Source organism: Crinia signifera, chromosome 2, assembly GCF_055691185.1.
Source record: "Crinia signifera chromosome 2, ASM5569118v1, whole genome shotgun sequence".
Classification (NCBI taxonomy): domain Eukaryota; kingdom Metazoa; phylum Chordata; class Amphibia; order Anura; family Myobatrachidae; genus Crinia; species Crinia signifera.
In genome coordinates this window covers 65098742-65242920 of record NC_139218.1, presented here as the reverse complement: position 1 = coordinate 65242920, position 144179 = coordinate 65098742, and the positions used below count along the sequence as shown (strand labels likewise).

Sequence of the window (144179 nt, the reverse complement as noted above, 5' to 3'; positions counted from 1 at the left end):
CTAATTAGATGGTATGAAGCACCGCTATTGCTGAAGGAGGACTGGGAACTTACCCATGAAGGGGGGATAAGGAGGTACTTTAAAAAGTTATTTCTGTCAAAACCCCACTCTCTATCTCCCCAACCCCCTCTCCCTGTGTGCTTTGGGCCCTCTCTTACCTTGCTGTCTTCCTCCATCCCTGTCTCCTCAGCCCCCTCTTCAACTGTCCACCTTCCCCCTGTCTCTCCCCCACCTCCTCCCTCTCTCCCCCTTCTCTGTCACTCCAGCTCCCTCTCTCACTACTCTGTATCCCCAGTCCCCGTCTCTCTCCCACCGCAGCCCCCTCTCTCCACCTTCCGTCTCTTCAGCCCCCTCTCTCCCCACTCCGTCTCTCTAGTCCCCTGTCTTTCACCCTCCTTTCCTCTGCAGCCCCTCTCTGTCTTTTTTCTCTCCCATGCTGTCTCCCCACCATCGTCCCCCCCTCTCTCTCTCTACCTGGCAATGTCTCTCAGACACCCTTTTTTTCTCCCTGTCTCTAAAACTTTCTGTCCTTGACCTCTCTCTAGCTCCCCTTTTTCTCTCTTCATATATATATATATATATATATATATGTACACCTTGAAAAAGGGGTCTGCGTACCCCGAAATGTTGGACACCAGTTCTACACTAAAGATTTTTCTTTAAGACCACTGAGCTTTGTATACAGCCGATATCTATATATATAAATATCTCTATCTATTTATCCTGAAACCCCCCATGAAAATCCTGCGTTTGCCACTGACTGCCAGTGAGTCCAGGACAGTCATGTTTGAGGTGGCAGTAGGTGTGGATCCCCTCTTTGAATATTGGACTGTGCTGCAGCCTCACCTCTGCAACTGCCACTGGTAAGGAAGTCCAGAAACAGAACATTTTGTACCTAATGGAATGGGCCATGTTGGAGGGTATGGTTTAGTTGGCTCGTAACACTGCAAAATTCAATGGTGAGCAGCAGCGTTATCTAGCGAAATTAGTGACTGTCACTATGTCAGGCCAGGTCATAGCCTGAACAGAACTGTTATGTGATTTTTACCTCCTGGGGCAGTGCCACTCCTCAGCTAACACTCCTGGCAAGTGACAACCTGTTCAAGAGGTAGATACTCCCCTGATCTCCAACCTCATTTCCTCCCACAATCTCTTCTGACAAATGCACTCTGATGATTTCTGCTTCCTCTTGTCTAATGATTATCTTCTCCCCCTCAATGGAATGCTTCCCTACTCCAGTCAAAGTCCCTTCCTTTAAAAGTACTTTTAAGACTCATTTACAAGCAATCAAGCTCACTATTGTCATTGTGTACACATATAGCTTGGATGAAATTCTGTCTCTTTAAACCAATATATAAGGATACTAGCAGACATAGGTGATCATTCTGGTTGGTTCGCTAAGCAGCGGTATTTCGCATTCCAATGCCACCCGCCGGGCGTACAAATGCCCGTCCCCCCGCCGCACTGCAAATGAATGTTTTGCAGCCTAGCGACTCCTGATTGGTCGCTAGGCGCTGCTACCAGGCCAATAGTGACATTCAGGAAGAGGAGCCACACGATGTCAACACAGACACCGTGTGGCTTCTCCTGACAGTCCGGTGGTTCGGGTGTTTGCGTTTTATTTTTTTGCCAAATCCTGGATGCCTACTTGGAACCATGAGGACGATCTACGCCACAGGACCCCCGTGAGTATAATTTCGTTCCACAGGTACCCCTATGGATTTCTTCAGAAAGGATGGACGGACGGAGGACTACCTACGTGCTCAAGATAGGTAAGTTTCAGTATAAAAGGGCTAGGTATGTGTAATAAAGTTATATTTTTCTTTTGTGTCAGTGTGTTTATTTAACTATTTATATTGCTGTGGAACTACAAGTTCCAGAGGGCCCTTTAATGCCCTGAATGCTGGGACTTGTGGTTCTCCAAGTCCCTGCCTGCGGGGGAGGCTTGCTGGGACTCATAGTTCACCAGCAATATACAATAGTTTACATCTATTTTTTACACCATTTATCAGCCCGGTACCCACAGCCCAAGGGTACCGGTGAAAGCACCAAGCTTCAGCCTGGGCAGGTAAGTTCTGGAGGGGGGCCCTTCATTGGGGGGTCCCCACGCCCCCAGGACCCCTGCCCAGGCTGTCTGGTCGGTAGGGATGAATGCTTTGGCTGGGGGGACTTGTATAAAAAGTGTCCCCCCGGCTGTGGCATTACGCTGCTGACTGGTTGGGCCTGAGGCTGGTTCTCAAAATATGGGGGACCTCTACTTGCTTTGTCCCCCATATTTTGGTAACCAGGACTGGCCCTGGGGCCTGCTGCTGATTTAAAAAAATACAGGGGAACCCAACATGGTTTCCCTGATATTTTATAAACAGTACTGGCTCTTTGAGCCTGGTGCTGGTTACGGCCATGGGGGGGGGGGGGGGGGGGGGGACCGCACGCCATTTTTAAAAATAATTTATTTAATTTTTTTTTGCGCTGCAGCCGATATGAATTCGTATTTTAAAATATGAATTTGTATTTAAAAATATGAATTTGTATTTAAAAATACAAATTTGTATTTAAAGTACGAATTCATATTGGCTAAAAATATGAATCCGTACGCCATCGGAAAATATGAATCAGTCAAATACGACTGATTAGTAAATTTTCCTCCGGAATACGAATTTGCAAAAGGCTAGAAAAGCCGTATGAATTTGTATTCAGGCATATTGATAATAGGAATACAAATTTTCATATTCATATTCTTAGTAAATTTCCCCCATAATGTGTACTATTTGAAATGAGGGAGATTGCTAGACTAATCAAGGAGAGAGGGAGATTGCTGCTATTTCAGGGAGAATCCTGCAGAATGCAGGAGGGTTGGCAACAATTACAGATGGAGCGCCTGTAGTCTTTGCAGGGGCTGACGGTGGATTCGCCAGCTGCCAGGGGATGCGCACGCACGAGACACACGCGCTTATCCTTCAATCGGAGCTCCCCCCGGGTCTCCACCACCTTGTTGCCGTCCCCCACCTCCCCCCCTAACCCTGCCCATCTCTCTGAAGCAGAGACGGGCAGGGCGCTCCATCACACCCTGACAGGAAACTGGGATGTGCGTGCGTGTGGGACGCTAGCGCGTCCTAGTCAGATGTAGCGTCCGCTCGCCAGTGGTGGTGTTCTGGCGAGCCCCGGCGCAGCACTACAACTGTATAGTATATTACTAAGACCGCACTTACTTCTGCTTCCACAAACATTCTTTCCCTGTAGCTAAGCAATAAGTGATTTATTTAAATGTCGCTCATACATTAAAATGCGGCTATTTCAACAAATGACATGTTATTCTGAAATCATTCCGTTCTGTTTCACAACACAACATACATTTTAGTAATTGTATTATATTACACTTTCTTAATTCCTGAGATGATATTTTTAGAGCTGTTTAGGTACTTTCCTCATTGCTGGCTGCAGGTAAACATTGACACAAGTCAAACATAACTTACAATAATGACACAGTGTACAAGGAAATGGTATTGGTAAACCACAATTTATGTTATGTTTGGGTGTGATCTCTGCTTCATACATTCACACGAACGTACCTACTGTCAAACATGGACATACTTAAAGGAAATGTCCAACTCTAAGAACTTTTACACAATACGTCCAATCTACTTAAAGAATCTACTTAAAGAATAGCAATTCTTGTTCCTTTAAGTCCCTCCCATTTCTATTTCTGACATTAAGGGGGAAATTTAGTAAAGGAAATTTGTAAAAAAATAGGTGTATTTGTATCCAGAAATACACTTATTTTTGACATTTACTATCCCGAAAATACGGCAATTCGTATTCGTATTGATAGCACATCAATACGAATACGAATTGCCATATTTTCGAGATAGTAAATGTCAAAAATAAGTGTATTTCTGGATACAAATACACCTATTTTTTACAAATTTCCTTTAGTAAATTTCCCCCTAAAGGTCCTGGGCAGAATGGAACTTGTGGATAGTGGGCCCATGTATAAAAATATAATTTGGGCCACCCTCCTCCACCTCTACCTCACAATATACAATACAGCAGTGAGTCACAGGGAGAGGCATAGGGTGACAAGGAAAGCAGGGGGAGGCAGAGTGTGACAAAAAACAGTGGGAGACAGGAAGAGGGTGACAGGGGCAGATGTAGTCCCTGTAGTCCTCAGGGCCCCCTGACTACTGCTCATAGGCGTGCGCAGAACAATTTATTTGGGCGTGCACCATCAAAGGGGTGTGTCTAGCACCACCTATTGGGCTTGTCTAGCAATGCCAATCAGGCATGTGTACCATCATATATGGGGACTCACTACAATATAAGACATCTCTCAGCCACACCATAATCTCCTGCCTCTTTCAGTTTTAATCTTCTAATTACTCTGTGTAACAGTACATGCAAATACAATCAAAAACATATATGGATGACACAGGTATGTAGTGATATGACAATGGTCTAGTACAATTGACAATGCAAACACACATAATTGATTGATAGGTGCTTCTTTTAATGGAATACAGTGCTAAAAAGCAAAAGTCTTTGGTAAAAGGTATTGCTGGTATTCATAGGTGTTCATAAGGGTGGGCACAGCATTAGGGGGTGCCTGTGCACCCCTAACACTCAATGTGCACACACCTATGCTACTGCTCCTGCTGTGCCAATGGTAGTTCTGCCTCTGGATCTGGGCATAGCAATGCACTAGGGCCCCTAACATCAATTCATAGGAATAATTATTTTAAATAAAATCATAACTTACCCCTAAACTTGCACAATACATTGTAAAGATGTATACATATGTGGTGCATACTGTATGTGTACCCCTGTAGTAGTGGTTACCAATAACAGATGTAAATTCTTAGGGAGTGCTACCTTTTGGCACCAAGTTTATCAACCAAATATCCAAAGGAAGCAGGCTGTGTCTATGGGCCTAATTCAGACCTGATCACACAGCTGCGAGTTCACAGGCCGGGCTATTATCGATAGGCTGCGCACGCACACGACCTGTAGTAAACATGGAATCTTTTTATCACTGGCCATTTGCAAGGTGATTGCGTTTGGGGGTTGTAACTGCCCATTTTCTGGGAGTGTCAGGGAAAATGGCGTTTCCAGACCCAAACAGTATTTTTCTATCGCAGCCACTAAGTAAGTCCTGGGGTATGCACAGCACCTATGTATATTCTGCTTAAGGTAGGCAGTTCACATACAGTACACTGAAATAAGATGTGTCACAAATATTGGACTCATGTCCACGTGATTCTATCGGGATACAGTGGTTCAAGATGATCAATTAGTTATAAATATCACACATACCTCCCAACATGACCCTCTCCAGGAGGGACACAATGCTCTGCTCCTGGACTTCCCTCTTAATATATCATTGCCATCACCTGTTTTGAACAGGTTAACTGAAAAGACAGGTGTTTTAACACAGGTGATGGCAATCATACATTAAGCGAGAAGTGCAGGAACAGAGCAATGTGTCCCTCCTGTAGAGGGTAGTGTTGGGAGGTATGGTCACACGTGTTTACCTTAATCAACAGAGCACTAATTTAGTAATTATATTATATAATCTATCAGGGAATCACATAAATTGTTTCACAATGTTTTTGAGAAAGCTTTCAGTTAAACGATTGTTAGGAGTTGTGAAACCAGGTGTCTTCACACATATTTAGGGCACATACTGTAGCAAGGGAAAAAACCTCAATGAACAATATAAAAGGGTGTTCTTCACTTCTATTATCATGAGACCACATCCCCAATCCAATGGATAATATATAAATATGCAATAAGGTAACTATTAAGCAGATATATTAATCAGAGTAAGTACAACTATACTCAATAATCAATTAATTAAACAGAGGACAAATAAAAAAACACATAGGCGTTGTTGTTAAAGCGTTTTATTATACACCTCTTTCATTTCCTTCATTCTATATTCTTCATTTTAATATTTCCCTGGCGAGTCTGTGATATATTTTCACATTTAAAAAAAAAACACCTAATAAATGCCCCTGGTTCCAGAGCCGTTATAGAACTGTGGTGACTATGGGCAGTATTCAATGAGGATAATTTGTCCTGTTTCACGGCAAATTTGTGCTATTTTCTCGTTGGAAGGTGATTTTTTGGGTCAGAAAGTGAACCACCCTATTCAACGTGCACTTCTCGCCGTCTTTCTAAGTGATTTTCGACGTTTCTCACCGTGTAGCAAATCGCCATCTTTTCATGGTGAAGTGGAAAGTGAACTTTTAAAATAAAGTTGTTGTTGTTTTACATTTGGTGTCAAAAAATCAGGAATTTTATTCTGTGAAGGGGCATGCTCTTTTTATTCATGTGCTTACAGCACATGAATATATATTTAATTTTAAAAAATATATATTTTTTTTTACACATAACAGCCAGCAGGGGGTCGGGAGCCGAGAGCCGCTAATTAGATATTCATATATTCACTGCTCCCGATCATTACGTATGCACGATCAGGAGCAGTGAATACCCGGTCCTCTGCGCGCTCTCCCGGGGGGCAGCTTGTGCTGCCTGGGTCCTGGGGAGCCCTCCTCCCCTCCACATACATTCTGGGGCAGGCAGGGAGACTTCCATCTCCCTGCCTGCCACCGTCCTCCGGCTCAGGGGACGCCGCAGGGGTTCACACTCGCCATCAAGGGCAGCGAGCCTCTGCCTCATTGAATACGGGGATAGCAGGGGGACAGCGAGACTCCGGAACACGGCGACTGTGCAGCGAATCCTAAACAGGATATATTTTCATTGAATACTGCCCTATGACTTGGCACATATGACATTACAGAGAGATCACTAACACTATGACATAGGCATAGCCATAGTGCATGCAGGGAATACTGTTCTATGTGTTCTAGGCTGGACACAGGTCATATCTACCAAGTTACTAGAGTTGTTTGATAAGAATTTGGGTCCAACCAGTTGCCAGGCCTAAATAGGGCGACATTTCATTTTCTGTAAATGATATGTGTAGTGGATGTTATCATGGTAAGGGGGGGTTGTAAAGTTCAATATTTTGAAGTGCCCAATTGCAATGTTATATAATATAACATATGGGGGCACTGTAATGTTACTTGGTATGAACTGGAGAGCAGTTTTGTGGCACGATATAATGTGGCATAGTCTAAACTGAAAGCACTAATATGTGGGCACTGTATTATCTGTGGGCACTATAATATGAAATAGGGGCATTGTAATGTGGCCTAAAATGAACTGGGGTCATTACAATGCGGCGTAAAATAAACTGGGACCGTTACAATGTGGCAGTATATGAACTGGAGGCATTATAAATTGAGGACACTTCTACGTGACATAAAGGGCCAAATGTAATGGGAGTTTTATGGTCAAGGAAAAATCTCAGAAAGTCAGACAATAAATGTGAGTTTTTTTCCACAACTTGGGCAATGTAATAGGGTCAGAGTTTACAGTTCCATATATAATTCTCATGAGAGTTATCATGAGATTTTTACTCTTGCAAGATTTTTACACCAGGAAGCATCTGAGTTTTTATAACCAACCGAAAAGCTCATTTCATTATGATAGTTGCATGTAGTGAGAGAAATTCACTCATTTGGTAATGTGTGCCCTACAGCCCAACTATCTGTACTTGTGTACCATAGCCATTAGCAAGTATACGAAGATTAATTTTAACTGTAGAATGCATATTGTTTAATGTTTTATACCAACTAGTTAAAAGCCCACGAAAATGAGAGCTTCTGCAATGTACTTTCATTTTGAACTGTGACAGTTTTTTCTTTCACTTTGAGTTGTGACAGTTTTTAGCCCACAAACTGCCCTCAAATCTGTCTTCAAAGCTCCCTCTCTCCATATACAGCAAGTTTGAAACAGATCAGTGTCCCTGTAAAAATTGCTTTTACTGTGGTCCATTAGTGACCTCTAGTGGTCACTGGTGATACGTCACATTATAGAGGTGAAGCATAGTTAGCCTTTTATATATATATAGATATTATTTAAACATCATAAATGTTATAATTTATTTCCCCTCACCTTCTGCATCATGTCCTTTGGCTCCAGAGAAGATGGGGCAACAAACTGCAGACACAGAAGGGGCTGGCAGGGATGTGCAGTCATGGGAGACAGTGCATCACCTGTCATAAATGATTTAAAAAAAAAAACACAAAGATGATATTTATTACACATATACTGTGTAATAAATATCTTATTGTGGGGAGTCTGGGAGGCAGCAGGAGCTGTGCCTCCTGCTGACCATTGAAAACTGTCAGCATCGGGGGGTGGGGCCAATCACGGGCACAAATAGGGGCCAAATGCCCATTGAAAATCAATAGGGAAGCGGCAGCTACCCATCTGCCTCAGTGACAGGGATGTGCCTTCAGCCCACATCAAAGCATGGCCCTGTCACTTCAGGGGCATGCTTTGCCCAAGCTTGGGGTGCCCTGGAGAGGGGGGACCCTTTATTTGGGGGATCCCCACCTCCTCAAGAACTCCCAGCCTAGGCTGACTAGTTAGGGTGGGTAATGTTTTGGCCATGGGACTCCATCAAGTGTGGCGCTGGCTATGGCATTACACCCCCTACTAGTGGAGCCTGGTGTTGGTTCTTCAAGTAAGGGACCTCCTACTTAATTTGCCACCCACATTTTGGGAACCAGGGTCAGCTGAAGAGCCTGGAGCTGGTCCCCAAAATGCAGGGAACCACCACTCACTGTCCTCCGTATTTCAAGAAACAGGGCAAGCTCACCGCACACCACTGGGGGCTGGTAATTGTGACAAAAACACACACATTACATGGTTGTGCATTTATATGGTTGTGCCGGCATATTTAAACTAAGTGTACTGTCACATAACGCTAATTAAATGTTATTTGTGACATAGGTACTTGTTTCCTAGCACGGCGCCCCCGATGTCCATCGTAGGGCATCTGATCGCATCGCATGCCATATAGCCGCATACGATGCATGCGATGTGATGCGTTTTTTCATTGTACAAGTACCCTGATGGGATGCTTACAATGTTAAATGCACCCCCACTATCAACGCACACCTGAAGCGCAAACCCGAAGCGTGGCGAGCGTAGCGAGCCCGTGAGGGGCGGCGGTACGCGTCCTCCGACCTTTTCATACCCCCATTATCCACGTCGGCATGGAGTTGATTTTAGATAGTGTGGCGAGCGCAGCGAGCCACCGAGCCCGAAGCGTGGCGAGCACAGCGAGCCCCACGAGGGGATGCGTATTACTTTACATGTATTACGCTTCGGGCTCGGTGGCTCGGTGGCTCGCTGCGCTCGCCACACTATCTAAAATCAACTCCACACCGACGTGGATAGTGGGGGTATGAAAAGGTCGGAGGACGCGTACCGCCGCCCCTCGCGGGCTCACTGCACTCGCCACGCTTCGGGTTTGCGTTGATCCTGGGGGTGGCGTTGACAATGGGGGGTCATTTAACAATGTAAGGACCCATCAGGGTGCTTGTACAATCAAAAATCGTATACCATCGCATTGTATGTCATTGTATGGCATACGATGCAATATTTTATTGTACAATATCGCGTGCGATTCCATGACATTAGGTATACAGTAATATGATTGTATGTTCCAAAAATAGGTTTAACGCACCCCCCCCCCCCCACTATCCACGCCACCCCGAAGAGTGGCGAGCGCAGCAAGCCCCGCGAGGGGCGGCGGAATGCGTCCTCCGACTTTTTCATTACCCCACTATCAACGTGGACTTGATTTTATATAGTGTGGCAAGCGCAGCGAGCCACCGAGCCCGAAGCGTGGTGAGCGCAGCGGATTACTTTACATGTATTCCGAGTTCCCTCGCGGGGCTCGCCACGCTTCGGGCTCGGTGGCTCGCCGCACTCGCACACTAAATAAAGTCAACTCCATGCCGACGTGGATAGTGGGGTAATGAAAAAGTCGGAGGACGCGTTCAGCCGACCCTCACGGGGCTTGCTGCGCTTGCCATGCTTCGGGTTGGCGTGGATAGTGGGGGGGTGCGTTAAACCTATTTTTGGGACATACAATGATATTATTGTACTAGGTGATTCATCGCGCCCTACGGGCGCTCTTCACACCGTCGTAAGGGGCTGCGCCCCCTTAATTTGTGTACATTTGCATATGAGAAAGATGGTTAGAATTGTATGAAAGATGGCCTGTATTGCAACTTGAGTTATAGGTGAAATGTGTTAAATAGAGAGCATATGATGTGGAAGGGGGTGTGTATTGTTTTGTTTAATTAAAAAGCGGTTATAGAGTAAGATGTACATTGATAGTGTGGATGGTATAGTGACATTTGTGGGTGTGGGGGGGGCTATGTGTGCATGTTGTTTAGGTGTGTGTGTGCAATAGTATAGTACGGTGTTTCTGAGTCAGCGGCTCCCCACTGGCGGAGGTCACGACACAGGAAAACAGGAGGCTGGGTAGTGATAGGGGTGTGTGGGCATAAGGGGGACTAAAGAGGAGGGTGGGAGATACTGTGCAGCTTCTGCCAGTGGGTGAGGGTCCAGCATGGCAGTACAGGAGTACAGGATGGTGGCCCTTAGTCAGTGTCTCCTCCTACTGGGTGGGAGTTCGGGTGCATGAGAGCAGGAGGCTGGGCTATGATGCATGATAGGGGCATGTGGGCAAAACAGCGTCAGCGACTCCCCAGTGGTGGAAGTTACGGTTCAGGAGAGCAGGAAGCTGGGTAGTGATAGGGGTGTGTGAGTATACGGGGGACTAAAGAGGGGCTTAGGGGTGCCGTGAATTGCGGGAGGGGCGTGGGGGGTGCCGTGAATCAAGGGAGGGGGGGGGCGCAGGTGTCGGCGAATCGCGGGAGAGGGCGGGGGTCCGCAAAGCGTGGGAGGGGGCGTGAATTGTGCAAGGGGGGGTTGCGAATCGCGGGAGGGGGGTGCGCGGGGGGTCCGTGAATTGCGGGAGGGGGGGGGCACGGGGCGCGATGAATCACCTAGTTGGTTATATATTCTTGTAGAAGGATGGTAGGATGTTGCTGTCATTCAGAATGCATTTACATAAACAGTAATAGTAGCAGTAAAAGGTCTGACTTAAAACACCTACAGTAAAACAGAACAGGTGTTATATATTATACAAAGAATTGGTTGATGATGTGTAGGTTGACGTGCACATAGTTCATAGTTGTCACTGGAAAACAATTGCTACAAGAAAAAATCAACACAGAAAGTTCAACACATGTAAATGTTGACATAAGTGTGGCACTTCATCGGTGTCCATGAGAATGAATATGAAAACATTCAAAAAAAGAAAAATAAATCTTCAAAAACTCATGTCAACCTTTTTCATTGTCGACCATAGCCGTGCCAGTGTTTTGCATGTGCCATTTAATCCTGGGGTTGCCGTGAATCGCGCGCGGGGGTGGGGGGGGGAGGGAGGAGGTGAGGGGTGTCCGCGAATTGTGGGAGGAGGGGTCGTGGGTGGATGCCGTGAATTGCGGGAGGGGGGGTCGCGGGGGCGGGGTGTGGGTGCCGCGAATTGTGGGAGGGGAGGGCGCGGGGGGCTGCAGTGAATCACGGTAGGGTGGGTCGCGGGGGCGGGGGGTTGTCGCAATAACAGGAGGGGGGTCAGGGGTGGGAAATCGCGGTAGGGGGGGTCGTGGGGGGCACCGTGAACCGCTGGAGGGGGGGCCCGGGGGGTTGGCGCGAATCGTGGGGGGGGGGTCGCGGGGTGCCGCAAATAGCAGGAGGGGGGGTGTCACGGGGTGGGGCCGCGAATCGCGGGAGTCACCGGGGGTGCCGCGAATTGCGGGGGGTGTGCTGCAAATCGCGGGAGGGGGGTCACGGGGGTGCCGCGAATCGCCTCAAGAAAAAATAAACACAGAAAGTTCAACACATGTAAATGTTGACATAAGTGTGGCACTTCATCGGTGTCCATGTCGACACATGAGAATGAATATGAAAACATTCAAAAAAAGAAAAATAAATCTTCAAAAACTCATGTCAACCTTTTTCATTGTAGATTATAGCCGTGCCAGTGTTTTGCATGTGCCATTTAATCCTGGGGTTGCCGTGAATCGCGCGCGGGGGTGGTGGGGGGAGGGAGGGAGGAGGTGAGGGGTGTCTGCGAATCACGGGAGGAGGGGTCGTGGGTGGATGCCGTGAATTGCGGGAGGGGGGGTCGCGGGGGGGTTGTGGGTGCCGCGAATTGTGGGAGGGGGGGCGCGGGGGGTTGCAGTGAATCGCGGGAGGGTGGGTCGCGGGGGCGGGGGGTTGCCGCAATGACAGGAGGGGGGGTCAGGGGTGGGGAATCGCGGTAGGGGGGGTTGTGGGGGGCAACGTGAACCGCAGGAGGGGGGGCCCGGGGGGTTGGTGCGAATCGTGGGAGGGGGGGTCGCGGGATGCCGCGAATCGCAGGAGGGGGGGTGTGTCACGGGGTGGGGACGCGAATCGCGGGAGTCACCGGGGGTGCCGCGAATTGCGGGGGGTGTGCTGCAAATCGCGGGAGGGGGGTCGCGGGGGGTGCCGCGAATCGCCACAAGAAAAAATCAACACAGAAAGGTCAACACATGTAAATGTTGACATAAGTGTGGCACTTCATTGGTGTCCATGTCAACACATGAGAATGAATATGAAAACATTGAAAAAGTGAAAAATAAATCTTGTCAACCTTTTCATTGTCGACCATAGCCATGTCAGTGTTTTGCATGTGCCATTTAATCGTGGGGATGCCGTGAATGGGGGGGGAGGGGGAGGGAGGTGCATACCTCCCAACATGACCCTCGCCAGGAGGGACACATTGCTCTGTTTCTGGACTTTCTTCTTAATTTATGGATTACCATCACCTGTGCTTAAACACCTTTCTTATCAATTACCCTGTTTAAAACAGGTGATGGCAATCATAAATTAAGATGGAAGTCCACAACCCAGCGTTACAAGCAGTGAATAAATTAACTTTAAAAATTGCATCGCATCGCATGCGATAAAAATCGCATGCAATGTGATTTTTAAAGTTAATTTATTCACTGCTTTTATGTCCCCAGGCCATCGCATCGCATGCCATAAAAATGGCATGCGATGCGATGGCCTGGGGACATGAAAGCAGTGAATAAATTAACTTTAAAAAATGCATCGCATTCTATAAAAATCGCATGCGATGCGATGCAACTTTTCTAACGCAGAATAGCCCTCTACGCAATGAACGTAGTGGGCGCCGTGCTAGGAAACAAATACCAAGTTTTTAAATATAAGGGCCCCTGAAGAGACACTTTTTTAAAATCAGGCTTGTGGTTTTTATTTTGATTGTATTCAGTCCCTACCGAATGCATGGTTTTAGAAAACATTTGTGTTGTTAGGTGAAAGGTTTTTTTGTACATTTCAAGTATACTGTATTTATTTTTCATTGTTGTTTGCTTTTTTAGATTCTTATGTGCTGTCAGCACATGTGCCCTCCCCACCAGCACCTCCGGTCATGCCAACTACAGTTTCTATGGCCTATTCATCCAGTGTGAGGGGGAATACCATCATCCCAACTCCTGTGGAGCCTATGCCAAATGTGCCACCACAGCAGCCACAGCCACCACTGCCCACCAGGCAGGTCAGTGGGGAGGTGCTTGCCCTGTCCCTCCACAATTTCCAGAAACATCAGCTGGACTTCACAGACAGGCAGACCAGCTAGCTGGACTCTAATGTATGGCAGCTGCAGGACCTAAACCAAACAACAATGGTGGCCTACAATATCAATAGTTATATGTAAGACTTAACACAGGGTATCCGTGACCAAGCTCAGGCAGCATGGAAGCAGTCACAGGTGGCCCAGGAAGAACTGGAGGTAATGCTGGAGCCAGTGGCATAAGTTCGTACATATTGCCCGAATGCAAGATAAACGTTGGTGTGTCTCTCTAGCTATCTATCCCCCCCCCCCCCTAGAAAGATAGCTAGAGAGAGGGAGAATGAGATAGGGGGAGAGAAAGAGGAGGACAATGAGCAGGGCCGGTGCTAGGGTGTTCGGCGCCCTCCTGCAAACTATAAATGTGCGCCCTCCCTGCACACCAGAGGTGCGTGCTGAAAAAAGGGTGTAGTCTCACAAGATATAGATGTAGACACACAATAGTATCCCCATTACAAATTATGCCTCACGGTAGCACAATCTTATTCCATACCTCCCAACTTCTGACGTCCCCGATGACTCCCAACAGCCCCTCCTCACCGCGGGACACTGCCGAAAATTTTGGGGGCGTGGCCTAATTCCAGGGGCATGGCCTATACTCGCGGCTCTCCCACGAGGCCACGCCCCCATTTTGCCGCTATGGGGGCATGACCCAGAGGCTCTGTGAGCCTCTAACCATGCCCCAAGCCCCCTGGCTGCAGGAAAAGACGCTGTGCGCATGCGCACAGTGTTTATTCCCCGCTGCTTAGCAGCCGACAGGGGGGACTCCCAACAGCCCCTCCTCACCGCGGGACACTGCCGACCGCGGTAGGGACAGCGGGACAGGCCCTGATAATCGGGACTGTCCCGCTGTAATCGGGACTGTTGGGAGGTATGTATTCACATTAAAAAACACGTAGTGCCCCTGATTCTTATGAATACAGTGCAGCATGGTTTTGTCCATTAGAAATAGAATTTTCTTTTGCAAATGAACCAGAATTAGGCCCAAATGTCCACAGGAGCAGCACTGCTTACAAACCATGCCCCTAGTAGCATTGGTGTCACTAACACACATATTGGCTGCAGTAGCAGTGCTGTTTACACACATAATGCCCATTGTAGCAGCGTCATTTACACACATAATACCCATAGTAGCAGCGTCATTTACATCCATAATGCCCATAGTAGAACGCTGTTTGCATGCATAATTCCCTTAGTATTAGCACAATATACACGCACGATGCCCATATCAGCCGCTCCATTTACACCCATTATGTCAATAGTAGCAGAACTGCTTACACGCATAATGAGGGTAATTCTAGTTGAATCGCTCAACTGCACGTTTGCACAGAGGTGCGATTTTTAGAGATTGCGCACGTGCATAAGTATTTATGTGCATGTGCAGCCTCTGTGAGCGAGCGGGCACGGCAAATTGATTATTCGCCGGCCACTCACAGGGGGGGTGGCAGGCCATCGTTGTGCCCATGGGAACGCCCTGCGTTTCATTTTCCTTCCTATGGAAATTCACCCATGAAGTGGGTGCGGGGAGTGGGCAGCTGATGCCAGCCGCCCACCCGCTTCCCGAACAGGGCGCTCGCAGATGTAAGACACCGGAGAGGTGTCTTACATCTGCGAGCACTAGCAAAATCATTCGATGGTCAGCGACCATCGAATGATTTTGCTCCCGCACACAAGGCTGCGAATGTATGTTTATGCAAAACATCCATTCGCATGCCTGCGGGGAAATTCGGCGTGCGAGGGAGGGCAGACATTAGTGCGGGTTCCAGACGGCGCTTAGAGGATCCACAAAGCTGCAAATTTTGCAGCTTTGCGGGTCAATCAGAATCAGACCCAATGTTTCCAATAGCTGCACCACTTCTATAAATAATGCCACACACATACACACACACACACTCATTCTCTCACTGATTGATATGTCCCCACTTACTTAATAAAGCTGCTTGGCTGCCAGTGCCAGTGTGACACAGGAAACTCTCATGTAGCTCCGCCCATTTTCCGATTAGCCACGCCCCTATGCCCCTTTTCGGGATCAGCGGCACTGACGTTCTAATGCATATGGCTGGTTTCACACACTCCGGCTCCTGCACGGCCAGGGAGCTGTGCCGCACACACTAGTTTATCATGGAGGGGATGGCCACAGCCCGGCAGCCGTCCCTTCCAGTGGTGGGATCCGGCTGCAGCCGTACGGCCGGGTCGTGGCCGTCCCGTGTGAATGGACACAATAGTGTCCATTCACAACTAATGTGTGCGGCACGGCTCCCTGGCCGTGCGGAATTTCACCGTCCGGCAGGAGCCGGAGTGTGTGAAACCAGCCTAAGTGGGACAGAGTCTGGTGGGAGGATTTCCTAGCTGCCGGCGCTGCTGCCTGCCTGTCCTACGCTCTGACAGGCAGCAGCAACCAGCAGAACAACTGAGCAGAGCAGAAATCAGCGGGGATGCAGAGCGGGGAGTGACTGACAGCGCCTTTTTAGCCTGGCGCCTCCCTGCTTTGCATCCCTCGCTGAGTGGGTAGCGCCGGCCCTGACAATGAGAGATATAGGAAATCTTAGAGAAAGAGAGAAACAAGCGTGTCAGAGAGAGAGAGAAGTAATGTAAGGGAGAGAGGGGGGAGTCAGGAAAAGTGAGAAAATGAGAGGGGAGAGTGTCATCTACAGAGAGAGAGAGAGAGAGAGAGGGTGCCCAGAATATATAGAGAGAGAGAAAGAAAGAAAGAAAGAAAGAAAGAAAGAAAGAAAGAAAGAAAGAAAGAAAGAAAGAAAGAAAGAAAGAAAGAAAGAAGATAGGGGTGATATAGATACATGGATAGAGATACAGGAGTGGGGTTGAGAGAGAAAGAGGAAAGAAGTGGGTTAGATAAAGATCGGTGAGAGAGGGTCTCCAGAATAGAGAAAGGGTGCCAGAAGAAGAGAGAGGGGGTGAGCGAGAGGGAAGAAAGATAGGAGGGGATGAGAGACGGTGTCAGGGATAGAGAGAAAGGGGGTGGGAGGGTTTCAGGTATAGAGGGGGGTATAAGATGTTGTCAGGTATAGAGAGGGAGGGGGTGAGAGAGAAGAGAGAAAGGGTGTGAGAGATGGGGTCAGGTACATTGAGAGGGGTGAGAGGGGAGGACAGGCAGAGAGAAAGACAGGGTGGAGCGCTAATAATGAGTATAATGGTTAATTGAATTAATAGAAATATTTATTAAATACTGTGCCTTTAAGTGCTGGGTATATGAATATAAAAACACATATATTAATCAGAGGTCACAATTGTGTACAATACAATATAAAATATAAAATAAAAATACAAGTTAAAAAGAAAAAGTGGGTCTGATACTTATTGGTCTTGGATCCCGCTTTGGATTCTTTTTGGTTGGAAATAATTTAGTTTCCTGGGGTTAGTCCATCAAGATGTTAGATGGTTGGTGGGTCCATATATCTTGCTGGATTTTGATCACGCTGGAGGAAGAGCTGTTATCCCCTTGTTTTGATACCAACAAGGGGATAACAACTCTTCCTCCTTTTTCCAACCAAAAAGAATCCAAAGTGGGATCCAAGACCAATAACTATCAGACCCACTTTATATTTTTTACTTGTATTTTTATTTTATATTGTATTGTACACAATTGTGACCTCTGATTAATATATGTGTTTTTATATTCATATACCCAGCGCTTAAAGGCACAGTATTTAATAAATATTTATATTAATTCAATTAACCATTATACTCATTATTAGCACTCCACCCTATTTTTTCTTTTGTATATATTCTATAGGGGCGTGACACCCCTACCTGCAGGCAGGTAGTGATATGCAGCCAGGAGGTGGCATGCAGGTAGGGGGAGCTATGCAGATAGGAGTTGGTATACAGGCAGGAGATGGCATGCAGGCAGGAGGTGGTATGCAGGCAGTGAGGTGGTGTGCAGGCAGGAGGTGGTATGCAGGAAGGAGGTGGTATGCAGGCAGGAGGTGGTATGCAGGAAGGAGGTGGTATGCAGGCAGGTAGTGATGTGCAGCCAGGAGGTGGCATGCAGGTAGGGGGAGCTATGCAGGTAGGAGGTGGTATGCAGGCAGGAGATGGCACGCAGGCAGGAGGTGGTATGCAGGCAGTGAGGTGGTGTGCAGGCAGGAGGTGGCGTGCAGACAGTGAGGTGGTATGCAGGCAGTGAGGTGGTGTGCAGGCAGGAGGTGGTATGCAGGCAGTGAGGTGGTGTGCAGGCAGGAGGTGGCGTGCAGGCAGTGAGGTGGTGTGCAGGCAGTGAGGTGATGTGCAGGCAGGAGGTGGTTTGCAGGGAGGAGGTGGTATGCAGGCAGTGAGGTGGTGTGCAGGCAGTGAGGTGGTGTGCAGGCAGGAGGTGGTATGCAGGGAGGAGGTGGTATGCAGGCAGTGAGGTGGTGTGCAGGCAGGCGGTGGTATGCTCACCATGAGCAGCTTATAATATATGATCCATGAATCAGGCTCATTTTATTGTTACTTATATAATTACTCAGGAATTTGTACACAAAATAAACTATACATTTGGTTGAACACTTTTATAAGACTAAAGTGTAAATAAGCCCTATTTTGTAGATTGCATGTACTATTTTTACTACAGTATTACCAGTTACCAATTTGCTAGTACTTGTACAATGGCTGTTACACACTTCCATATGTCTGATTCCTTACTGCATTAGCTAATTGCCGTTACTTGTGAGACTTGGGAAATACCACCTATGTACTGCGTGCAATAATAAGGAACCGGCGGGAAAAGGGCTGTTTTTGTTAAACCTCAATTGTTGAGAAATTCACAAACTAGCAGAAGAAACTGTCAAAGAAACAAGGAAGAGGTAAAAAAAAAACTGAGATAGAAATGTGACAACATATTTGTTTCCAAACACCTATTAAGGACCAGGGGTTGCACTGTGCATATCCGATTCCCAAAGTAGAGGTGGCCTGTGGGTCTCATTCTGAACTGAATGGAATTTGCATCTATATCATAATGGTAAAATGCACCCTGAAAAATGTGCATATTTTGATTGCAGATTTGACTGTATAGACAGTATAAGCCCAGCTTGAGGATATTTGCCTGCATTTTCACTGGAGAAAATGGAGGGAATCTACTAAGAGTGACGAGTACGGCTGATCCGTGGTACGAACGGGATTGGCCGTAACTGGCCAAAAATCCGAACAGAGAATACTGCAGAATTACCAAGCTGATTCTCCTGATTTGTATTTTCCGATGGCAAAACCATTGGTATTTGGTACCCAAATACGTACAACCCACCAGCATCACACAGATCCATCAGATCTGTGGGATGCTTCTCAGTGTAAAAAATAATAATAATTGAATAAAAAAACTCTTGGGTTCTGTTGTGGAATGTTAAGTCTGAGCAATCCTCCCCCGCATGCAGGGACTTGGAGAACCATAAGTCCCAGCATGTGGAGCATTAATGGGCCTGCTGGTTCTTGTAGTTTCCCAAAAGAACCAATAGCCCAATAACTGACACTGAAACCAAGAAAAATGTATATTTAATACATCCCACATACACACAATACTCATCTATAGGGTCCCCCGTGGGGCTCTCCTCTCCTGATTGGCAGCTAGGCAGCCAATAGAATCATTCGGAGGAATGGAGCGGAAGATGAAACATCTCTGCGCCTCTCCAGTCCGTGAGTGGGTACCAGCCGGGAGCAGCGCGTCTGCCGGAGAGGATGCCGAGGTCGTCGCCGGGGACCAGGTGAGTAGGATTTCCTTCCTTAGGAACCCCTTTTGGACTATTCCGGATCCTGGACCCCGGAGACATCAGCCCTGGAGCCCAGGACCCCGGACCAAGACCCCGGACCAAGGCCCCGGAACCGGACTCTTCTGTCCAGGAGCCCCGGACCTCGGACCCAGAGACCGACCTACGGGCTCAAGGTAGGTAAGTATCAGTGTGTGTGTTATGTATGTATTAAACTTTTATTTTTCAGGGTGTCAGTGTGTTTTATTTAACTATTTTTTGTACTGTAGAACTACAAGTGCCAGCGGGCCCTTTATTGCCCCGCATGCTGGGACTTGTGGTTCTCCAAGTCCCAGCATGCGGGGTAGGCTTGCTGGGACTCATCATAGTTCTACAGTAGAAAACAATAGTTTTTAATCTTTTTTTTTACACTTTGCATCAGCCCGATGCCCACCGCCCAGGGGCATCGGGGACAGCCCCGGACTTTCAGCATGGGCTGGTAAGTCCTGGAGGGGGGGGGACCCCTTCATTGGGGGGGTCCCCACTTCCCCTGCCCATGCTGACCAGCCAGGGGGATAATGCTTTGACCGCGGGACCTTATATAATAAGTTTCCCCTGGCTGTGGCATTACCCTGCTGGCTGGTTGGGTCTGGTGCTGGTTCTTAAAATACGGGGGACCCCTAGTCATTTTGTCCCCCGTATTTCGGGAACCAGCGCCGGACCTTGAGCCTGGTGCTGGTTTCATTAAATCAAGGGGACCCCTATTTGTCGGGGACCCTGATTTTATGTCACCAGCACAGGCTCAATGAGCCCGGGGCTGGTTATGCTCTGGCGGGGGACCCCGCGCTGGTTTTTTTTTTTTAAATTGCAATTTCCTGATCGCACATTTTCAGACCTGAAAATCGCACATTTTCAGGACTAAAGAAATCGCACCAAATCGCACCTATTCGCACTATTTGGCCCGTTTTTCGCATCTCATTAAATATGCGAAAAACGGGCCAATCTTGCGATTTTCAAAAGTGTGATTTGGTGCGATAAAAAACATGCGGATTTTACCGCATAGCATAGAATGTCACCCCATGTCTCCTAACCTGTTTGCTGCTTTATCTCTCTCCTCCACATCAGATAGAGCACTGTGCTCTCCCTACTACCTCCAAAATACTACGTCCACTTTAAGTGGTCTGTTCCTGGATAAGAACTCCAGTCTTCCCCTGACCTCTGCTTGGCACATGGACCAGGAACAGCTTCCGGCCCACTAGTCTAGATCTGGATGATACTGGGAAAAAGGGTTTCGGGTGTGGGGTGTGGCGCTACAAGAGGTCAAGCATAAATTGTGGCAATAAAACTACTTATCTTAAATATTCCTGATCTTTTCTCCTCTCTCAATCTTCTTGTTTTTCTGGATTTTTCTCTCTCAAGGATTTTATATACAGGAAAAGACAGATATACGGAGGGTGTTATTCCAGGAAGGAAGTTTAATGTGTGTCTCTATACTATGAGATGTGTCCCAGTGTTTCAGTGTTCTCACCTCACTTACATAGATATGTAGTGAGGATAAGTGTATCTGGGTGTATTTTTTCCTTTGTTTTCAAGGTTGTTTAACGGAGGCGTACCTCACTTACACTTTAAAATGTGAAAAAACTTGCATCAAGTTATCTTTCTCAAGCTGCGTACCAGTACTCACAATTTTCTGTGTGTGTACACGAACATCAAGGTTTCTTTTATGACTCCAAAATACTCCTCTTGAGTTGGTAAAAAGTATTTTATTTAACAACATAAAATTTCCAAGAATAAAATGGAAAAGCAGTGTTTTCCATAAAATGTGTACTGTCTGCTAGTGGGAAGGCATTATCGTCCTCCTTGGATTGGGCAGGACTATTACTGAGCTACTGGCCGGTACTGTAGACTCCGTCTAGTGAAATACTGGTCAGTAGCTCAGCTTTTTACCAAATCAAGAGGAGTATTTTGGAGTCATAAAAGAAACCTTGATGTTCGTGTACACACACAGAAAATCGTGAGTACTGGTACGCAGCTTGAGAAAGATACCTTGATGTGAGTTTTTTTAACTTTTTAAAGTGTAAGTGAGGTACGCCTCCGTTAAACAACCTTGAAAACAAAGGAAAAAAGACACCCAGATACATTTATCCTCAGTACATATCTATGTAAGTGAGGTGAGAACACTGAAACACTGGGACACATCTCATAGTATAGAGACCTACATTAAACTTCCGGTACTTATGTATTATCTGGACTCCCATGTTAAATGCACCCCATTTTTTCATACCCCTACTATCCAACTACGCATGGAGTTGATTATATATAGTGTGGCGAGCGCAGCGAGCCACCGTGTCTGAAGCGTGGCGGGCGCAGCGAGCCCCGCGAGGGGACACGGTCTCATAAGAAAACCGGGAGCCCAGATATTACATAAGTACCAAACTTCCTTCCTGGAATAACACCCTCCGTATCGCTGTGTTTTCCTGTATATAAAATCTTTGAGAGAGAAAAATCCAGAAAAACAAGAAGATCGAGAGAGGAGAAAAGATCAGGAATATTTAAGATAAGTAGTTTCATCGCCACAATTTATGCTTGACCTCGTGTAGCACCACACCCCACACCCGAAACCCTTTTTCCCACAGTTTTCTATTGGGGCAATTAAGGAATAGCCCTTGGTTGTAAGGGGAAGGCAGCAAAACACTTAGGAATACAGCGCCCAGGTTTTTGTCTCACCTTTTTCTCTGTTTTAGATCTGGATGATAGGTCGGCAGTCAAGGAACAGCTCCCGGCCAACTAGTCAGATCTGGATTATAGGTCGGCAGTCAAGGAACAGCTCCCGGCCGACTAGTCAGATCAGGATTATAGGTCGGCAGTCAAGGAACAGCTCCCGGCCGACTAATCAGATCTGGATTATAGGTCAGCAGTCAAGGAACAGCTCCCGGCCGACTAGTCAGATCTGGATGATAGGTCGGCAGTCAAGGAACAGCTCCCGGCCGACTAGTCAGATCTGGATTATAGGTCGGCAGTCAAGAAACAGCTCCCGGACGACTAGTCAGATCTGGATTATAGGTCGGCAGTCAAGGAACAGCTCCCGGCCGACTAATCAGATCTGGATTATAGGTCAGCAGTCAAGGAACAGCTCCCGGCCGACTAGTCAGATCTGGATGATAGGTCGGCAGTCAATAGGTCGACATGCACAAGGTCAATGCTGACAAAAGGCCAACAGGCACTAAGCCGACATTGGCAAAAGGTCAACATGCACTAGGTCCACATTGACAAAAAATCAATATGCGCAAAATGTCAACATGGCAATAGTTGAAATATATGAAAAAGGTCAACATGAATTTTTCTGTATTTTATGTTCTGTATTTTTTATTTATATTTATGTTAGCAAAGCAATGGTACATCCTACACTAATTGGGGGCCCACATGCTCATGTGCCCACATTGACAAACCCCCCTCCCCTGGGATAAACACAAGTCAACATTTTCATATGTTGACATTTTGTTTCTTTTTTTGTCAATGTCGACCTATTGACTGTCGAACTAGACACTATCGATCCTATGATCCAAACCCCTACTAGCGGCCTGTGCTAGAATATTTGTAGTAGCTAATAACTGGCAGCAGAGTCCAGACAAAGCATTGTAGTTGCCTACAGGCTTCCATGCCTAGTTGTGTTTATGTCCTACCTGATCCTGCCATACCCCCTCTGGTCACAGTGGGGTGCTGATTATTCATTATTCCTATTACTTAGGCATCTACAGTATATGCTGTTTACACCCTGTCCACTTTTGTGCAGGGGCCACCTACTGCCCCTTTGGCATCACTGCCCACTGCCAACAACTTTTCTGCCCGGCTCTCTCATTTCTCTCATCACATTTTCACCTTCGCTCCATTGACAATCCCACAAATACAGCTACTCCAAATGCCGTCCTGTTCTTCTCTTATCCTTTTTTATTCCTCTTCTCTCTCCAGCAGAGATTCTTTTGATCTCCTCTTCTTCCCTTCTGTCACGTCTCTGACTTCGACGACACAGTGTTTGAAAAATAACAGGAGCTGACTGCTCGGTGCATTACCTCTCTCCATCTGTTTCACAATATTGGTGCAAAATATTGAGAATTAGCCCCATTCTGAAAACGCATGGGGCTAATTCTCATCCATTCACTTATTATTTCCTGCGTGGACTACTGTCTTGCACCGATTGTTATCACTGTGCTGTGCATCTCTGCCTCCCTGTCTGAAGTCTATAACCCTATCTGCTACTGATAATCAAGGAGGTACTGTACCGCATTCATTGTAAAGTTACATAAAGGTGGTGGTGGTGTCACAGGCTTTACATAAAGGTGGTGGTGTCCGATAGGCAGAGATCAGGAGCAAATGCAGACATTATAAACAGTATGGAAGATAACGACAACATATCCGTGTTTATCATCCAATGTGTATGCACTTTGGGCCTAATTCAGAATGGATTGCTAATCAGATCATTTGCAGTGGACTGCAAGTAGAAAGCCGCCACCCAGACAGAAAGAGAAAACGCCCAATGCTTAATTGTGGGATACCTAGTCGCTATCCATTCGCAAATCCATATGAAATTCCCGAACCATCAAAGAGGTTTTGCCGTCTGTGCAATTGTGAGTCAGTCTGAGGCTTCCGCTAATCTGTACCTGAGAAAGGTTGGATATGGTCATCACTGACATTACAGGCCTTCCTCAAATATGCCTGGGCACGACTGCGTTTCTTCAGACACACCCAGTAAATGGCTCGTTTGCCCCCCAAATGCCGGCTTCCTGTCAAACTTCGCCCTCATTGCGTTTACGATCCATATGCATTTTTAGTTAATAATTCCCCTTGCGCATGCGGGATGCGTTTGATAATTGATCAATTAGCAAATTCTATAATTAGCGATCCACTCTGTCCCTGTATCGTTAGCGATGTGCGCATCGTATCGGTTTCATAATATCTTGTGTGTACCCAAGTTTTAGATGAACTTTCTAGCAAATTATTTGCTGTATAGCATACTTATTAACCCTTTAGTGCAACGTTGCTGTGAGAGATGGGCAAAATATCCGCTAAAAACGCCAGCGCCGCCCACAGCCACTGTAAACTTCAATTCATTGACCAGGCTGTATTTCCATTTATTATACTAAAGGAACAGTCGTTGTGAGCGACGGGCATTTTTAGTGGATATTTTGAGGATTTCTCACAGCACAGGCACCACTCGAGGGTTAAAGATTCACTGGCATTAGCCACTTTACCACATACTTGCTTGTATCATAAAGAAGAACATCTAAAGGTCCACAAAACACTGGGTGACTATGCCAGGCATGTATGGACAGCGATTATAGCGTTCATCGCTGGGGGAAGAGCCGCTCAGTGCATACACACTGAGCGGCTTTCCCTCTGCCGTCGCCGACGGAGGAGAGAGGAGGGCTTTGCATAGCACAAAACTATACAAAGCCGTCTTCAACGCCTCTCATTTGCTGGTATTACCAGCAGATGAGCGGCTTCGCCAGCGATGTTGAGGGAGCGCGCAGCAGCACTCACCGTTCATCGCCGGGGCATACACACTGGGTGTCTTTGAGCTGAAAGCTGCTCAAACTTGCTGTTTTGAATGGCTTTCAGCTGAAAGTCGCCCAGTGTGTATGGGCCTTTAATGTGTTCAGTTGGTCGCGTTTCCCATAACGTATGCAAGAGAATCAGAAAAAAGAAGATGGTTTATTTGTGTGAATGCAGTGACATCTATTTGTGCCACGCGTAACGGGCACATACGTGAAGTCATTATAACACCATGGCCTATATAATGTCTTCGGTTAATCTCACAGTGTGTTCAGACTAAGCAGCCTAGGTTAATGCTTTGTGTCTCTTCATACTGCATCCAAAGATGGTGGGACAGGACATGATGAGAGACCTGGGAAGTAAACCCAGACAGCACCATCTAATGATGAGTCATGTAATGACATGATGAAAACATAGAAACAAAGTGCTGCGTCTATTGAATAATCACAGGTCATGGGTGCTTTTCCTCCAACGTATTGTCACTGCAGCACACGCTGCGCATGTTTACAATATATAATATTGCAGTCATCCAAACAACTTTAAATGTTTAGTCAAAATGAATATTCATTTGTAGTCTTCCGGAGAACTATGCTGTGTGTTACAGCACCAGTAATAGAAGAGTCCCAATGGCCAATTATCTCTTATCCTTGTCTATACTTTGTATAACATCTTATAAGGCAATAATTAGAATATTTCTCCTTGATAGCTAATTTATGACAGTAATAGCTAAAGTGTCCCCAAAGTGGCATAACTGTGCACTTGGATGTTTCACATCATAATATTTACTGACAGCTCATAGAAGCGCCTAGCGTGTTTAGGTGCTGGATTATTACAGGCTGTCAAGCCTCAGAGTCACCATTCAACACCCTCCAGTATCACTGACTTCTAAGTGTGTGGCCCTAATCTAAAGTATACATCAAGAAATTTAATATATTGATCTTCCAAGCATTGGGGACGAGTGGAGGTGGAGCGTGTTAGGCAGTATAAACTTTTGCGGGGTTCCTGATTCCTCTTGTGAGAACCAACTGTGCGTCTCTCATGTTCCGCTTCCATTTTGTAGCCCATTGGGAATACTCAGAGTCAGGTGGATCTGGTCAGTCCTGGCTGTGTCGAGGAGAATTGATGTGAACACCATTGACATGTGTTTTCCAAGTTGTCGGCTCTGTGCATTCAGCATTCTAGAGGATGCCAATAAAGCTTATTCAGCGGCTGTGGTAAAAAAACAAAAAACACAGGTATAAAACATTTTTGCATCCACTGAAAACAGGTGCACGGGTAGCTATGCAAACATTGCCATAACCTATAGCAACCAACCAGATTCTAAGGACTACATTTACTAAGCAAAAGCTAGCAAAAATCTATGGTTCCCTGTGAAAATATACACCACAATAAATAATGTATTTTGTTTGGAATATTATTGCCATAATTTTGGGCATAAACATGAAAAGTAGCAGTGGCTTGTTTAGTAAATACTAGCTTACCCGCCTGGCGTTGCCCGGGAAAACCTTGGGTTTTTTTTTTTTTTTAATTGCTGTAAAATTCTGTCTTATGCTGTGCCAAAAGCCCAAGACTGTAATTTGTTAAAACCTTCACCATAATATTAGAATGTGTTTGCATTGATACTCAATGACAGCAATGAAATCAGGGGTGGTGTTTTTTGAAACACACCGCTGCTGACTTGATAGATTGTGTGTGTTGATGAATTCCACATCCACTCCTGAGATTTAGCACCTATGATGCATTTTTTAATTTTTGTTTAATTTAAAATATGCCAAGGCGTCACTAGTAAGAGTGCAAAATGACCCCCTTTTGCTTACCATCTCCCCATCCCTCCGACACACCAGCTAAGTCATAGTGCTTTTTCCTTAGCTCTCCCAACTTCTCTCTCTCTTTCTGCAACTGGTTTTCCAGCTCCAGAACCCGCACCTGCCAAATACAAATCATAAAATTCATTCATACTGCAGAAGACCAGCACTTTCAGTAATAGTGATTATACAGGTTGAGCATCCCTTATCCGGATATCTGTTATCCAAATTATTCCAAAAAACAGTTTCTGGAATGTCCTTTTTTTTTGTTGCTAAAAGCACTACTGAGGACATCTGCAACTGGCACTACTGGGTACATGATATGTAACTGGCACTACTGGGGACATGATATGTAACTGGCACTACTGAGGACATCTGTAACTGGCACTACTGGGTACATGATATGTAACTGGCACTACTGGGGACATGATATGTAACTGGCACTACTGGGGACATGATATGTAACTGGCACTACTGGGGACATGATATGTAACTAGCACTACTGGGGACATGATATGTAACTGGCATGACCGAGGACATGATATGTAACTGGCACTACTGGGGCCATCTGTAAAAGCACCACTTAAGAACATTTGTAACAACACTAGTGGGGACATGATATGTAACTGGCACTACTGGGGAATCTGTAAATGGCACTACTGGGGACATGATATGTAACTGGCACTACTGGGGACATCTGAAACGGGCACTACTGGGGACAAGATATGTAACTGGCACTACTGGGGACATCTGTAAATGGCACTACTGGGGACATGATATGTAACTGGCACTACTGGGGACATCTGTAACTGGCACTACTAAGGACATGATATGTAACTGGCACTACTGGGGAATCTGTAACTGGCACTACTGGGGACATGATATGTACAGTAACTGGCACTACTGCAGACACCTGTAACAGCACTACTGGGGACATTATATGTAACTGGCAGTAAATAGTATGGCCTGCGATAGGACGCACACTTTGTTTCATGTTGTGAAACCTTGTTTCCTGCATAAATAAATATATGTGTGTGCATTTCATGTGTGCAATGTGTTTATACAGCATAAATGCATTTTGTGTTCATCCTGGGTCCCGTCCTCAAGATACCTCATTATAATATAAACATTTTCGGAAATGCAAATACTCCATTATCCTAAATGCTTCTGGGCCTGAGCATTTGTGCATAAGGGATACTCTAACCTGTATACTCTAAGCTGATAGAGAAGCTGTCTACAAATAGTGTATTTCATTTAAGGCTCATACCTGGGAGTCCATCTCTTGCCGCTTGATCTGTGTTAACGTCATACTAGAAAAGTCCATTGTGTCTGAAGGTAAGGAAACAAAAACCAAAAGTGACTTTTGAGTGAAACTGTATCTCGCCTTAATAATAATAAAACTGTATCTATATAGCACTCTTTCTCCAATAGGACGCAAGGCACTTAACAGATAAAATTAGCGTAATACAGTGCAGAAACAAAAAAGCACAGAAAAGCTTTTCATTAAAAATACAGACAGCACGGAGATACAGTACTAAAGGAAGTATTCGTTGCGGCATTCAGCCAAGATGTTTTAAATATTTGTACAGATGGAGCGCATTTCATTCAGCATGGGGCTGGAGCGCCCCGATGCAACTGAGCTCACCGCCGCCTCCCCACTGCCATCGCCGGACCCCACCGCTGCACTGGCACCCCCCCCTAACCCTGCCCTTCTCCCTGAAGCATAGACGGACAGGTTCCCGCCACCCAGCCGCAGAGAGACTGGGACGCGAGTGCGTATGAGACGTACGCGTGTCCCAGTCTGATGGAGACCTTCTTCGCGGGCTCTCGACGGCGGGGACGTTGATTTACTTAGGATGTATCTGCCCCCAATAATGAGCATCCTTTACAACACAGTGAAGGGAAGATTGACCAAACCTTTTAAATAGGACCTTTGGAGGTGTATCCCAGAGCAACTGAACAGCTTGAGCTACCATTTAATACAATATACTACATACATTGTAGCTGGAATCTCATTGGCTGCTATTGCTTGTCCTCTTTAGAAGGTATACTGAATCTCCCTCTTGGTGTACGTATTAATGCACAATACTTGTAAAAAAGCATAGGTTACCGACACAACATCCTACTTGCCTTTTTCTTCAATTTGGGACTTGACGGACTTTGTAGAGGCCACCACGCCTGCAGCATTATGATTTACAACTTTTGAGGCTTGCTGCAGTCTAGTCAGGTTCGTGCTATTTTTCTCAGCCTTCACCTGTACAGATCGAGATAGGAGCACATTGATTACTCCATAATGTCTATAATGAGGTTGATGAAGAATTGATAGTATGAATTTGGCACATGATTTGATGATGATGATGACTTTGAGGGTCACGCAGCAAAATATGAACATATTGTACTCAGTAACAAAAGCAATGTTTGTCCTTGAGTTGGCCCAATACTCATAAAGAGCTTTGACCAGGCTAGAATATGAGAAAGCTTTTCCCAGTGTTTAGTACTCGGCTCAGGTTATCTGACACAGTGCTAAGGCCATACCTTAGAAGCTGCTACAAGCTGTGCAGTGCTCGCAGCAATTTCATGGGAACAAACAATTATATCTTCAAATTTCCCCTGTCCTTGCACCACAAGGTCTGCAGCGTCCCTGAAAAGAGGGAAAAGATGAACAACAGGAGAGGGATAGACAGACAACTACAGAGATAATGGAGGACATTTACTGAGATGGGAGTTCTATTGATGTTGTTATTGGCAACCAATCAGATACAATCTAAATAAATAAAAAAGTATATTCAGATTGGTTGCCCATAGCAACATCCCATGTGAAATGGAACTCCACACTTACTTAGTAAATGTCCGTCAATGAATGAACAATGTAGAGATTGCTCAAAACTAGCAACTTTTTTTTTTTTTTAATTGAGTAATTTTTATTGTACATAGTATATGAAAGCATAAAACATGTTCAGTGACATTTTAGCATACAAACAGTGTTTACATGTAATTTTTCTGGCAGAAAAGCACGACAATAAAGCATTTTCGTACAAAAGTTGGTGATGTCTCTGTCAGTCCTTAGAGACCAGAAATATATCTGGGTACGTATATGTATAGACTTATGCTTTATACAGAGGAAACAGCACACATATAAAAAATTTTCATTTTAACAAGAACTTAACTAACTTAGCGCTAAACCCTCCCCCCACCCCCCTACAAGAAAAGTAAAGGGGAAAAAAAAAATAGATAAATAAAAGGGAGAAAATAAAATTGAGTTTAGAATGGACTTAGTTCAGTTCGTGGTACTACCTGAGACGAAGACATATAGCGTTAGAATGTTTAGGAACAACCTTATTGTAGCAATGAGGCACAGCCTAATAGGTAAATGCGGATAGTCTACATGTATCATAGCAAATAAAAATATATACACATGCAGATATACATATAAACATATATATATAGGCTCCCCCATGGCTGGTATCAGAGATTAGGGATGTTGGGCTGGATGTCGATGGCTGTGGCAAATCTGGAGGAGGTCCATCTGCTCCATTTGTTATAGTAGGAGGTGGGTGAACCCCTGGCTTTAAAAGTGAATCTCTCATGTCCCGAAACCTCATTCACAAGAGCCCTCCAGTTGTATATATTTGGGAATGTAGGATCAAACCATTTCCTGGCAATGAGAACCTTGGCCAGAGTTGTTAAGCATAGGACATACTTATAGATTGAGGGTGAGAGTGATTCCTCTAGGTCAAGAGCAAACATACAATATTTAGGAGCAATGGGAGGGACTGAAGGTTCAGTAATGGTTATATCAGTCCAAACGGCCTCCCAGAAGCTATACACCTGTGGACAGAGCCATAGCATGTGCCAGAAATCTGCGGTAGGTGAGGCACATCTGGGGCATCTATCGTCTGATCTGATTCCCACTCTATGCATGGAGACCGGAGAGCGATAGGCTCTATGCAGAACATAGAAAGAGATCTGCTGGTATTTAAGACAGGGGGTGGTGTACTTGACCGACTCCAAAATCCGACTCCACTGCTCTGCATCTAGGGTTCCAATGTTAGGCTCCCATTTACCCCTAAGAATGTCTAGACTATCAATATCTGACCCTTCGTGTTTAGATTTTGGAGTAGTATTTTAATCGGAGAGTCGGAAGTGGAGGGAGGGGAGCTAGGAAATTGGGCCCGGGCTGCGTGTCGGAGTTGTAGAAATCGGTAGAAGAGCTTGTTTGATAGTTGAAATTCTTCTGCCAGCTGCTGGAATGACTTAAGGGACCCCGCCAGGAATAGCTGGGAGACTGATGTAAGGCCCACACTAGACCAAAAGCCGTCCCTGGACAGCTGCCTAAACTCTGGGAATGTCTTATTGTACCATAGGGGGGGTCTCTCAAAACTAGCAACTTATTCTATTGCAAAACCACAAGAACTTCTCTATCTTGTATTCATCGATTGAATCAGAAGGATAAGCATGTAAGATACTGAAATAACTCACATTTATACTAGAGATGTTCAGGTTCTGATTTACTCTCATTTCAAAGCAGAATCTTATTGGCTATCCCAAATCACATGACAGTTGTTGACAGTTGATAGCCAATAAGATCCTGCTTTGAAATCAGAGTAAATCAGAGCCTGCACATCTCTAATTTATACTCTGCTGACAGAGAACCTGCTGTTTGATCTATAGGGTGGGATGTAATAAATAAAAAATATGGTACATACTGTACTCTATATTTGAGGGTTTTACCACATTTCCATATGTTCGCCACATCCTAGCTGTTGGCACGAAGGGTAACACCAGATTTTGCTGGCGTTACCCAAGAAAAGCATATGGGCTTCTTTCTGCTTTCTTCCGGGGGGGTCTCAGCACCCTCAGTGGCCGCCACATCCCTCTGCATATGTGCAGGGGAACTCCCAGGGTAGAAACCATTAAGTTCCTGGCTCCCAATGGGCAGCTCTTTTCGGAAGATACATATGCGAACAGCATCAAGGAGAGGTGTGGCTGTATTTACTGCCATAGGTTAGTACATCCCGCCCATAGTCACCAATGGTTGCAATCTACAGGGTATACTTACTAAGGGGTTGTGTATTAAAGTCATTGCTTCTTAATGCTACTGGCAGCAGGATTTACTAAATGCAAAACATTACTGCCTGTGGTGATAAAAACAGCCAGCCAATCAGCTCCTACCTGCCATGTCACAGACTGTGTTTGATAAATATCAGGCAGGAGCTGATTGGTTGGTTGTTTATCACTCTCCATTTTATCACTTTTGAAGCTTGGTGCATTTGGCCCACAGTGTGTATTTTTTATTATTATTATTATTATTATTATTATTATTATTGCCTTTTATTCTTGTTATCAAAAAAGCCACACCTTAGTAAATAAAACCAAAGTCAACTCAGGTAGGAAATGAAAGATAGAACTAGCTTAACCTAATTTCAATGAAGAGCTGGTCATAAGGATACAAGGAGCCAGTGGATGTTTTCCTACAATAGTAATATAAACCCATATAACATGAGATGACCAGAGAGCTATGCTGCCTAGCGAGCCAAACTGAATCAGGTTTGGCTCGTTAGGCAGAGCATATTGGCACAGAGGGTATGTACATGTGCATATATATATTGATCATTTATACTTACACCATGACAGTAGCTCCCCAGCCCACTGCCTTGGAAGCTGAGATCAGACCTTCTGTCCACCGGGAGTTTCTGGCATAAAACTCTTTGGGAGATGTTGCACCCTACATAGAAAAAAACAAACATCAATATAAACAGTACACAGATAAAGAGAGCTATAGACTTGAGCTGCTACAGTATACATTATCAAACTTGCGATTGTAAAGTTACCGACTAGTTAGGATGATTGAGATATATGTGTATTATAAACGCCATGATGTAATGGTCCATAAAAGTCAGTGATTGGGTAGTTGCATAAAGTGGTGCAGAGAGTGACACAATGGCTAGGGTACGGGGATGGTTTCCTAGCTATAATATTTCACTATGCAGCAGTGATGGCTTAATGATGGAAGCAGCTGTACGTGGCGAGTGGACTGGTAAGGAAAGGAAGCGGCATGTACTTACACCTCCGCTCTCCACTATTTCTTTCTGAAGGTCCTTTGAGGCCAATATCAAAGCTTGAATTCCCTGCATGAGATCTGTGCATGACCCCAGGATCCTGAAGAACAAAGTTGCACATATTTAAGTTTGTGTCCGGTCAGTAGGTCGACAGTCAACAGGTCGACACCATATGGTCAACATGAATATGATTGATATGGCAATGTTCCACACAGCAGATGCTCAAAACGAGTTATTTCACTTTTATTAACGTTTTAATACTTTATCCATGTAGACTCTGACTGGGAATGAAATATGCCCCAGTACACAGTACACTCATTTAGGATCTATGTAACCTGACACCCACAAAAAGTAAAAAACTGATGTCAACCTTTTATGTGCTGACTAATTTCATGTTGACACTTGCTAGTGTCGACCATCTATACATTGTCAACCTTATGAACCCTTATACCATAATGAATTAAGTTACAAGAACATTACTGGAGGATAGGCAGGAGCTCATATAGGGGGGGAGGGATACAAAGTGCCCACACCAACCAATTAGCTTCTCATTGTCATTGTTCAGGCTGTTCTAGAAAAATAAGAAGCTGATTGGCTGCAATATGCAACGTCTCACCATTTATCTCTCTCTCCGATATTTGATACATCTACCCCTAGAAAGAGCTGTCCTCTAAAGAGAGACCCCAGTGCAGTACCTATGGACAGGGGCATCACTAACTGATGAGGGTATGCAGATTCTATGCTGTGAAAAGGGCATGAGGGTGGCTTCATATCCGGACTCATTACACAGACAATCCCAGAGATGCCGGCTGCCCGACATGCTGCATTTGTTGTTGCAGTGCAGAACCTGGCTCCTATTACTGAGCTGGCATTATGGTGTCCCCCCTTGTGGCTGGTGATGCCCGGGAGCGGCCTGCACCCCCTGTGGTGACACCACTGCCTAGGTATGACTTAACAACATGAATGACAGAGCAGGAACAGGGGAAAATAGAGTTTATTTTCCCATCCTCAATATGTCATCTTCATCATCATGTCAATGTCGACACCTGAGCATGTGGAATTAGTGTACCGTGTACCTTCGCATGGCTCGCCATACTTTGGCCACGTGGCTTACTGCGCTCAGCACACTTTACTGTTCCAATCAGAGTACACATGGATGTTAAAGTATGAAAACGTTAAAAAAAAAAGGAAGAAAAAAAAAAATCACAGAAAACTCATGTCGATGTTTTCATGCGTCAACAATTGTCACGTCAACATATTGCCAATGTCGACTTAGTGCATGTCGACCTTTTGGTGTTGACATATCGAGTGTCTATCTAGATGCTGTCCACCTGTAATCTTGAGCCCATCAGCTTCTGCCCACCCCGCGGTACTGAGACATAACTTACTGCTCATTGACTTGTAGCTGTAGTCCAGTATCATCTGTCCGCGATTTATTGAGCATTTCCTATGGGCGATAAGGTTTTGTGAGAGTATTATTATCACATTACATCCTCTAGAACTGAGTAAAGAAAAGAAAACATTTATATTTCAGGGACTCCAAACTGAATTGTTATATGTGCACATGGGGGTTATTCTAGTCCATTCTTTCTGACAAAATCCTTCTTAGATGGACAAAACCATGTGCACTGCAGGTGGGGCAGATGTAACTTGTGCAGAGAGAATTAGATTTGGGTGGGGTTTTTCTTCAAAGTTAGATCTATATTGAAGTGTAAAATCATGCAGTCAGTATTTTCCCTGCACAGAAACAAAATTACTCACCCAAATCTAATTCTCTCTGCACATGTTACATCTGCCCCCCTGCAGTGCACATGGTTTTGTCCATCTAAGAAGGATTTTGTCAGAAAGAATGAACTAGAATAAACCCCATAGAGTGGTAGATTTACTAAAGCTTCTCAAAATGAAGAGGTGATGTTGCGCATAGCAGCCAAACAGGTTCTGTCTATCATTTCTCTACACAACCAACCGTTCGCATGGGGATGCCTAGTGTTGTCCTTGGTGCACTCAGTGTTTTCGAGGGGTACGCCAAGAAAACGCAGGGTGCTCACATGCCCCCTTGCCTGCCTCCTAAATAACCCCCGCTTTTCGAGCGCCTCGGACACTATGCAAAAGCGAATATGCACATGCACAGAGCTTCACCATCGAACTCCCCGTGCGAACGTACGGGTGGGTTTGCTAATTAGAATCAGGCTCTTAGTTCCATGTAGGCAAGGTGGGAACAATTAGGCTCAACTTGCGTGCACTCTGCACCAGCCCCTCTCTTTGTAAATACCAATAACATCTTATTCCCATGTTGCTCTGGGAACCCTTTTATTACCTCAATCCTTGAAGCAGCAGCTTCTACAGCTGCGGCCGTGGCTGCCATTTCCTTTTCAACCAGATCTCCCAGTTCCTCCTCCTTGATATCAAGCGCTGGTGGCCGTAGCTCCTGAAAAACAAACATTTAAATAATATCCTACAATGTACAATAAAACTCAGAGATCACACACACACACACACACACACACACATAAACAGCTGCTAGCTCAGAGAGAAGATTACTGTTCCAAATATTCTACCAAATTAGAGACTTGTGATTGGTTAGGGAAGGATGCCCTTACACTGTACAGTGTAGCAGTTGTAGAGAGGACATTTTCATTTCCCTACAATGTGTTCTCTACACCTTGCTGATTAGCATCAGATATGTATATACCCAGCATCTCAAAGTAGGTCAGGTCAGCAGAGGTCTGTTCTGTGACTACACATGGTTACTAATAACTACAGATACACTTAATCAAATGCTGCTATTCCTGTGTAACAGCGGCTCTGGGAATAGATGTGTGATTAATACGTGTTAATGTACAGCACTTTAGGGAGACACTAGCCTAAAATAAAATAACAAACAGCATGCCTCTCTACCTCAGGGCCAGAACTCTGTATTTATTTGAACTCAAACTAGGGTTACCACCTGATCCCTTTAATTCTGGACACATATTAATTACACAGGTTGATGTGGCTGTTTAAAACTAACTGAAATGGAGTCTTGAAGTCAGCCAGCCACAGAACCTGTGTAATTAATATGTGTCCGGAATTAAAGGGATGAGGTGGTAACCCGGGATGCAGTTATAATCCCGGCGGTCGGAATCCCGGCGTCCAAAATCCAGACACCGGAATCCCGACCGCCGAAATCCCGACACTTTCTCCCTCTGTGGGAGTCAGGATTTCGGCGGTTGGGATTCCGCAGTCGGGATTCCGACGCCGGGATTTCGACCGCCGGGATTTCATATCAAATCCGGTTACCCTAACTCAGACTTATTTACATCACTATTTCCTAGGCTTCTGTGGCCTACAGTCTGGTGATACAGTAGTTACACTCAGTGGAAGGGTGGTATATGAGGTAGATTCCAAAAGGCGACACTGGAAAAATGAATTTTACACAATTTTTTAATTGAAAATGTCGACACCTGAGCATGTGGACCCTTTACTTTGCTCGCCGTGCTTCAGACCAGGTGCTTTGCTACGCTACTGCTGCACACTTTACCATTCCCAATAGGAGTTCATGTGTATGGTGAAGTATGCAAAAGTAAAAAAAAAAATGGGAAAAAAATCCTAAAAAAATCCCATGTCAATCTTTTCATGTATGGACCATAGCAATGTGGGCATTTTGCCCGAACACCATGACCACTGCTGTCAGTCATCTGTTCTGGTTACCTGGGCAAAGTCAGCAATGTGCTTCAGTGTGGCAGTGAGCTGGCTGCAATCTGCTCCATTCTGCAGGGTGGAGAGATAGCGAAGAGCTTCTGTCCCACATGTCCGACAGCTGTCACTTAGCTCTAAGAATAGAAATAAAGAAAAATAAATAATCAGTTAATGCAATGAGGAAACTAATGCTGGAATTTACAGTATTCTCATTCAGAATTATTTGTCTAGGTCAGTGGTCTATCAGCTGAGAAAGATTACTCTGTTCAGAATGGCAAAGTACTGTTCAGAATGGCAAAGTAGTAGGGGCCAGGTTGGTGGATAGCTGGGCCCCAGAACTACACAAAAAGTAGTATATATACAATCATTAGTTTCTTAATATTGGTGAGAGAGTAAAAAACATTGGTGACATAGTTCTAGTAACAGCAAAAAAGGGTAACTCTACATAATGTAAAACTTTATTGTAAAATGGGCATACCATTCAGACAAAGTATGTAAGACACATACGTATACCTAGTGTGATATTAATATTGGCATTATTTGTATATATTGGTAATGGTATCAGTTAGAAATGTGAAATGTTACAGGAAATATAACAACACATTAAGCCCCACTGTCACCACACTGCAGCTACAAATTATATAGTACACCTCATTTACAAAGTGCTATGCAATATGCTTTGGCTTTGTATCAGCGCACCTCCCTTACAAGGTGCATACAGGCTCCCCACTATAGGGAAACAGCTGTGATCCTCAGCTTGTACCTAGGCAAGAATGTAGGTTGGACATCTAAAGGTGTGTACACATGGTGCAATATGGTCGCTGAACGAGTTTGGCTTATTATTGCTTAGCAATACTGTATATCATTCAGTGCACCATTTTTTTCCAATGACTTTTCAGTTTTGACTGAAAGTTTTTTCTGCGACTTTTCAGTTTTGACTGAAAAGTCAAAAGCGAAGGAGCATGCGCATTAGAACATTAACGGCTGGCTGCCGGAGTGTGCTACTAGCGATTTAACACCCTGTACCCTGGGCTTTATATGCATTGTACAAAAGTGCAAACATTGGGGGTGATTCAGGTTGTCTCACACAGCACATTTGGGGCGGGATGCACTAAGATCCGCAGCCCCTCTCCACCACACATCGCTGGATACTCTATAGATAATTATCGCATACGCACTAACATATGTGATAATTGTTGCAAAGGACAGCTCTTGCATTAAGAGCCGCCCTTTGCGATGCGCCCGGCAACGTGTAGCGGTTCGAATGTGGCTCCCCCTCCTTCCTTACCTGGGGCTGCTGCTCAGCCAGGGACTCCGCTTCCTCCTCCCTGCACCCGGAAGGTGATGTAGGGGCTAGGGAGGTGGAGGTCACTGGTCAGGTGAGGGGGGGGGGGGGGGGTGCGTTGCGATAAGAAGCCCATAAGCTTTCATGGGGTATACACGATAATAGGGTTTTTAGTGCATTTTTGCGTTAGTCCATCCAGCCCTTGGTTTGCTAATGGACACAACCATGTGCACTGCAGGTGGGGCTGATGTAACACGCTAATCTAAGTAACTCTCTGGTGACTCCGAGAATAGGGCGGACAGCTGACATCCGGCGATGTCAGCCGCCCGCCCCTGGAAAGCAGGTGGCCTCCCCCATTCGAAAGTGGACACCCAATGTTTTCATGGGCGCACCCAGCATTATCGTGCATGCGAACTCCCCCTCTACCCGCCTCCTGTGCCAACCTGAATCAAACCCATTGTTCCAAAGTAAGCCTTCATTATGTGTGTGACATTTTGTGTGTTTGAAACCTTAACATTGTGTATAGTGTATCTAGCCATTTTTGTTTGTTTCTAGTGCAACTGGTAGTAAAAGATGACCCTTGGCTGTCATGGAACACATGTAATGCCACCCATACACAGACAGACAAGATGTGTTTTGAACTAGATTGCATCACATGGTGGCCCTTATTCTGGTTGACTCGCAAGGCTGCAAATTCGCAGCTTTACGAGTCCCCCAGACACCGCCCACTGAATGCCGGGTTCGTTTGCATGCCCTTGAATGGATGTTTAACATAAACATCCATTTGCAGGCTATGCGGATGCACCCACATATGTGATGAGTGCCCGCATATCTAAAGTGAGTCTCAGGACACTTAAATATGCATGCACACTCGAGACATCCGGTGATGTCAGCTGCCCACATCACGGGCCGATTACCATGGGAACACCCAGCGTTCGCCTCCCGCAGTTTTGGTTGCGTGTGTCCGGCGAACAGTCTGGCCGCACGCACCCGGCATATGCACAGAAATGTGCATCTGCACAACATCGGTCCACCGTGCAAACGCACAGGGGGTGCGAATGGACCAGAATAAGGTCCCTAGTTCAAAATGCATGCAATGCAATCTAGTTCAGAAAGTACAGGCAGCACATACTTTATGTGCTGTGTCGCATCGCACCTGTCCGTCCCCCTGGGTATGGGCGGCTTATGACTGCAATCTCACCACCCGTTCACCCCAATGCAATCGTTTAGAACAGCGGTTCTCAAACTGTGGGTCCTGACCCCAAAGTGGGTCCCAACCACCTCAGCATGGGATCATGACTCTGTTACTGATCATCAGGCTAATGTGTCTGTGAAGGGGGGACAGGGTATAACTCATAAAGTAAACACTCACTGCTTCCCTCTTCCATCCACCTGTCACACTCCCCCCCCCATTACCCACTTCCTCCCTGTCACAAAAGCGGTCACTTCACCTCACTGACCACACATGTGACGGACATTCAGATAGTAACTTGCTGAGGTCCTGTAATAATTTTTATTGTCTGACGGGGTCCCAGTGCAAAATAGTTTGAGCACCCCAGGTTTAGAAAATTAAAATGTGAACTTGCACAAATATAGGTCCATGGAGTGTCTACACTCACACAGTGCAGACCTCAAATCCTCTACAATAGTTTTCTCCCCAAAGCTATGAGCCAAAGAGGAAATAAAGGTTTGTGAAATGAAACTGCCAGGATTTTGTGCTGATGTTTGTGCTTTATAAATGTGTTTCATGCTATGACTGATACTCACTTTCAGATGTCCTAGTCTGGGCCCCTTGCATTATCACATCTCCTATTCGATGTGCAAACTGAACCAGGTTCGGCAACACGAAGCTTACATCTAGGAGCAGAGTAAAATAACAGATAAATCTTTATGCAATCATGGTAATACTCATGTAAATGACATCGGTATGGAGGCAGTTCTGACATCATACAGGGCTGCCAACATAAATACTTGTCATAAAAGAACTGGTCCAATTACTTTACATGAACAGGGAACTCCTTGATGATTACTAATAATACACATTAGACCTCCATATAGAGAACAATAACCAAACACAATATAACCTTTATATATAACTGCCATATATAGTCCCGCTAAACATGTTATTTGGAAGACAGCTCATACTATGTAAAATAAGGGAGCTTCAATACCTTAAGTTCAGTACACACTGTACGATATGCAGCACCGTTGATATTGTGCTGCAACAAATGAACGACCAGCGGTAAAACACTCATTAATATCATTAACGATATCATTCAGTGACGTCAACAGGTTCCCCCACCAATCATGCAATCACTGACAATAACGTCAGATGGGTCTGCATCATTAACGGTTCAGGGGGGGGGGGTGCATCGTTAACGATATAGTGGATAAACACTGAACGCTATTATTTATTTATTTACAGTTTCTTATATAGCGCAGCAGATTCTGTTGCCCTTTATAAATGTTGACAACACTGAAAGAACAAACTGGGTAACAACACACAGACATGGAGGTTAGAGGGCCCTGCTGCAAACTTACAATCTATAGGGATATAGGAGGGAAACACAAGGACAGGTACCACCAAGTTGCAAGTCCAGAAGGGAAGCTATATAATACATAAGTGCCTCAGAGGGTTAGGTGGGTGATACCTAAATGTGATAGGCTTGCCTGAAGAGGTGAGTTTTCATAGAACGCTTGAAAGTTTGGAGGCTAGTGGAGTGGCTTATTGTGCGTGGAAGGAATTCCATAGGGTGGGAGCAGCCCTATGAAAGTCCTGTAACAGTGAATGGGATCTAGTAATCCGTGAAGAAGAGACAGGCAGATCTTGTACAGAGCGGAGAGAGCGAGTTGGGAGATATTTTGTGATAATTAACTATATCATTCATTAAAATTGTATAGTGTGTACCCAGATTGAGAGACTGCTTAATATTTATTGCTTTATAATTTTGTTACATATTTGTCATATTGAGATGCTGTTTCACTGCCTATTCATTTAGTTTTGGCATATTTTGTTGATACAACTTTGCACCTTAAAATCATGTGTGTCACAGGAGCTCCTGCAACCCCACTTCCCAAATGAGCATTATCACCCTTCTAGATAGCTACCTTCACACATACTTGCTGCCAGTGTTGTCGGGTGCCGCCAACAATCCCCGCAGTTTGTGGCTTAACGCCGGCACCACGTACTGCTGGAGATCTGTGACGCACGCCACAGGATCGAGTATCGACTTACACTCAAGGTGTGAAAAAAATGGTGTGATTTATTGGCTGAGCGACTTTGGCTTAATATCGTTCAGCGACCATATCGCTCAGCATACCGTTTTCATCGGTAACCAGCAATTTTGACTGAAAATCGCAGGCAAATCTGTCTTTAAAATGTTTAATTTTTTTTTAAACTCTATTTATTTTAGATTGACATGGGTTGTGGACAGTCCTTCTGAAGGGGAATAAAAGTGCCCGGTGTGGCGGAGAAGTGCGCTGCATAGTGCTGTGCACTGTGGCTGCTGTTCTCACTCATTGTGGCTGGAGCAGGTGCTGTGACCTTATTTTGACTAGAAATCGCTGGTCACTGGTGCACACGCTTCAGGGTGGCGTGGATAGTGGGGGGGGGGGCCTAAAACATCATTGTATGTCATACAATTATATTATGGTATAGCTAATGTCATGGCATCGCACACCCTATAAAATCGCATGCGATCGCATGCGATTTTGCGGGAGATGCGATGCCCCGGGGCTGACAGAGCAGCGAATAAATTACAGTAAAAAATCGCATAGCATAACCCTTAAATGGCCCATGCGATGCGATGCGATTTCCCTACGGTGCTGTAAGTAGCAAAACTGGGCGCTGTGATAATACACAAGTTCCCTTCTGGGAATAAGAAATGTATTCCATGGGAATCCTCTAAGCTCTATCATTTATCAGGATTTTCAGACTTTTTCCTCAATCTGTAAATTTGCTCTAATTTATCCTGATTGACTCACACTCTTTGAAGGCTCTACATGTAAGGACTTCAACAACCCAGCGGATGCTGACACTTAACTAGCCGAGGCAAGGGGTGCCATTACTTCTTAATATATAAAGAATTCCCCACCAGATACTCAACAGAGTAAGGGGCTGAAATCAATGGAACGCCCAGCGTTTTATGGGCGTCCCCATGAAATGCTGGGCGTTCCCCTGGGAATGCTGGCATGGCGATGCCATCTCAGGGTAGGTGGCCTTTACCCCATCTTTGGCAATCAGCGGCAAAAAATGGAGTGTTTATTTCAGTTCAGACTGCTGTATACTCTTTTTGTAGTATGAGGCGTTACTCACTCAGGAACACTGGGTCAGGCATGTCCATACTGTGGCCCTCCAGCTGTTGTGAAACTACACATCCCAGCATGCCTTGCCAGTTTAGCATTCCCTAATAGCAAAACTGTGGCAAGGCATGATGGGACTTGTAGTTTCACAACAGCTGGAGGGCCATAGTTTGGACATGCCTGCACTAGGTACTGCTATATACTTAGTTATGTTTTCCTTTTCGTATCCATCAGTCATTTTTCTTTTTTCTACACTCATTGTTAGCATTTCTACCTCATATATTACAGGTTGTGTTGCTTTATGCTGCTAGTATAGCTCTGCTTTCCTTTCATATAATGTCGCTAAGCCTTATACAGTATGCTACTTATGGTTTGATCTTCACTGTTCACATTAACATTGTTTGACTGTTTATAGCGAGTTGGGCTGCGGCCCTATTTGGTTTTATAATTGGATTACTATGTAGGATTTTGTAAACCAATTTTTTCATAGCTAATTTCTATCGTTTGATGGATTTTTTTTTATTATTGTTATTATTATATGATCCTCATATTTTATATACATTTTTGTTTCTATTGTCTTCTGTTTGCTCATTTGTCTGTTTGTTGCTTTCCCTTTGTGAATTCCTTCCCCTCCTTTTCACTTCCTTTTTGGGGTTGGAGTGTCTAAAAATAAACACCTCTACTGGTATTTACTATGTCTGATAAACTAGGTACAGGGAATGTGGGAGGGATACGAGACGGAAATTACTTACATACCTGTCTAAACTAAAATTCCCTGCTTTCAGGAAACACACTTAACAGTTGCAGAAACTAATACAGTACAAATGATGAATCGGCGGCAGCAGTGACCTGGCGCGGGGCGGGGGGGGGGGGGGGGGATTGGGGACCGGTATCGGCAAATGCATACACACTTACCGATGCCAGGGGTGTTAAAGGTTAAAGGGTACAATGGCATGGGGGTGGCCATCGTTAACAATGAACTCCCTTGTTGAGGTAAGTCCTTGTTAACGACGGCCAAGCTGCAGTCCTATTTCCAATGCTGTTGGCACCACGCATCGTTAATGATATGGAGTGTACACACTAGTCTAGAAAGCCTAGCTTATATCTTATGGCGTGGCTATATTATTAAGACACTCTCTATTCCTCTCTGTAATTTAGAATGAGGGAGACCCTGATGGTATATTTGTTACAACTGAAATACTTCTGAATAATTCCCATTATGTTATTTGTACTGTATATGCACCCAATGTATACAAAGGGGGACATTTTATAAGATTGGAGTTCTATTTCGCATGGGATGTTGCTATAGACAACCAATCAGATCCTGTCTATTATCTTCTAGAAGTAGATGCTAATTGGTTGCCCATATCCCATGTGAAATAGAACTCACATCTTAGTAAATTTCTCCGCAAAAGTCCTTTATTTCCCCTGTACTTACAAAATTGTTCATCTAACTGAAAAAGATTTGACCTGTCTTTCAGCAGCTCATCATACATATATATGTGATACATAGGCTGCACTGTATATTCTTGTCTTCTATATTCTTGTAATTTTAATTGTTATAAATGCAGACCACAACTGGCTTTATACTGGGATGTCATTTGATAGCTAATGTGAGAATAATGATTGCAACAATAGAGGAGCTCTGTTTGCTCCTGTCCTAAAATGCTTATTTCTATTGACACCAAAATGGCATTTGACCATGTCAAATGGGACAATCTTTTTACTACTCTCCAATTATTTGGATTCCTTGCTGATTTTTTTATATTCTCACAACTTTATATTGCAATCCACTTGCACAGATTTCTTGTAATGGTTCTATCTCGTCTCGTTTTCCTATACAACGTGGAACATGGCAGGGTTGTCCATTATCCCCCTTCTTACTTGTTTTAAATAACACATTTTGAAAGTCTTATTATATGCTAATAATATGATTCTTTACTAGCTGTACTAGAAGATATTCAACCTTTAGGTCAGCCTCTGGTTATAAAGCTAATTTAAACAAGTGTGAAATTCTATTAGCGGCACACCTGAATATTTTAGTTCTTTACCTGTTCTTTGACTTTTTCTCATAACATACTCTTCTCTGAAATATGTAGGAGTGTCTACACCTGCAGATCTGTCGCATTTACAGTAAATAAAGAAAATTTGGTTCCAATTATAACTACAATTAAACACTCTCTGGATTAATGGAAATATTTACTCATCTCGTTACTAGGTTGTTTGATGGTAAATAAAAGTATTTTAGAAATATATACCGTATACTATGCAAATGTTACCTCTAATACCCCGTACGCATGGGCCGACTGATCATCTGTGCTTATTGGTGCAGTTAAGCACAGATCGCTCAGCACAGATCGCTCAGCACAGATCACTCAGCACACAGTGATGTGTGCTGAGCGATCTGTCATGGCCAGTGTTTTCTGGAGAGAGAACCCTGGTGATGACTATACATGCAGTATACTGTATATCAAGTCAGGCGATAGAAACATGCGAGACCACGCATTGCCATACGCGTCGTGGATTTCTAAACAATTTAGTCAGATCCCTTAGAAATACCCGTGTGTATGCCCCATTAGTTTTCGTGAAACACCTATACTTTTACTGGTTCACTGCTTTCTATGGAAAGGTAAACGGATGAGAATTGCTTTTTCTAAGATGAAAACACCCCGTCAAAAAGGAGGATTGGTTTTTACCTGTCCTTTCTCTGTACTCTTAAGGCCCCCATACACTATATGATTTGGGCACGATTTCAACAAATTCAGATGAATCGGGCCATGAAATCGGCCCAAAACGCACATAAAACACCCGTCCAACACGATGCGCGGTCCTGTGCGCATCGGATCGGAGTCGGAAGGTCAGACGGGCTGCACATAAGATTTGCTAAAAAAAGCCCATACAAATGAATGGCAGTGATTGGCTGAAAGAGGTCTCAGCCAATCAGTGGCTACCCATTCACTTTGTCTTCTATTCTTCGGCCCGGTTCCCTGCGCCCCCCCACCCCCTTCCCCCGGTAAGCTGTCAGGATGAAATGTATGGGGGCATTTATTATCTATTCTACAGACACATCAGTGACTGGTTGCTTGGAACTAGTTCATATGCAGATTGTAATTTGGATGCAGAATTGTTCACTCCCCAAATGCTTTATTACATATAAAATTGTTAGCTATCCCCACACATATTAAATGTATTTTTTGACACCTAATGAGCCTGGTTTGACATTAATTAGAAATTACGGTGAAATTCTATTCTCCATACATATCTTTATAGGGTAATCCAACTTTCCCCCATCATTATCAAATGTTAACTACAGTATCTTCAGTGGAAAGAGAAAGGTTTAGCTTATACAGCCAAGGTATTTGATCCAGGCTGAAGATTATTTTTATTTACAGAATTGCAAACTGCATATCATTTGCCGAGACAACATTTCTATATGTATCTACAAACTAGACAGTATGTTCAGACGGTTCTGCAGCGATTTTTCATTCTCTTATTAAGTTAATCGCTACAATCCCCTATAAAATTAGCATGCTAAATGGGCCATTGACATCGTTATCAAATGTTTTGGAGATGATGATCATGTTGATCGGTGGTCCCTGGCGAGATGGACCACCGATATTCCTTCCAATAGGTTATTGCCAGACCTTTTAAAGACATAAATGAACTGGAACGGTTCAGAGTAGAGCAACTAAACTAATGAGGGGTCTTGAGTCACTGGAATATAAAGATGGACTATCCAGGCTGACTATGTATACACTGGAGAAACAGAGGCTGAGAGGAAATATATATGTATATAATATACAGGATTGGAAATTATAAGGAACTAGGAGAAGACTTATACCCCTTTTACACCAGCCTAAATAAACCAGGTTTTTGCTCAGGAGTGCACAAAAATCCGGTTTTGCAGGCAGTGTAAGCGCACCCACTTGAAATGTCCTGGGTCGTGAGACCCGCTATTTCTACCCGGGTAGCAAGCAGAGTTAAACACGTGTGCAAGCCGGCTCGCAGTGCAGTGTAAATGGGAAACCCGGGCCAGTGTTACCCGGGACCCTTTCAATGCAATGAAAAAGCTGATGCTTGGAGATGCTCTCATCTCCCAACGCTGGCCCAAGACTCGTCCCTGGTGACATCAAACCCCCCCCCCCCCCATGCCGGGAGCCGAGTATAGAAGGGGTCACAAGCCGAGTCGCACCCGGCATGGAGTCAGGTCTAAAAGCCTGTGTGCAACCCGGCTTACCGGTATAAAAGGGGTATCATTCAGTAACAAGAATGTACTTAGGATGTGCGGGCATGCACTGAGGTTTGAGGAAGAGAAATTCCATATGGGATTAAGAAGGGGTTTCTCCACCATAAGGGAAGATAATTTATGGAACTCTTTGGCAGAAAATGTGGTAACAGCTATTACAGTAAATAAGTTTAAACAAAAATTAGAAAAAGTCTTGGCCATAAAGGGAATCATATAGTTATTATTGATTAACAGTTTTTTATATAGCGCACACATATTCCGCAGCGCTTTACAGAGAATATTTGAACATTCACATCAGTCCCTGCCCCAGTGGAGCTTACAATCTATATTCATACCACATGTACACGCACACAGACATTCTAGGGTTAATTTGTTGGGAGACAATTAGCCTACCAGTATATTTTTGGTTTGTGGGAGGAAACCGGAGTACCCGGAGGAAACCCACGCAAGTACAGGGAGAATATAGAAACTCCGCACAGTTAGAGCCATGGTGGGAATTGAACCCAGGACCTCAGTGCTGTGAGGCAGTAATGCTAACCATCACACCATCTGTACTTCCCCAGTCATGACATACTAGTTAAACAAGTTGAACTCAATGGACTGACATCTTTTTTTCGACCTAAATTACTATTTTACTATGTTTTATCTCAACATGATACTACTCTCCGATATTTACAATCTTCTTATTAGCAAGAAGTCCATGGGGGTTATTCTAGTTCACTCTTTCTGATAAATTCCTTCTTAGATGGACAAAATCATGTGCACTGCAGGTGGGGCAGATGTTACTTGTGCAGAGAAAATTAGATTTGGGTGGGGTTTTATCAGCACCATGCACACTGCACCCATTGTTTAATACTCACCCATTGTTTAATACTTACCATTTTTTTGGCAGTTCTGTCAGACATGCTGCCTTCATTGTGGTACTCCGGATGGGTAAGTATTAAACAATGGGTGCAGTGTGCATGGTGCTGATCCCCTGAGACTCAGAGGTTTTAGTAGGGGAGCCCTTGATCACTGCAGCTCTGCTCTGCAAGCATGAGTGATCCCTGAACAGATGTCATGTATATACACGTGGCATCTAAACAGTGTAGAGAGGTGACCCAGAGGGCTGCCCAGCTGCTCATGAAGTGCTGGGTATACCCGCAAAATGACGAAAATGGGAGTCATCCTGTGAGCCCATGAACATCTTGATGACAGATGGTATGACATCATATCGGTTTTACTAATACCATAACCATAGGCTTTAACCCTAGACCAGGAATTCCCAACCACGGTCCTCAAGGCACACCAACAGTGCAGGCTTTAAGGTGGCCATACACATGCAGATTTATCTTCAGATCTGTCTGGTTGGAACAAAAACATGGTTATGGATGAGATCAAATGACAGTTGATCATTTGCTTTGAAATACTGGAAAACTGACACTGTCACTCATCCATAACCATGTTTTTGTTCCAACCAGCCAGATCTGAAGATAAATCTTACTAGTGTATGGGCACCTTTAGTGATATCCAGGCTTCAGCACAGATGGTTTAATCAGAATCACTCAGGTACTAATTAAGTCACCTGTGCTCAAGCCTGGATATCTACAAAACCTGCACTGTTGATGTGCCTTGAGGACCGTGGGTTGGGAAAGCCTAGACCTTAATAATGACATGTACTGTCAACATTGTGACTGTTGACATTCACAATGTCGATATACCGGCCATGTCATCATTCTGGTGTCACCGTCACCGTAATGATAACATTCCCATATAAGTATACATTGTTCTGTTTGATTCAGACTAGCTATTATTTGTTTTAAATACTGGTCATCAGCTGCTGCACAATACTGCCACCCTGTGGCTAAAACCAGTAACTAAATATTTGTAAAAATAAGTTTGAAAACAGTAGTGAGGTGAAACAGTAATTCTCATTTTTCAATAATTTATACAGTAAAACCTAAGCAAGTGTTAAATTGGAGAATGTCATAGAATGTCATATAACTGGTCACATCACTATGAATAATGGTTAACATACATTTTCTTGGCACTGATAAAAAATAATAACATTCTTGACATCGATTTTAATTTTTTAAATGAGTCCATTCCTATTGGCCAAACCCAACCCTCGCCACTCGTCCAACCACTCCCACATTGTGAAAAGGCCACAAGCACCTTCCAATAAATCATGGCCAGGCCCTGGTTTCTTATTTCTTTTCTAAACAAAATATCATTAACAAATATTTTTTTTCTTTAGTACGCATATGGACTTATTTAATAAAATGCTATAGGCAGAAGACTAGCAAATGAAGCATTAACCTGAACACACTACACTGCTTACACCTGACTGACTGCTATGGGATGCAGCACACAATTACTCACCATGTTATCAAATAAAGCCTTCAGTCAGCAGGTGAGGAGTGTAGCATTGCACTGATTGCGGATGATGATGCTGAGTTGCAAACTTAAGCCCCGTACACACGGGGGAGATATATTGCTCAGCCATATATACTTGTGCAGAGAAAATTAGATTTGGGTGGGGTTTTACTTCAAAGTGAGATCTATATTGCAGTATAAAAATAAAGCAGTCAGTATTTTCCCTGCACAGAAACAAAATAACTCACCCAAATCTAATTCTCTCTGCACAGTTTACATCTGCCCCCCTGCAGTGCACATGGTTTTGTCCATCTAAGAAGGATTTTGTCAGAAAGACTGAACTAGAATAAGGCCCCATATTTGGATAATACATAGGGATTAAATCTCTCCTATCCAATGCAAATGTATGACTGCTTTGGAATCTGAGAATTGTATAAAATGTAAAATGACGCCTCAACTGTATTTGGGAATGTGGGAAATTAAACATTTTGAGCACAAAGAGGTCTTATTGGACTTATTTAATAAAATGCTATAGGCAGAAGACACGTTTCAACAAATAGAAAGCAATGAAGCATTAACCTGAACACACTACACTGCTTACACCTGACTGACTGCTATGGGATGCAGCACACAATTATACACAATATATTGCTCAGTTTCTCCTTTTCATCAGCGACCAGAGATGGTCGCCGATGAAAAAGAAACTGCTGGGGGGAGCCCGGCAGTGGTAATCAGCTGGTCGCAGGAGCATGTTTCTGCGACCAGCGATCACTACAGGGGTAGAAACGGGAGCGCGCACCCGGCGATATATCGCCGGTGCACACTCCCATCGCGGGCAATATGGTCGCTTAGCGACCATATTTCCCGCGATATTACACAAAATCGCCCACGTGTGTACGCACCACTAGAGTTATTCCCATTTGCAGGGTATATTTTTCTTTTTTCACACTGCAAATGCTCCCATATCAAAGTCCTTATTCTGGTTGACTCACAAGGCTGTGAATTTCAGGCAGCGTCTGGGGGACTCGCACATGCGCAGTCGCGAACAATCGGTCCCCTGTGCGTCAAATCGCCTTATACAAGGTGATTTGTTAGTACTTTAGCTCTCTCCATGCTTTAACCCTTTGAGTGCCAAGTGAATTCATCAAAATAGATGTGTAAATTGCCAAGCAAACATTTGTAGTCACCATAATGACCTGTAATAGTTACCTTATATAGGAAATATCATCTTTTTTTTTTTTTACACAACATTTTTTATTTGAATTTGATGAGCGATGCTGGCATTTTTAGCAGATATTTTGCGCATCACTCACAGATATGTTGGCACTCAAAGGGTTAATAAATCCCTCCACACCCCCCCCCCCCCCCCCCCTGTGTAAAGCTTAACACCATATTTATGTCACAAGTATAGATACATTAGCAACATGAACATATGGTAAAGCAGAAGATGTAGGATGCAATAAACAGAATAAAAAACAAGAACTAGCAATAGAAGAAGATAAGGGCTGAGCGGGAGATGTTTATGAGAGAGAACAGAAGTGGTAGAAGGACAGAACGGTGTGGATCGTATTGTTGACACCACTTAGGTCGACAGTCATTAGGTCGACACCGTTGGGTCGACAGGTGGCAAGGTCGACAGGTGTCTAGGTCGACATGGGTGAAGGTTGACATGGGTGAAGGTTGACAGGTGTCTAGGTTGACATGGGACAAGGTCAACATGGGTTTAGGTCGACACCGTGTTAGGTCGACAGGTCGGAAGGTCGACATGGTTTTTTTTAACAGTTTTTTACACAAATGTCGACACAGTCGACATGGACACAGTTGGAAGTCAACCGCAGCCCCTCGCATCGGGCACACTATTTTATTCTCCCACCATGCCATACTGGATGGTAAGGCATGAAATGCATGTCGACCTTCCGACCTAACCCATGTCGACCTAACGCTGTGTCAACCTAGACCCCATGTCGACCTTGCCCCATTTGGGCATTGACATCTGTCGACCTTCACCCATGTTGACCTTGCCACCTGTCGACCCAATGACTGTCTAAGTCATCTAAGTGGTGTCGACAATAAGACTGTATCCTGCACAGAAGATGAAGGGAAAAGGAATGCAAGGCAAATACTGACGTAGGGAAAGTAGAAGAAGAAGACACAGATTCTTGGGGGAGCCTAATGAGCAAATATATGTGACCACTCACAGCAATGAAAGGAATATATTGCAAGCAATCAGGTTTAATGGAAGACTGAATGGTAAGAGAGAGGAGAATGTAATTTCTCATGACCAATAGTTTCAGTCCTCAGTCACTAGTAGCTGTACTCATCTTCTTCAGTGACCCAGCCCTGTCTAACTACTGTGCATTTCCTCCACTTGCCTGCTACACTCTTTACAGCTTTTGGTCCTCTCCCATCCTTTCTTCTCACCTGAAGTATCAGACACGTGTCTCTTCCAAGCTTCGTCTAATTTCTCAGTGCTTTCTACCGCCGCCATTGTTCTGGAGATGAGAAAGTCTGAAAAGTAACACAATGTTAGTGGGTTTCAAATTCATATATACAGAAAATAGAGCAATGTGCCAGGGGTGTATAATCACCTGTAGATACGCTGCCATTTGTGTAGAGGGGTTCATCTAGTTGGTGGAGAGCATCTTGTATGATGTTTTCTGCTTCCTGCAGGAGGCGCTGTAGAACGCTCTCCTCAAGTTCTTTGTGTTGTGTTTGGCTCTCCTGCATGGAGACAGGCAGCAGTGTGAGTCTTTAGCTACATCAATGCTTATAGCATGCTCAGATAAAATGATGCACTGGTATATAATACTTCTACAGGTGGATTATTAGCAAACAGAAGTAATAAGAATAGCAAATGTCCAGTACCATTTTTGACTTTGCAAAACAGTGTAATAAAAAATATAATATCGAATATTTATAAAAAAAATTTTTTAGTAAGATATAGTAATGTCTTGATGGAGATTGTGTGGCCTAAAAGTCTCAGCATGCCTCATGAGTCATTGAGCGCAGGGGTGGAATTGTAAATATTTGGGATGCAGAGAACCTCCAGGATATATGGTGTCACCCGACTGATGGAGCTGGTGGGTACTGGGGAGGTGTATTGCAAAATGCCCATGAGAAAAGAGATTGAGAACACTGGTGTAGAGGACGGGTAGGTAGCTATCAACCACCCTCTGCAGCAGTGGTAGGCAGACTGTGATGCTCCAGATGCTGTGGAACTACACAGTCCAGCATTCTTGTCTTAGTTTTGCTGTACAGACATGATAGGGTGTGTAGTTCCACAGCAATTGCCTACCTCCCAGTGTAGAGGATAGTTGAGGACTGCATTTGTGGAGAGCATTCCTAGTGGTAAAATTAAAGGACATAATAAAGGAGAATTTCCCAGCTTTCACCCCTGGTTCCTGTCTGACAGGAAATCGACTAGCCAGGAGCAGGTGTATTCTAGGGCCCCTAAATGGAGTAGTTTGGGGAGCAGGATGCTAGGAACAATTGTGTTGAATGCTGAACTAGTCGACACATAGGACTCTCGCATAGGTGCCCGGAAGGACCAACTGCTGCAGCATGTAGTGCAATCCCATGTCTGACGAGGTCCTAGAGCAGGGCTGGGCAACACCGGCCCTCCAGATGTTAGTGAACTACACATCCCATGATGCTTTGCATTAGTTTTGCTATGTGGCCATGCTGAAACTGATGCAAGGCATGCTGGGATGTGTAGTTCATCAAGATCTGGAGGGCCGGTCTTGCCCAGCCCTGTCCTAGAGCAATAATTTGAGAAGCCCTGGTGAAGGACATTAGTATCACCTCAGCTAGAGTAGAGTGTCCTATTCTGGAGGCCATAATGTACCTCCAAATCATATAAATACATTAGCGAGCGTACAAAAAAGGTAAACTAAAATGGTGCATGGCCTACACCGCGAAACTTAACTGGAAAGACTAAAATATCTGAACATGTAGAGCTTGGAGCAGAGAAGGGAAAGGGGGACATGATAGAAACTTTCGTATACTGTATACCAAAGGTTTTCTGAAAGTACAGCAGGGAAGGAATCTCCAGAGGAAGAGAAATATTAGAAAACAAGGACATGTACTGAACCTGGAGGGAGGCAGGTTCAGAGGAATTTTAAGGAAAAATTACTTTACAGAAATGGTAGTGGATAAGTGAAATAGCCTCCAGCCAGAAGCTAAGACAGTAGAACAATTTAAACATGTCTACCCAAGCATATGAATCTCCTTACAAAGAACTAAAGGAGCATATACACAAGACAATTTTAGCCCTATTTCTGACTAGATCACTTAGGAATTAAGCACGGATCACTCCGTGTGTATGGGATACGGTCATTAGGTCTACAGCAACTAGGTCGACAAGCATTGGGTCGACAGGCAACAAGGTCGACATGGGTTTAGGTCGACATGGGTCTAGGTTGACATGACATTAGGTTGACACAAGCATTAGGTCGACATGCTAGGTTAACAGTCAAAAGGTCGACATGGGGTTTTTCACTGTTTTTGAGCCGACATGTGCCGACAGGTGGTATTTCATGCCCTACCATCCACTAGGGCAGGGGTGGGGAACCTTTTTTGTGCCAAGGGCCGTTTGTATGGGGAAAAAATCCTTCGGGGGCCATATGTAAAAATTTCTTGTACAAATTGTCCTGCTGCAGCCGTCCCACGCTCTGGAGGCTGCCGCTGAATAGGACTGACAGTCTCCAGTTCCTGTTGATTAAGAGAATTTCCCAGTACTCCCCCAAAGCCACCAGATGGGTGGGCGGGCCACTCAGACCGGCTATGGGAGACGCATACGGCTTCCAGGCCTGAAGTTCCCCAACCCTGCACTGGGGCGTGGTGGGAGAATAAAATAGTGTGCCACTGCACTTCAAACTGTGTCCATGTCGATTGTGTCGACATTCGGGTCAAAAAACAGTGAAAAACCCCATGTTGACCTTTTGACTGTCGACCTAGCCCGTGTCGACCTGCTTGTCGACCTAATGTCATGACGACCTAGACCCATGTTGACCTTGACCCATGTCGACTTAGTAGTGTCGACCCAATGCTTGTCGACCTAGTTGTTGTAGACCAAACGATCCACACCTGTGTGTATGCCCCATAGTGATGGCGATGCCCGGTCCCAAACATCGCCATCGCCTGACTAGATCTGGACTATATGTTGTCAAGGTCTACTCAGATCAACAGTGTTCTAACCAGAGAACACTGGTTAGCACAGATCGCCCATACTCACATCGCTATGTGTGTAGGGGCAATCTAACCGCCGGGAAGCGCAAGGGCGATTTCCCTAGCCTGCATCGCTTAAAACGTGCTAGCTAGCAGAATTTGCAGAGTGTCGCTGAGGTTTAAAGTTCAAAAAAGATTGAGATTGCCAAGAATAAAAAAGGGCAGACAAGATGGTAAAAATGGTTCTTATTTGCTGTAAGAATCTATGTTTCTAGGTAAGCATTTTGTGGGTGAACAAAAATTCCTGATAATGGAGCCTAGTTGTAATGAGTGAGTAGATTACTTATATTTTGCTTCCCACAGCAAAATGGCTCTGTAGTCTGTGGGTAGGTTACAGGTTGCTTAAATTTTTTTTTAAAGAAAAATGAAAAGCCTTTTTTCTATTAGCACAAATACACCTAGCATACATAGGAGTATGACCCCATCTCAGTTTTGGGAATTGCTTCTACAAATGTGAGCCTACGTTTAAGGGATTATGCATATTATTATTATTATTATTATTATTATTAATAACAGTTTCTTATATAGCGCACACATATTCCGCAACGCTTTACATAGTATAGTTGAACATTCACATCAGTCCCTGCCCCAGTGGAGCTTACAATCTATATTTCCTACCACATGTACACAAGGGGTCATTTTGTTGGGAGCCAATTAGCCTACCAGTATATTTTTGGATTGTGGGAGGAAACCGGAGTACCCGGGGAAGCCCACGCAAGCACGGGGGGAACATACAAACTCCACACAGTTAGGGCCATGGTGGGAATCAAAAACATGACCTCAGCGCTTTTAGACAGTAATCCTAACCATCACACCATCCGAGCGGCCCATAAAATGTGCGTAAACGTCACTGCAATATCCAACCTATTTAACTTCAAACGTTTCCATTGTTCTGTTACAATACTGCTTACAATAAGTTTTTTTTTTCTAGGTATTAAATTAATCATGGCTGCATTAATGTAGACTGTTGTGTATTTGGAATTTACAGTGTTAAAAACAAACTTTCTAATATAAAATGAGAGCCTTTCCCATAAATATGCTCTTGCAAACTATATACTGTACATCATCTATCTTACCTGTTTAAAGGTATTTATATTGCTTTTGAGAAGTTGGACTTCCTGTTTGCTGCACTCTAGCGCCCCCTGTAGGTCATCCATTTGCTGAATCTGTTCCTGTGCCTATAAATAAAAATACTGAGCATTACTCACAAGCCTATTAATTAACTGTAATCACTTACAGAGCAGAATGGACATGACCTTTTCATTCTTAGAAAGGAAACTCCCTGTTCAACACGTTCATTAAATGAGTATAACAAAGACTTCTGTTCTGTACAATGGTCTATGGAACATTGTTAATGGTTAAGAAATGAATTGAGGTCTCCCTTATTCCTCTCTGGAGACTTGTAATCTGGAGATTTCACGTAGTACACGGCACTTCATTAGCCAATAATAAGGATAATCTTTCCAGGCTCCTGTCTGCTTAATTTTACAATCGTCTTGAAGAGCGCAACACTGTAACATTCAATTACACCATTTCCAGGAGTTGTTCATGCCTACATGGGAAACATATCTACTGTTTACTGTAATAGGCAATATCCAATCCATCATTATGTTTATAAGGGCTCGGAAAAATAAGCGCTATGTGTATAACATAAAGGGGAATGCAACTATTTACATTGGCAAGTTGGTAATACACAAAAATGCACACCTGCATCCAAGGCACAGCCTAGTACTAGAGGTCCAACAGCAACAAAAAAAAAGGTGCCATGATATTAGGATTAGGATTATTAGAATTCGGGTTTTATTCACAAAGCCACATTTTATACAAAGCAAAAGCTTGTGGGTTGGAGGTGAACATGTAAAACCACACTAGCAGTCAGCGTGTTTTACACTGAGGTTGGTATTCAATACCCTGTAGCTATTCCCGACGGGGGAAATAGCGGAGGCCGCCTATTCAATATTGTCTTTCCCGACAGCATTGAACAAGTATCAGCAAAACAAGCTTGACTTTAAAAGCAGTCGAGCTTGTTTTGCTGATAACGCCCGTGGATTGTCAAGCTCACAGCCGGATCTCAACGATCCACGATTGTTTCTTGCAGCCACCCACCTTTTCGCCACTCGACAGGCGGGACATTGAAACCCACCTGTCGAGATGCAGTTGAGCGGGCCAAGAATGGGACCGTGGCACAACTGTCGGGCCAGCCCAACAGTCGTGACCCGGGATTAATAATGTTTGTGCCTCTTTAAATTTTCACACCCCAACGCTCTCGGAACGGCAGTTTTAGTGGCAATGAAAATGCAAATATAAGCACTTAGATTCGGACGGTAAAGTAATGATTAAAGGGTTTTACAAAACGTATAATTGAAATCTTATAAATTATGTCTATCATTTCTAGTAATGCCCCAGATCTCTCATTCTCCAGTGTATAGAGTGATCAAAGTGCTGGACAGATGGCTGTAACTTTGCTGTGTTCAGGTGAGTGCCAAGGAAGGGTGTGGTATATGGGTCCGACAGTCGGGATCCCGACAGTCATTATCCCGACATCGAGATCCTGACTGGCCGGACCCAGACAGCATGGTGAGCACAACTAAGCCCCTTGTGGGCACGGTGGCTCGCTACGCGAGCCACCTATTCTATTCTCCCTCTATGGGGTCGTGGACCCCCACAAAGGAAAATAGCGGGTGGCCGTCAAGAACCCGGCTGTCGGTGTTTTGACAGTCGGGATCCCGACGTCGGGTGAATGACTGTCGGGACCCCGTCCGGCACCCCCCAGGGAAAAGGTCAACCTGAAGATATAGTTTATGCATCAAGGGGGTACCAAAATTAGTTACTGAAGGAAAGTAAACGGCTCTTTTAAATTGGTAATAAAATGAACCTGAATATTTGTATTCAGACACAAAAAGACAGATAAAAAAGACTGCAACAACTTTACAATGGGTGTTATTCAGACCTGATCGCTGGGTTGCTACAGTAATTTACAGAGCCCGGCAATCAGGTAATCGGGGCCCTGCCAAAGTGAAGTCTGGCCCTGTGCAAGCCGGGGAATGGCTGTGCAAGGCTTGGGAAAATATTGCAGGTCTGCAATTAGCAGCAAATCCATACGCAATCACTCACCATCAAATTATATTTCCAACATGTGCCCAGGACTTACTCGGGGGGTGCGATTGGAACAGGATGTTCAGTTTCGGAGCTGGCGTCACATACCCTCCCTAAAAATGCCTGGGCACGTGTTTTCCCTGACCCTCCCAAAAAACGTCTGACTACCACCAACGCCGACTTTCTGTCAATCATCGTGCGTACAGCCGGCAATTTAAAAAGTAGCAGGATTTTACTGGAGGATAGCCTTGCACATGCATACTACCATAGCCTTGCACATGTTATCGCCCGTCCTGCAAATTCGCAGCTGCTTATTCAGGTCTGAATAACCCCCAATATCTATTTAAAGCATGACCATTCAATGTTTGTGAAAAATAACTTAAGGCAGAAAAAACACTTCTGTTTGGAAATGTCAAAATTTGTTATAAAGTGGTCCTAGAACCACTTCAGAAAATCAGCTCGAAATCCAACAGCTGTATACAAAATTCAAGTCCCTGGAACCAGCCAAATGGGATGTAAATTTGATTGTGTATAAATGATTTATCCATCTCTACGTATGGGCCAGGGCCGGATTTGGGGGTCAAGCCGCCCCTAGGCACCACACTTTAGTTCACCCCCCCCAGTACCTGCTCAGCCCATCCGCAGCACTCAGTCCCGCTGCCCGGCTCAGCGCCTCCACTTGGCCGGTCAGCCTCTTCACCTGCTCCCGCAGCCGCCGGTCCTCGCCCTTCAGGTCAGCGGCGGAGGAGGAGAGCAGCCCTGCCAGCACGTCTTCAGTTCCAGCTGCCTCTCCAAGCCACCGGAACTCCTCCATTTCCGCCTGCAGCGCGTCCCCGTCACCCTCCCGCCAGAGGCTCCTGTAGCTGGCGGCCGGCCACACCGACACCTCCGCGTCGGGTCCATGGATGGGCAGGAGGGAGAGTGCACGCCGGCTCGGGCAGCATTGAGGAGGAAGCACTAGCAGCGGCTACAGCACAGATACCGCTGGACACCTGTGTGAGCAGGAGCCTCGCCCGGCACAGGTCACTAGCTCCGGGTCTCTACAGGCAGCTGTGCAAGGGGTGATGTCAGTGCTGCCGCTCGGTCATCCGATGCTGCTACCCATAGAGACCCGGAGCTAGTGACATGTACCGGGTGAAGGTCCTGGCTGCCTGCCGCCCTTAGTTTGTGCCGCCCCTAGGCCCGTGCCTCACGGGCCTAGTGGCAAATCCGGCCCTGGTATGGGCCAAATGTAGTAGCCCGAGAGCTGCAACAAGTGCACAGATATTGGCGATTTAGAGCATCCAAAATAAAAATTGCTGCTTTAAATCACATGGTTTTCAATTGAGATATCGCAGCACTTCCACTGCTCCGTGTTATACATTTGGCACTAGAACTCTGATACATGTATGTATGGCAGACAATGCTGCACATCTCACCTTTCTCTGTGTGTGCTCATTCACACGCTGATAGGAGTCCTCCAGTTCCTTTTTAGAGTGCTCTACGTCCCCCAAAGCTTCTCGTGCCAGGGTCATCTGCTTAGTGACTTCAGCGTTCTGTCAGGGAAAATAGATGTTACCCAAGATCCCATAATCTGTTTACTGTACATGTTCATTGGTTATTGGAATTTTCTCAACATGGCCGGAAGAAATACACTAAACGAACAGGTGACCTTCATTTTCTCGAATTGTCAGATTAGTAGTTTTGTTGCTCTGAAGCTTTGTACACACCTACTTATCTGTTCAATCTATCTGGTGGGAACATACTACTGGTAATGTAGGGGAGCATATGAGAATTGAACATTTGCTCAAAACACTGGAAAATAGACAATAGTCATTCAGACAAATTATTTTAAATCATTTGATTTAACAAATGTATACAAGCAATTGTTTTTGTACATTCTCCAGCATTTGGGAGTAAATGATTTTTGTTCCCACCAGATAGATTGAACAGACAAATCTGTAGGTGTGTACCCAGATTAAGACATCAGAACAGATCACATGTAAGCTTATTTTTCATTGGACAAATCCGCCTAGAAGCTTAACTTAAGTAACAGTTGAGTATTGCACTCATATACACAAATGCTCTTTCAATGGAAAGATGCTCTAGAACAGTTCCCCTCCTCTGTCTTGTACACACACAGTAAATATAACACTTTTATGTTGTCTGGTGAAAATATATGTTATGTTGTGGGTGGGTGACAATACCCCTTGTAATGCCCAATTTCCTTCTATCTCCAACAGAAAACATTGCAGACAGTGCAGGCAATAAATCACTAAATATATCATTAGAACTGCACACGTTAGCTAGGTAACTGGTGTCAGCTGTAAAGGGTAAAACATCTCTATTTTCTTCTCCCATATCCTTTCTGATTCCTGACCTGTAGTTCCTCCCAGTAGACAATCAACGCTTCACATCTGCCTGAGAGCTTCCTCAACCTCTCATCATTGGGCAAAGATACAAAGGAGGAAATATGTAACTGCTATGTACCTGGTTGCACACAGATACAGAACACCAACATTTGCTCTTTACTATACGTGTAGTTGTGTTATGCCAAGATGCTCTTTGCACACAGGTCTACATCACATATCCATGTGATTGCCCTGTGCTGGATGTGTATACATTTGCATTAATAACTGAGAGCAGCTCTACACTAGAACAATCCACTTTGCACCTTTCTTAGAAGATCAGCATGGCTCTGAACAAGTTCCGCATATTTCTCCTTGAGTTTTGTATATCGCTGCTCGTTAGCTATGGATTTCCCTGTAGAATAAAAACAAAGGAATGGCTTAATCATTCAATATCATCTAATTAATTTTCCCAGCGGCTCCCTTTTCTCCCACACAAGATAAAGTCATAAACTAAGCATTTCTCATCCATCTGGCAAGGTAGCACTAAACCGCCTAGTAAAGTAATATCATAATCACTCCCTGCACCTGCCGCAGGTGCTGACTACTAGCCCCCCCTCCCCCCGCTCTCCATCTGGTCTGTGACCACATTTCACCTTCACTTGTACACATTCCCATGATAGCTACAGTGACTCCCAAGTTAGTCCAGTTTGTAAGTGACATAAATGTTTTAGGCAAATGCATCCCATACTAAATAATGTAGCCAATACAATGCTAATTTTATTAAGTTTTGCAGAATTCTAACTACCAATGGAATAATATTTGCTGGATGTACTGCATTTAGCTTAATTCGGACCTGGTACTTTGCACATGAGCAGGTCCTGTTCTGTGCATGTGTGAATGGGTCCTGTGACATGGGGGGAAGGATATCCAATTAGCCCCATTGCATTTCTTTCCACTGAAAATGACTTGATATTGCTATTTAGGTCCGATGGTCAATATCACAGTATCCAATTAGAGGCCTTTATGCTCAGCCGAAAATGGACTGTTATAGCAGCTCCGGAGGTTGCTTACAAGTATTGTGCTTTGTGTGCCAGAGGAATGTGAAGCATAGTCCCCGATAAGTGCTCTCATCGGGTGATAAAGATGCCATCATTGGGGCTAATTGGATAGCCCCTGGCAAAACAATTCCCCCCACTCAATGACCTCAGGTAATTTGATACCGGCCTTAGGACAGTTTTGTTGAAAAACGGACGTGAATTCGACAATCCGCAGCTGTTTCTGACAAAACAGATCTGACTTGTTGGAAAGTCGGATCTTTTTTGTCGGAAATTGCCTTCAATGCTGTTGATATTGGCAGCATTGAATAGGCAACATCCGCTATTTCTGCCAGCAGAAATAGCGGCCGGGAGCGAATACCACCTATAAAGTTATGTGTCCAATCTCTGTTTCAATGTGTGTACCCAATTACAGGTTTTTATATACTCCCATCCATGTGATTCAATGGGACAGTACAAAATAAACCAAATAGCAAAACACATAGGAGTAAGTATGTAAATGGCCCCACTACCTTATCATGGCCCTGTGTCACTGTAATAGCCACCCTATTGCCCCCAAGTCTCTATCCTTTTGTAGAGAATGTGCTCACATGTAAGGTAGTTAGATGTGCAGCATGAACAGTAAAAATAAATCTTGTGTTCTAATATATTCCATATTTTACTATTGAGGTAAATCATAAGAAACTGGGGATAATACAGCAGAGGACATAGGCCAATTTTGCAAATATATCTTGTGTGGTTTTGATTTGCAGATGGTCTGGAGCTGAGCTGAGATCTTAAACCCAACGCTTCCTGAAGCTAAACATGGCTAAAACTGAACTTCTAATCTTCCATCCCCCAAACATCCCCTCTTCTCCCACTATCTCCATCAGTATTGGTGAAACCGAGATCACCTCCACCGACCAAACGCGCTGCCTCGGTGTCATCATTGACTCCTCCCTCTCTTTCACCCCCCACATTCGTGCTCTCTCACAGTCTTGCCGCTTTCACCTACGCAAGATCTCACGCATCAGACCATTCCTCTCCACTGACGCGACCAAAATTCTCATTCACTCTCTTGTCATCTCCCGCCTTGACTACTGCAACATCCTTCTCTCTGGGCTACCTCTCACCCGCCTCGCACCTCTCCAATCCATTCTCAACGCTGCTGCTAGGCTCATCTTCCTCTCCCGCCGCTCTACCTCCGCCTCCCCCCTCTGTCTATCTCTTCACTGGCTCCCCATTCCTTTCCGAGTTCTCTTTAAACTCCTCACCACCACCTACAAGGCTCTCTCCTCCTCCACCGCTCCTTACCTCTCTTCACTGATCTCTATCCACACTCCATCCCGTCCTCTTTGCTCCATCACTGATCGCCGACTGACCTCTCACCTAATCACCTCCTCCCACTCCCGTGTCCAAGACTTCTCTCGCGCTGCCCCCCTGCACTGGAACAACCTCCCGCCACCCATCAGGCTTTCTGATTCCCTTACCTCCTTCAAGCGCTCCCTCAAAACCCACTTTTTTCGACTAGCCTATCCCTCCTCCTAACCTCTTTTGATCCTCCTATCCTGCCTCCGTTCCCACTTATCCTATTGTTTTTCGTTCGTCCACCCACCTATTTTTAGTATGTTAACTCTTATGAGTAGGGTCCTTCTTCCTCACGTACTCACCCTACCTCATTACCTCACCTGTGCTCCTGTCCTGTTCTTCCCTTCCTCTACTTCATCTTCAGTCTCCTCGACAATTTTGACACCTACTTCTGAACTGATGCTGATTTTAGTTCTACCAGCTATACCCCTATTTATACTGTATTTTTCAACACACCCTGTACGTTACCTCGTAATTTTTTTGTTTGCTATGTACGGCGCTGCGGACACTTTGCGGCGCCTTATAAATAAACGTACTACTACTACTACTACTACTGAGGCTGAAGCGGTGTAAGTAGGTGGATGCGGTGTGTTTACATTTATACAAGGATTAACAAGGGTGTGTTGAAAGCATGTTGACAGAATTATATGCATATGCGTACACATAGATCATTGGTTCATAAACAGTGGGTCCCCACTCCAAAAGTGGGTCCCGACAACCTCAGCATAGGATCCCGACTCCATGTTGCTGACTGTCTGTGGAGGGTGGGCAGGGGAAAATGCCTTACGTATCACCCACTGCCTCCCTCTTCTATCCCCTATCACCCTTTCCCATCCGCCCATTACCCACTGCCTCCCTGTCACAATAGCAGTCTCTTCACTTCACTGACCATACATGGGGGCACTGGAAGCATAAGCCTGGGCACCAAAGAGTTAAAGCTATGCCTCTGACAGAACAGACTTCTCCCTCCCAGATTTGGATATACGCCGGCTGCAGAGCACAGGTTCTGGTGGGCTCCTGCTGAGCTATATAGAGCAATTGTACCTTCACCTCTGTACATGAACTTAAGTTTATACATAGGGCCTGATCAGACTTGGACACAGGTGCGTCAGCGACTTTTGGTGCAGTGGTACGCCCATTATAAATTTACTGTTCCCAGACCCTGCATCCGATTCTGTACCTTGGTTCTGTGCACAGGGTATCAGGAAGAATGTGCGGTGCAACGCAGTAGAAAAAACAACTGCATGAATATTACAAGTCAGCTGCATGAATATTATCGCTGCTCCCTCCCATAGGTACTAATTTACACATGTACGCAAACTGATCATTTACATAAAGTTTACTCACTTCCCCGCACATTGCGAGAGACCCCCACTCTAGAATGCTTCAAAAACAGACTTTCCTGTTTACTCAAGCATTTCCTTCATTCCCTTAAGTATTGCTTATGAAAAACTTTTCTGTCCTTCATTATCCCTGTACTGTATTACATTCATTTTATCTGTTAAGCGCCTTGAGTCCTATTGGAGAAAGAGTGCTATATAAAAAATTATTATTATTATTCCCTATATCCCGCCTCTGCCTGCAGCAGCCAGGATTTTCTTTGGTGCCCCAGGAGCTGGTCGTGTTACTTATGGCCTGTTGTGGCAGCTACAGTTATAGCTTTATGCTTTACATTTCTAGTGGCCGGTCGACGAGAAATGCCATGCCAACCAATCAGACATTTGCTTTGACTGTCTTACTTGTACTTTATTCCTGATTGGCTGCTAGGGGTTGCATATATACTAGTAAATAAGTCCTGGTAGTACAGCAGCATACAAAATAGTGGATCCTTACTCTCTATCTCTGTTAGACTCTTCTGTGCTTTCTCTGTGTCCTGTCTCCTCCTTTTCAACTCTTCCAGCTCTGTGCGCAGAAACTCATTTTCATCCACTGCCTGCTCCCTCAGATGCTTTTGCTCCGCTAACTCCGCCTCTAGCTCTTGGATCCGCCCTTTCAGATTAATAACCAACCGGTGACTCTGAAACAGATAGACCTCTGTTAAATACGTCCTTTATCTCTGTCATGAACTTTTCACAATGCTAGTAATTTCTACAACTGAACATTTCCAAAGGCAAAGCAGATATTGCAATTGATGGCACTTAGCTGGTCTATATGTACAGTGTATACAGTATATATATATATATATATATATATATATATAAATATATATATATGCACCACAGGGAAGACTATAAAGAAGTTTCACCATACAAAATGATGACCAGTTACTGGACCAATTAAATGCATTACAATAAATATGAGGTAAACTAAAGAATAATGTAATGAATATTCAGATTTTTCTGTTTGCGGTGAAACTATTATTTTATGTGCCATTCAATTACTATGAAGTTACACAATTATACAAATGATTGTGTGCATCATTGCAGGAATATGACTTACTGCCTCTTCATGCTCAGCAACTATATAGAAGAACTTATTGTGGCAGGTTCCCATTAGAGCTGAGTCATCACATCCCTCTCTCTATTATATCAAATGGAATCCTCCACCAATCACAAAATATCATCTCCTTTATAAAACTGATACTCATTAAGCTTATGAAGTGGCTTAGAAAATGCCCCAATCTCGCTCCGTGTGTAGGGGCATCGTGATAGCGATGTGTGGCTTTGCGCGTCACTATCGCCCAGGCGATTAATATCCAGCACGTTGGATAAATCAAGTTAATCGCCAGCGCTGTGTGTGCATTTCCCCTCATCTCCCATCTTTATTAGATTGGTGTGTCCAACCCCAATAAACATTTATCCCAACTACAGGAAGTATCCCATCACCATGGGTACCACTGGCAGGTGCCTCGGGGGTATGCAGTAACACACCGGTACTTCTAAGGCCCCTGGTAGATATGGTCGGTTCTGCATGTCTGCCCTGCTAAGCTCCACATTTTCTCTGATTACACTGGGAAAAATGGTAGGTGGTATGGGATTGTGTCTGCAGTAACCAGGCAGGTAAGTGTCAGCTCTGACAAAGACCCACCACAACAGGCAGTTCTATGGAGTATCGTCATGCTAATAAGGTCACAGACAAAGCCAAAAACAGAGAGCAGGCAAAGAACATGAGACACATAGTAAGGGATATACATAAAGTACGTACATAGTACAGTGACCAAAAGTTGTATTTCAATGGTACACACATATCTGACACTTAAATGAAGCACAATGGTATTGCCTCTCTTACATAATACTAACTTCATGCAATGAGGGCTTATGGCTGTGGTGCAGTGTACGGACATGGAGCCGTACAAGGCTCTATAGTTTTCAATACTGCCTGCTTCACTCTGTAGTAAGAAATGTTACTAGAGAGGAATTTCTGATTACGAGTACGGTATGTGATACAGCCATATCCATCAACAAGGCACCATGTGACCAGAATAACTCGCACTTAGGGGGGTATTCAATCATTGTCGTGCACCCGCAGCCATCTCCCGACTGGGGAGATGGCTGCGGGGCCCTATTCAATGCTGTCTTCCCCGACAGCATTGAACAGGGTTTCACCGCAGAACTAGCCCGACATCACAAGCTGTCGGGCTCGTTCTGCCGAGAAAAGCCGGAAATAGGCGAGCTCCTGGCCGGAGCTCGTCTATTTCCGTCATCAACTCGCAGCCACGCCCCCTTCTCGCCGCTCGTCGGCCGGGACATTGAATCCCGACTGCCGAGCTCCGGGCGAGCTGACCGAGAACGGGACAGGGGCACGGCTGTCAAGCTTGCTCGACAGCCATTCCCCTAACATTGAATACCCCCCTTACACTCAGTGACAAATGTTACCTCTGCTTTGAAGTTCCCCAGCTCATCTCTTAGAATGGCAATTTCTTTGTAAAGCTGCTCTATGATTCGATCTCTGTATGACAGGGCAGATTAAGAAGAGGTGGAAGATATAGAAAAGAGGTCTTAACATGAACCACATTATAACAAGGACTGACAACAATTGAAACATAATTCAAAAATATAAACCATTTTTTTTAACCAAAGTTGAAGACTATTTTGCAAACCTTCCCTCCAACATGATGTTTATATGCATTGCAAAATATAATGCTGCTGTTCCATAAAGGCATACTTCTGTGTGTCCTGAAGACAGCCATACTGTATATGCAGTGGCACTGCAGGACATTGTATCTGCAATGTCATCAGCAGGCATTTAGAACTTTGTGTTGTCAATGCGCACACAGAACCCATAGATACATAACTTGGGAGAATTAAGGGCCTGATTCTAAATCATTCTGTCCCCGGCGAATTTGCAAAGGGATCCGATGTTGCCCTGACCTTGCATAGTCGCCGTGGCGCTCGCATGGGGGGTTCAGGATGGAGACAGGCAGGGGGCATTAGCCTTGGGGACGCCCAGCATTTCCTGAGCGTACCCACGAAAATGCTGGGCATCCCCATGCGGATACAGGCGGGCAGCTGCCTGCCGGGGGTGGGCAGCTGACGTCACAGGACATCAGCCACCTGCCCAGTTCTCGGACCGGACGCTGCAATAAGTCAGTCCAGACTTTCACAAATCGGCGGGTATGTTCAGAGTGCAACGGGGGCATGCATTCATGCGCACGGCAGGCGGCATTAGTAGAGTGCCTACGCAGAGAATTTTCGTTGCTTAGCGAACTAACCAGAATTACCCCCTACATTTTTTACTGTTGCTTCAATCACCCCAAGCTATGAATATGTTATATGTGACGCGCTCTTGAGTGATGGTAAGCACTGTGGTTAGGCTTAGGCACTACAGGAGGCTGCAGACTGGGGGGGGGGGGGGGGTAGGACTAGGCTGCTTGGTTAGGGTAGGCTGCAGGAGGGGATGGTTGAGGTTAGGCTATAGGGGTATGGTTAAAATACTAGGACTGCCAGGGTTTCATACCCAACTCAGTTCAATATAAATATTTGATAGATTTTAGTGATAAAATCTAAACCTGTCACCAATAACTATCACTGACTGGCACCATCACTGCAGACGGTGGATTCCACCACTTACTTGTCATCCCTGCTCATGCCATTCTGATTGCTGAAATTGAAAGGGTCATTGCTGAAGGAGCTGCCAAATATATCATCAAACTTATTTTCCGGTAGACTCTGAAAAAAAGACAGATACTGCTGCAGGGTATACTCCTGACAGAAATACAGCGAGCCTTCATCTAGCTCAGTCCAGGAATAACAAAACAAATACACTACAGTGCACTACAGTACAAGGGCAATTTCTGAAATTAGCTTCATAACGAAAAGCGGATCTCACTACAATTTCCCTGCACCCATTTCACAGCTCTGTGCTGTTGGTGACCAAGCACATTCTATTATCTAATCCTTAGTCTGTGGCTTCTTCATATCCAGACCTGTCCTCACTGGCAAAATCATCACAAATATACAGGTCACTGCCTATCACAATTGGCTATAGGTTATCTTATTTCAGTCTGTGTGCAGGAGGTAAAGATTGACTCTAACAGGGAATCTGGAGCCCTATAAAAACTAAACCATGCATGACATGTGCAGAGAGAGTTGCATTTCAGTCATATTGTTTCCGTGCAGAGTAAATACTGGCTTCTTTATTTGTACACTGCAATTTAGATATCAGTTTAAACACCCCACCCAAATGTACGTCTCTCTGCACATGTTACATCAGCCCCACCTGCAGTGCACATGGTTTTGTACATTAAAGGGGGTACAGTCATTAGGTCTACAGTAACTAGGTCGACAAGCATTGGGTCGACACCACTAGGTTGACATGCAGCAAGGTCGACATGGGTTAAGGTCGACATGGGTCAAGGTCGAAATGGATCTAGGTCGACATGACATTAGGTTGACACTAGAGTTAGGTCGGCAGTCGAAAGGTCGACATGGGGTTTGTCACTGTTTTTTGAGCCGACATGTGCCGACAGGCGGTATTTCATGCCCTACCATCCACTAGGGCGTGGTGGGAGAATAAAATAGTGTGCCCGAAGCATCGCGAGCAATGCGAGGGGATGCGGTGCACTTAAAATTGTGTCCATGTCGACTATGTCAAATGTTATTTGTTGCCATATTTTCTTGTCAACTGTATTGATACATATATCTATTAAAAATAAATATTTTCCTTTTTAAATTTGGTGATTTCTGAGGATTTAGGAGTTGGGAGGGTGTCTTTATGCAAAGTCATGAGCTTTAATCAATATCATAAAACTGCATTATACTTTCCGGTCATAACCCTATGTTCCAGCTCAATGTCATCACCTCTGTCAATATCTACAATGTTATTAACTCTTGATCATTTTAAAGGCAAATTCTTAAACACACTTCCCCATGTCTCAATCTCAAATACTTCCTTATACCTGATCACTGTCTTCTATCATTATCTTGCAACAATAATGGCCCTCATAGTCTTTATATCACAGTTGCCTACATTGCCTTTCTTCTCCTCCAGGCAATATGTACTAAACCTTCAAAAGTGACCAAATAGAGAGTCATAAACCACCAATCTAGCAGCCATAATCAATGGTCATTTTTAAAACCCTGATTGTAACATGGCAGTTAGGAGCTGGTTAGCTGATACTCTCCATGTTGTCACTTTTCAAGTTTAGTACATCTGGTCCTCTGGGAGAAGCCCAGAGAGGAGATGCATGTAGGTGGTGAAGGTGGCTAGTTAAGTCATTAAGCTCCATCCCTCTGTGGGAAACTGTTGTGTAGGTCCAAATTGGGATAAGGGCAGGACCAGCATGATGTATTTCCATATAGATATGTCACTAGACCCTGTCCCCTTCTTGAAGGCACCAAAATTCCCTATATTAATCTCCCCATTCTTTTCACTTCACAATAAAGTGGGCAGGATAAGGGGGTTGCGGGGGACTACCCGCGTGTCTCCCGATGGATCCAGAAGAGTAGACAATAATATGCTACTACATGTCAATCACAGCAATGGAGGTTCTTCATATTGCCCTCCAGTGATGAAGCTGTGATGCATAGGGAAATAAGTTAGGTGGCCCTAACCCTGAGCTGGTACTTGTTATTTTCTATGTATACTTACCCTACTCCTGAGGACATTCATGTCATTGGATTCCATTACCACTGGAAGGACTACATCATTTGCCTTCACAAAAGTCCTGTAGTTCAGCATACATTGGGTCTAATTCAGCATGGATCGCATATGATAAGCAGCTTGCAGAAGCCTATGCTATCCATAGCAATGTGAATGCAGGAGGAGGAGCATACCACTTCCTGCCTGCATTTGCAATTGCTTAAAACTGGCTCACTCGTTTACCGTCCCCATTTATTCACACGAAGGCTGTGGATCACTCATGCGACCCCTGCAGAATGATTGGCAGCACTTGCCATCTCAGAAGGACTGCATTACCTGGTAATGCCTTTAAAATGTGGACAGTTCTGATGGGCCCAGTAATTAACCCTTCACTTTTCAGCCAATAACTGTGCATTTTTACACTAGAGATGTTTGCAATTCTGTATCTCTACACAGTGACCCAGCTCAGGTCTGAACCTGTACGTACAATTGTACAACAATGTTCTCATTTGAGTATTCTGACTTGTGTTTGCTAGAACCATGTGTTTTACTATAGGCATATCTCTGTAATTCATTCTGGCTTTGAATCTTTGAATTTTATTTTGATGTAATATCACACATTTATTTATTATTTTCTATCGTACACATTGAGCTGTTTCCTTCTTGTCCATCACACATGCCTTCATCCCCCCCCCCCCCCCCCCCTTCATCCCTGCTTGATGCTGCACTGTAAATCCACAAAAAATTCCTAGTGTGCGCAAGCATACATGGCCAATAAAGTTGATTCTATTCGATTCTATTCTATCCCATACCTGGTGAGAAGAGTCCATCCCAACAAGATCATCTGTTTCCACTAACGTTTCACTGTCAGGAGGGGAGTTCCCTGAAGGTATAAGTACCACAGGGCTGATGTGCTCAGACAACGCTGACGCTCGCAAGAAGTTTGGGGGGTTCTAAAATGAAAACAGAAAAGGTGGATCCGTTAAAACAAGTTCAGAATACAAAGCACCTACTAAAATAACAGAATTCAGTCCTTAAGCCGACAGTCAGTAGGTTGATCACAATGAGCAGACGGTCAACATGGTCAAAATGTGAACATGACAATGGTAGATACAGTATATGGTCGAAGTGCGTTTTTCATATTTTTTTCACTTTTATAACTTTTCATAGGTTACCATCCACATTAACTATGACTGGGAGCGGTAACCTGTACCAAGTGCAGCAAGGTACCGTGCCTGGTCCATGGCGAGTGAAGTGGGACATGCAAGGGGATGCGGTACACTAATTGGGGTCCATGTGCTAAAATTAAAAAATCGACACCCCAAGAACTTTAAAAAACTCATTGACCTCTTTTATGTTTTGACTATTTTTATGTTGACCTTTTATTGTGTTGACCTTTATTTTATATCGACCCAGTCACTGGCCACCTAATGAACCAGACCCAAAATAACACATGGCCCTGTAATGTCTACAACTCTCTTACTGTACATTGTTACACAAATTCTATTCAGTATTATTACTATTTTTGTTTACTTATACAGTTCAAGGTAGATACATCTCCCATTCTAGTACCATATTATTCAGGGTTGTGCTAAGAATATGTAATCATTCCCATCAGTCTTTTCTCCATTACAGGTTAAGGCCCCCAACCATTAGTGCCTGGTATGCGATACCCCGCCAATTCACCTGGCAGCTCATATGCGATTTCAGTCATGGCTGCAGGAGCTGATAGATCCATGTGGCAGCCGCTGAGACCTGCGATTGAAAGGCGAGGCATTCGGGATCACCTTACATCCCAATCGCAGGAAAAGGACAAGCGATGTGATACTTTTCATGCGATCCATCGCAACAGTTTGTCAGAATTGCGTGAAAAGTGCCCATTATTGTTCATTTTGCAAACTTACAGATAGGACATTAGGGTCGAACCCTTGGCCCCGATGCTGTGAGAAAGAAATGCTAAACACTGAGCAACCACGCTGTCATCAATTGTTTTTTGACTGTAATAATTTGGGAGGTTATTCTGGTTGGTGCGGAACTTTCCGAATTCTTTCGGAGCGGACCGCACGCCACGCTGTGCGGACATTGTAAGAGGGTGTGTTTACGGACAACATCCAAACCGTGGGTGTGCGGTGGACACATACATATTCTGCACGGTCTTACAGCATCCGCAAAACTCACGACTATTATCTATTGCTGAATGTAAAAGTGACATGTATATTTATATTAGTGATACCAAGTTCTGTCTATTGCTTGCAGTGTAAATGTGTGTAAAAAATGCAGCCGTGCTTTCAGCATATATTTGTGTGTTTTCTTAATGGTGCATTTAAGCTGCAATGGTTCCAATTGAAGCAATGAAAAGAGTGTAATTAATGAGTAATGAGTAGAGGAGTGGATTGTATTGTGTTCAGCTGACATTGGTTCAGGTGCGGGCGTACTAATTGGGCGATCCGAATGCCTAGCGCATAAGACCGCATATTTTCTGCCTTTTGGTTCGTTTGCAGTCGGTGTTCTGTCCGAATGCACGCCTACCAGAATTAGTGCACTCCCTCGTGTACGCCCATGTTTACGCCCAGTTTAGCCCACTTTGAAACTACGCCCCTGTGCACTTCCGAATGACGCCCATATTACGCCCATATTTCCCGAGTGAATGCGGTGCACATTTCTGTACGGTATTAGTGAGAACGAGTACGGAGACCGTGCGTGGCACATGCGCATAGCGTTGCCCACGCATGCGCAGACGGCTAAAAAACGCCATCCGAAAGAATTCGGAAATTTACGCATCGACCAGAATAAGGCCCTTCGTGAGAGGCGGACACTATGACCTGGCAAATGGTGACTAAAATTAGAAGGTACAATAAAGTAGACTCACTGTACAAACCACATGTTATGGGAACACTGTGGGGTAGATGAATGAAGCAGTGATAAGGGAGGAGAAGTGATAAACTGCCTGGTACTTTATCACCTGCCAATCAGCTCGTAACTGTCCCTTTTTAAACCCAGCCTGTAACTTAACAGTCAGGAGCTGATTGGCCGGTGATAAAGTACTGTACCAGGCACTTTATCACTTCTCGTCCCTTATCACTGCTTCATACATCTACCCCTGAGGGTGTAAGCCTGCTCACATCTTACATGTAATAAAACTCAGGGGTAGATTTATTATAGCGGTGCTTATCCTGCCGCTATAACACTTCCTGCTTCACCTCATTAACAAGGCGAAGCAGCAGGGGAGACCGACAAGATTTACTAACATCTTGCCTGCCGAAGCGGGGGAGCGCAAACTCCCCCCTCCGGCGATGCCTTCTCCTGCTGACAGCGCATTAGTTAACACTGTAGCGCTGTCTCCTTCCCCCTGTCCAGCTGGACTGGGCATGTGCGGGATCTCGCTACTCACGCAAGATCTCCAGTTCAGCTCAGAGCCAGCAGCAGGGACAGCACTGTCCCTGCTGTGGGAATAGGGTATCACCACCTGCAGCTGTCGAAGTCGATAGCTGCAGGGGGCGGAACGGTCAGCGCTGCTGAACATTCATACATTCGGTAGAGGCCAGGCATGCAATTTAAAATATAGTAGATGTGCTAAACCTCCTCCGCCGTAGCGCCGCTGATATAGTACCCGCATCGCGGGTCTCATGCATCAGGGGAAGCACTTTCCTCTGCCATAACGCACGGGGATAGCGCATGTTCCCTTGATCGCCAGTTAATAAATCTACCACTACCAGTACAGCTCTCTAAGCCACATTATCCAGGAACACCAGAGTCAGAAATGGTGATTTAGTTTCCCGCTGATAAACAGCTGCACACTGATACCATTTTCATACAGAATTGTCCCTAAATCCTAGCTTTTAGTTTACATTTCTGTCCTCGGTTGTGTTGCCGGTCCCAATCTGACCCCCTTTCACACAGAAAAGCAAATTATTGGGTTAAGCATTTCTTCGTGGTAATTTGCTGGTCAACATGGGTAATTCTTCTGTGTGAAGGGGTAAACCCGGGTCAAAATTCCTGGGACCAAGGAATTTTGACCCGGGTTGACCCTTTCACACAAGAAAAGTGTGTTAATAAGCAAATTACCGGGTAGCAATGTTTGACCCAGTTTTTCTGTGTAAAAGAGGTATAGAAGAACTACAATGCACTACCCACTATTCATTTCATTTCATCCTTATACCGGCCACGAATGGGCGAATTGAGTGTACACACTGAATGATATCGGAAAACGATAAAGTTCAGCGGCATCACCGTGGGCCCACTCAGCATTCACGTTGTTGGATATATAGCCAAAATCCACCCAAATGTTTAGTAGACAGAAGGGTCATTAACGATGCACAGCAGAGTGCATCATTAACAATATTGAGTGTACACACTATACAATTTATATATAAATTTAACATATTTTTATAATATTTTGCCAACTGGACAAACCAGTATTCTCTTATGGTTAACGTAAACCTGAGCGAATAGGTCTGAATCAGTCTCTCTCTCGCTCTCTCTCCTGAAGGTCTGATATGACCTGCCCTACCTCGGGAAGCTGAGGAATCTGTAGGAGGCGTTTGAAGTATTGCAGGTTGCTTGAACGGTAAAACAAATCCTTCAGCCTGGATACAAAAAAAGTGTTGTATTACAATTTCATAATAAAAAATAACTGAAACAGAAAAAAATCAAATAAAAAGCCCCATACTGTGAATTTAATCCTCACAACACTTACATTTTCTCAATTTTAATAGTTAAACATGTTTACATTTAATAATTATCCATGTATGACAGTGAATCCCATGAATTACTGACAGTGAATGTACTCACTTCTGAAACTGTTCCATAAAGCGATCTCGATGTCCCTGTAAAGTATCTGTAGGGAGGCCTGCAAGGCAGAAGAGAAAGCTGTCAGCAGCTCAAGATGGGCTTTCGACAGCCTAAGTAATTAATCCTGTACATTTCTTGGAGAATTTCCGGTGCCTCTGCTGTTAATGAACTACAATACTCAGCATGACCTGCCAATCTGCACCTGCAGGAGCTCGCAAGTATACAGCTACTGGTCTTCTACCTAGCATTCCAAACAGCACTATTTGAGGATACTGTACCTGTATCTTACCGTATTCAATATAAAACAATTCTACTCGCATATAAAGCTATTAACCATACTGCACCAGCATATATCTCTGCACTTATCACAAAATATCTCCCATCTCGACCACTACGCTCTGCACATGATCTGCGTCTCTCTTCTGAACGGATCACTAGCTCCCATTCACTATTACAGGACTTTCATCGGGCTGCTCCCACCCTATGGAATGCCCTTCCACGCACAATAAGACTCTCCGCTAGCCTCCAAATGGTTAAGCATTCCCTGAAAACTCACCTCTTTAGACAAGCCTATCATATTTAAGTTCTACACGCATAACCCTCTGAGGTACTTATGTACTATATAGCTTCCCTTCTGGACTTGTAACTTGGTGGGACTGCTATGCTATTACTGGTGCCTGTCCTTGTGTTTCCCTCCTATATCCCTATAAATTGTAAGCTTGCCGCAGGGCTCTCCTACCTCCAAGTCTGTCTGTTGTTACCCAGTTTGTTTTATCACTGTCTACTATTGTAAATCGCAACGGAATCTGCTGCGCTATATAAGAAACTGTAAATAAATAAATAAATAAATAATAATGTGGACACATCTGTTTTATAAGTACCTTCTGCCAGTGCCAGATTAAGGTCTAAATGGGCCTGGAGCTCAAATTTATCAAGGGCCTATTATGCGCAATAATAGGGGTTGTGGCCTGCACCTAATAATGGCCCTTATTCTGGTTGGTGCGGTCAGAGCCGCACACGGGGCTCCGACCGCACAAACCAAGGGCCGCCCACCATGGTCGACGACCATCGAAGGCAGGCCCGCACGCCGCGGCAGCTCCCGCAAGCTCAGACCACACGGACAATCGTCCGTGTGGGAGCTTGAAAGGGGGCTGAAAGCTGACATCCGGCGACGTCAGCTTTCCGCCCCCATGTCATGGTAATGAGGGCGTCATGCCCTCATTACCATGCATACGCCCCGCGTTTGCATGGGAACGCCCATGAAACGCGGGGCGTACACATAGGGTAATGAGGGGCTGAAGCCCCTCACGCCCCTATACGCCCCCTTTGCGGCGGACGAAATCCGTCTGCGGCGAAGGGGGCTGCACATGCGCAGAATGACCTCTGCGCATGTGCAGAACAAAAACATCGGCGGTACGGCCGCACGCGGGCCGTACCGAGCCGAGTAGAATAAGGGCCCATGTGAGAGGTGTGACCAGTGTTCTGTTTGGGTGGTCTGCTCAGGGATGTGTGTCTATTTGTGTAAACACTTTTAACTAATTATATATGCCTGGAAAAGGTAAGGGGTTGGTATAGGAAAAATGCAGGAGATATATTGGCGGGTGCCCTCCAAAGGTGCACCCGCAGGACGCCGATGTCCTAAGATACTTGGTGAGGCGGCACTCCAGTCATAAAAAAAATTCTGAAAGCCAAAACTTGGTAGACAACATTTCAGCACCTTTTATGTGGTCACATAAGTTTACCACACCATATACCCCTTATACAAATCATGCAACACAATAATAACCCCCTTATACTGTACTTGCCTCTTACACATTATGCCACATGGAATGAGGGAAAATTCGCACTGACTAAGCCAAAATTCACACTATGGCACACAGATTTAGTCAAAATTCACGTTATGCAACACACAGATTAAGGCAAAATTCACATTTTGCCACATGGATTGAGCCAAAATACACACTATACCAAATGAATTGAGCAAAAATTCACAATATGCTTCACAAAGGGATGTGGTCAATTTGCCGGCGGTCGGGATCCCGGCGTTCAGAATCCCGACACTGGAATCCCGACCGCCGAAATCCCGAAACTTTCTCCCTCCGTGGGTGTCCACGACACCCATAGAGGGAGAATAAAATAGCGTGCCGAGCGCAGGGAGGCACCGGGCCCGCAAGGGGGGGGGCGATCCACGTCCCCCCCATGTCGGGATTTCGGCGGTCGGGATTCCAGTGTCGGGATTCCGACCGCCGGGATCCCGACCGCCGGGATTACGTATCGGATCCTTCACAAACAGGGACATTGTGCGCCAAAGGCACGCATTAAAAATTTCCACCACAATGCCCATTACATGATAAGCCACACACCATAATGTCCATTACGTATTATGCTAAACACCATAATGCCTATTAAAAATGATGCTACATAAGTGCTGCTTACCTACATGCTCATTGCCAGGGGTTCCATGCTCGTTGCCATGTGGGATTACATGCTAATTACCAAGGGGAAATACATGCTCTCGGTAACTGGGGGACAGCCATGACCGGGCAAAAATGACAGCCATTGACAGCCGGACAGATAGCAGGGGGCTGCCCAGCTGTATTCAGAGCACTGCAGGCCCCGGCTATTTGAAATAATACTCCTTTCACACAAGAAAATGCAGGGATTTACCCAGGAATATGGTCCCAGGATTATGCAGGGACATTCCAGGGCTGGCCCCTTTTACACCAACCTAGTCCCTGCTTTTTCTGGTGTGAGGGGGAGAGAAAACCACCCCCCTTTAACCAACCAGCTATGTCTTCAGAACCAACTGACCCATTTACATGAGACCAGTATCATATTGAAGAACTTTTGAGTGGGCTTCGAATTATTTTGGTCCCGTGAACTGGGACGTTTGGTTCCAGAGAAATCTGCCCTCAAACAACATGAACAGCCATGAAATGACATTTCAGAAAGAAAAAAAAATTGTTTACCCACAATATCTCTGGAACCAATGAACCCATATGGACCAGCCTGGTATCAAATTGAAAGCCCAGTAATTTGGGTTAGACTAAGGTCAACCTCGAGCTTCTGTGATGCCGGAGGCGGAACTGGCAGCCGTTTGAACCGGGTGATGGTCGGAATAAGTGGGTCCCATGTTATCCTATGTGGAAAACATTCCAGCTTTGCCTGGAGGTATCTCCGGTTCCCAGGGGGCTAGCGATGCGTGGCTGGGCTCGTTGGAAAGCCCTGGCCCTCAGCTACAAAATGGGCATATTTGGAGAGTGGGCCTGGAGCTGTAGCTCCATCAGGCCCATTGTTAATTCGGCCCTGCCTTCTGCAGGGTTCCCACTGTGACAGTGTATTTTTATCCATATAGAATAGAAGTGGGGGAGATTCCAGAACTGGATTCGCTATAATGTTTTGCATATCGCCCTTTGAATTATGCTGAACAATAATGTATACCAAATAATCATCATTAAAATTTCTTGCGTGCACTGTTCTAGATCACTTAAATTGTGTCATTTCGCCTACTGACTACACATTTCCTGTTCCACTTCTATAAAGGAAACAGGAAAACCTTTAACAAACCATGTCCCACTGTGTGAAATAGTTCAGGACCTATGATCCATCAGCATTCCAGAGAAATCCATAACAATTCTCAAAGCACATTGACACCAGAGTTTGTCACCTAGAAATCCCAATAAATGAGTAACTGCAAAACCCTACAAATGACGGAGGTTTTATTGTATAACAGCAACTGGCAGCACAAAGATGAGCACTATTGTGCTAGACTGGCATGTTGAGAATTTCTCTGGGTGACACAATGGAACCAGACTGCATTGTGAGAAAAAAAACCCGGCAGAGCGGTTTAACTCCTGCACTGCCTGTGGTTGCATTGCACAGAATCAGATAATGGGTCACTCATAAAAAAAAAACTATTGATCACAGTGATGTATGTCTGACATTTACCGGAAGGGACTTGCCAAGAACTGGAATGAAACCGATAAACTTTTGCATTGAGGTTTTCCTGTTAGCCTTCCTCAAAATCAATACAGATTGCACAGACTTGGCTGAGTTACAAACTGACGGGGGTTTATTTCCCTTTGTATTAGGTGCTCTGTTCAACATGCAGAATGCTCCAGAGAAACAGGAGAAGGGGGACATGTATCAAAGTTGCCCATATCATCAATTCGTTTTAACTGGCATTTAAAGTATCTAGCACAGTCCAGACTTTTCCCTTTCTCTCATTGAAATGTTTGATACAACTCCCCAGGATCATTTTACTGCTAAGAAGGGAATTCAATTAGTCCCATTTTTTCGCACTACTTTTCCGCCATTGTATACAATTACGGATGTTTTTGCCCGTTTTTAAGTCTTTTTTTTGCCCATATCTTTTTGTCCGTTTTTTCAGCGAAAAGACACGGACAAAGAAAAAGAATGACTATAACACTGGATAAAACGATCACTATTTCGCCCGAATATGGGCGAAAACGTGGATTTGCAGATTTTCGCTTGGTTTAAAATAAGCACTTTAAATGAGTAGTGTGAATTAAAATTCGTCCTTAAAAACTTTGAAAAGTGCAGATTTCTCACCTAGGCGAAACATCGTCACCAATTGAATACCCCCCTAAATCTGTTGCTGGAACTGGGGGCAATATGTAATAGATTAGGTGGTGCAGGCTTTTCGGGAATTCCTGCGAGTCTGCCTGTATTTTTAAACTGGCAATTACAAGGCAAGATCTACCAGGCAGACTTGCATCAATCTCTGAACAGCCTGCTACATAATGACCTAGGTTCCTTGTTCATTCTGACACCTTTCCGTTTTTAAAAGTATCTCTCATTACTTAAAAATGTCTCTTTCAAATATAATTTTGTAGATAAAGATTCTTTGCTAAAAAGCTAAACCCATCATTGGACATTTATAAGTATGATAGCAAATAGCTAACTATGCCAAAGAGGATTCAAGCTTAGTTCAACAGGTACTTGTGTATTATCTGGGCGCCCATCGCATTGCATCGCATACCACTAATTAAGGTATGCGATGTGTTGCGATATGACCCAATTTCCTTGCGCACAGACCTGCACTGTGCGATAAAATATCACATTGCATCGCATGCTATTACAAATGGCATGCAATGCGATGCAATATTAAATTGTACAGGCACCCTGATGGGTGATTACTATGTTAAATGCACTCCCATTTTTTAATGCCACCCCCACTATCAAAGCTCACCCGAAGCGTGGCGAGCGGCGGCTGTACGCGTCTTCTGACCTTTTCATACACCCACTATCCGTGGCGGCGTGGATTTGATTTTACATAGTGTAGCGAGCCACCGAGCCCGAGGCGTGGCGAGCGCACGCGGATTACTTCACATGTAATCCGCGTCCGCTCGCCACGCTTCAGGCTCGGTGGCTCGCCACACTATATAAAATCAACTCCACGCCGCCACGGATAGTGGGTGTATGAAAAGGTCAGAAGACGCGTACTGCCGCCGCTCGCCACGCTTCGGGTGAGCTTTGATAGTGGGGGTGGCGTTAACAATGGGGGTGCATTTAACATAGTAATCACCCATCAGGATGCCTGTACAATTAAAAATCGGGTCCAATTCGGTCGCGTCGCATCGCATGCGATCGCATGCAATCGAATCGCATGCGATGCGACTAAAACTATGTCGTACGATGGAAATCTTGGGCGCCCAGATAATACACAAGTACCGTTCAACATCCTAGCTCAAGGTTCTGTGGGTTACAGCAAACAAAATTGTATAATCACTTCACATTACTCTCCCTGGTTGCCCATATTCAGCACACAGCTATGTATTGGAAAAGGACCTTTATGCTTCTACTGCGAGCAATATCACCTTGTTTGAAATGTTTTCTTTTATACAGTACTTTACTGTGTGCTACCACAGAATACTTACAAGAGTGTAGTTTGAAGAGTAGTTTCACAGTGTAGTCGTACAAATGGCTGCAGTCTAGTATGACCTGTATGAGAGGGGAGAGGCGGCACTGGCCAGCAGCGGTGACAGACACGGAACGGGACATGTCTAGAGATTTAAAAACTGTAAAAATAAAACAAACAGAAAAATATAGTGAAACAATTTATACACACTGACTTCCTGTCATTGTCATGCAATAAGTCATACGACAGCCACAGGTACACGAGAAACATGGCAGTGCCGTTGTAAATCTAATATAGAATAATGCATACACCTGGGCACATTTTCAGGAAGAATACCACAGCTTGTTCCAATTCCTTCCTTATTTGGTCCACAGTCTGTTTTAGATTGTGACTCATACAAAAAAAAGAGTCATGAATATAACCAGAGGGACCCCAAAGCCTGCTTTATTGTGACTGCAGGATTTTCGGTTTCCCACCCAGAACACAAACTCAAAATTAAAAATGAAATGTGTATACCAGACCTGCATGGTTTGAACCAGTGGCGGAACTACTATTGGTGCAGCAGGTGCATTGCACAGGGGCCCCCAGGACTGAGGGGTCCACAGCTGTGTGGCATATTGCGAACTTGGGCTGGAGTGGAGGAGGCCAAATAATATGGTTTCTCCTGGGGCAATCATTAACTACAGCCACGAAACACATGTGGTGGAATTTATTAAGATAAGAGTTCTATTTCAGGTAGGATGTTGTTATGGGCAACCAATCAAATCATATCAATTATTTTCTAGAAGGTGCTAAATAAATAAGTCGATTCTGATCGGTTTCCCATAGCAACATCCCATGTGAAATAGAACTCACATCAATGGAATTGAACCAAGTTTTCCTGAGGGTTTAGCACAATGTTTAACCAATAACATAGCTCCTCCTAATGACTTCATTGCCACCTGCATATTAAGCATTTTATTGTTACTGGAATATAATGACTGATTAAGGAATTAGAATTTTGAACAAAATACATCTATAGTGTCATGCTATTGAATAAGCAGACTTCATCCATCATCGCACATGATAAAACAGGGGTTTTTTTTAGGAGGAAGCAACATATTTCAAAGGGTTATGAGGCTGATTTAGATTTAGCAGCAAATCCATCTGATGGATACAAGACTTGTATCTGGGCCAACCATTTATGCCTAAGGGGGAAGACGGTGTAAAATGCACTGCTTGAGTTTGAGCTGTGAAAGGGAGCAGACCGGCCCAACTCTTATGATACAGCTGGTTAATATGTGTGCAGGATGCAAGAACATGGTATTCACTGCCCGGAATGTAAACAATGTGCATAGTTTCACCCCTTACCGTCAGAACAGCTTGTGGAAATTAGTCATATCAAAACAACCCATTGTGACCCTGGTGAGTAACTTCATAGTGGATAGTGAATTTTCATGTTTTATACAGAAATTTGATGTTAGACTGTTCTATCGGCACAGTGTCACTTCCTATATTGCATTAAGGTGCTGTATAGGTCAACAGAAAGGAAGTGGGTATTTGGACTGAAGAAATACTGTATAGTAATTGTCACTTCCCTATTCTAACAGCAGCTGTGAGCGGGAGGCACCAATATTAACGTTACTTACTGTGGTTTCTGTTATGTTTTCCCATGAGTGTGATATAGGACGATTTCAGGCAGAAGATTTAAGGGGGTATTCAATCTCCCGCTGCTATTCCCGATGGGGGAAGTAGCGGCGGGGCCCTATTGAATGCTGTCTTGACAGCACTGAATAGGCAGAACGTGCCCAACTTTAGAAGCAGATTGGGCCCGACTGCCGAGAACGGCCATGGATTGTTGAGCTCCCGGCCGCAGCTAGACGATCCAGGCCATATCTTGTGGCCACGCCCCCTTTTTGGCATTAGGCAGACAGGACATTGAATCCCGCCTGCTGATTTCTCGTCTAGCCGGTTGAGAACGGGACAGGGTCATGGCTGTCGGATTTTGTACAAGGCAACCTAGGCACCTGTCTAGGGCCCATCAGGTCCAAAACAGCCCCATAAAGATGCCCTGACCATTCAAAGGGTTCCCAGAGGAGCATTGTGCAGTTACCACGTGATGTCATGACATCACACGTACCTGTCCACACTCCCAAAGTCCCTTTGAGCTACTTTGATAGAACAAAAAATGTTTGGACATACTAAATGGTTTCATCCGCTGGATGAGGCCAATCAGTTTACATTCAATGTGATACAGGTATTAACCCTTTGATTGCCAACGTTGCTGTGAGCGATCCTCAAAATATCCGCTAAAAATGCCAGCGTCACTACACAGCGACTGTTCTTTAAGTATAAATAAATACAAATACAACCACGTCAATTTATTGAAGTTTAGTTAGATATTACACCTAAAAAAAAGAACAGTCGCTGTGAGCGGCGCTGGCATTTGTAGCAGATATTTGGAGGATCTATCACAGCAACATTGGCACTCAAAGGGTTAAATCTACTTCCAAAAGACCCACGGCCTGATTCAGATTCGTACACAATCCTAATGTTTACACAACTGAACATTTATCGGTAGACTGTGCACATAACAAGGTACTCTATCGATGTCGGCTATAATCAGTAGCAAAAATGTAGTGCTGTGGAATGTTTGAGGGAGGGGGCCCAAACCGGTATCTTGTCTGGGGCCCCATGAGGTCTAATCCACCTCTGTTATGCAGGGTGAAAAGGTCAACAGGCAAATAGTAGAAACAGAAAAGATGGACGTATTGTTCTTTTGTTATTCTAACCCTAATCCTAAACCTACCCCCCTAAACCTCCCTTGGTGCGTAACCCTGGGGGTAATTCAGACCTGACCGATAGGCTGCGTATGTGTACGGATCATAGCATGCATGTGTGAGGCCTAGCTTCCTTCCTGATACAACTCTGATCGATTGCTCTTAAAATGCTCCCTGGCACAAGCTACAGCCCCCTGCTCATACTACACCACAACACCACAACAACTATCACCGATTGCTTCCCCTGTATACTGGCCATATAAATATATATGCTACTGAAAAAAAAAAACATATTTTATTTAGATTTTGATAAGCAATGTTCATGAATTCAAATCTGATGAAAAGACTCAAAGCACCAAAGGGAATATGTTATGTGTTAATGATTTTCCTTTCTTGGTATATTTAGGATAAGTATGCCTGCAGGATATGAAATAATCAAATGTGCTTGAAATGCAGAACAAAGGCGACTCCAGTGATACAGCTATTGCATATCACCAGACCACAGACCTTATAAGGAACAAATCGGCTGTTGGACATCTGAGGAAGTGGGCTCTATTTTTGTAAATTTATGGCGTAATATTTTATTTCTGTAGGGATTATATACTTGTTTTGTTTAGGATCCAATTAATCTCTTAGAATCAACTGTATGGACCAATGCTCAGTGTAGAGGAATGCAGAACACCAAACTCTGGGGGTCATTCAGACCTGATCACTGATCTGTGACATTGCCGAGAGCTGTGATCCTATAGCCACCACCCTTAGCAATGCTCCAAATGGCTTGCAAAAATCACACCAATCGGCGGGTAGCTGCGAATCCATTCGCAACTCACTCACCTTCTAATGATTTCCCATTCAAACAGAAGCCGGCTTGCGGATAAAAAATTGTATGATTTTTGTTGCGATATAGCGTTGCGCATGCAAATTCGCACATCTCATTCAGATCTGAATAACCCCATCTGTCCTCATAAGAGAACACTAAATAGATGGTTTAATATCTATGTCTGTGGCTTTGGGTCTACTTCATGTTCTAGCTGGTCATTGAATAACAGAAGTACAGGCAAAACCACGTCCTCTAGTAAGAGTGCAGTGGAATTAAACCAACAGAAATGTCTGATAGCAATATCATTAATTTCTATGGCAGAATAACTAGTTTTGTATGGTACGCTTTAGCTGTGATGTTGGTCATTACTACAGAGCAGGCATGTCCAACATTGGCCCTCCAGATGTTTTGAAACTACACATCCCAGCATGCTTTGCAATAGTTTTAGCATTCTCTAATAGCAAAACTGTGGCAAAGCATGCTGGGATGTGTAGTTTCACAACATCTGGAGGGCCAACGTTGGACATGCCTGCTATAGAGCAAGTTTCAAGTATTTCAGTACATAGATGTCAGCAGAGGACAGCAGCAAATATAATTTTCAGTAATTAGTCAGAGATTGTCAAAAAGCACCACTGACCTGTATGAAAGAGATTGAGCTCCCACTCCATGTAATCAAATATTTCCACAGTGAGCTGAAAGCTGAACAAGACACAAGACAAGAGATAATGAGAGGAGTCTCCGAGCAGTTGCAGGACCCTGTGCCCGCTGCAATGCCGCAACAAACACTCTATTTCTATGCTGTACATTTAGTGTTTGTGTGCAAACTATATAACTAGGTAAACAGTTACATATGGGAGGTTATTCCGATTGGTTCGGTCCCCTGCGTGTTTGCACGGGGAACCAATGTATTTCTTTTGTGCATGCGCATTTCTGCACATGTGCATACGCTGTGTGCGAGCATCCACTGTGAATAGATTGTTCGCCGGACGATTGCACACAATAGTGCCGGCAAGGAGGTGGGAGAGTGGCAGGCCGGGATCCGCCTATGGGAACGCCCAGCATTTCATGGGAGTTCCCAGGGAATAGATGTAGTGACGTTGCGGCCGGGGGCGTGCAGCTGACATCTCCGGATGTCAGCTACCAGCCCTGTCCACTCACAGGGTGCATGCAAAGCTAAGGCACCTTAGTTTTGCGTGCACGTTCCACATCACTCAATGGACCTTATTCTGGTTCACATGCAGCACTGCAAAGTTTGCATCGCTGCATGTGATTTGAAGCCCGTCCGCCGTTCGCATTGCAGCTTGCCCCCCCTTCACACGGCGAATTCACCCACACGGCTGCAACTGGATGTTTTGCATAAACATCCATTTGCAGCCTAGGGGGCAAGGACCACATCACATCGATCACAAACGCGGGGACCAAACCAACCAGAATAATCTCCGATGGTCGGCGACCATCGAATGATGTGGTCCTCGCCCCCTAGGAAATACAAATATCAGGCGGGCTTTAAATCACACACAGAGCTGCGAACTTCACAGCGCTGCTTGTGAACCAGAATAAGGTCCAATGACAACTCTTACAACACTATAGTTATTTTACAAGAATGTGGAGAAAGCATGTGTTCCGTACCTAATAGCGGCTAATTAGAAGTTACTTTTACAAATTTATAGATCTAGCGTATGTGAGATGGGCGTCCCCATTTAAATGCTGGGCGTTCCCCTATAGAAGCGGGCGTGGTGATATCTGCTTGCGGTGGGGGCGGCTGACGTCACATGACGCTGACGTCTTCGGTGAACAGCGGCGGAAATAAAAGTCAGTATAGACAGACTTTTATTACCAAAGGGGAGAGAAATCATTTGATGGTCAGTGAGCATTGAATGATTTTTCTCCCCTTCGGCTGCATGCAAGGGGACGTGTTTGCGTGCGAATCCCCTCGCACGGTACCAAAGGACCACGGACCAGGAGCAGGTGTACGGTTTCCCTGCCTGCGATAACATAAATGAAAGCACACAGGCAGATAACAATTTCGGTGCTATGTGAAGCCACAATGTCATTCAATCTGTCTCTTTCACTGCAGGGTCAGATTGCGCTAGACAAAAAGATGAAGATTGTGCTGCCAAGCCACTAACTATAGTAAGTTTATGTTCTCTAATGTAAAACTGGGTCACAGCAGCACTGTGTGTATATAACATACACATCTCATTGGGGAAAACGTGGTGTTTGCTATCGGAGAGCCTGCCTGCTACAGTACCTTCCACTAGGATTTTTATTTTCTCAAAATACATCTTAAAAACTGAGGAGCTACTGTATGGAGGATTTTATTTTGATCGTCTCTCTGCAATCACTGTTCCAGATTTGTACAAGTTATGTCATTAGACTCTTGGAGAGAGATACAGTTGATCTCATTACTTTATCTTTCGCTAAGCTTTGATAAATCTAGCCCATAACATTTGATTTATTAAGAGGCATTTCTCAAAACTGCTGATTTTTTTTCTGTGTCTTTTTCCATGTGATTTAAAGTGGCAGTTCTTACACTAGTTTGCAGCCCATCAAAATGATGGAACAACCTAACAGTAAGGTCAGTGCCAGCACTGTTGGCGCCATCTAGTGGCCACTGCAACACAAAACACTTCTATTCCCTCCATAGAGGTGAGCGGCAGTGTTAGCCTTTTATTATATAGGCTGCAAAGCATTGCCTATGTTATAAATGCAGAGTCATTATATTCTGCACAGCTGTAGATAGGCAGAAAAAAATAACAATAAAATATAGATCAAAACAAATAAAAACAAATTGATCTAAGCTTACAGCCCTGAAGGGCATTATGACCTTGTACTGTGCTAGAGTTCCCTGGTGGAAGCAAGTTGTATAATACATAAAGTCAGTATATGAATAACCCTTACAAATTGTTGACATCGTTCTCTCCAGCCTCATCCAGCTGTCTGTCAGTCATCTGCAGGTTGCCAGGGAAACGTGGGTTCTAGGTGTAGGGAAAATGAAAAGTTTTATGATTATCCATTGTGCATACAGTATGAAGCAAAATTCTGTAAAGCAAGAAATAGCTATGTTTCAGAGGAAGCGCATGAAATGACATAGTAGTGTACAAAAGTAAAAGCAAGGATCCATAAAGAACATGTAAGTAAATACAAAAGACCATTAGGGTCTTCATTATTTTCAAATGATCCTTCTACCTGCAAGTGGTGCTGAGACAGACTAGTTCCATGTATGCAACATTGCCTGAAGTAAGCCAACTGTAGTTGCTGGCTGCTTCGGGGTATCACATAAGCTATGATTCCCACCCCACTGATCCGCCACTATGCTGACATCAGTGGCTTTACATTTTGCAGCATAAAATAAATTGTATATAAGCACAGGGAGATAAATTCATCCCATATACCTGTAGGCAAGAAAGACTTTGGTGCCACCCTCATCCTGCACCCATATTGCAACTTCGAAAATCAAATTTAATCTACAAGAAAATAAGGAGCAATGTTATCCAGAAAAAAACTAAGGGGGAAATTTACAAAGATTGAGAAATTCTGGCGATGCTGGGTACGAATGGATATGTCCAGCACCAGCCATATTTCGGTGAAAATACGTGTTTTCCGATCGTGTAGGCAGTCATATGCATTTGAATTTGGTGGCCCTATTTACAGCCATCAAATATGTACAAAGCGGCAGCATTGCACTGATCAGTCCCCGTTGCCCTTGGGCGGTGGGCACCGGGCTTATGTAAAAATTAGAATAAATACTTTTGTGTTTTGCTGTCGAACTACAAGTCTCAGCAAGCCTGCCCCCATGATCCACAAGTCCCAGCATGAGGGGCATTAAAGGGCCCGCTGGTACTTGTAGTTCTACAGCAGAACTAATAGTTAACAAAAACACAGACACATAGAGAATACAACTTTAATACACTGTACAATAATTCACACTATACTCACCTATGGCTTCCATCGTTGGCCTGTCCCCTTGTCCAGTAGAAAACAACTGCGGAAGGAAATTATACTTACCGAGGCCTCCGGTGTAGATCGCGTCCTCTTGGTTCCGAAGTAGGCATCCCAAGATGGTAAAAAAAAAAAACCGCAACACACGTACCCAGTAATGGAGAGAATCCGTGAATGTTTGTTTACAGTGGTCAGCATTCTCAAGCCCCATACACACTAGACGAGAAAGTAAAAGATATATTTTACTGTCTCGTCTAGCGTGTACATCATTAACGATTCCCTCCCGCCATCAAGGGAGGTCCTCGTTAACCCTGCACTTCCACCAGCCGCTAGCATCTGAAAGTGTGTATGCCAGCATCCTACCGGGACCTTTCCGACACCAATATCGACAGCTAGTGAGTACCCGGCTTCAGATGCAAAGAAGCTTGAAAAGGGGCCACGACAGAGACACTGCACTCGCCATAGGCAGTTGCAACTTGCTGCTGCCCATGGCGATTGTGATGGTGCACCAATGTCTATCAAGACTCCTGCCAATGTTACAGCATGCGCAGGTGCAAAAAATGGGGGTCTGAGGGCTTGCACATTTAGGTGCACTCTAGTATACAAGGAAAACTACAATTTGCATATTATCGCACCTACGTATTTGTACTACAGTGGACACAGGAACATCCATCTATAAATCAGGTCCAAAATGGCTTCAGGATAGGATCAACAGACAATTTTCTCACCTTTGTGTGGAAATCCATCTTTGTGTTCAGCAGCTTCAAATAGATGCTACATAGCTGCCCATAGCCATCGCTGAGATGTCCCTGTAAGAAATACAGTAAGAGATGATCACAGGACAGCAAAGGACAGAGACTCTGGGCCTACAGCACACATTGCAATTCTGAATGAATGCACACTAATTACTATTGTAAATCTGTAGCCACATCCACAATCGCATCTACATATAATACAACCGATGTTAGCACAAAACCATTGTAGTTTGTCCTTAGCAAAACTCTTGTTGCCGGCATATTTCTGGATGCCAGTTTTCTATTGCACAAGTATGTTCAACTCCTTCCTATTGATGTTTAAAAGATAATGGGGTATATTTTACTAAATCTTCATTTTTAAAATCTTTAGCACCTTCTAGAAGAAAATAGATAGCAAACCTCCCAAATGTCCCGATTTTTGTGGGGCCGTCAAGTTTTGTTTGGATGGTCCTGTGTTCCGTGGTGGTGGGGGGGGCGGCAGTTGGAGTCCCCCCTGCTCTACTGAGCAGCGGTGAATAGACACTGTGCGCATGCGCACTGTGTCTATTCCGCGAGACACATGGGCTAGGGGAATGGCTAGCAGCTCTGCTACTGGCCCTGTTCCCACAGCAGCAAAATGCCTAGTAGGAGCGCCGCAAGCATAGGCCACACCTCTTTCAGCTGCTGCAGCCGCTAGAGGGAAAGATTTAAGAAGACAGGCGGCGGAACCGGTGGCGATCTCCGCAGAGAGGACACAAAGAAAATGCGTTTTGAAAGGGTAATTGAGACATCCCGCCCAGTATCTTATTGATTGCCCATAGCAACATCCCATTTGAAGTAGAAGTTCCATCCTAGTAAATTACCACCTATTTACAGTATGTGCTTTTTTTGCTATACGGATGAAATATGACCATTACGTTTTTATTATTTATGTTAGGTATTTGCACACACAAAATGTTTATATTATTACTTTACATTTTGTAAGTACATAGTGGAAAAATAAAAACCCCATGAACCCCATAGTGGGAGAACAGAACCTGCACTCCCCTCCCCCCCCCCCCCCCTCCCCCCATGAGTGTCTCGGTTTAGAGGGATGTGATGGTAAGAAGGTAGTCAATATATACAGTTTTGTTTTTCACAACTGGGATATTAAAATAAAATTAAAACTAAACATCGTTTAGTTCCTTTAAATGCTATCCCTATGCTCTTACCCACATCCGGCTCATATCCATCAGCTCATTTTTATAACGCAAAGAGTCCTTCAAAACCTAAAAAAGAGACTGTATGAGATATATGAAGAAGGCAACATAGAAGCATGTCATTGAACTTACAAATACATCTTTAATGTGATATGTGCTTTCAATTACTAAAAAGCTGTTGTGCCTTATACATGTACAGGACCACAGTAAGCAACAGACATGTATGCATTAGATAGTAGCAGTATATGGGGCGTATTCAATGTTGATTCCAACTGTCGAAACATTTCCAACAGGCAGAATATCGGCCAATCTGTCGTCAATGCCACAGTCGGAAATACATTTTTCCGAAAAAGGCCACAGATTTGACATTTAAGCAGCTGTTTTTGAAAATGCAGATTTGTCTTTTTAAAAAGTTGAATCTGCGTGGGCTTCAATGCGGTCAGAAATTGGTTAAATCCCTTTGATTTAAAAAATGTATCCAAACAATCATTTTGGTACTTGTTTAGTTTCACGGCGGCAGTTACGCAATATAGATCTCACTTTGCAGAAAAACCCCACCCCAAATCTAATTCTATCTGCACATGTTTTTTTGCCTCTAAGAGTGAACCAGAATAAGGCCCATTAGCTTATACACCCAACTACTCCATTTTATGGAGCAGCCTCTTATGTGGCACTGTACTGTATCAAATGCCTTTGCAAAGTCCAAATAAACCACATCTAGTGCATTACCTTGGTCCAAATTTACAGTAAGTTCCTCATAGAAGCTAATAAGGTTAGTTTGACATGATCTATCCAATCACAAAACCATGTTGGTTCTTAGTATTAGTCTTGCTTCTCATTTATTTCTGAATGTAACTAGATGTAAGACTTACCGGTCTACAGTTTCCATTCTTAAATATTGGGACTACTTCTGCTATAAGCAAATCTCTTGGAACTAAGCCAGATAAAATTGAGTTTGCAAAAATAGAGTGTAATGGCCTCGCTACAGTATTTCAGCATTCAGTTCCCTTAAAACTCTTGGGTGAAAAATAGTAACATGCACCCGTCACCAGTAACTGTATTGACTCCTATGACATTTAATTTATAGTACACAGTTCAATTTTGCCAATGTCAATGTTATGTACAAACAGACAATGGGGCAGATGTATTAAGCGTTAACAAGAGATAAATCCAAGGGTGATAAGGACTGATAAACGTCCAGCCAATCACCTGCTAACTGCCATGTTACAGGTTGTGTTTGAAAAAAGTCAGTAAGGAGCTGATTGGCTGGACGTTTATCTCTCCTTATCACCCTTGCATTTACCTCTTGTTAAGGCTTTATACAGTACATCTGCCCCATTGTATGACGATGCAGCTTAGAGAAGGCTCTGATTGCAGTTAGTTCATTTATTTGGCTATGTGTACTCACATTGGGGTGTCCATCTCGTAGCAGCTTGTGAAACACATGGCAGAATTTCCAGCAGAGAACAGCATTACTTGACAGAGGCAGTCGGTTCACAGCTACCCAGAATGTCTGCGCCCCCTTCTCGTGGTGTGTTCCCAAGATGCAAGGTGCAGGTAAATTAAGGATACAACACTTCAAAACTTAACATATGTATAAGAAACCATTTACAGCTGCAACTATTACAAGAGATGTATACAATGCCAAGACAGAAAAGTAACATAAATAACACAGTGCAATAAAACTGCCAAGGAGATTTTAGTCCCAAAGTGTTTTAGATTTTTGGTTTTACATTTTAGTGTTTTTTTTATAATATACAGTAATTGCCGTTATTATAAGCATTAGCGTAAGCTCCCCTTTACTAAACTTTGCTTCTATGAGTACACTCCTACCCACATCATGCATTCACATCTTTACGTGCGTTCTTCTCCTGAGCACATCCAATTCTCAAACTATACGCAAGCAACGCTCAGTAGTAACAATACTCAAGCAGCGCTCAGTAGTAACACTACACAACCAAGGCTCGGTAGTAACTCTACGCAACCAAGGCTCAGTAGTAACACTACACAACCAAGGCTCGGTAGTAACTCTACGCAACCAAGGCTCAGTAGTAACACTATGCAACCAGCGCTCAGTAGTAACACTACACAACCAAGGCTCAGTAGTAACACTACGCAACCAGCGCTCAGTAGTATAATTACGCAACCAACGCTCAGTAGGAACACTACGCAACCAACGCTCAGTAGTAACACTACGCAACCAACCCTCAGTAGTAACACTATGCAACCAGCGCTCAGTAGTAACACTACGCAACCAGCGCTCAGTAGTAACACTACGCAACCAACGCTCAGTAGTAACACTACGCAACCAACGCTCAGTAGTAACACTACGCAACCAAGGCTCAGTAGTAACCCTTACACAACCAAGGCTCAGTAGTGACACTATGCAACCAGCGCTCAGTAGTAACACTACACAACCAAGGCTCAGTAGTAACCCTTACACAACCAAGGCTCAGTAGTAACACTATGTAATCAGCGCTCAGTAGTTTCACTACGCAACCAGAGCTCAGTAGTAACACTACACAACCAGCGCTCAGTAGTAACACTGCGCAAGCAACGCTTAGTAACACTACGCAATCAACACTCAGTAATAACAATACGCAACCAGTGCTCAGTAGTAACACTATGCAACCAGTGCTCAGTAGTAACACTACGCAACCAGCGCTCAGTAGTAACACTACGCAACCAGCGCTCAGTAGTAACACTGCGCAACCAGCGCTCAGTAGTTTCACTATGCAACCAGCGCTCAGTAGTAACACTACGCAACCAGCGCTCAGTAGTAACACTACGCAACCAACGCTCAGTAGTAACACTACGCAACCAAGGCTCAGTAGTGACACTATGCAACCAGCGCTCAGTAGTAACACTACACAACCAAGGCTCAGTAGTAACCCTTACACAACCAAGGCTCAGTAGTAACACTATGTAATCAGCGCTCAGTAGTAACACTACGCAACCGGAGCTCAGTAGTAACACTACACAACCAGCGCTCAGTAGTAACACTGCGCAACCAACGCTTAGTAACAATACGCAACCAACACTCAGTAATAACAATACGCAACCAGTGCTCAGTAGTAACACTATGCAACCAGTGCTCAGTAGTAACACTACACAACCAGCGCTCAGTAGTAACACTACGCACCCAGCGCTCAGTAGTAACACTACGCAACCAGTGCTCAGTAGTAACACTACGCAACCAGTGCTCAGTAGTAACACTACGCAACCAACGCTCAGTAGTAACACTATGCAACCAACGCTCAGTAGTAACACTACGCAACCAGTGCTCGGTAGTAACACTACGCAACCAACGCTCAGTAGTAACACTACGCAACCAACGCTCAGTAGTAACACTATGCAACCAGCGCTCAGTAGTAACACTACACAACCAAGGCTCAGTAGTAACCCTTACGCAACCAAGGCTCAGTAGTAACACTACGTAATCACCGCTCAGTAGTAACACTACGCAACCAGAGCTCAGTAGTAACACTACACAACCAGCGCTCAGTAGTAACACTGCGCAACCAATGCTTAGTAACACTATGCAACCAACGCTCAGTAGTAACACTAGGCAACCAGCGCTCGGTAGCAACACTACGCAACCAGTGCTCAGTAGTAACACTATGCAACCAGTGTTCAGTAGTAACACTAAGCAACCAGCGCTCAGTAGTAACACTACGCAACCAACGCTCAGTAGTAACACTACGCAACCAGCGCTCAGTAGTAACACTACGCAACCAACGCTCAGTAGTAACACTACGCAACCAACGCTCAATAGTAACACTACGCAACCAGCGCTCAGTAGTAACACTACGCAACCAGCGCTCAGTAGTAACACTACGCAACCAGCGCTCAGTAGTAACACTACGCAACCAAGGCTCAGCAGTAACACTATGCAACCAGCGCTCAGTAGTAACACTACGCAACCAACGCTCAGTAGTAACACTACGCAACCAACGCTCAGTTTTAACACTACGCAACCAACGCTCAGTAGTAACACTACGCAACCAGTGCTCAGTAGTAACACTACGTAATCACCGCTCAGTAGTAACACTACGCAACCAGAGCTCAGTAGTAACACTACACAACCAGCGCTCAGTAGTAACACTGCGCAACCAATGCTTAGTAACACTATGCAACCAACGCTCAGTAGTAACACTAGGCAACCAGCGCTCAGTAGTATAACTATGCACCCAGCGCTCAGTAGCAACACTACGCAACCAGTGCTCAGTAGTAACACTATGCAACCAGCGCTCAGTAGTAACACTAAGCAACCAGCGCTCAGTAGTAACACTAAGCAACCAGCGCTCAGTAGTAACACTACGCAACCAACGCTCAGTAGTAACACTACGCAACCAACGCTCAATAGTAACACTACGCAACCAGCGCTCAGTAGTAACACTAAGCAACCAGTGCTCAGTAGTAACACTACGGAACCAGCGCTCAGTAGTAACACTACGCAACCAGCGCTCAGTAGTAACACTACGCAACCAAGGCTCAGCAGTAACACTACGCAACCAACGCTCAGTAGTAACACTACGCAACCAACGCTCAGTAGTAACACTACGCAACCAACGCTCAGTAGTAACACTACGCAACCAACGCTCAGTAGTAACACTACGCAACCAGCGCTCAGTAGTAACACTACGAAACTAGCGAGCAGTAGTAACACTACGCAACCAGTGCTCAGTAGTAACACTATGCAACCAAGGCTCAGCAGTAACTCTACGCAACCAGCGCTCAGTAGTAACACTACGCAACCAGCGCTCAGTAGTAACACTACGCAACCAACGCTCAGTAGTAACACTACGCAACCAGCGCTCAGTAGTAACACTACGCAACCAACGCTCAGTAGTAACACTACGCAACCAACGCTCAGTAGTAACACTACGCAACCAACGCTCAATAGTAACACTACGCAACCAACGCTCAGTAGTAACACTACGCAACCAGCGCGCAGTAGTAACACTACGCAACCAGCGCTCAGTAGTAACACTACGCAACCAGCGCTCAGTAGTAACACTACGCAACCAGCGCTCAGTAGTAACACTACGCAACCAACGCTCAGTAGTAACACTACGCAACCAGCGCTCAGTAGTAACACTACGCAACCAACGCTCAGTAGTAACACTACGCAACCAGCGCTCAGTAGTATAACTATGCAACCAGCGCTCAGTAGTAACACTACGCAACCAGTGCTCAGTAGTAACACTATGCAACCAGCGCTCAGTAGTAACACTACGCAACCAGCGCTCAGTAGTAACACTACGCAACCAAGGCTCAGCAGTAACACTACGCAACCAGCGCTCAGTAGTAACACTATGCAACCAGCGCTCAGTAGTATAACTATGCAACCAGCGCTCAGTAGTAACACTACGCAACCAGCGCTCAGTAGTAACACTACGCAACCAACGCTCAGTAGTAACACTACGCAACCAACGCTCAGTAGTAACACTACGCAACCAGCGCTCAGTAGTAACACTACGCAACCAACGCTCAGTAGTAACACTACGCAACCAACGCTCAGTAGTAACACTACGCAACCAACGCTTAATAGTAACACTACGCAACCAACGCTCAGTAGTAACACTACGCAACCAGCGCTCAGTAGTAACACTACGCAACCAGCGCTCAGTAGTAACACTACGCAACCAGCGCTCAGTAGTAACACTACGCAACCAACGCTCAGTAGTAACACTACGCAACCAGCGCTCAGTAGTAACACTACGCAACCAACGCTCAGTAGTAACACTACGCAACCAGCGCTCAGTAGTATAACTATGCAACCAGCGCTCAGTAGTAACACTACGCAACCAGTGCTCAGTAGTAACACTATGCAACCAGCGCTCAGTAGTAACACTACGCAACCAGCGCTCAGTAGTAACACTACGCAACCAAGGCTCAGCAGTAACACTACGCAACCAGCGCTCAGTAGTAACACTATGCAACCAGCGCTCAGTAGTATAACTACGCAACCAGCGCTCAGTAGTAACACTACGCAACCAGCGCTCAGTAGTAACACTACGCAACCAACGCTCAGTAGTAACACTACGCAACCAGCGCTCAGTAGTAACACTACGCAACCAACGCTCAGTAGTAACACTACGCAACCAGCGCTCAGTAGTATAACTATGCAACCAGCGCTCAGTAGTAACACTACGCAACCAGTGCTCAGTAGTAACACTATGCAACCAGCGCTCAGTAGTAACACTACGCAACCAGCGCTCAGTAGTAACACTACGCAACCAAGGCTCAGCAGTAACACTACGCAACCAGCGCTCAGTAGTAACACTACGCAACCAGCGCTCAGTAGTAACACTACGCAACCAACGCTCAGTAGTAACACTACGCAACCAACGCTCAGTAGTAACACTACGCAACCAGCGCTCAGTAGTAACACTACGCAACCAACGCTCAGTAGTAACACTACGCAACCAAGGCTCAGTAGTAACACTACGCAACCAGCGCTCAGTAGTATAACTATGCAACCAGCGCTCAGTAGTAACACTACGCAACCAGCGCTCAGTAGTAACACTATGCAACCAGCGCTCAGTAGTATAACTATGCAACCAGCGCTCAGTAGTAACACTACGCAACCAGCGCTCAGTAGTAACACTATGCAACCAGCGCTCAGTAGTAACAGTAAAATAACAACAGAGTTCTACTAGTGATCTGATGATCACTGTTCAGAAGTAATGAATAATGTTGCGTTCACTTTCCAGGTAGATATATCTTTATCAACCAATCAGCTTTATAGACTATGCTAGATAAATGGTAGCCAGAATTTGTGGTAATGGGTGACCTCTCCACTGTAGCCTCCTTTCATGTTAAACAGCGCTTCTAGTTGCGCACTCGGTAGCGGTGGCCATCTTTTTTGCTATGTTACAGTGTTTCCCAGGAAAACAATGTAACTTTCCATTTCTTGCTCGCTCAGTTTTGCAAATAAGATGCTTTATTAACAGTAAAAATTCGAAAAAAGACACCTGACACTACAGAGTCATACAGATCCCATGTTTAACGCCAATTGCATCGCATGGAGGATAGGTGTATGTGGACTCATTTCTAGAAGGGTTGACATTTTAGTGACGGCGGTTAGAAGCCATTGATAGCCGGATAAAGTCTTTAGCTTAAAAGCAATGTACTGCTGATCCTCTATGATTAACAGCAGGAACACAATAACATGCACATATGCAGGAATACACTTGGTTGGTTCCTATAGGATGACCTCTGATTGCAAAGAGAAAAATGCACAGGAAATCAAAGAGGATGGAGAGGAAACAGAATAGATAGGTTTTTTCCAAGAAAAGGGGAAAAAAATGCTTAGACCAGTCAGCATAAATCAGCTATTAAAACAGCATCAACCTATAGTGCATGTTACTTTCCACATTAAAGCTTCTTATAAACCAATGACATTTTAGATTATGGGACAAATAATTTATAGTCTGCTATGCACAAAAGTTCAAACCCGAGTGAGATGGGGAGGAGTTTATTCAAACTCCACCCACCTCATACAATATTATCTGAATAGTGGGGGGGTGTTTCTGTTAGTTCAATAAGGTATGGAAAACTTATATAAATGTTATACTGTAATGCTATAAGATGCCCTGTAATGTAGGTTAGAAAGAAAAAAACAATCAGTTCAAATAAAGTATACATCTAAAGATATGGTGGTGTGTATGGCTGCACAGTCATGATCAGCCTTCCATGCTGTTCTTTGAAAGTTCCATGTTTTATGAATAATTGAAATATTAATTCTATTACTAAGAATAGATGAACAGGCTGTCAGCTCTGCCCTGTGGGGACAGAAATCCTAATGTGCTACACCATTTGGTATTCCTTTACCACCCCCGCCTTAAACACATAGCACGGTGACAATGCCACATTGCCTGCTGTAAAAGCCCATTCAGCAGCAATTGTATCCTTTCCTCCCACACACTTGCACAGAACACATTTAGCTGTGGACTCCAGCGACTCCTGCTCGTATCTTTTCAAAGGATATTTCTTGCGTGTTTTTCTTTGACAGCTGCTTCTTGAGTGTTGATAGCTTTGTTTATACTCACAGCCTGAAAGAGGAAACATAGGAACAGGGTGAGAGACTGCTTGGAACACAACAGACTGATCACAAACTGGTAACGGTGACACTCAGCACTGCAGCTGTTTCTAGACCCCCACAAAGCTGGATCTCAGAAAACCCTTGGCGATCCTGGTCTGAGGTGCCCTATACACATAGCAATATACAGGCATCTGGGGCCAGATGTATCAAGCTTCAAAATGTGATAAAGTGGAAAGTGATAAACAACCAGCCAATCAGCTCCTACCTGTTATTTTTCAAACCCAGCCTGTAACATGGCAGGTAGGAGCTGATTGGCTGGCTGTTTATCAGTCTCCATTTGATTACTTTTGAAGCTTGATACATGGCCCTTGGTGAGCGATGTTACTTAATTTAACTACATCGCTCATAAAATGCCCCTATATCACTGTGTGTGTAGGGGCCATAGCGATCCGCGGCCCCGCACGTCACTATCTCCCGGCATGCTGGTCCTGACAGATCGTTCAACACATCGGATGGCACAAAGCAGGATGGCACATCGCTGTGTGCTAAAGTATTATGCTCAGTGTTCTGAGTGATCTAACATCGCTCAGCACTCTCAGCGGGTCGCTACATGTGTAGGGCCCATATATGCCGCAGTTGCCAAATTTCTGTGTTTTTGTTTTTGCACTGTCAATAAGGGTGAACAAAGGGCAAGGCCTAAGATAACCGTGAATGACCGCTGCTAATGATAATCATGCCATAAACCTAAACCTAGACGGCAGCGGCTCCATTTGTATGTAACTCTACCATATCTTGCTTCACTGACCCACTATATGTAGTGGCCGGACCCCTGTTTGGGCCTCTATATTTCTACCGCACATCTGTATATTTGTTGTCCCCAGAAAGCACCTTTCATAGACAAAAATGTTTATGCCTATGCAATATGACACAGTGACAGACATCCTGGATGATGACCTGGATGTAGATAACAGTCCAGCTCTGAGCATAAGAGTCATCTCTGCATCTATTTTACAGCTGCTCTCAGCGGCCGGATTAAACGTCCTGTAGAAGTGAATGTGGTTACAGTACCATACGGATAGTCATTTCTCAGAGCCACCCATGTGACCGTTTGTACTGTAATGTTCCGACAATTATGTAGTAATCAGGTCTGTAAGAGCTCACTGACCTGTGCACCACAGAGGGCAGCACAGAAAAGCTTTTTACTGGTGTAAATTCTCTCTAGGGCAGGTTCTAAAGCTGACATACTGTACAGTACTTTTCAAGCGAAACAAAATCAATTGCAGTTAAGATTTCAATTCCATGAAATGAGCACCTGAAATGGGTTACCTCACTCAGCCAATGATCACAGGCTGTGAGGTCGACTGCACGTCTCATTAAAATCCATTTAATGCTATAGAAAGTTATTGTCTAAAGGCTAATTCAGGGCCATTTACTGTCAGAGAAGTTCAAGTTTGGATCAATGCCATACTAAAAATATGCACAAAATTCTCTAACCTAGACCAGGGGTTCTCAAACTCGGTCCTTAGAACTCCACACAGTTCACATTTTCCAGGTCACCCGGCAGGTGCACAGGTGCTCTTGTGATTCTGTGAGGAGACCTGCAAAATATGCACTGTGTGGGGGTCCTGAGGACCAAGTTTGGGAATCAGTCTTGCAGGATCTGGTGCAATGTGCATGGGACTGTGCATCGCAGTGGACCTGCTGTCAATTACATGAAATTTTGATGCTTTTCATGAGATTAATCACTGCAATGGCATGAAAAAATCCCAAACTGCATGTGACTCGCCCTAGTGTATGGGGACCACAAGTCATCCAGGTGGGTGGATTGGACCGGAATATTGCCTAAATCGGTCAGATTGTACAATATGCACTTTCCCATGCAACAATAATGTGCAAACCTGTTCATATCGCTAGCAACACGATGCATGCTAATAAAGGACAAAACAGTGATTGTTTTGTCCTTCATTAACATTGCTCCAGTTCGTATGGGCAGTCTAGGCTTATAGGGATGCGGGTACTTGTGTATTAGCCCGTCACCCATTACGTAGTTTGCGTAGTGGTGTATTGAGAATACCAATACACCACTAAGCTGGCTACGTAAACGACGTAACTTACGTAAACTATGTAAATTACGTAACTTGTTCAGGAGCTGTGCTAATACACAATGGTTCATATCTCCACTATCCACGTCATACCCCCAGTGTCCATGTGGGCGTGGAGTTAATTTTATAAAGTGTGGCAAGCGCAGCGAGCCACCGAGCCTGAAGTGTATCCGCGTCCCCTCGCCACCTTGCGGGGCTCGCTCTGTCCGCCACACTTTGGGCTCGGTGGCTCGCTGCGCTCGCCTCACTTTATAAAATTAACTCCGCACCCACGTGGCCACTGGGGGTATGACGTGGATAGTGGGGATATGAATGTGTTAGTGTGTAGTGCAGTGCTTTATACTTACCCTCAACGATGTCCCTGGCACCAGCGTTCCGGTCCTCCGGCCACTCTCCTCATGTCCCCGGCACCAGCGTTCCACCTCCGTGTCCCCATATGCAACGTACGGCAGCAATGTACGCAATTGGAGAAATGGGAGAGATGGGAAACCGTGTGATGCTCCCCCAGCGGCAGTATGCTGAATTACGTACATTGCTACAGCCACCGGGAGTGTCATGGAGGAGGAACGCTGTCACCGGGGACACGGAGGAGGAACGCTGCCGCCGGGGACACGAGACGAGTGCCAGAGGAGGGGAACGCTGGTGCCGGGGACATCGTTGAGAGTAAGTATAAACCACTGTACTACACACATATTAGCAGGGTGCAAGGCTAGGCTATGCTGACAACGTAGCCTAAGGTACGTTGTCAGTGTAGCGTAGCCGGGCGCCCTGCTAATACACAAGTACCAGGATTCCTTATGTCGTTGGAATGAAACCCAGTCACTCCAGTGTGTACCCAGCTTAATGCTTGCATATTATTTAAATATTTTAATTAACAGCGAGAAATTCTTTGGCGGCAGTGTTACCCAAATAAGACCATACAGATACAAAAATTGCATTTCATAGGCCTTCAATAAGACTATTAAATTCAACTTTGAGCATCTCTATAAGTGCATGTCGCACTTCTACCTAGAAGCCCGAGTGCTCAAACCCACATGCATCTCTGCAACAAAATACACAAACACATGGGAAGTATCAACGAAGATCTAGAGCTGGGTACACACTAGAGCAGTTTGTTCTTTCATGTACCCCTTGATTAGACTTTTCATTTATGAGTACCCCCTTCTGTCAATTTGGAATATTCACAGTACTAATGAGTGGAAGTGAGAAGTGTGCCTGTCCTTATTTAAAGGAGTAGTGGGTAGCTCCCAGTGGTTTGCTGGTTGAGCAAAATCACGAACAGACACTGATGACACTACAGATGGAACCGGAAATGACACACCGTTTTTGTCGGGAGACTTCTTCTTCCGCCATTACCTTATTATTTTCAAGTACCCCAACTGGTCTGCAGAGTACCCCCAGGGGTTCTAGTACCCCAGACTGGGAACCGCTGCACTAGAGTGACCGCCAATGTGAATTAAGCGTACACACATCTAATGGAAACTAACATGGCTATAAAATACATTTAACGGTTTATGACCTATTTCATGTTTCCGGTGTACCCCAGAGATGACAATGGTAATGTAGACGAATGAGTAACTACCAAAAATATGGTTCAGTCATTTTTGTTTTTAGTACATAAAGCATTGTAGTTCATACACCAACACATTGTGATACGTTCCAATGCAATATTTTCATACAACTACCAGAAAATGTTCACAGTGTTTTCATACCTTTAAATGGACATTGGGACTGGTGCACTCCCATTGGGAATTAAACTGGTCATCACAATACAGTACATTTGTTTTTAATACTGTCCATTTAAATGGAGAAGGGATCATAAAGGGTTATAGACATTAATGAGGCTAAACCAAGTAGCATTATAATCGGACAATGGATGGACTTGTTCACCATTTCAACCAAACATATTTCCAGACTACTGGCCAACCTGGAACAAATACAAGGAGAGATTGGTTCTATTTTATGACCAAAAACCATGAAGTTGGCATGCACATGGGTCATAGACACACGCACACTTTGCAAGTCATCTGGATACAAATTATTATAAACATAGCTTATGGGAAAGCAATGAGTAATAATACTGTCTGTCCCGGCCCCTAACCAGTTCCACCCACACAACACTAATATTTGAAAATCAAGCTACTGGTTCCTGCAACTCTTCCATTATAAGGATCCACTACATGTTTAATCCGTTTATTCTTTTTGTACAAATCCTTGGAGCAGAGCTTTTTATTAAAGTATAGTCTGTCTATACAAAATGTGGTTTATTACAAGTCAGACCGGCCGTCAAGAGCTAAATCCCTATGTGTTTGTACTGTATGTACCACCATAACCTTGGGACAAAGCTACAGTATGTCTCCTGCCTGTTGAGACTAATCTGGGTCACAGCTTCAGTCACATAAAACATATAATCTATTCTAGATAAATTACACAGGACATGTTATACAAAATTAGATAATTTATATAAAGAACAAAGGATTAGAATGGAACGTTCAGCAAAAGCTTATTTGGCCTTATTATCTATTTGAATATTTTTTATATACTTATAGGAACTTTATGATCTGCAGAACAGTTTACTGAAACAGACTAGTAAAGTCACAGATTATTGGATATTGGATTATATTAGTTAAATTGTGTTTGAATGTAAAAATATAAAAAAAATACACATGTGGGAATGAAAGGACATGTAAACTTGGATAAGGGCAGCAATTATTAAGCCGCAAATATGAATGGGGATCGATTGATGAGGGTTCAATGAACGTATTTGTAGCCTTTGAGGAGGAATTAGATCTACTTTTGAACTGCTTTATAATTTGTGAGCATCTTCTCGGGAATAATATACACTGTTTTCACAGTGCAGATGATTTATTTATTTATTTACAGTTCCTTATATAGTGCAGCATATTCCGTTGCACCCTACAATTGAAAACAACAGCGATAAAACAAACCGGGTAGAAACAAACCGACAAAGAGGTAGGAGGGCCCTGCTCGCAAGCTTACAATGATCGCTGATGTCTGAGGGCAGATCAGGGTAGCTCCAAGTGTATTGCTGGTTGGGCAAAAGCATGAGGAGACACTGCTGTTGGAACCGGAAGTAACACAACGTGGTTTCCATGACAAAAGGAGACTTCTTCTGCCATAGGGGGCCATAGGGAGACTTCTTCTTCCGCCATTACCAATATTAAGTACCCCCAAATGATCTGTAGAGTACCCTAGGTTGGGAACCCCTGCACTAGAGCGACTGCTAATCTGACTTTAGCGTACACACACTTCAATCTTTCTAAAGTTGTCACCTTTGAAACATTGCACGTGTGCCTATAGGACCTTATTCAGTGAAAATGTTTGTGAAAACGATAGCGGGTGGGAAGAAGCCAGGGATCTCAATGGCAGATTTCCTGACCTCTGTATGAATGGCTATCTGTATAATCGCCATTGATGGTCATCAACTATTTAATGGATTAACATTGCTACTTTTTTTACCAACTGATGGTCATCCCTGTTTGACTGACTGGTCCGTGGGCCAAGCAGAACCTGGCAGTTTAACTTTGGGCCTGATTGAGATTCGCTTGCCGGGCTGTGACTGATTGGTCACCGACATTTTCTGGATGTCATCCAGAAAGCACAGGCCTTCCCTAAGCATTGGGAGGGCTGCTGATGTCATCAGCGGCCTCTTTCTCTGCACAGCCTTCACAGCACCAAGTGAACCCTGGTTTACTCAGTGCTGCAAGCAGGAGGAAAATCATTCTATGGTGAATCCACTCCCCCGCCCATGTGCATGTTCTCAGCTGCCTGATGGGAGGCTATACCACTTACCCACTACCCTTTCTGTGAAGTAATTTTTTCAACATTTCCCCTGAACCTACCTCCCTACATATACACTTGTATGACATAGAATGGGATGTATTCCTAAGTATACAATTGTATGACATACAATGGGATTTAGGCACACCCCCCCCCCCCCCCCCCCACTATCCACGCCACCCCAAAGCGTGGCGGAACGCGTCCTCCCGACCTATTCATACCCCCACTATCCATGTCGGTGTGGAGTTTTTATATAGTGTGGCGAGCCCGAAGCGTGGCGAGCGGACGCAGATTACGTTACATGTATTTTGCATCCCCTCGCGGGGCACGCTACGCTCGCCACGCTTCGGGCACTGTATTAAATCAACTCCACACCGACGTGGATAGTGGGGGTATGAAAAGGTCGGGAGGATGCGTTATGCTGCCCCTCGCCATGCTTCGGGGTGGCGTGGATAGTTGGGGTGGGTGCCTAAATCCCATTGTATGTCATACAAGTGTATAGTACATTAAATGGCATCGCACCCTATAAATCACATGCGATAACATGCGATTTTAAGTGCGATGCGATCGGATCGCACCGCCCAAGGACAGAGAGCAGTGAATAAATTGCATAGGAAAATCGCATCGCATGCAAAAAATCGCATGCGATGCTATGCGATTTCCCTATGGTGCAGTACGTATGCTAATTGGGCGCCCTGCTAATACATAAGTACCTTAGAATTAATGTGCTTACGCAAATCTATTTTCAGCAGAGTGTATGCCCAAACCCCATCATAACAGGCTCACCCTCAAATGATTTTTACACTGGGCACAAGTCATCAATGGCTCAGTTTAGCCAGAGGCTTACTCAGCGGTGTGTTGGAAAAAAGCATATGCCGTCTGGTGCTGACATCACACACCATCCCCTAAATCGCTCAAGCACGCCTGCGGTTCACGGGACCCTACCAGTGTTTTCGTAAGCACGCCTACGTTTTCATAGGCACACCCACTAAATGGCCAGTTTCCACCCCCAGACACCTACTTCCTGTCAATCACCTTGCAATCGGCCAAAAAGTAGCAGGACTTCATCGCTGCCAGGCATGGCGCACGCGGTTGATCTACAATCGGCTGTCGTGCGAATTTGCACCCGTGCGATCAGGTTTGAATTAGCCCCATTATACCACTGTGTATGGTGTTTTTTTTTCTCCCAAATTCACAGTTCACAGTCTAACTTGAGGTATAAACACTTCTGTTTAGGGGTCTATTTTTAGAATGCAATGTGAGGCTTTCCCGCACCAGACAGGAAGCACCACTCCTTAGTTTCAGCACAGCTCGTTTTCTGCACCTTACACTCGGCCATGTACCTCTCCTGCACCGCAGCCTGAGCACATCCTTATGGAGACCAAGCTGTGAATCTATATTTGATATCATTAAAAGAGAGGCGTTCTGAAAGGTCATCTCTGTAGTAGACATCAAAGTTCTATTTCAAAGGGGCATGGGTTATAATTGCTATTATGGCTATTTAACCCTTTCTGCTCAATTGCTATTCATGTGATACATGCAGGTATCAGAAACCAATTAGGCAGCCTAGGCCTGAGACCCCTGGTGGTTAACCACGAGAAATCACTTAAAAGGCAAGCATTCTTAAGCCGCATACACACTAAGCAATCCCTGCGGATGGCGATATTGCGTTTGCCAATACCGATGTGTACTCGCTCGCCTGTACATGAAGTGAAAGTTAAGTCCAGTGCTCTTAGTAGCCAATCATAAAGCATTTAGACAGTATCAGAAGCATCTCTATATACCACCACATAACTAAATCTAAGCATGAGAGGTATTCCCAATTTACTAAATGTAATATTTTTTATTTATTATGAGGGGTGCCATGAAAACAATGCTAAAAATCTAGGGTGCCGTAATTCAAGAAAGTTGGGTTAGAGGCTTGCAGCACTCTGATTAGCAAACAGACGATAATACTGACCAATCACGGAGCCAGGAGCCGTCTGCTGCATATGTCAGCTTCATGGGATAGTTGAAGCTTTAATAGGAAATATCAGATAAAATGTGAGACAAACTTAGGAGTCTTTGTATAAAAATACAAAGATTTGGCATCCCTGTGCTATATATACAAAAAGTGATTACATAAAGGTGATTATCATTTAGAAGTAATTTCAGGACCACTACATAAAAGTAGAATAATGCACAGGAGAGCCAAGTGCTCTAACTGGATTATACAGGAGCATCGGAATGCAGTAGCCTTGTTATTAAACATTAGATACAGTACTCAGCAGCAGCATTAAAGGGCATCATGAAAGCAGAGAGGCTAACAGCTCACTGAGCTGACACAATGCCAGCACCAGATAAATTGTGATAGTCTCTGGCTGGCACGTCCATTCTGATTAACAATGGGCAGAGCTTCAAAAGTGAACCAGACATCATTACACAGTACTACACTAATGTCTTCAAAGCATCAAATCCCAGTGTGACAAGTAGGAACGTTTAACTTTATCTTTATATTTTGCATTCCCACTCCCTTTAATTTATATAGTGTAAATACATTATTTAGGCAGGAAATGCCAACACACTGCATGTGTATGTCAGGGGTAGAGATGTATGAAGCAGTGATGAGGGAGGAGGAGTGAGCCAGAGGAGAAGTGGCCCATGGCAACCAATCAGCACTGCAGTAACATCTGTAATTTGCATAATATAAAATTATACAGAGCAGCTGATTTGTTACCATGGGCCACTTCTCCTCTGGCTCGTTTCTTCCTTATCACTGCTTCTTACATCTACCCCTCATTTGTGTAATTAGTGGCAAGCATAAAAGCGGCAAACATATGCCATCCACAAATGGAAACAAGCAACGTGTGTCGCCATTGACCTGCTTAGCATAAAATGGGTAAGAGTGTTGCATTGTGGGTCATGCCACATCCTCTGGCACCAGAAGCATCCCATACCTCTCAGCAGTCCAAATCTTGGTGGGACAGGCACTATTCACAGACTACTATACGGCTGATATTTGCCAGTGTCTCCTGGGTAGATAAGGGCTGGGTATGGGTATATTTTGTCCCGATTTCTCGTGTGTCCAAGTTTTTTTTCTGCAACAGCTGCCTGCAGCAGGGATGAGGGCAAACAGGACGTCCTAGCCACGGTGATCAGGGATGCACCTTCCAAAATTCTGTAAATCAGGACTTTGAAGTGGACTGTTGGGGCTGCAGGATGGCACCTTTCAATTGGGACTGTTATCCAAAAATTGTGACAGTTGAAATGTATTAGTATCTATTGATTCAGAAAACTGTAATTCATTCTGACAGTATTATCTCAAAACAGAAAATATCATGGGGCAAACAAAATCATGAAGTGTTCGGGAACCAGTCAGCCAAGTCTTGTGCGAACAGGACTTTATATGGAGTCAGACAAAATATATGCCTATAGACTGCAATAAAAGTGATTTAAATATGAGAAGCCCCAGCACTGGATACTTGGCTATTATGGTTGTTCAGTCCGGACCTGAAAATATTGATGGGCTCTATTCATACAGAGGTAAAAAGCCTTTTCTCACTCCAGTTAGTGACCAGTGTACCAGGCTGTATGTGGGGGTTTTTTGGAAAAAATAATATTTCCCAAAGAACGATATTGCGCGAGTTTGAGCAGCCCTGTAGTAATGGGTAGTTGATGCGGAGGTATTTGCTGTGAGGCAAGAAATTACTGGGCGCTTGAAGGGAGGGGGAGGGGAGAGGGTAAGTAAAGGAGTTAATGGACTGAGAGTTAAGGGAATAAAGTTTGAGGACAGAGAAATAAAAATAAAATAAAAATAAAAAATAATAAATAAAAATAAATAAAATAAGATTGTGCGCTTATGTTTACACTCTCTTGAGAGGTTATTTTGTAGGAGGCAGCAGTCCAGAGTATGTAGCTAACTGTGCTAGTCTAGCCCTGGCATCTAACCTGGTAACAGGGGAAGGCAGCGGCGTATATCGCCGGTCTGTGTCTTCCGTGTGTGGCGGGCGGCTTCCGGTGACGTCACTTTCGTACGGGACTTGCGGCGTGTATGCTTGAAAAAGCATCCTGTTGGATGTGAAACGCGTTGGATTGGAAGAGGAGCAGGACAGCTATCAAGGGGTGCCTTACCGCTCACCCCCAGCTACACGCCGCAAGTCCCGTACGAAAGTGACGTCACCGGAAGCCGCCCGCCGCACATGGAAGACACAGACCGGCGATACGCCGCTGCCTTCCCCTGTTACCAGGTTAGATGCCAGGGCTAGACTAGCACAGTTAGCTACATACTCTGGACTGCTGCCTCCTACAAAATAACCACTCAAGAGAGTGTAAACATAAGCGCACAATCTTATTTTATTTATTTTTATTTATTATTTTCTATTTTTATTTTTATTTTTTTATTTTTATTTCTCTGTCCTCAAACTTTATTCCCTCAACTCTCAGTCCATTAACTCCTTTACTTACCCTCTCCCCTCCCCCTCCCTTCAAGCGCCCAGTAATTTCTTGCCTCACAGCAAATACCTCCGTACCAGGCTGTATGTCAGGGGCTTCACCAGCAACTTCCCTCCCATCCATTTGCATTGTGCCAGTATCCATATATCGACTTATGACAGACAACCTCCCTGCGATTCCTTTCTCTTTGCTCATCACCATAGCTGTTGTTATGGTTGTTTCCTAAAGCCAAGGATAGCAGCAAGGGATATGCTCAAGGGACCAGTGTCCATCCCAATACTACATGCAATATAGCCACAAGATAGCTGTAGCAAAGCAGAATGCGATCTCCTGGTGTACCGGGGACTTATACCCAGGATCATGGAGGGGCCTGCATTTCAGACTACTTTGGTTTTTATTGCAGTATCAAACTAGGCCATTTTTACAACCCGAAAATGGTCCAGCGATTGCACGAAAACACATGGAATCAGGTATAGGTCCCCAATTCCATGGGTTATCCCGAATCTGGCAGATGATTATCTGGTTTTTGCTTGCTGTTCATAATCCCCGATAAGTGCGGGTATCAGGTGATACAAACGCCAGCATCCAGGGGCCAATTGGATAGCCCCCAGCTAACCAATTATCTGCAATCAATGATGTGGATAATTGGTGAATACATATAACGAGGATTTCTTCTCCCTTTAATAGCTAATGGTACAATTCAATCGCTACACAAGGAGATGTATTCTCTAAGTCCATATGAAGTTAAATGATGTGATGAAAAGCAAAACAGGTTTATTTTCCGTTACCATTTCCAGCACAGAAATAAGAAATTGCATTTTCCTATTTTTAGGTTCTTTTTCCAATGAAACCAACAAATCTCTTAGTTAAAACAAATCCCAGTAATAAAAATACACCCAGTCTAAAAATATAATTATGACACTAAAATAAATATTATTCCAATTACCACTCATACAAAGGACCAAAGTTGGAGGAGACATTGCATCAGATGGTTCAGAAACCGCCCGCATTCTACCAAGCGAAAACAGCAATCTAAAAAAAGCCTGGAACAGACTTATGCAAGCTATATCACAGTCATACATAACTCGAAGACCTACATTGACATAGACACCAAAAAAAAAACTTAGAAACACATGTCAATATGTTGACCTGTCTGCATGTTAAATGTTAGTATTTTGACCATGTCAGTCAGTTGAACATGTTGGTATAATGAATGTTGGTATATTGACCATGTCGGTATTTTGCCTGTTGGTCAGCGGGTGTTGGTACAATGACCGTCGGTCAAGCGTCCATTGGTAAATAATACTGAAACCCATTTTAAAGGCACAATAATAGTGCAAACGACCCAACTAAAGGAACAGCTTTAGAATTATAATTCAATGTACAGTACCTAACGATGGTCGTTCAAAGCCTAATAAAATGATTTGGATTATTTGATTTGGTTATTAAAGCATTTACATTATACCAAACGTAGAGCCCCTGATTAATATTACACCACATAATAATGTCCCTCACAGTAGTACACCCTTATACATGTTATGCCCCACAGTAGTGCCCCTTATACACAGTAGTAATGCCCTAGAAATACATAATGGCCACAGTAGTAGTGCCCCTTAAACACATAATGCCCACTGTACTTGTGCTCCTTACAAATAATGCCAACAGCAGTAGTGCCCCTTACACATAATGCCCACATTAGTAGTGCCCCTTACACATAATGTTCACAGTAGTAGTGCCACTTATACACATAATGCCCACAGAAGTAGTGTAACTTTTGAACATTTTTACCACATTAGTAGACATCTCTGCCTGCACACACTCAGGCTCCTCTTCAGCTGCACACCATTACACTCCACTCCTGAGTCATGGGAGAGGAAGAAAGGAAGGACGAAGAGGGGAAGGAGGACAGTGCTAAAGACTGAAACCTTTAGTGACTTTGATATAGGGGTGGATCCAGAAGAAAATTAAAGGAAGGGAGGGGGAGCGTCATAATAGGGGAAGGGAGTTATCAGTAGTATCGAGTATTTCTGCACACTCCCAGAAAAGGAGAAATACACAGGGTGACATACATGGGCTAACAGAGGGACATATACAGGGTGACATACATACAATGACAGATTATTATGAATAGGGGCATACACAAAGAGTGGGTCATAAACAGTGGGTCATGTACCCCACCACCAAGTAGCTGCTGAAGAAGACTCTGAGGCAAATTCCTTCTCAAATAGGCCAATTCCTGTGCGCTGCAGGTGGGGCAGATCATGTGCATAGAGAATTAGATTTGGGTGAGTTATTTTGTTTCTGTGCAGGGAAAATACTGACTGCTTTATTTCTACACTGCAATACAGATCTCACTTTGAAGTTAAACCCCACCCAAATGTAACTCTCTCTGCACATGTTACATCTGCCCCACCTGCAGTGCACATGGTTTTGTCCAGTTGAGAAGGAATTCTAAGAGTGAACCAGAATGAGACCCTCTGTGCCGGGACGCCGCGCACCCTGTGAATCTGCAATCCCGCCGAAGACGGGAGGAAAACCGAAGCCACGGTGTACAAGTCAGCTCACAGCCGCTGTGCTGTGCCGCTGGCAATGGAAGGTAGAGACAGTTAGGTAACATCCAGGGACTCCACTTACTCCTATAAAGGAGTGTAAACATTGTTTTAAATAACCAAATTCTTTTCCTACAGGTGTTCACTCATATTTTAATTAATAATCACAGATTGCTCCATTTTCTAATTTACATACCCGAAGCATAATGAACAAAGCTAGCCCACGAGGGCATCCTTTTTAATGTTCTGAACAAGTTTAATGATGTTCTAAAGTCTTTTATGCTTACCTAGGGGGTCCCATGTTCTAAACTATCTATATATCCCAAAAAAGACACGAAAACTGGGTACACAATACGTCTTTTGAAGTTGTCCGATTCCAAAAGACATTTTGGAAAGACAAAGCGATCAAATCGTCCTGTGTGTGCGCTATTGGGCCTGATTCAGTATGAATAGTATATGATAAGTGGCTCTCCTATTACATACACTTTCAGTGTTCCCAGGCCTGAGACTGAAGAGCTGCAATCACAGCTAATGTTGCATGCTATTATACAGTTTACAAGCGCAGTGGTAGCCGACAATAATTTGACAGAAGCATAGTAGCAAAGCAGGGAATGTGCAATGGGTGGCAGAGACTTTCCCCTTACTCAGGCACACTATCTCACGTTAGATGAACGGATACTGGAGGGAAATTTTCTTCAAAGAAAAAGAAGTAATAGAACACGAGGACATGCACTGAAACTGGAGGGAGGTAGGTTCAGGGGAAATGTTAGAGAGAATTACTTCACAGAAAGGGTAGTGGATAAGTGGAAAAGCCTCCCATCAGAGGTGGTAGAGGCTAAGACAGAAGAATAATTTAAACATGCTTGGGATAGGCATATGAATATTCTCACAAATAAATAAGGATTAAAAAGGGTTGAGATTACCTGAAGGGTAAAAAAAAGGGGCAGACTAGATGGGCCAAATGGTTCTTATCTCCCATCAAATTCTATGTTTCTATGTTTCTATAGATACTGGTATTAGCTCCAGCGGCTGAGCTAACTACTGTACAGTCACACTGACTTTAGGTGGCCATACACTGCTGCAAATTCACGCAGCAGTGTAAAGCCAGATGATCCCCCTTTATTGCATGCAGTCCTTTTGCATTTGATTTATCGCATGGGATCCCAGCAAGTTCTGCCGCAAGCTGTCCGTTCCAACATATCCTACGTGCAGCACTTGCGATCTAGGGGATCGGATCAGAGCGGATCTAAAACACATGTGATTTGCCCGATTTCTCAGCCCAAATCGCACAAGTGTATGGCTACCTTAACCCCTTCCCGACATTTGACGTACATTTGCGTCATGGCCGGGATGTACTTCCCGACGCATGGCATAAATGTACGTCATGGCTTTAAACTGTCACCGCGTCTATAGACTTTCCCCTTACTCAGGCACACTATCTCACGTTAGACAGCAGACATGTCCCTGCATGCCCAGGAGGGGTGGCGATGCCTCCCCCCCGTCGGCGATCGCTGTGATTGGCTGTTCAAATGTGAACAGCCAATTACAGCGTTTTCTGTGTACCGGCGAATAACGTTCGCCGGTGACACAGGGATCGGTGGTGATTGGTGCTGTAAAGTACAGCACCAATCACCACGGGGTGTAAGGGTGACACTGGTGTCACCCCACCTCGCCCCACCCGCCCCCAAAGGCCGTGATTGGTTCGTCGGACCGACGGACCAATCACAGCCATGGAGGGTGATTTAAACTAACGGTGACTGCACTGCAGACGCCATTCCGGTCTGGAATTGCGTGCAGTGCGGTCACCGTACCTATCTGCCGTGATATACTGACCTGATCCTTGCAAATACTTACCTGATCACCTGATCACTGCTTGTAGCGTGCTGGATGCTTCCTGGATCTGACTTCTTGTGACTTCCTGCTGCTGCTGCAGTGTGATAGAGTTATAGATAGAGAGATAGAGAGAGATAGAGAGAGATAGAGAGAGATAGTGACAGAGAGTGCTATATTTTGTGTCTGCTACCCCCCCTTTTTGGGGGTGCAGGGTTTTTTTTATATATATATATAACTGTCAGTGCTGCTGCTGCAGTGTCATAGAGTGATAGATAGTGATAGATAGTGAGAGATAGAGAGATAGAGAGAGATAGTGACAGAGAGTGATAGAGAGTGCTATATTTTGTGTCTGCTACCCCCCCTTTTTGGGGGTGCAGGTTTTTTTTTTATATATATAACTGTCAGTGCTGCTGCTGCAGTGTCATAGAGTGATAGATAGTGATAGATAGTGAGAGATAGAGAGAGATAGTGACAGAGAGTGATAGAGAGTGCTATATTTTGTGTCTGCTACCCCCCCTTTTGTGCTGATCAGTATATCTGTGCTGATCAGCAACTTTTTGGGGGTGCAGGGTTTTTTTTTTTATATATATATATACCTGTCAGTTGCTGCCAGTTGCACTGTCAGTTGCACCAAAGGTTGTGCACCTGCTGCCCCTCACTGGTAATCAGTGTCGCATCAGTGATCATCTTTTTTTTTTTTTGAGGGTGCTGTGGGGTCTTTTTTTAATTTTTTTTTTTACACACACTATGATTTTGTGGGTGTCCTGTGGCCACTGTGCGCTGATCAGTGACGTACATCACTGATCAGCTTTTTCGGCACAGGGTTGATCTATTTTTTTTTTTTTTTTGATCAAATTCCTGTTGCCTTTGAGCGCTGTTCAGTGACAGACGTTACTGACCAACATCTGTGCTCAATTTTTGGCGCAGGACCTTTTTTTTTTTTTTCTGCACTACATACACATACCCCCCCGGATTGAAATAAAGTTTGTACCCCCCCTACACTATACACGTGTTGAAACATTTCACTACCAGAAACACAAAAATAAAAATGGCATCCCAAATGTCATCCCAAATGTCATCCCAGTCATCCAGAAGAATGTATTCAGCGGAGGAGGCATATGCCATGCTTGCCTCTGACTCTGACACAGCCAGTGAGGCAAGCGGGGAATTTGAAGGATTCATCTTAAGCTCCTCTTCCTCCTCTAGTGATGAGGGACCCCCTCAAAGACGCCCCCGTAGAGCAGCTGAGACCCCCCCCCCCAATAATTGATCTCGTATGGACCCCACCACCAGACAATTTTGAGCCCCAGGTTCCTGAGTTTTTGGCCATCCCAGGAATCCAATTTGATTCCACAGGTCTCAGAGAAATTGACTTTTTCAAATTATTTTTCTCTGATGATTTTATAAATTTAATGGTGGACCAAACTAATTTATATGCCCAGCAGTTTATTGCTCAAAACCCCACGTCATCATTTGCTAGGTGGACCCCTGTAGATGCAGTAGAGATGATGACGTTTTGGGGTCTGGTGTTTCATATGGGCATAGTAAAAAAGCCAGAAATTAGGCAATATTGGAGTACAGATGTTCTGTACAGCACCCCACTTTACCGTATGGCCATGACCCAGACTCGTTTTGAGTTAATCCTTAAATTTTTGCATTACAACGATAATGCACAGTGCCCACCCAGAGATGATCCCACCTTTGACCGGCTATTCAAAGTCAGGCCGGTCATTGATCATTTCAGTGCCAAATTTGAAGAGATGTACATCCCAGATAAATTCATTTACATAGACGAGTCCCTTATACATTTTAAAGGAAGGGTTAAATTCCGCCAGTACCTTCCCAGTAAGAGGGCAAGGTATGGCATAAAAATGTATAAGCTGTGTGAAAGCACCTCAGGGTACACCCACAGGTTTAGGGTATATGAAGGGAAGGATTCAAGAATTGAACCGCCAGAATGCCCCCCCTCCCTCGTAGGTGTTAGTGGAAAAATTGTCTGGGATTTAGTGCACCCCTTCCTGGATAAGGGTTATCACCTCTATGTGGATAACTTTTACACCAGCATCCCCCTGTTTAAGGCCCTTGGTTCAAGAGGTACAGCAGCTTGCGGTACTGTGCGCAAGAACCAAAGAGGCCTCCCAAAAACGCACATTGCCCAAGTAATGAGAAGGGGTGAAAGCAGGGCACAATCCACCGAAAATATGTTGTTGGTCAAATATAAGGACAAGAGGGATGTCCTTATACTGACAACAATTCACGGAGACAGTACCACCTCCGTTCCTGTACGAGGTACCAGTACCCACACCTCAAAACCTAATTGTATCCTGGATTACAATAAGTACATGGGCGGAGTGGATCTTTCAGATCAGGTACTGAAGCCGTACAGTGCCCTGCGGAAAACAAAAATCTGGTACAAGAAGCTGGCCGTGTATATCATCCAGATGGCACTGTATAACGCTTACGTGCTATTCCGTTCTACCAGCCAGAGGGGGACATTTATGCACTTTCAAGAGGAAGTCATAAAGAGCCTAATATTTGGGAACCAGCAGGCAGAGGGCCCCAGTACTTCTAGTACTGGCCCCCGTATTGTACCAGGGCAGCATTTTCCAGATGAAATCCCCTCCACTGGAAAAAAGGGCAGGACACAAAAAAGGTGCAAAGTTTGCTATAAAAAGGGAATAAGAAAGCAAACTATTTTCCAGTGTGACACTTGCCTTGACAAACCCGGCCTATGTATAAAGGAGTGTTTTAAAATATACCACACATCTATGGATTATTAGGTTCATCATTTCACCATGCTTCGGGGGTCTTGCTAATGCCACATAGCACCCACCATTCATTCCACCAGAATCTGAGCCGCAAAATCCAAAAATCACTCCTTCCCTTCTGAGTCCTGCCATGCACCCAACTGGTAATTTTTGGTCACATATGAGGCATTGCCATACTCGGGAGAAATTGGGGCACAGATTTTGGGGTGCTTTTTCTCCTTCATACCTTCTGAAAATGAAAAATTTTGAGCCAGAACTGCATTTTTGTGTAAAAAAATGTAATTTTTCATTTTCACTGCCCAGTTGTATCAAAATTGGTGAAACCCCTGGGGGTTTGAAATGTACACTATACCCCTAGATGAATTCCCTGAGGGGTGTAGTTTGCAAAACGGGGTCACTTGTGGGGGGGTTCCACTGTATTGGTGCTTTGGGGGTCTTGCTAATGCGACATAGCACCCACCAACATTCCACCAGAATCTGTGCTGCAAAATCCAAATATCACTCCTTCCCTTCTGAGTCCTGCCACTTTTTGGTCACACATGAGGCATTGCCGTACTCGGGAGAAATTGGGGCACAGATTTTGGGGTGCTTTGTCTCCTTCATTCCTTGTGAAAATGAAAAATTTTGAGCCAGAACTGCATTTTTGTGTAAAAAATGTAATTTTTCATTTTCACTGCCCAGTTGTACCACAATTGGTGAAACCCCTGGGGGTTTGAAATGTACACTATACCCCTAGATGAATTCCCTGAGGGGTGTAGTTTGCAAAATGGGGTCACTTGTGGGGGGGTTCCACTGTATTGGTGCTTTGGGGGTCTTGCTAATGCGACATAGCACCCACCAACATTCCACCAGAATCTGTGCTGCAAAATCCAAATATCACTCCTTCCCTTCTGAGTCCTGCCACTTTTTGGTCACACATGAGGCATTGCCGTACTCGGGAGAAATTGGGGCACAGATTTTGGTGTGCTTTGTCTCCTTCCTTCCTTGGGAAAATGAAAAATTTTGAGCCAGAACTGCATTTTTTGTGTAAAAAATGTAATTTTTAATTTTCACTGCCCAGTTGTACCACAATTGGTGAAACCCCTGGGGGTTTGAAATGTACACTATACCCCTAGATGAATTCCCTGAGGGGTGTAGTTTGCAAAATGGGGTCACTTGTGGGGGGGTTCCACTGTATTGGTGCTTGGGGGGTCTTGCTAATGCGACATAGCACCCACCAACATTCCACCAGAATCTGAGCTGCAAAATCCAAAAATCACTCCTTCCCTTCTGAGTTTTGCCATGCACCCAAATGGTATTTTTTGGTCACATGTGAGGCATTGCCGTACTCGGGAGAAATTGGGGCACAGATTTTGGGGTGGTTTTTCTCCTTCATACCTTCTGAAAATGAAAAATTTTGAGCCAGAACTGCATTTTTGTGTAAAAAAATGTAATTTTTCATTTTCACTGCCCAGTTGTATCAAAATTGGTGAAACCCCTGGGGGTTTGAAATGTACACTATACCCCTAGATGAATTCCCTGAGGGGTGTAGTTTGCAAAATGGGGTCACTTGTGGGGGGGGTTCCACTGTATTGGTGCTTGGGGGGTCTTGCTAATGCGACATAGCACCCACCAACATTCCACCAGAATCTGAGCTGCAAAATCCAAAAATCACTCCTTCCCTTCTGAGTCCTGCCATGCACCCAAATGGTATTTTTTGGTCACATGTGAGGCATTGCCGTACTCGGGAGAAATTGGGGCACAGATTTTGGGGTGCTTTTTCTCCTTCATACCTTCTGAAAATGAAAAATTTTGAGCCAGAACTGCATTTTTGTGTAAAAAAATGTAATTTTTCATTTTCACTGCCCAGTTGTATCAAAATTGGTGAAACCCCTGGGGGTTTGAAATGTACACTATACCCCTAGATGAATTCCCTGAGGGGTGTAGTTTGCAAAATGGGGTCACTTGTGGGGGGTTCCACTGTATTGGTGCTTGGGGGGTCTTGCTAATGCGACATAGCACCCACCAACATTCCACCAGAATCTGAGCTGCAAAATCCAAAAATCACTCCTTCCCTTCTGAGTCCTGCCATGCAACCAAATGGTATTTTTTGGTCACATGTGAGGCATTGCCGTACTCGGGAGAAATTGGGGCACAGATTTTGGGGTGCTTTTTCTCCTTCATACCTTCTGAAAATGAAAAATTTTGAGCCAGAACTGCATTTTTGTGTAAAAAAATGTAATTTTTCATTTTCACTGCCCAGTTGTATCAAAATTGGTGAAACCCCTGGGGGTTTGAAATGTACACTATACCCCTAGATGAATTCCCTGAGGGGTGTAGTTTGCAAAATGGGGTCACTTGTGGGGGGGTTCCACTGTATTGGTGCTTGGGGGGTCTTGCTAATGCGACATAGCACCCACCAACATTCCACCAGAATCTGAGCTGCAAAATCCAAAAATCACTCCTTCCCTTCTGAGTCCTGCCATGCAACCAAATGGTATTTTTTGGTCACATGTGAGGCATTGCCGTACTCGGGAGAAATTGGGGCACAGATTTTGGGGTGCTTTGTCTCCTTCATTCCTTGTGAAAATGAAAAATTTTGAGCCAGAACTGCATTTTTGTGTAAAAAATGTAATTTTTCATTTGCACAGCCCAGTTGTATCAAAATTGGTGAAACCCCTGGGGGTTTGAAATGTACACTATACCCCTAGATGAATTCCCTGAGGGGTGTAGTTTGCAAAATGGGGTCACTTGTGGGGGGGTTCCACTGTATTGGTGCTTGGGGGGTCTTGCTAATGCGACATAGCACCCACCAACATTCCACCAGAATCTGAGCTGCAAAATCCAAAAATCACTCCTTCCCTTCTGAGTCCTGCCATGCACCCAAATGGTATTTTTTGGTCACATGTGAGGCATTGCCGTACTCGGGAGAAATTGGGGCACAGATTTTGGGGTGCTTTTTCTCCTTCATACCTTCTGAAAATGAAAAATTTTGAGCCAGAACTGCATTTTTGTGTAAAAAAATGTAATTTTTAATTTTCACTGCCCAGTTGTATCAAAATTGGTGAAACCCCTGGGGGTTTGAAATGTACACTATACCCCTAGATGAATTCCCTGAGGGGTGTAGTTTGCAAAATGGGGTCACTTGTGGGGGGGTTCCACTGTATTGGTGCTTGGGGGGTCTTGCTAATGCGACATAGCACCCACCAACATTCCACCAGAATCTGAGCTGCAAAATCCAAAAATCACTCCTTCCCTTCTGAGTCCTGCCATGCACCCAAATGGTATTTTTTGGTCACATGTGAGGCATTGCCGTACTCGGGAGAAATTGGGGCACAGATTTTGGGGTGCTTTGTCTCCTTCATTCCTTGTGAAAATGAAAAATTTTGAGCCAGAACTGCATTTTTGTGTAAAAAATGTAATTTTTCATTTGCACAGCCCAGTTGTATCAAAATTGGTGAAACCCCTGGGGGTTTGAAATGTACACTATACCCCTAGATGAATTCCCTGAGGGGTGTAGTTTGCAAAATGGGGTCACTTGTGGGGGGGTTCCACTGTATTGGTGCTTGGGGGGTCTTGCTAATGCGACATAGCACCCACCAACATTCCACCAGAATCTGAGCTGCAAAATCCAAAAATCACTCCTTCCCTTCTGAGTCCTGCCATGCACCCAAATGGTATTTTTTGGTCACATGTGAGGCATTGCCGTACTCGGGAGAAATTGGGGCACAGATTTTGGGGTGCTTTGTCTCCTTCATTCCTTGTGAAAATGAAAAATTTTGAGCCAGAACTGCATTTTTGTGTAAAAAATTTAACTTTTCATTTTCACTGCCCAGTTGTACCACAATTGGTGAAACCCCTGGGGGTTTGAAATGTACACCATACCCCTAGATGAATTCCCTGAGGGGTGTAGTTTGCAAAATGGGGTCACTTGTGGGGGGGTTCCTAACTTTTAGCATCTTATGGTGCCTAGAATCCTACATGGTGCCTAAAAAATAATCTCATAAAAAGGAGGCTCCAAAATCAAGTAGGTGCTCCTTCTATTATGAAGCCTGTGGTTTGGTCAACGTGCACACTAGGGCCACATATAGGATATTTATGAAAACAAAAGAATTGGGGGAATCAATTTTTAGTCACATTTCTCTAGTAAAATCTACTGTGTTCCTTAGAAAAATGTATTAAAATTGCAAATCTGCAAAAAAAATTGAATTTTGAAATTTCACCTACACTTTGTTTTAATTCCTGTGAAACACCTAAAGGGTTAACATACTTCCAAAATGCTGTTTTGAATACTGTGAGGGGTGCAGTTTTTGAAATGGCATCATTTATGGGGGTGTCTCACATACAAGTCCCTCAAAGTCACATCAGAACTGAACTGTACCCTAAAAAAATCAGTGTTTGAAATTTTCTTGAAAATTTGAGAATTTGCTATTCATATTGTAAGCCTCCTAGTGTCCAAAAAAATTAAAAGGAAGTTGAAATAATGATGGAAACATAAAGTAGACATATGGTCTATGTAAGTTATTAACTATTTTGAGTGGTATGATTATTTGTCTCACAAGCAGAAAATTTAACATTTTGCAAATTGCTAAATTTTCCATTTTTTTACGACATTTTGGTATTTTTCACAAAAAAACACAGACTGTATCGACCCAAATTTACCACTAACTTGAAGTACAATGTGTCACGAGAAAACAATCTCAAAATCACTGGGATAAGTAAAAGCAAAAAAAAGTTATCCCCACTTAAGTGATACATGTCAGATTTGAAAAAAAGGGCTCTGTCAGGAAGGCAAAAACTGGCTGTGTCAGGAAGGGGTTAAGACTACTGAGATACAGGAACTGTATTCATTTACAGCTTCATTAGTATCTTATATATTCATTCAGCACTTCAAAAATGCTGCAGGAAGATGCAACTGGAAGTTTTCTGGGAGATACAATCAATAGCAGCAATATCTGAGACTGCAACTCCCTTATTAGTCTTATCGCACCCCATTTCCCTATCCAAAGCATCACAGGGCTCTGGCTTTGGGTCAGGGGGGTAAATTTACTAAGATTGAGTGGGTGCAAATGGACCCATCGAACCCATTCGATCTAAACAGTCTACGGCTAATTTACACTGATTTTCCATTTTTCCAAACAGCAACTTCAGCCGAATTCGGCTGAATGAATGAGTTCACCATCAATAGAATTCAGTTGTATATGGCCATGAGTTCTATGGTGGTCGGCTCATTTACTAACATTCGTACTGCTGAATTTGGCTACGAATTCAGCAGGAAATCCAAATGGAAAATGCGACACATTTGCCATCCATATGTAGCTGATCCTGTCCTGGTTTCCCAAATACCGGCGAAAAATCAAATGGGGTCCTACTGTATTCATGAAACCAGCACCAGGGGATTCCCTCATTCTCGGGAAGGCGGCACAAATGTCAACACATTTGTGGCTCCTCAGTTCCTTTGGTGTCGGCTTTTTGTGGTGTGTTATTTTTTAATCCCCTGGATGACTACTTGGACCAAATTATGTCATAGGGATGAGGGGACACCTTTATTGGGGGGGTCCCACTCCCTCAGAATCCAGCCTGGGCTGACCAGCCAGGGTGTCATGTTTTGGCCGGGGGAACCTTGTATCAAAATTTTCCCGACTGTTGCATGACACCGCTGGCTGTTGGATCCTGGTGCTGGTTATAAAAATACGGGGAACCCTATTGAATACTGGAGGACCCCATTATATTTTTCCACGGTATTCAGGAAACCAGGACAGGCTCAAAGGGCTCGTTAGGGAGACTCTACGCTATTTAAAAAAATAATAATTTATTAATTTTTCTATTCTTTTATACAGATCTGACTGATTCATGCAGGCTTCATGCTTGTTCATATGTGGCTGTCGGGGAAACTCAGCAACCAAATACGAATCACTTCATCATTGGAAATACAAATCCTGAGAGCCAATTCTCAGGTCGTATTTCCGTCCCGATCATGGCCGTTATCGGGGGATCTTAGTAAATACCCTCTAGGGCAGTGGTGTCAAACTCATGACACTCCTACTGTTGTGGAACTACACATCCCAGCATACCCTGCCACAGATTTTATATAATGGATTGCTAAAACTGTGACAGGGCATGCTGGGACATGTAGTTTCACAACAGCTGGAGGGCCATGAGTTTGACACCACTGCTCTAGGGTGATGAAACAGAGCGCCATGAAGAACTGCAATTTTTAGCGCAGAAGCTGAGGCTGAGTGTGACAGGTTATAAAGAAACATTAAATAAACAACCTCCAGGTATTTGATGATTGGGCTTCTGTTTATATTTCATCCATCAACATCCTGGTAATTGAATAATGTTCTGTAAATACAATATTCTTATACAGATTTCCTATAAGGAAAGGATTTCATTTACAGCAGTATATTTTAAACCACACCTGCAGCACATACTAGTTTCCAAACACACTTAAAGGTGCCCGCACGGATTAAGATATTTTAAACAACATTGCAGTTTATCTGTCCAATCTCTCTCGTGGGAAAAAAAAATCTTGTCATGTATGGGAGCATTTGATAATCACCTTCAAAACACTGGAAAACAGAAAATATTCATATAGACAATTGGTTAAATGTGTTTAATTGATTGTCCTTTGCCCCATACATTACCAGATTTTTGTTCCCACACTGGCAAACATACAATGGTCGGTACTTGTTTCCTAGCACGGCTCCCCTGATTTTGATCGAAGTGCATCTTATGCAATCGCATCGCATGCAATATAGCGGCATGCGATGCGATTTTTAATTGTACAAGCACCCTGATGGGTGCTTACAATGTTAAATGCACCCCCATTGTCAACGCCACCCCCACTATCAACGGCAACCTGAAGCGTGGCGAGCGCAGCGAGCCCGCAAGGGGCGGCGGTACACGTCCTCCGACCTTTTCATACCCCCACTATCCACGTCGGTGTGGAGTTGATTTTAGATAGTGTGGTGAGCCCAGCGAGCCTCACCCGCTTCTTCAGTAGATTCGACTAGTTACTGCCCCACCTTAGCAGGGCGTAGTCTGTACTGCCACTGCGGTGCAGAGTTTCTCTGCCAGGTTATAGGCTCCTGTAAAGGTATACCCATCTCTAGTCTAGGGGAAACAATTTGCACAGACTGTCACTATATCATCTTGTAATACTGACACTAATAGTTGCCTGGATGTGACATTATCAATGGCTATACCACACACAACCTGGCAGCCATTGATGATGATGGTGATAATTACCATGTATGGCTGTGTGTGGTACAAATTTTGTACCACACACAGCCATACTGTACATGGTGTTTATCATCATCAATTGCTGCCAGGCTGTGTACTGTACTAACAGGATATATCATCAATCTGTGGGGGTACAGGGTGTTCAAATCAAGGGGGTAATGTCGGTGTATCTAAATATATTTTGGGGTAAAAGGTAAAAAAGTTTCCTGACCCCTGATCTAAACATAACATGTGCCAACAGAAGGTCACTACAACAGGCGGTGGGTCATGTGGGCCAAGATGAATAAAACATTCTAAGGTAAACAGGTAAAGAAGTTGTTTATAGTAACCCATTAGATTCTCTACCTTAACTTTTTTACCCCAAAGCCACCGACAAGTTGTCGCTTTTTGTGAAGTTGGCAAATAACTGGTATGCTTTTAAGTATCGCATCACCATTGGCGCATCGTAAATTGCACTGCCTGGTATGGTTGCGTACAATCTGGAAAGTGGTTAAAGAATGTACTAGATAAATGATTGGTAGAAATTGGTTGCTATGGACAACTTATTTGTTTTTGCTCTTTAGAAGGTTTGATAGATCTCCCATGTGAAATGCTGCTATTACTGTAAGCTGTGTTGGACCATTCTTAAACCACTTCTCCTTTGAAAATAAGGGGTGATCTAATCAAGTAACGACAATGGCATGGACACACAAACCCTAGCAGATGCAATTCATATGCGTCACATTATAAAGACCACCGGATCAACAAATCCCAAAATAAAGAAATATACAGTCATAAGCTGTACAAGCAAGGGTAAGACACAACTAGTAGTCCACACAGGATACAAAAAGGATGATATATATTAGGGGCGACTCCCACCTGGGTGGTTTGGCCATGCTACCTTGTCCCCAACGCCAGTCAGCCGGGTCCCAGCACCTACACAATGGGCGGTATTCAATGAGCCTGATTCGCCATGTTTTTATGGCGAATTTGTGCTGTTTGGCGAATTTTTGACTAAAACGGTGAATCACCCTATTCAATGAGCAGATGACGAATACATTTCAAGGTTTTTTTCGCCATGATTCACCGAGTAGCAATCGCTATCTTTTTATGGTGAAGTGGAATGTGAACTTTTAAAATAAAGTGTTTTGTTTTTTACATTTGGTGTCAAAAAATCAGGAATTTTATTCTGAGGAGGGGCATGCTATTTTTATTCATGTGCTGTAAGCACATGAATATATATTTAATTTAAAAAAATATATATATATTTTTTTTTTTACACAGCAGCCAGCAGGGGGCGCCGGAGCCGAGCCGCTCATTAGATATTCATATATTCACTGCACCCGATCGTTATCGGGTGCAGTGAATATACCCGTCCCCTGCTGGCACCCCCGGGGGGCAGCCTGTGCTGCCTGGCACCCGGGGAGCCCACCTCCCCCCCACATACGCTCTGGGGCAGGCAGAGAGACTTCCATCTCCCTGCCTGCCACCGTCCTAAGGCTCCCTGCGGCATCGCCGCAGGAGAACAAATTCGCCAGTCAGGGGCAGTGAGCCCCTGACTCGTTGAATACCGGAGCCGTCGAGGCTCCGGAACGTGGCGGGCAGTGGCGAATGTGCAGTGAATCCTAAACAGGATTCGCTGCACGTCGCTGGTATTCACATTGAATACCGCCCAATGGGCGGTATTCAATGAGCCTGATTCGCCATGTTTTTATGGCGAATTTGTGCTGTTTGGCGAATTTTTGACTAAAACGGTGAATCACCCTATTCAATGACCACATGGCGAATACATTTGAAGGTTTTTTTCGCCATGATTCACCGAGTAGCAATCGCTATCTTTTTATGGTGAAGTGGAATGTGAACAAAAAAAGTGTTTTGTTTTTTACATTTGGTGTCAAAAAATCAGGAATTTTATTCTGAGGAGGGGCATGCTATTTTTATTCATGTGCTGTAAGCACATGAATATATATTTAATTAAAAAATATATATATATATTTTTTTTTTTTACACAGCAGCCAGCAGGGGGCGCCGGAGCCGAGCCGCTCATTACATATTCATATATTCACTGCACCCGATCGTTACGATCGGGTGTAGTGAATATACGGTCCCCTGCTGGCACCCCAGGAGGGCAGCCTGTGCTGCCTGGCACCCGGGGAGCCCACCTCCCCCCCACAAACGTTCTGGGGCAGGCAGAGAGACTTCCATCTCTCTGCCTGCCACCGTCCTCAGGCTCCCTGCGGCGTTCGTCGCAGGAGCTCATATTTGCCGGTCAGGGGCAGCGAGCCCCTGACACGTTGAATACCGGAGCCTGCGAGGCTCCGGAACGTGGCGAACGTGCAGCGAATCCGAAAAAGGATTCGCTGCACCTCGCAGGTATTCTCATTGTATACCGCCCAATGTAGTTGACAGGTGCCGGGATCGGTAACAGTACTGTGCATGCATAGGCAGCAGCCCATAGATGCCAGTTAGGGCTGATGATCTGGCAGGTAGTTGCTTTCTACAGAAAGGCAGCTGTATGCTAAATGTAGCATGGTCTAGCAGCCTAGAGGGAGAAAATACCTCCTAATGGGACTGCCTGTCCTGCAGATGACTGGCAGGTAGGACTTCCAATATGTGTACGTTGTCATGCGTGCTCCCTTGCTGTGCCATTTCCACTGTACCCAGTTCTGCCCCACAGAGTTCCTGCTATTCCAGATGCTGGACGCCACCATGACACGTACGATCAGCTGACCGCTGGTCTACCAACCACAGTCTCTGCAGCAGTCATCTGATTTAGCTTACCAATTCATTGCTGCACTCTGTTTCTTCATACCTAGGCAGGCCGTGATTAACTGACATCTTCCAGTCACCAATCTTCAGTGGGATATAAGGATTGCTAACACAAAATGCAGATGCCTTGAGCAATTTTGCTTCACTAAGGTATAACCCTGGGCTCTAGACTTTAAAACTTCTAAATATTGTTTTTGGGAAGATGTCTGTTTCATTGGTTCTAGTCCAATAATTTGTTCCATCGGTTCTAGTCCGATAACCCATTCCCCAGTGAATAATCGCTGTAACGGGTGAAAATTGCTCACATCGGCATACACGCTGGGCAGAAATGCCTAGTGTGTATGCACCTTTACTATCGGCTTCACATTCCCTTATGAATCAGGACCCATAAGGGGTGTTACTGTGCAGTTCTCTGTAAACTAAACACACAATACAAAAAAATGCTGAAATATGCTATTTGCTAGGACAGTGAGTTTGTGCAGTTGCACAAACACATAAAATACATGTACTGTAGTATAATTGTATTATTGAGAAAAACGTACATTGGTTAAACATGTTTAAGTACCTCGAGTATATATGAGTTGGGTACAAAATCAGAGCAGATGGAATCCCAGCAATCAGAATCCTGACATATTGCAGTAAGTTACAACAAAACACAAATAGCAAATACGTCTACATCCCATTTATTGCACCTTATCGCTCCTGGACTCTGAACCAGCCCTGGACACAGATCTAATACTGACCTTGGAGTTATTTTTACCTAGTGAGCAAGTTAAGTGGTTTATATTGAATTATGTGTACTTGATCTTCTCTGTCACAGCGTTTTTGTTTTTGTTTTATAAATCGAAGTTTTTATTGAATTTATTAAAAATGATTGTAAAGCTAAACCAATCAATGATTTTTCCAAGCGTAGTACTAGTTTTAGTGCTGCTATTTGTGTTCTGTTGTATGTTTCCTCTGCAGTACTTACTATCCTGTTTAAGCAGTTGCTTGGAACTACAGCTCCTGCAGGCGCCTCACTCTTTCTCTTTTGAGGAAATGTTTTTTTGCAACCATATTGCGATAAATATTTACCTTACCCTTACCCCCCCACTCCCGTAGTCTAACCGCATCTTCCACCCCCTTCTCCTCCTAACGGAGACTAACCAGAATTGCCCCACACCCACCAACCACTGCCTAATCCTAACCACCCTCACCTCCTAACCTCCCTCACCAGATTAATACCAACAGATGATGCGGGAGCACGCAGTAGCACTCGCCGCTCATCGCTGTTCTGTACACACTGGGCGGCTTTCAAGCTGAAAGCCGCTCAGACGAGAAAACTGAGCGGCTTTCACATGAAAGTCGCCCAGTCTTCTATCTTTTGCACATGGAGAGTGTTATCCTGTACCTGCAGAACTTTGTGCCCTAACAACTGATGTGACACTCCGGATAAAGTTTCCTAACAAGGACATTAAACGTCGGCAGCTGGGAGACACAGGGGAGCATCTGCCTTATCACAATCCTGTAAGGTTCTTTATATATACATTTTTTCTGTCTGGCCAGACATGGACCTAAAATGCATCCTGGAAATCTACTAATAGCTATGTTTACCATTCAGCATGAGCGTACTAACAAGCATGCTTTCCTTATGACTGTATAAAATTGTCCAATAACTGTCTGGGGCATCTAAATGGACTGACTTGCTAACTGATGTTACCTAACTACCCTGTGCAAGCCTGCAAATTGCTTAGCACAGCTTGCGAAAATATCACAGACCTGTGGTTTCAAATCAATCACACCATTGAAGGATCTTTCTACTGTGTGCATTCTGTGTGTAGCCCAGGACTTAATCGGTGGTTTCCGATAATCAGGCTATTCAGGGCCAGAGCTGACGTCACACACCCTCCCCTCAAACACCTGGGCAAGCCTGCGTTTTCCCTGACACTGCCAGGAAATGGGCTGTTACCACCCACAAACACCAACTTTTTGTCAATCACTCTGCGAACAGCCAGCGATCAAAAAAGTAGCAGGATTTTATCATAGGAAGGCCTCGCCCATGCGTACTATGGGCCATATGCATGCGCAGTCTATCGATAATCACTGCTAATTCGCAGCTGTGCAATCAGGTCTGCATTAGGCCCACTAACTCACCAGTGCTCACACAGAACAGGCACTATAAAGCTGGGTACACATCTATACAATCCCTGTTTTCTTGCGACCGTTCGACCGACCACAGATGCGACCGACCGTCCAGAAACACCAGCCGATACACACCTGTACAATTTTACTTGCGACGTCAGATGTACTACCGTCCAAACAGTCGCAAGAAAAAGATTGTACCATTGTCCACACTCTCTCGATTTGGGCTATTGACACGTCATATATAAACAAAATTATCATAATGGGCTGGGTTAAGGGCATACCAAAACATGCTATGGCCACAACATTGCAGTCTATAAAAAAAAAAGAGGAGCAAGAATCGCAGCTGCTGGACCAGAGACTGGCTTCTGAGGCGAGACTGTCCATAGTCACCCTGCCGGCTGACTAAAATTTAGACGCTTACCACCCATATCTGACCATAGTCACCCTGCCGGCTGACTAAAATTTAGACGCTTACCACCCATATCTGACCATAGTCACCCTGTCGGCTGACTAAAATTTAGACGCTTACCACCCGTATCTGATAAGAGATCATAGCAGATATACTTATATATATTTTATATGTACTCCCTATTGAAATGCTATAGGGAGAGGTGAACGCTTCTTGTGCTGTAGGAGAGATCATGCAGCTATGGAACGCCAACAATTTTGCCAGTATAGTCGCAAGAACGGCCAGCATATCGATCGAACGTGCGTACACACTGCACTTTTGTTCCGATATGGGCCCATCCGGTCAGATGAATATTAAACAGCACTGAACCTTCGACCGACCGAGTATGGACGGACAAGACCGTTTTTGTCCGTTTATCGATCGCACAGCAGGAATAGGAACAACGTACACACCTATACAATCGGCCGTTCGACTCAGAACAGAAGAACGGCCCAACGATTGTATATATGTGTACCCAGCCTAAGTCATACTAATAGTAGTTTTAGTACTTTATCTGTGTAACATGAACTCCGATCTTTCAAAGGAAAAAGCAATTTTAAACATAATGTAAAATATTTATCACTACAGTTTCCACATTTAGGTTATTTGTAAGCCTTGAAATATGATTAAGAAAGTACAGGTTGGTAGAATTGGAGATATTACCCATAGCAACCAAGGAGATGCTACTTATAATTTATCTAGCACCATCTTGAATACAAAATCTATAATCTCATTGGTTAATATGGGCAGCATCTCCACTGCTATAAACCCACACTTTAGTGAATATACACAGTCACGTGTCAGCTACCTGTTTGCTTGTTACTTTAGATACTGTAGCTTGCAGATTTGTACCTACAGTTAATTTAAAAACAGTATAGCAACAACCAAATGCACTTAACGCTAGTTAACTGGGGGGGATTACGTTTTCCCCAATGTATTACTAGTGACAGCCCAGAGTTACGCTCGGCGGGGCTGTCCCCTGTAATCCCCCCCAGTGTTTAGCGGCCGGGGCAATGTATTAACAGCCGCCCAGACGTTAAATCGCAAGCCCAAGGCTAGCGTTGTCTTATCCCCCACTGCGGGCACAACGCTAGCCCTGCTTCTGGCTCGGGCTGCGCTGGAGATCTCACAGTTTTAGCGAGATCTCCCACATTCCCATTAGTGCCGGCGGGGGGGGGGGGGGGAGCCCACTGCGCATGCGCGGGGGAGCCGATAAGGAGAGCCGTTAACGTTGAACATAATGGCTCTCCTTATCGGCTGGGGGTGGGGATCATACATCTGCTAATATCGCGTGCCCGCTTTCCACGTTATGCTGGAGAAGCGGTACCCGTTATTTAATAAACGTTATGAGCAGATTCATACATCTGCCCCTTAGTGCCAGATGTATCAAGCTTCAAAAAGTGATAAAATGGAGAATGATAAACCACGATCCAATCAGCTACTACCTGCCATGTTACAGGCTGGGTTTGAAAAATGACAGGTAGCAGTTGATTGGCTGCTTGTTTATCACTCTCCATTTAATCACTATTTGAAGCTTGATACATCTCCCCTAAGAAGTAAAAGTTTCCTTATCTAGGCTTGTGCACTTTTCTTAGACGATGCAGTCTTAAGCTCAACAAAATGTCGACAGGCAACTTGGGCCCTTATTCAGATCTGTGCGGCCGGAGCCGCATACGGTGCTCCGGCCGCACAAACCAATCCCCGCCCACAATACGGATCGCCACGGCCGTCCGTACACGGACGGCTGGCGATCCGCATGAAAATGGTGGGGCGTACGCCTCCACCATGGTGGGAGCTGCCCCCTGCATTCGATGGTCTGCGACCATCGAAGGCAGGGCCGCACGCCCCACCAGCTCCCGCAAGCTGAGACCACACGGACAATCGTCCGTGTGAAAGCTTGTATGGGGGCGGAGAACTGACATCCGGCGATGTCAGCTTTCCGCCCCCATCACTGGCGTCATAGCCTCATTACCATGCATACGCCCCGCGTTTGCATGGGAACGCCCATGAAACGCGGGGCGTATGCATAGGGAAATGAGGGTATGAAGCCCCTCACGCCCCTATACGCCCCCTTTGCGGCGTAGAAACTTTATGTGCGGCGATGTCGCCTGCACATGCGCAGATTGACCTCTGCGCATGTGCAGAGTGAAAACATCGGCGGTACGGCCGCACGCGGGCCGTACCGCTCAGTTCAGAATAAGGGCCTTGATGACATCCTCATAATGTTGACATTTGAAATGCCAACACTGTCAGCATGTCAACATCTGGTTTTAAGCTTATTAATGTGGGGGAGGTTAGGGTTAGGGTACAGGAGGAGGGAGTGTTGTAGTTAGGGTTAGAACACTTAACACAGCACTGATCAATCAGATGCCTACTACAGAAGTGACCACCGGGACCCACAAGAGGCTCAAACCATCAAAGCACATAAGTCAGGGCTGCTCTACCAGGGACGATATATTGATATTCTAACATGTTCACATTTCTTTACAGTTTACAAGATGAGTGTTAACATAGTCAATGTAGATATCATGATTGGTGAAATTCTCATGATGACATTATGAATGTTGAAATTCTCATGATGAAATTATGAATGTTGACATATAATAAGACAAACTGCATTAGCAATTTCACTGATTCTGAGTGTGGCACAGCAGTGCCCATGTCTGCATCGGCAGTTGCCCATATGTGATGCAAATGCCTCTACAAAATTCATCCATGTGTCCGAATGTGCAAGCAGTAAGATGCCCACTGTCAGCATCCGTACACTCTATGGGCCAGATGCACTAAGCTTCAAAAGTGATAAAATGGAGAGTGATAAACCACCGACCTATCAGCTCCTATCTGCCATGTCACAGGCTGCGTTCGAAAAATGTGAGGTAGGAGCTGATTGGCTGGTTGTTTATTACTCTGAATCTTAGTGCATCTGGCCCTGCATCTTTAACCCACAATCGGTTGTACTTGACCTACCCTACTGTATGTGAAATTTCTCCATTTAAGTATGGCCTTCTACAGTATATTAGAAGTTGAGCATCTATGTACGCAACTGGTCACTATGACCAATGCGCTCACTACACTACCATAGCGAGCCTAGAAGACCAACCATCTTTATGTGTGCACTAAGCCACTGTCCAGAAACGTCCACTATAATTTCAAAACATTTCTGAGACCGTCTCAATTGCAACTGTGTCTCTGCAAAGCAGAAGAGGAACTAGGAGAATATATCACATTTCTTGAGAGCAATAGCATTGTATGAATTAGTTTTTGTCGGATTACTACATTTATAGCATTTGAGGAGCAAATTCAGAGATCCAATAGGACTTAAGTTACAGCTCAAGGTCCGGGTTACTGGTTAGACGTGGATTTTGGTCTAGGATTAGGTCCAAGGTCCATATCTTGTTCTTGGTCTAACATCAGAGAACTAATAAGTTTTAGGGTCCTGCGTATCAACAATCGTAGCAGTGCTGAAATTATTAGCATTCCATCTCGCAGCAGACGTTTCATTTTTTACAAAAAAATCAACCCTATGTATACACTGTAACTTGCAGGGACAGTAATAGCCTAGTCACATCAGAGGAGTCTTTCCCATTTTTGAAAGAATCCTGGGAATCCAACACTGTCCATGGGCACAGAGTAGGATGGAGGCTGGAAGAGAGAGTACGTAAATTGGAATCACACCCACTTTCCTATTTTACAATACCAGCAGTCCTCATGGGAATGGGATCATGTGGTCAACCTAAAGATGTTCGATAGTCATTAGGTCGACACCACTAGGTTGACATACTGCAAGGTCGACATGGGTCTAGGTTGACATGGGACAAAGTCGACTCAATCATTAGGTCGACATGGCGGTTTTCATTGTTTTCCCCCGAATGTCGACACATGTCGACATGGGCACAGGATTAAGTGCACAGCATCCCCTCACATGGCTCGCCGCCTGTCAACCTAGATCATGTCGACCTAATGCTTGTGTCGATGTTAACACTTGTCGACCTTGTCTCATGTCAACCTAGACCCATGTCAACGTTGCAGTATGTCGACCTATTGGTATCAACCTAATGACTGTTGATCATCTTTAGGTCGACCAACCGATTGTATCCCGTCCTCATAACACACTATCAATGCATGTTTTCCATAACTCCTTGGAAGCACAGGTGTTTTCATTGCTCACTACATTATAAAATATCAAGAATTTGTCCTAACGATTTCACTTCTGATTCTGCGAGGGGACCATGCGCTGTTAGTGTTAGTGTGTGCAGAAGGATTTGAAAGGCACTACATTACAACATTCTGCAGGTGAAGTCAAGACACAAGAAATATGCAATATGATTTCCTGTGCCCACAGGTTTCAGTCACATTGTCGACAGTAACCATGTTGACAGAATGTCTACATGGTCACATTGTTCATAGTTACCCTGTCACCATTTGAAATGTCGACATTCTGAGGATGATAACAAGATATGACTGCCCTAGGGTAGTCCGAGGGCGCTGTATATGGGGTGTGTGTCAAAAGAGCTGCTACTTAAAGGGACTGAGTAGGTCCCTAAAAAAGAGAAGAATAATAGAGAAATAAAGTAGCGCTTACTAATGAGTTTTTTTACTTTGATTATTCCTCATTGGTAAGCGCTACTTTATTTCTCTATTATTCTGAGGATGATGACTGTTAGAGTTAGGTGCTGACATGGGGGTCAGTCTGCAGAGGAGGTTAGGGTTCTGGGTTGGGGAGATTACGGTAAGGCAATAAAGGAAGGGGTAGTGTTAGCAGGGTAATCCATACAAAAATGCCAGTCCCTTAAAGGTCTGATCCGGAAGTGAAGGTCACATGACCACAAGAATCTGGAAGCTATGCTGGAGCCATTGGGAGAAGTGAGAGACCACTAGACCATCATGGACGGTTGGATGGCATTTGATCCTGTTGACATACATACAGTATGTGACACTTCACCGCTTATACATATTCACACACAGTTTGCATACGTATCACAATACACGAGTGCACCTGCCATATACTCTTATCATGGCAAACCAGCCGAGTATACCCACAGTCCAAGAAAAATGTAACTGTGTCCCATCTGTATCATCCATATACAAATGATGAATGCCAACATTGCCATGGTCAAGAAATCATACCATACCCACTCCATATTAGAGCCCCTTCGATATTCTACTGCTGAAAATTATCCAAAATACAAAGCAATGTAACAGGTTAAGGGCCAGATGTATCAAGCTTCAAAAAGTGATAAAATGGAGAGTGATAAACAGCCAGCCAATCAGCTCCTACCTGCCATGTTACATACTGGGTTTGAAAAATGACAGGTAGGAGCTGATTGGCTGGCTGTTTATCAATCTCCACTTTATCACTTTTTGAAGCTTGATACATCTGGCCCTCAGTAATTTTCTGGGTTGCTATAAGAGGGCAAAGGTGACAGCTACCAAATCTTCCGGGGGCCACATTTCACCAGGATTCACCTTACGTACTATACTGTACTGGTATCAGGATCTGCACTTGCTATTGGTGTTAACATTTTACTTTTAAATGTAACACAGATAATTATCAGGAGTTAGCTTCTTATCTATAACCCACCAAAGCCTGCACCCATGTACACTGCTTCCCATCTCTGGAGACATCGTCTACAGCACTGTTTTTCAACCACTGTGCCATGGCACACTAGTGTGCCTTGAGCTGTTCTCAAGTGTGCCCCCAGATCTAGAGATGCCCGAACCAGTTTATAGCCACCACCAGTTCAACTGTTATTTACTGGTCTTTTCTTTTCATGTAAAGGGCCAATGTATTTTATTTCTGTTACCTGTGGGGACCAGTGTGATTGTTTTTTATATGGGGCCAATAGGTTTGTTTTTTTTCCTGTGGGGGCCTATGTGTTTTGCCCTGTGGGAATCTCATGGTGTGCCTTGGCAATTTTAAAATCTTATTTAGTGTGCCGCAAGGTAAAAAGGTTGAAAATCACTGGTCTACAGGCTGCTGAGAAACAGTTACCACTAACGTGCATTCTCGCTTCTACGTTTGTTTCTAAAGAATTTTTGTTACATCGCCAAAATCTGATACAAACAAATAATTTCAACACCACTTACAGTCTGATATATTTTGTCAATATCTATCAAAGGATGAAACAGACCCACAAGTCCTTTCCTTAAGGCCTATAAAACTTTTAACTGCAAAGGATGATTGTAGTTTTATTGTGTTGCCAAATCATGTGGGACATGAGTATGACTGATGGTCGACATGTCCTTAGGTCGACACCTGAAAAGGTCGAATTGGGCTTAGGTCAACAGGGTCAATAGGTCAACACACCCATTAGGTTGACATGGGGATGGTCAACAGTCACACGGTCGACATGGGTTTTTCACGGGTTTTTGTCCCGAATGTCGACAGCGTATCGGTGCACCGTGTCCCCTCACATGGCCTGCTGCCCTCGACATTCTTCGGGCACGGTGCTATTTGGGATAGATGCTCACAATCAGTTGAGCTGTACGGATCCAGCTGTAGCACCCTATGAAGCGGTGGCTCCAGCAATGAGGTAAGTGGCTCCTATTCGGGGAACCGTATGTCAGCTGTGCAGCACATAACACTAATGTATCTGCACTGCATACACCTCTATACAATCATTGGCCATTTACACAGATTCAGGAGAACAAGCCACAATTCAATAGGTGTGTACCAGCTTTAGGACGAGATGTACTAAGCCATAAAAAGTGATAAAATGGAGAGTAATAAACCACCAACCAATCAGCTCCTACCTGCCAATTTTTAAACCCAGCCTGTGACATAGCTGTTAGGAGCTGATTGGCTGCTGGTTTATACCTCTCCATTTTATCACTTTCCGAGCTTAGTACATCTGGCCCTCAGTCTGCAATCCACTGTTTTCTGAATTCCAGGGAGTTCATTTACAAAGATGGAGCCGATAGCAACCAATGAGATTATATCAATAATCTTCTAGAAATTGCAAAATAGTTAAGAAGTAGAATCTGTTTGGTTGCTAAGGGTAACATCCAATCTTCAATAGAACTCCCATTTGAGTAAATTTACCCCCAGGTGGGAGTGACAGAGCTACCAATAGAACTGTAACAAATGTACAGTATGTGCTATATGCACTCAATATCATGTGCAAATCTGAGCTAGTAGATTTAATATACGTTATTAAAGAAAGTGTGTGTGCGTACTCTGTTTTCCATTAAGTTGTATAACATATGCTTAGATTATGTGCTAGAGATAAGCTTTCCAATAAACAGTCATTTCATTTTTTTTTTAAACAAAAAACTCTATATAAAAACTGTATTATGTGGTGTGAGCAGCAATTTCATTTATTTTCAAGTTAAAATCTCTAAATACAAATCAGATATTTTTCACACAAAAAATGATTTAAAAAATTTCTGCAGATTGTTTTCCATTAGATACATAACAGACACTTGATCTAACTTGGAGGACTGGAAATGTGCAGACAGGGCATTACTAGCCTCCACTGTTTTTGGTCTATTGCTCTATCATTGTAATATTATTCTCGCCCCACACACCAGCCAAGATGCTAGAACTGTTATTTCATTGTGAAAGTATTTGAATCACACATGAAATGACTGCTAACAAGATCTCTAAATAAACCATCAACTTTTTTCTATTGTTCCCATTGTAATGGGTGCGTAAACAAAGACATGTTTTTTCTTTAGAACTTTTTTAGAATTTTGAAACATATATATCCACAGTACAAAGCTATTTACATATATTTCACTTTGGGAAAAGAATGAAAACATAAGGCTTTTATTAAACACACAAACACACATACAATATGTTCATGAGCATTAATGTTTTGGCCAATAATCTGGAGGAGTCAGTAAGAAGCACTAGTGAAAGTAACAGGACTTATCATGCTGCTGTTTCTCCACTCCATCAGCTCAATACTGCAATACAAACACACTGAAATAACTTTGCTGCCATGCTGTCTTGTCACTGAAAGCAATAAATACAGCTGTACATTTAGCTATGTATAACCATCTATGTGCCAGCCTCATGAATGTTACACCACTGCATTAATGTCTTCTACCCAAACACTTTATTTTGGGTCCTACTCACCATTTTGCCAGAGTCCATGTTTCCAGTAAGATCTCCTGCTGCAGGTCACTGGAGGACCCCTTGCTGTATACAGGCTCTAGCAGTGATCAGGATGCTTGCAGCAACAGCAGCATTATCACCCAGTGCACCCAGTGCTAGAAATGACCATAGATAGGAAAAGCAACTATCAGACAGTCTGCCTAGGGGGAGGCAGGGATACAAACTACACACACTGAGGAGCTAAGAGGATTTAGAGAAATCAGTTAAAGAGGCAACATCACACAGAGGGAGTGTGGGCACAGGCATGAGGGTAAACAACTGCATCAGTAACAGGACTCAGGCAGGCAGATGAGGAGGAGAAGGGGCTGGGCACAAAGTGATGCAGAGAGGGTGCTCCTGAAGCAGCCATAGGAAAAGCGGAGTGTAAGTGAATAGCATCAAACAGAAAGTGTAGGGAGCAGCAGCAATGGACAGATGGCACTGAGGCAGTTACACACAGCAGGGAGGGCACAGACAGTGAGGGATGGGTGGGGGGTGTTCAGTGCAGACTGGCAGATCAATGCATAGAGAGAGACACACAGCAGCCAGAGAGGGAGCTCTCAGTCTCTTCCACATCCAGACCATGCAGCAGGGAACAAAGGGAGGGTGGCTGAGGCAGGGCAGTGCTCAGACCCCCAGGCTCATCCAGCAAGTGGTCTCTGCTCAGACTGCCTGGCAGTAGCATCAGGCGGCCAACTCTCTTCCTGCTGCCTGAGAGTGAGACAGAGAGAGGGGGAAAGGCAGAGAGACAGCCCCCAGAGAGGAGGAGCGCAGGATGGAGAGAGGGGGAGAGCCCCAGGATGGGAGGGGAGGACATTTGGATCATGGATGGAAGCCCCCCCAACTCTGAGTTTGGCTAGCAGGCTGTAGGGGATGGGTCTGGGCCCTATTAGAATAAGAATAGATGCATGCTTATGGATCTCTCACAACACACCAGCCAGGCTGCTGGTGCTGCAGCTGCTATCCCGTTATATACAGTGGCTGGGATTACACATAGCATGGTGAGTGCACTGCACACTACTCAGCCAGGGGGTCTGCAATCGTGCTGGTTGGCTGATCATTACTATGTTATGGGGGGGGGGGGGGGGGGAGGATACATCCCGTGTGTATCTAACGTGTCACATTTGTATAACCTCGTGTGCAATGCTCACTTTCTGCTTCGGGTCCAATGACACAGGGCAGACAAACGCCCCAGTGATGCCACCTGCTTCATAATGCCAGCATTTGTGATGCCAGCTCAGCCACATAAGCTCATTCACAATCACACAGAGATAGCATACCAGTATGCTGCATGAGACTGGCACTCTATATTTTTATCTATCTAATAATAAAAAAGTATTTGTAATACTACAACAACTTCATAGCAGCTAATTCAACATGGATAGCTAATTTGAGAATACGCAAATCGAGCGATTATCGTCCAACTTCATGTCTGCGACTGCAAACTGAAAGGAATCAGCAATCGCAGGACAGTCATAGTTTAACTGACAGGAAGCTGGCATTTGTGGGTGGAAACATGGCGTTTTTTGGGGGTGAATCAGAAAAAATGTGAATGCGTCAGAAAAAACGTAGGTGCGTCAAGGCGTTTTTAGGGTGGGTCTCTGGGATTTGGAACTGGATCTGGGAATGCACGGCGATTAATTATGCCTTCGCAATTTTCCAATGTGCATTTATTATTTCCTTCTGTTTTTTTATTTTTTTTTAACTGCATTTTTCTATATAACAACCCAACCTGATATAGCCCCATAGGGCGTTATCTAATTAGCACTATTAACTTTTATCCCAAACAGAATTGGGCTGATTGCGCTATTTATAGCTGATTGTCATTATCGGGGCAATCCAATTATAGACACCTTTTTGGGGGGAGAAAAGTGTCCCATTATGGCACGATAACACATGGGATTCGTGTAACGTACCATGACGGCTGTGATGGCTGCTTATCATGTACAGGTTGAGTATCCCTTATCCGAAATGCTTGGGACCACAAGCATTTTGGATAAGGGATTTTTCAGATTGTTGGAATATTTTTTTTAACATATTTAATTGGTCCACGGCAGTCTTCAGGATCCTCTTCAGCGGTCCCAGGGGTACATTGCGCAAGTTTGCAGGCACACCAGTGACATCATGACACATACGCTGTTAGCGTAGCCCAATGGCTGCCTAGCGTACTTAGCGTAGTGACTCTGCGGCAGCCCAACAGCTGCCTTGCGTAGTTAGCGTAGTGGCTCCGCAGTGGCCCGGCTCTGTCCCCGGCATCCATGGCTGTCCCCGGCGTCCATGGCTGTCCCCGGCATCCATGGCTGTCCCCGGCATCCATGGCAAGCCTAGTGAGCTTCTCTCACACAACGCCGATAACTGCCAGGTCCCCTGCGCTGGCGGACGCCATCGGAGAGGGGATCATGCGGGCGCCGGCAGAGAGGTGCTCCATCTGTCTGAGATGCAGGTGCGTCTCAGATGCTCCTGCGTCTCAGTATTATTGCGGCATGGTACGGCAACCCTTCCCGTGTCCGCTTCAGGGAGAGACTCTTTTTCAAACCCCCACTATCCACGCCAGCCTGAAGCTTGGCAAGCGCAGCAAGCCCCTCGAGGGGATGAGTTACGTGTCCCCTCGACCTGTTCATACCCCCACTATCCACGTTGGCGTGGAGTTGATTTTATAAAGTATGGTGAACCACCGAGCCCGAAGCGAAGCGCGCCCCGCGAGGGGACACGGATTACTTTACATGTATTCCGTGTCCCCTCGCTTCGGGCTCGGTGGCTCACTGCACTCGCCACACTTTATAAAATAGTGGGGGTATGAACAAGTTGGAGGGATGCGTAAAACATCTGCTCGCCACGCTTCAAGCTGGCGTGGATAGTGGGGTTGTTTCAGGAACACATATCTGACAGGGAAGCTGACTACGCTGGATGCGGGAACACTACGGTACTTCTGACAGGAACGCTGACTACGCTAGCAGGAACACTACGCTAACTACACTGGCCGCGTGAACACTACGCTAATTCGGACAGGGATGCTACGCTAACTACGTAACGTGCGCCGTGCTATTACACAAGTACCAAAACCCGAAATATTCTGAAAAAACACCGTTTTTGGAATATTTCTGTTTTTGGATACACGGATACAGCATACTCCACCTGTATTATGCTTCAAGTGCCTGAGGTTACTTGGATAGCTCTTTTTTCCCTACAAAATACTATAGTTGTTAGAGTAAATACCTTGGCTAAGACTGAACATAAAATGATAACCCACTATAGAGGGGTGCCGGATGACAGCCCAACACTTGGGATTCTGCTGGTGAATCCCCACTGTTTAAATGCCCGACAGTCGGTATCCCGATTGACAGGCTATTATCCCTTGTGGGGGGTCCACGACCCCCATAGCGGGAAAATAGAACCTTTGACGAGCCACCGAGCCCACAAGGGGCTTCATTGCGCTCACCCCCTTTCGGAGAACCGGTCAGACGGGATCCCGACTCGGTACCACCATACAACACACCTACAGAGCTAATACCCTTGGTGTATTCAGTAAACTTGTAGAAGGCCTGGCCCAGCAGCTGGGGCAAATGTGCTAGTCAGTCAGAATTAAGGAGTTAACAAACATTGGGCCTAATTCAGCATGGTTTGCTAATCAATGAATTTGCAAATCGAGTGATTATTGAATGAATGCACATACGTACCATTAGCATCACACATTGCTCAAGGGTGATTAACGGAAAAAAAACGCATATTGATCCTAAACACAAACCCTTCATAATTTGACTGACAGGGACCCAGCATTTGTTTGAAGAAAATTGCAGTTTAATGGGTCTGTTTCAAAAATGCAGGTGTGCCCAGGCGTTTCCTGGGTGGGTCTCTGCCGTTATCGCTGGCCTCACTCAGCCTGTCTCATGCTGCTTTCAGACCGCATAACTGGCTTTGACCCTGTATTTGAAAACGTTTCCAAAAAACGGGTCTGCCAGGTAAAACCCCTTTCACACCGCATCTCTTAAACGGTATATTACCGATTAAGTGCCGTTTTTGGACACTGGCAGACCCGTTTTTGGAAACTTTCCAAATACCGGGTCAAAGCCAGTGCAGTCTTCAGCGCGGTCGTCAGGTAGGACCCTCCATTTTAACCGTTTTACAAAAACGGCTTTTGTAAAACGGTAAAGTGGTTCTGCACCTTTCAGACCGCACAGATTACCGTTTTAAAACAGTTAAAAATCGCCAAAATACCGGTTTTTAAGTGCGGTCTGAAAGGGGCATCAGATGCAGATTAGACGATTAGACGATTCTGCGGAATATGTGTGCGCTATATAAGAAACTGTTAATAATAGATAATAATAATAATAATTAATGGCAGCCTCAGACCTACTCAGATTTGCACAGACTGCAAAGTTCTTTCGATGTTTTGGGAATTGCGTATGATCTACGCGTGGATAGCGATCTGCGATAGTTTTTCAATTCATTCGCAAATATTTTTTTTTCTGTCTGGGCGGCAGCTAACTCACAGAACATGTCAGATTACCAATACGTTATTTTCCTTATTACAGTATGTGCTATTCTCCATTTAGAGGCTACTGCAATTTCATGCAATTGCGGCTCACACATAAATAAATGAGTTTCCTCAAACCTGTTACAGTAGCTGTTATCACTGCCGGTGCACAAAGGGGTCAGTTTGCCCTTGGATATTTGTGGGTAATTCCCAGAAAACACCATGTTCCGGGAGTCAGCCATATATTAAGTACCTTTGGAATGTATCTAGGAGGGATCGAAATTCCTGGTGCAATCCCTCCTGTCCCGTCTGCGGCCATATCCCCCACAGGTTTCTATGGGGGATGCAATGCTGCCCGATGTACTATGCCATTGGGCAGCATCACATTGGTCCCAAAGTTACGGGTTACACACTGCACCCCTGGCTGGGCAGTGTGGTCATTGAGGTCAGCCAGGACCCTGCCAGAGCAGATCACAGGGGGGCACCTTTCAGAGCCCCGTCCCTGCGTCTGCAGGAACATACATCCCGCCAATAGGATTACATATTGCAATGCGATCCTGGGTGGCAGATTCTGTCCAGATTGCATTGTATATGCAATCCTATGGTAAAAGGGTCCCAAACCTGGTGCAAGAGATCTGTCTGATATCAGCTCTGGGTACACTCCAAAAAGTATATCGGGAAATTCCATCTACATTCTAAGAACATGTAGCTTAGGGACAAATGCACATTTTCTACCCAGTTACACCAATTAAGCTGTATATGAATTTGTGAATACGTTACATATGATCGTCCATGCACAGCACCAAAATTATCCAGAATACTGTGTTATATGCAAAGGACTGCATGCATCAGCCCTTCATGATTCCCATATGCCTTGAGGTCATTTCCAAAGTGAACTTGCAGTGCAGGTATAACACCTTGGATTGTGTTCCTGGACAGGCCCCTTAACTTTCAAGATGTACTGTATGCCTTGTGTCTACCATTAACTCTGGGTATAGAGTTCAGTTCAGAAAACTAGCTGCTACTATAAACTGCACAAGTATTTCAGCAACAGGAGATGTGAACTGGGACAGAGAAATCTACAGAGGAGCACTGTGCTAACCTCCTACCATTAACATCACTCCTTTCCATGACATAAACTATTCTTTTTCTACAAAAATCGCATTGCATGGTTTGTCCTCATTTGGGCAGAGTAAGATAACGTTATCGGGAGGGCTCTGAGTTATGTGCTGTTTTGCCAAGCAGCAGCAAAATCTAGTGGGTACTGGGTAGTCACTCCCACATAAATAGAGACAGAGAAAGGAATGGTTATGCTGTGCTAACAAATAACTGGTGTGCAGTATATGCAATAAAAATAACTAGTATATAAAAACCAGTAATGGATGGGTGTGCAAGGGCCCTGGATATATTCACCCTTAGTCCGCAAGTATCCGTTTCTGGTTATGTCCCTCTTAGGATGAAATACCTTAATTGTGTCCAGCTTTAGAGAGGTGGCTTTCCTCTCAAGATAGAAATCGGTCAGTTACAATTGAAAGCTCCTTAAAGGAAATGGCAGCAGGTGGAGTATCTTGTGCCAATCCAATAGTGGTGGAGGAGCTGTTCCATTCACTGTAACAGTGAGTTCCTTGTTGGGCATCCTAGTGCACTGTAGAAACACCATAAACACTGATGTGTTTCGCTGAGTCTTCAGCTTTATCAAGGTGATCATATAACCAGTAGAATGGTTCAGGCTTACACCAGGTCACCTCAACCCACACCGGCCACCTCCGTAATGTCTCCTCCTTTTCTTCCCTTTCATGTCTCTCCTCCTTTACTTACTGGTCCTCCTGTTGACCTGGAGGGTGCTCGTTCACTACATATAAATGGAGATGGGACAGACCACCCTCAAATATTATCTAGATTTAATCATTACAGGTATAGGACATTGGGATTTGATTTGCTACAGATAGCAAAGTAGGTGTGTGTGTGTGCTGGCATTTTGGGGTGGAAACTCATAGTCAACAATGCACATTCATGGAACTGCCCTGACTTGGGAGAGTGTAATAGGAATATCTTAGTGTTGTAGGCGCGTATCTAAAGCAATGCACAACTGAGTGGTGCGTATGGGGAAGGGAAGCCTGTATTTGGTGGACTGCTTAGACCTAGGAAGTGCTACTACTTCTCGGGGGTGGATTGTTCTGCAAGAATACAAGGCCAGTCACCACTCAGACACGTTGTACCATCAGTGGCTGCCAGTCATCCGCATGCCATACCTTCAGCCACAATCACAGCTCAGCTGTGATTGGTCAGAGCCCACAAATAAGTTATTGCATCCCGCTCACCATTAAATAAGTAACCGTCATCCCACCATGTAATAAGCCAGAGCGTCCACAATTCACATGAGCCCATGCTTTTTTAAAGCTGCTTCCATGAACTTTAAAAGGTGACATAGATAGAAACCTAGGATATAATTACAAACAATCTACAAGTTTGCCAGTGTATTGTTTATATCAATTCAGTTTCAGGAAAAACATAATTATATCTATTATTATTCATCGTTATATTTAATTTAAGTGCTCTTGTTGTCATGCCAACATAAGGAACATGACAATTTATATCTAATTATATTATTGGACTTCTTGATACATTTTTGCAAAATTGATAAACATTGTGTTTATTATGCTGAGTTCCTGAATGACTTCTCAAACATAACTCAATCCCAGCTCACTAAATAAATATTTAATTTACTCTGTCTACTTACAGTAGATATTGTTGCTGGACAGAGGGTTTATGGGGGGGAGGGTTCAAACTTTTTTATTGAGGCATCACATACAAGTGATACAGTAAGCATGTGGTTTCACAGTATGTAAAATTAAGAAAAAATATACAGTAAAGATGGAACACTCTCATTTAGACTCAGAACTAGGCAGAATGTCTCCTCTGGCGAGCGCTGGGTGAGAGGGGCTCCATCAGACTGGGACACGCAAGCGTCTCGCATGCACGCGCGTCCCAGTCACTGGGCGGCGGAAACCCTGCCCTTCTCTGCTTCAGGGAGACGGGCAGGGTTAGGGGGGGTGCGGGGAGGTGGCGGGCGGGGAGCGGATGGTGGCACCCTCCAGCTTCCCGCTTGGTTGTCCTGCCTATTAATACATCGGGGCACTCCCCTGAACCGGCACCCATGATATCGGGAGCCGCCTGGCGCTAACTCCAGTGCAACCTACATTGGGGCCTGCCCCATCGCGCCCGGAGCCTGGTTCCCCGGCACCCGCAGCTCCTGCTCTAACCTCCGCTGCTGGGACACCCCGACGGACAGGAGAGGACTGACAGTGCTGGTTGCTGACACCGCCTGGCTCCCGCCCCTGCCTGCGGCTCTTGGAGACTAAAAACAGCACTGCATACAAACGTCCTCCATTACATGCTGAGGTACTGTACTAACTGAAGGATGGTGGCCATTTTGTCTTTTCTATGCTTTACAGAGAGCTCTGAAGCTGAATTACTTCTGCTCCCTCAATAACACAACAGCTCTACAACATCTCTAAATTTCTAATTGGTAATTATACTAATCTTATATGCGATCCGTGCATATACTATATTTACCCTGATACCACCGCGTCTATGAGCTGTAACTAATCTCCGCCCACTCTATGGTGGATCGGGAATGACCTGTTGCAAGATTATCAAATTATATAATATCTCCTACTCAGCCCAGTATTGCTCTTCATATGCATAGACTGCCTTTGCTCTATACCTAATTGTTCTCTATATTTTACCTCACTACTCGCTGAAAAGTCCGACTATGGGCCTTATTTTGGTTCATTCTTTCTGACAAAATCCTTCTTAGATGGGCAAAACCATGTGCACTGCAGGGGGGGCAGATGTAACATGTGCAGAGAGAATTAGATTTGGGTGGGGTTTCACTTTAAAGTGAGATCTATATTGCAGTGTAAAAATAAAGCAGCCAGTATTTACCCTGCACAGAAACAAAATTACTCACCCAAATCTAATTCTCTCTGCACATGTTACATCTGCCCCCCCTGCAGTGCACATGGTTTTGCCCATCTAAGAAGGATTTTGTCAGAAAGAATGAACCAAAATAAGGCCCTATACCTGAACCATAATAAATAAACATACCCACTCAGTGTGTCTCCTTGTGACATCATGGATAAATTCATTAATACACAGACCCCAGCCAAAGCATCTCGTACCAGAGTGTCTAAAAAAAGAGACCCGGGACCCTCAAATGATCCCCCTGATTCGGATCCTACAGTCACACCTCCAGATATGCTCAATAACACAGCAGACATTTCTGCACCCCACAATAAGCCGAACCAGTCAGACTCCCCCTCCTTTCCATTGCTCTACGAAGATGTGGTACGAGCCATAAAAGATACTATGGCTCCGATATTACAACAGGCACTACAATTTGCCAAAGAAGTTAAAGATTTAAAATCCCAACTGGAGTCCACTGACATTCAGGTGGTTGCAAATGATCTGACTTGGGGCCTTATTCTGGTTGGATTGGTTCTGTCCACGTTCGGATGGAACTCATTTTTTTTTCTTGTGCACATGCGTACCGTTCGCAATGCAACGGACCTCGCCCATCAAAAAGTCTTGTCCGATCACAGACGGACAAAGTGGGCGTAATGTGGGCATTTTTAGGGGAGATGCCAGAAAATAGGGCAAAACTGGGCATATCCCTGGGCGTACACGGGGGTGTGTACTCAAACTGCACAGAGGTATATCCGCATCTGGCGCTTCTGGCACAAAACCATCGGACCACCAAAGAGTG

The 144179-nt window shown here is 44.5% G+C and overlaps 1 protein-coding gene across 1 annotated transcript; it reads right to left on the bottom strand.

Moving 5' to 3' along the window:
- Positions 1-24971: 24971 nt before the first annotated feature.
- HIP1 (huntingtin interacting protein 1) lies at positions 24972-135678 on the bottom strand. Its single transcript, XM_083172261.1, has 30 exons — positions 134920-135678; positions 96758-96821; positions 90170-90312; positions 88774-88830; positions 87557-87637; positions 85788-85864; positions 83524-83585; positions 79327-79467; positions 73427-73484; positions 73146-73221; positions 69448-69588; positions 66626-66723; positions 65431-65503; positions 63449-63632; positions 59537-59625; positions 58302-58418; positions 54864-54965; positions 51150-51282; positions 50983-51069; positions 39426-39515; positions 36386-36507; positions 35013-35123; positions 34084-34142; positions 32702-32795; positions 32261-32361; positions 29172-29277; positions 28767-28890; positions 27904-27965; positions 26649-26757; positions 24972-26040 (listed from the first exon to the last, which is right to left on the bottom strand). Exons 1-30 carry the CDS (start codon positions 134935-134937, stop codon positions 26030-26032), a joined length of 2790 nt encoding a protein of 929 aa, XP_083028387.1. The 5' UTR covers positions 134938-135678; the 3' UTR covers positions 24972-26029.
- Between the last annotated feature and the right edge of the window lie 8501 nt (positions 135679-144179).

Coding starts and splice junctions, on each gene's coding strand:
- HIP1 (XM_083172261.1), bottom strand. Junction 63,633..65,430: donor TGGGGAACTTCAAAGCAGAG/GTAACATTTGTC, acceptor TATCTGTTTCAG/AGTCACCGGTTGGTTATTAA. Junction 54,966..58,301: donor ATGAGCACACACAGAGAAAG/GTGAGATGTGCA, acceptor TTTTATTTATAG/GCACAGGAACAGATTCAGCA.